General features: G+C 43.6%; 5 protein-coding genes across 5 annotated transcripts; all 5 read left to right on the top strand.

The window, feature by feature from the left end:
* Positions 1-33,601: 33,601 nt before the first annotated feature.
* On the top strand, positions 33,602-47,699 carry LOC139372334 (uncharacterized). The gene is made up of 8 exons (XM_071112054.1): positions 33,602-33,859; positions 36,902-36,968; positions 42,908-45,453; positions 45,537-45,595; positions 45,821-45,958; positions 46,214-46,474; positions 46,967-47,125; positions 47,282-47,699. The coding sequence occupies exons 2-8, from the start codon at positions 36,929-36,931 to the stop codon at positions 47,697-47,699; spliced, it is 3,621 nt and encodes a 1,206-aa protein (XP_070968155.1). The 5' UTR covers positions 33,602-33,859; positions 36,902-36,928.
* Positions 47,700-78,265: 30,566 nt separating this feature from the next.
* Positions 78,266-86,414, top strand: LOC139372333 (probable serine/threonine-protein kinase clkA). The gene is made up of 10 exons (XM_071112053.1): positions 78,266-78,276; positions 78,593-78,778; positions 80,375-80,434; positions 81,188-81,304; positions 81,593-81,778; positions 83,075-83,260; positions 84,557-84,742; positions 85,193-85,309; positions 85,598-85,783; positions 86,234-86,414. Exons 1-10 carry the CDS (start codon positions 78,266-78,268, stop codon positions 86,412-86,414), a joined length of 1,416 nt encoding a protein of 471 aa, XP_070968154.1.
* A 5,110-nt stretch (positions 86,415-91,524) lies between these two features.
* On the top strand, positions 91,525-99,359 carry LOC139372332 (uncharacterized). Its single transcript, XM_071112052.1, has 3 exons — positions 91,525-91,671; positions 91,906-92,062; positions 99,145-99,359. Exons 1-3 carry the CDS (start codon positions 91,525-91,527, stop codon positions 99,357-99,359), a joined length of 519 nt encoding a protein of 172 aa, XP_070968153.1.
* Positions 99,360-99,445: 86 nt separating this feature from the next.
* On the top strand, positions 99,446-102,500 carry LOC139373529 (uncharacterized). The gene is made up of 7 exons (XM_071114149.1): positions 99,446-100,127; positions 100,266-100,432; positions 100,759-100,898; positions 101,095-101,156; positions 101,411-101,511; positions 101,676-101,845; positions 101,986-102,500. Exons 1-7 carry the CDS (start codon positions 99,574-99,576, stop codon positions 102,079-102,081), a joined length of 1,290 nt encoding a protein of 429 aa, XP_070970250.1. The 5' UTR covers positions 99,446-99,573; the 3' UTR covers positions 102,082-102,500.
* Positions 102,501-110,647: 8,147 nt separating this feature from the next.
* LOC139373528 (cytosolic non-specific dipeptidase-like) lies at positions 110,648-135,504 on the top strand. The gene is made up of 12 exons (XM_071114148.1): positions 110,648-110,790; positions 111,439-111,530; positions 112,297-112,440; positions 117,632-117,794; positions 126,951-127,039; positions 130,031-130,231; positions 130,567-130,651; positions 130,993-131,153; positions 131,507-131,671; positions 132,374-132,515; positions 132,653-132,800; positions 133,912-135,504. Exons 2-12 carry the CDS (start codon positions 111,471-111,473, stop codon positions 133,976-133,978), a joined length of 1,425 nt encoding a protein of 474 aa, XP_070970249.1. The 5' UTR covers positions 110,648-110,790; positions 111,439-111,470; the 3' UTR covers positions 133,979-135,504.
* The last annotated feature ends 8,675 nt before the right edge of the window (positions 135,505-144,179 follow it).

Below are 144,179 nucleotides of genomic sequence, written 5' to 3'. Positions count from 1 at the left end.
TTAAGAAGGAATCAGGAGGATATAATTATGGTCAAATTTGCCAAATGGAGGGCGAAAGAGAGCTTTGTACGTATCTCTGTGTGGAGTAAAAAAAAATCCCTCTGGTTGCACATTTAACATGCTGGTAGAAATGAGGTAAAACGGATTTAAGGTACCCTTCATTAAAGTCCCCGGCCACAGGAGCGCCGCCTCTTAATGAGCGTTTTCCTTTTTGCTCATGGCCGTATACAGCTCATTGAGTGCGGTTTTAGTGCCAGCATCGGTTTGTGGTGATAAATAGACAGCTCTACCTCAGGCGTTGGCAAAACCTTGAGACTTCCTTGCTACTAGATTTCGTACACCAGCTTTTGTTTACAAATATACACAGACCGCCACCCCTTGTCTTACCGGAGGTGGCTGTTCTATCTTGCCGATACAGCGTAAACCCTGCCAGCTATATGTTATTCATGTTGTCGTTCAAGCACGACTCAGTGAAACATAAGTTAGTACAGTTTTTATTACAGTCCGTTTGGTAGGATATTCATGATCGTAGTTTGTCTATTTTGTTATCCATTGATTGTACGTTGGTTAATAGAACTGTTGGTAGATGCAGATTACCCACTTGCCGTCGGATTCTTACAAGGCATCCCGAGCTACGTCCCCGATACCGCCGTCTCTTTCTCATGCTAATCACCGGGTTAGGGTTAAGTGTTAGGTTTATAATCAGATTTTCACCCACCATTGCACGTTGTACCAAATGGTAGGTTGGACCTCACTTTATATGCGCAGAAAGATACAGTTGTATGTGTTCATCTACAAAGCCCTTTTGGGTAAACTCCCTCTTTACCACTGTAGTCTGGTCTCCTTCACCACCAGCAGTTACCATACCCGGTCTGCTAAAAGTCCCCAGGAATATTCACAGTATTAGGCAAGACTGCCTTCTCTTCTTCTGCACCAGACGCATGGAATAATCTGTAATCCACGCTTCATATAGATATGTTAGTGCAACTGACAGGATCCACATGGAAGATATGCGAAAACATTAGTTTGATGAAGACAAAGAGCGTATTTTCATCAGAATCGTTAAGCCTAGGCCTACTCACAAAACAGAAGTCGTGGCCATAATTCATCCTTTTGAGTGTTCACTGAAGTATTGTCATGCCCTGGCCTTAGTATTTTGTGTTTTCTTTATTATTTTGGTCAGGCCAGGGTGGGACATGGGTATTTATGTGGTGTGTTTTGTCTAGGGTTTTTTTTGTAGGTTATGGGATTGTGGTTTAGTGAAGTAGTCTAGGTAAGTCTATGGTTGCCTAGAGTGGTTCTCAATCAGTGGCAGGTGTTTATCGTTGTCTCTGATTGGGAACCATATTTGGGCAGCCATATTCTTTGAGTGTTTCGTGGGTAATTGTTCCTGTCTCTGTGTTTGTTGCACCAGATAGGGCTGTTTCGGTTTTTTACGTTTATTGTTTTTGAATGTTGTTCGTATTTTCATCTTTATTAAAGATGTTTATAAAGATAACCACGCTGCATTTTGGTCCTTCTCTCTTTCAACAGAAGAAAACTGTAACAGAATCACCCACCACAACAGGACCAAGCGGCGTGGTGACAGGCAGCGGCAGCAGGAGCAGCGAAGTATGGACTATACGACTTGGGAGGAAATAGACGGGTGGGCGGTCGACCCAGGGAAAGTGCCGGAGCCCGCCTGGGATTCGCTGGAGCAGTGCGAGGAGGGTTATAGGAGAATGGAGTTGGAGAGACGAACACAGCGGCGTGGATGGAAGCCCGAGAGTCCAAAAAATATCCCAAAAAAGCCCCAAAAATATCTTGGGGGGGAGGCACACAGGCAGTATGGCGAAGCCAGGTAGGAGACCTGCGCCAACTTCCTGTGCTTACCGGAGGGCGAGACAGACCGGGCAGGCACTGTGTTATGCTGTGGAGCGCACGGTGTCCCCAGTGGGGGTGCATAGCCCGGTGCGGTACATACCAGCTCCTCGTATCGGCCGGGCTAGAGTGGGCATCGAGCCAAGTGCCATGAAGCCGGCTCTACGCATCTGGTCTCCAGTGCGTCTCCTTGGGCCGGCGAACATGGCACCAGCCTTGCGCATGGTGTCCCCGGTTCGCCTGCACAGCCCAGTGCGGGCTATTCCACCTCGCCGCACTGGCAGGGCGACCGGGAGCATTCAACCAGGTAAGGTTGGGCAGGCTCGATGCTCAAGAGCTCTAGTGCGCCTGCGCGGTCCGGTCTATCCAGTACCACCTCCACGCACCAGCCCTCCGGTGGTAGCTCCCCGCACCAGGCTTCCTGTGCGTGTCCTCGGCCTAGTACCACCAGTGCCAGCACCACGCACCTGGCCTACAGTGCGCTTCGCCTGTCCAGCGCTGCCAGAGCCTTCCTCCTCTCCAGCGCTGCCGGAGTCTCCCGCCTGTCATGTGCCGCCAGAGTCTCCCGCCTGTCATGTGCCGCCAGAGTCTCCCGTCTGTCATGTGCCGCCAGAGTCTCCCGTCTGTAATGAGCCACCAGAGTCGCCAGTCAGCATGGAGAAGCCAGAGCCGCCAGTCAGCCAGGATCTTCCAGAGCCGCCAGTCAACCAGGATCCGCCAGTCAGCCAGGATCCGCCATTCAGCCATGATCCGCCAGTCAGCCAGGATCTGCCAGATCCGCCAGTCAGCCAGGATCTACCAGAGCCGCCAGTCAGCCAGGATCTGCCAGAGCCGCCAGTCAGCCAGGATCTGCCAGAGCCATCAATTTGCCTGAGCTTCCTATCAGTCCTGAGCTTCCAATCAGTCCCGAGCTACCCCTCAGTCCCGAGCTACCCCTCAGTCCCGAGCTACCCCTCAGTCCCGAGCTGCCCCTCAGTCCGGAGCTGCCCCTCAGTCCTGTGGGGCCCTTTGTTAGGGTTACTAGGCCAAGGTCGGCGGCAAGGGTCGCCAATCTAAGGACGCGGAGTAAGCGGACTAAGACTATGTTGGAGTGGGGTCCACGTCCCGCGCCAGAGCCGCCACCGTGGACAGACGCCCACCCAGACCCTCCCCTATGGGTTTAGGTGTGAACTACAAATACCTAGGTGTCTGGTTAGACTGTAAACTCTCCTTCCAGACCCACATTAAGCATCTCCAATCCAAAATTAAATCTAGAATCGGCATCCTATTTTGCAACAAAGCACACTTCGCTCATGCTGCCAAACTCACCCTCGTAAAACTGACTTTCCTACCGATCCTCGACTTCAGCGATGTCATTACAAAATAGCCTCAAACTCTACTCAACAAATTGGATGCAGTCTATCACAGTGCCATCCGTTTTGTCACCAAAGCCCCATGTATTACCCACCGCTGCGACCTATATGCTCTTGTTGGCTGGCCCTTGCTTCATACTCGTCGTCAAACCCACTGGATCCCGGTCATCTACAAGTCTTTGCTAGGTAAAACCCCGCCTTATCTCAGTTCACTGGTCACCATAGCAGCACCTACCCGCAGCACGTGCTCCAGCAGGTATATTTCACTGGTCACCCCCAAAGCCAATTCCTCTTTTGGCCACCTTTCCTTCCAGTTCTCTGCTGCCAATGACTGGAACGAACTGCAAAAATCACTGAAGCTGTCAGAGTGGCTCACAGATCATTGCACCTGTACATAGCCCATCTGTAAATAGCCCATCAAACTACCTCATCCCCATACTGTATTTATTTATTTATTTTGCTCCGTATACACTACACTCAGCAGCGCCTTGCGGGAAAATGTAAACAGTTGACATACGAAGCTAAAATGCTCTCAGTTGTGCAGCTGTATAGCTTTTCAGGATCTGAGTGCCCATGCCAAATCTTTCCAGCCTCCTGAAGGGGAAGAGGCATTGTCGTGCCATCTTCAGGACTGTGTGGACCATGTGGACACAGAGGAACTTGAAGCTCTCGACCTGCTCCAGTAATTCACTATCAGCACCTTTGTCTTGCTGACGTTGAGGGAAATATTGTTGTCCTGGCACCACACTGCCAGGTCACTGACCTCTTTACAGGAGGTTTATCGATGATCAGGCCTACCACTGTCGCATCGTCAGCCAACTTAATAGTTTTGGAATCATCCGTGGCCACGCAGTCGTGGGAGAACAGGGAGTACAGGAGGGGACTAATCATGCGCCTCTGAGGGGCCCCGTGTTGAGGGTCAGTGTGGCAGATGTGTTGTTGCCTAAGCTTATCCACCTGGCAGCGGCCTGTCAGGAAATTCAAGATCCAGTTGCAGAGGGAGGTGTTCAGTCCCAGGGACCTGAGCTTAGTGATGAGCTTTGAGGGCACTAGGGTGTTGAATGCTGAGCTGTAGTCAAGGAACAGCATTTTCACATAGGTGTTCCTCTTGTCCAGGTGGGAGAGGGCAGTATGGAGTGCAATAGAGATTGTGTCGTCAATGGATCTGTTGGGGCGGTATGCGAATTGGAGTGGGTCCAGGCTGTTTGGGATGATGGTGTTGATGTGAGCCATCACCAGCCGTTCAAAGCATTTCATGGCTTCAGATGTGAGTGCTATGGGGCAATAGTAATTTAGACGGGTTAACTTGGCGTTCTTGGGCACATGGACTATGTGAAGTAGCACACAACTTTTGGTTCGTGACCTCTACTTTCAGAACTGCTGGGAAAAATATTATACAAAAGTACAGAAGAATCTCTTTAAAGCCAAAGAACAGTGGCTCCGCCACTTGGTAAATAACTGAGGGATGAGGCTCGGCAAATGTTATACCTCTCATATACATTTCCTCTAGTGCAAGTACTTTCATCTGCTTTAAGATGAAAATACATTTTAACTGGTTTAAGCTATTATCATTATTTACAAACATTGAGTATAACCAGCTTGTATTTTGTGTTCCTTCCATGCAAGACAGTTGTACTGAGCGCATGTGGAATTTACAAGTGATATTCTTCTATAATCAATGGCTATACTGTTCCCAGTGAGTTTTCACAGCAACTTACTTAATATTGTTACAAAACATTAAACATTCCTTGTGAGATTCATCTGATTCCTCTTTTGTACAAATGAAAGCTCTTGATTTTCCAATGCAAATGTCTTTCAAAAATGTTTTTATTTACATAACAGAGGATGTGTCATCAATCTTCACATATTTTAAGTGATAATCATATCAAGGCCTATCCCAAGAATGTAGGCCTGGCCCTAGAGTATGTGAAGATTGTTGATGACATCCTCTGTTGGGTAAGAAAAATGTCATGTAATGAAGACAATTGTGAGTACTGCAGAAGTTTTATAACAATTGATGCAAAACTATATCAACAATTTTTCTATTTCAAAAAATATTTGGGCTAAACGTTGAAAAAAGCAGTGAGTTTGTGAGATTACGTTGGCTTTAAATGTCATGACCTAAATTGTTTCTTTCTCTGAGATAGAGGAAATATTTTACAAAATGTGTTGTAAACAGATATCTAATCTGTATACAGCAATCAATCCAAAACTTTTTGGACTGGACTCTACAATGGATTATTTCACACATGGTGACATTTTCAACACAAGTGATGTGTTTGTCTTCAGAGGGGAATATCTTTCTCTGTGAGAGGAACAATTACAGTGTTTTACATCTTGAATGTCTAAGTGTTGTTATCTCTGTGTATTAAATGCATCATTGATGAGGATTGGATGAGTGAGTTTGGTACAAGTGCTTAACATCTGAAGTAAAGACGTTCAGTTTAATTGCACAACAAGCCTCCTTGTATTTGTAACATATGTCGATGAGGGTGGCCGAGTTTAGCTTACCTCCACCATCTCCATTTCTCTCTGTTCCATTGAATCGATGGTTTCAATCCTTTTAGTTATATATGGTAGCTATCAATTTGCATGGAGCTGCCGACGCATGTAAACGGGTGATTGTACTCCACTGTCTCGGCGCTAAGTGACAACGTGTCTTCTCCACTCTAGAGCCAGTGGATAACAAGTTTACATTGGCTGTCCAAGTTCTTGAGGAACACTACAATGGCTCAAGCTGTCTGATCATGCATCGTTTTCTCTTCAGACAACAAGCTCAACTGCCGGGTGAGTTCGTAGCACAGTCTGTCTCCTCCTTGAGAGAGCTATTGGGACCATGCAGATTCGGACCACTCGAAAAAACATCATGTGCTCTACTGAGGGAGAAATTGATGATCTGACACTGGAGAAAGCACTTAATATTGTAAAACAAATGGAAGTTGCTCTCGATGACCTACATAAACTACAGGGGGCAGGGCTTCACACACTGGCTGAGGCACCAGTGCAAAATGTGCAGGAAACCACTTGTCAGAAAACATGTCCAGCAAAGGGGCAATGATGCAAGAACTGCAACAAATACAATCATTTTTGTTGTTGTTCAGCAGCGGCAGGGCAGCATCGAACAAATTCAGGTCAAAGTTCACCAGTCTCCATTAACTCTGTACATGATGACTCAGTTGTGAGTGCTACATCAAGGGTGTTAAAACCTCACTGGTGATTGACACTGGAGCAAAATTGTCACTTTTGAACAAAGCCACTTACACCAGTGCCTATGGAGTACTCACAACTTTTTGAGGGGCTAGGTCACCTCAGAGATTTCGTCCATCGGCAACAGTCAACAAAGAGATGTCAAGCCAGTAATCCCGCCATTGTGGAGTGTTCCGCTGACCCTTCGGGAGCCCATTGACAAGGGACTTGACAATCTCCTGTAGGATGACATCATCAAGCCCACTGACGCCTCGCCATGGGTCTCAAACCTGGTCGTTGCGCCCAAGAAAATGGCAATCTTCAGATCTGTATGGACCTTAGGGCCATGAACAAAGCGATTATTCCTGACAAGTACCCCCTACCAACCGCTGAGGAGCTCACAACCCATTTTAATGGGTCTACGGTATTCAGCAAACTTGACCTAAGGCAGGGATACCTCCAGGTTTCCCTGGCACATGAGAGTCGAGATCTCACCGCATTCATAACACACTGTTCAGGTACAAACACATACCATTAAGACTCAGCTCCGTGCACAGCTGTTTCCAGAAGATTATGACTCTTCTCCTGGTAGGCATCCCTGGAGTTTCAATCTATATGGGTGACATTGTGGTGACGGTGCATCACAGACAGCGCACGATTCTTGTTGCAGCAGGTGTTTCATCAGCTCTTCGAGAACGGGGCCAGACTCAAAACTGAAAAGTGTGTTTGGGGTGTCAGACTTTCAGTTCCTTGGATACAGGCTCTCCAGCCAGGGCAAACGATTGTCACCTGTGATGCCTCAGCAAAAGTACTCGGGAGGGGGAGGCCCTGGCTCCCCTAACAGCACTTCTGGTCACACAGGCTTCCGGAAAAAAACCTCTACGGCTTTTCAGATGGGCAGACCTTCTGAACCAGTACAATTTCAATCTTAGTTCTCCCCGGGACGCCACAATATTGACAGAGACATTGAGTCCCTTGTGAACGACTACACAGCATGCCCGATGTGTGGGAAATCGGGCAGACCCACTCCTGCACCCCTGACACCAGTGGAATGGCCAAAGGCTCCCTGGGACCACCTGGAGGTGTATATCTGTGGAGAGTTGCACGGGGCCCCAGCACACGCAAGATACCTACTGGTATTTCATGACATACATTCAAAATGGGCAGAAGCCATGCCGTTGTCATTTACCACCTCGTAGATGATCATCCAAACACTAGAAAAGCTGTTCTGTCAGCGGGGGTTGCCCAGCACCATTACAACAGACAATGGTCCCCAGTTTGTCTCGAATGATCTCTATGTGTACCTTGAAAAGCAATCCATCAAGCACATCCGGACGGCTGTGTACCACCCTCAAGCAAACGGGGGTGGAACGCTTGAACAGTACCCTGAAGGAAGGATTATGGGCCTACTTGGCTGAGGGACGACCTTTTGATGTGGCTCTGGGCCTTACACTACTCCACATCAGGGCTACCAAGCACTCCACAACTGGGGTGTCTCCTGCCTCTATGATGATTGGCAGGGAACGGAAACTCCCTTTGGACTGCTTCTGCCCAAAACAAAAGAACAAGCTTGCGGAAGCAAGGCAAGCCTATGTTGGAGTGGCACAGCAACGGACGAAACAATGTTATGACACATCAAACAGTGTGAAACAACCAAGCCTGAAGGCCCAGGATTGGGTGCGGATCAGGACTGACAACCTTCGGCTCACATCAACAGATCCACAGATAATGCAATCTCAATCGCACTCCACACTGAATCTCAATCGCACGACGACACCTTTTCCCCATCAGGAGACTGAAATGATTTGGCATGGGTCCCCAGATCCTCAAAAGGTTCTACAGCTACACTGTCGAGAGCATGTGGTTGCATCACCGCCTGGTATAGCAACTGCTCCAAATCTGACCGTAAGGCGCGATGGAGGGTAGTGTGTACGGCACAATACATCACTGGGACCAAGCTTCCTGCCATCCAAGACCTATATACTAGGCGGTGTCAGAGGATGGCACAAAAAATTGTCAAAGATTCCCGTCACCAAAGTCATAGACTGTTCTCTCTGCTACCGCACAGCAAGCGGTATCAGAGCGCCAAGTCTAGGTCCAAAAGGTTTCTTAACAGCTTCTACCCCCGAGCTATAACACTGCCGAACAATTAATCAAATGGCCACCTGGACTATCCTACATCTACACATTACCTCAACCAACCTGTACCCCTGCACATTGACTCGGTACCGGTGTCCCCTGTATATAGCCTTGTTATTGTTATGTCATTTTATTGTGTTACTTTTTAGTTTATGGTTTACTTTAGTTTGTTTTACTTTAGTTTAGTAAATATTTTCAAAACTCTATTTCTAGAACTGCATTGTTGTTTAAGGGCTTATAAGTAAGTATTTCACGGTAATGTGTGTACCTGTCAAAATGTGTCCAAAGTGAATTACAATACTGTGTATATATACATATATATATAATGTTTGACTCAAGTTAAACATTGTAAAGGCAATGCTACCAAATACTAATTGAGTGTATGTAAACTTCTGACCCACTGGGAATGTGATGAAAGAAATAAAAGCTGAAATTAAATCATTCTCTCTACTATTAGTCTGACATTTTACATTCTTAAAATAAAGTGGTGATCCTAACTGACCTAAGACAGGGAATTTTTACTAGGCTTAAACGTCAGGAATTGTGAAAACCGAATTTAAAGGTATTTGGCTAAGGTGTATGTAAACATCTGACTTAAACTTTGCATTTATATATAAAATATATTTCAACCTGTATAATGTCCATTGTTCGTGTTTCTTGGCCCAAGCAAGTCTCTTCTTATTATTGGTGTCCTTTAGTAATGGTTTCTTTGCAGGAATTCAACCATGAGGGCCTGATTCACGCAGTCTCCTCTGAACAGTTGATGTTGAGATGTGTCTGTTACTTGAACTCTTTGAAGCAGTTATTTGGGCTGCAATCTGACGTACAGTTAACTCTAATGAACTGCAATCTGAGATACAGTTAACTCTAATGAACTTATCCTCTGCAGCAGAGGTAACTCTGGGTCTTCCTTTCCTTTGGCGATCACCATGAGAGCCAGTTTCATCATAGCGCTTGATGGTTTTTGCGACTGCACTTGAAGAAACTTTAAAAATTCTTGACATTTTCCGCATTGACTGACATTCATGTCTTAAAGTAATGGTGGACTGTCGTTTCTCTTTGCTTATTTGAGCTGTTCTTGCCATAATATGGACTTGGTCTTTTACCAAATAGGGCTGCCTTTTACCACCCCTACTTTGTCACAACAGAACGTATTGTCTCAAAGTCATTAGGAATGAAAGAAATTCCAATAATTGAACTTTTAACAAAACTTTTTTTATTGGACTCAACAATTCAACATTCTTTCACACATGGTGACATTTTCAATGCAAGTGATGTGTTTCTCTTCAGAGGGGAATATTTTCTCTGTGAGAGGTACAATTACACTGTTTTACAACATTAATGCCTAAGTGTTGTTATCTCGGGGTATTAAACAAATCAATGGGAACCAGTGTTAAAAAATAGATTCATGAATCAAAGAATAAATATTGAACAAAAATAAACGCAACAATTTCAATGATTTTACTGAGTTACATTTCATACAGTTCATATAAGGAAATCAGTCAATTTAAATAAATTCATTAGGCCCACAATTGCTGGGCAGGGGATTATCAATGGGTAGACTGGGAGGGTATAGGCCCACCAACTGTGGAGCCAAGTCCAGCCAGTCAGAAAAGCCCACAAAATGGCTTTATTACAGACAGAAATACTCCTGTTTCATCAGCTGTCCGAATGGCTGGTCTTGACCAAGCAGGTAAAGAAGGCAGACTTGGAGGTCCTGGGCTGGCGTGGTTACACATGGTCTGCGGTTGTAAGGCCAGTTGGACATACTGCCAAATTCAATAAAACAATGTTGCAGGCCGCTTACGGTAGAGAAATTAACATTAAATTCTCTGGCAACAGCTCTGGGGGATATTCCTGCAGTCAGCATTCAAATTGCACGCTCCCTCAAAACATGAGACATCAGACATCATTAATCAGCTCCTTGTTATGCCACACCTGTCAGGTGGATGGATTATCTTGGCAAAGGACAAATACTAACAGGAATGTAGACAAATTTGTGCGCACAATTTGAGGGATACGCTTTTTGTGCTCGTTTATTTCAGCTCATTTAACATGGAACCAACACTTTAGATGATGTGTTTATAGTTTTGTTCAGTATATTTAAGATGTGTCACGTCTGCTCCTTCTCCTCCACTCTGGCGTACAACCACCAGTCCTGGGATTCACTAACCACCAGTCCTGGGATTCATCATTGCGCTCACGTGTTAATCATTATGATTCACACCTGGACTCCGTTACCTTCATAATTCCCTCCCCTTTATATGTCACTCTGCCATGTTCACTCACCAGTTGGTACTGTTCTTGTGTATCAGCCTTATGTCAGTGTCGTGTTCTTGGTTTTGTTGTTTTATTAAAACAGTTCACATGCTTCTGACTCACCGCCTCATCATTATAAGATGGCTAAAATGCCTGAAGTAATTCTGGATTGATGTGCGTATTTTTATTTTTTTAAACCATTTTGGACAAACGTTGAAAAAAGCAATGAGTTTGTGAGATTGTTGGCTTTAAGTGTCATGACCTAAGTTTGTTTCTTTCTCTCAGACATATTAAACACATCCAATCTGTATACAGCTACCAATTCAAAATGATTTGTGACATTTTCAAACGCAAGTGATGTGTTTCTCTTCATAGTGGAATATCTTCTCTGTGAGCAGTACAATTACACTGTTTTACATCATGAATGCCGAAGGGTTGTTATCTCTGTGTATTAAACTAATCCATGGAAACCAGTGTTCAAAAACAGATTGAGAGTCATAGAATATTTTTAAGATGCCTAAAATTCCTGAAGTAATTGGATTGACGTGCATGGCTGTTCAGGTGATGTTCTCATTCTCTGACAAAAATATGTCAAGTATTAAATTAGACATTAATATCACAAGTGTTAAGATCAAATATTGATAGCTTTCTCAATATATTTGAATGATTAGTGCCAACAAATATTAATTAACAATCATTTTATTTGAAGACAAAGAATTTAGACAAAATGTGTTGATAATCTGTGGCTCCATGTCTTACTTTTGGTTCCACTACAACGTTCAGAAATAAATAGCAATTCATTTTTAAACCTTTATTTAACTAGGCAAGTCAGTTAAGAAGAAATTCTTATTTTCAATGACAGCCTAGGAACAGTGGGTTGACTGCCTGTTCAGGGGCAGAATGCCAGATTTGTACATTGTCAGCTCGGGGATTTGAACTTGCAGCCTTCTGATACTAGTCCAACGCTCTAACCACTAGGCTACCCTGCCGCCCCATCATTATGAAGATGCAGGATGATCAATCACCAAAATCCATTGTCACATGCAGGATGACTTTGGCTTGAGACTGTCATCTCTCACTACACAGACTGGTTGCTTCCGACAATGTACCAATGCCTCAGTTTAACACGTGTAGATGTGTGTTTCGGCATCAGTTGGGACAGAGAGGATGAGTCGGAAATGGGAAGCCCGTCACTGGTAACGTCACTGCCAAATCTGCTTCTAAACATGAGCAGAATTCCTGCCTGTTTTTTAAACCCTGCCTATCCAAACCAATTGAGAGAGTTGTCTGAAGAGGATCTTCCCCTCAACACATTTCCCCTATTGAAAAGTCAGCGAGAGAAGCCGACATCCTCCCCGGACCTTCTGCCATTGCCTAGCTTACGTTGCCTGACGATTCTCTCTGAATTATTTCCCGCTGCTCTATCGATTGCTACATACATTGTCTGAAACAGCTATCCTAGAAGTCGTTTGTGTCTTCAAAATGAGCGGCGTTACACAAAAATTCATCAGCGATTGATTGCCTCTAACAAATCTAACTAACCGGAGTATCAAAGTTGATAACATCCTCATGTAGGCCACGGTTTCGGGGACCAAACAAAAAAATCATTAGGGAGATGACTCAGAAGATCAATTGGCCGGAGTGATGTAGATGGGTAGTCAGGCCATTGCTTAAGATGCTCCAAGGTTTGGGATATCCGAGACTGTCATCTCAGGTTGTTGAATATGAAATTTCATATTACAACAATGAAATTATTTCCCTGCACTCTGAATAGGTTGGGTAATATAAGCCTTTCAAACTTAAACTGTCATACCCTAAACAAACAAACATGATTTTGCATAGCAAGTATAACAACATTCCATATTAGTAAAGGCGGCACTGATTTGAACAATTAGACAAGTTGAGTCAGCCATCCATCTGAGGGAGCTTGTATAAGTTCAGAAGTGATACATGTTGCTAGTTAGAAAAAAAGGTAGCACTAAATCTTAAACTTAAACTGTCACACCCTAAACAAACAAACATGATTTTGCATAGCAAGTATAACAACATTCCATATTAGTAAAGGCGGCTCTGATTTGAACAATTAGACAAGTTGAGTCAGCCATCCATCTGAGGGAGCTTGTATAAGTTCAGAAGTAATACATGTTGCTCGTTAGAAAAAAAAGTAGCACTAAATCATTTGTTTTCAGATCAACTATTGTATTGATCACTTTTGGGCATTGTGCCCTTTAGCAACGATCGCAATACATAAAAACATGACCTACAAATGAAAAATATACATTTTACATCAAGGGTTGAAACAAATGCAGACAAAGGAAGCAGATGGTTGGAGTCTTACAATGTTTATCAATCCAAAGGGGTAGGCAAGAGAATGGTCATGTACAGGCAAAAGGTCCAAACCAGATCAGAGTTCAGGAGGTACAGAGTGGCAGATAGGCTCATGGTCAAGGCAGGCAAAAGGTCCAGAAACAGGCAAGGATCAAAGCCGAGAGGACTAGAAGAAGTAGAATGTAGAAAGCAGGAGAATGGGAAAAACACTGGTTGACTTGGAAACATACAAGACGAACAGGCACAGAGAGACAGGAAACACAGGAATAAATACACTGGGGAAAACAAGCGACACCTGGAGGGGGTGGAGACAATAACGAGGACAGGTGTAACTGATCAGGGTGTGACAGTACCCCTCCCCCTCTAGGGAAGCCACCTGGCGTCCTACCTGGGTGCATACCTGGTTGACCGGGGTGCCGGCGGTGGAAGTCATTGATGAGGGCTGGATCCAGGATGTCTCTAGCGGGAACCCAGCTCCTCTCCTCCTGGCCGTAACCATGTACTGGAAACCCCTGCCCTGTGGTCGAACACCCAGGAGATGTTTTACTGTATAGGACGGGTGGCCATCAATGACACGTGGGGGCCCAGGGACAGAAGACAAAGGACAGTGAGACAAGGGCTTAATCTTAGACTCATGGAAGGTAGGGTGAATAAGGAGGGTACGGAGCAACACAAGATGGACAGCAGTGGAACTCTGGAGATGGGAAAAGGACCAATGAAACGAGGGGACAGTTTGCGGGACTCTACCCGAAGTGGACAGCCATACCCTCTGCCCAATGCGGTAGCGGGAGCTGGGGTCCGGCGACGTTCGCTTGTCGACAATACCTGGAGTTGGTCTTGAGAATAGCCGCCATGGCTCTTCTCCAGGTACGTCGACAGCGGCGGACAAACGTCTGGGCCGAGGGTCTTCCTGCTCTTGTTCAGGGAAGAGTGGCGGCTGAAGCACTCGAAAGGGGAGAGTCCCATGGCAGAACTGGGAAGAGTGCTCCAGGTATACTCCATCCAGACCAGTTTACGGTTCCAGGTAGTGGGGTTGGTTGAGACCAGGCACCTTAAGGTGTTTTCCAGGGCTTGGTTGGCTCGCTCTGACTGACCATTAGTTTGGGGATGGAATCCGGAAGACAGGCTGGCCGACGACCCAATAAGTGTGCAGAATGCCTTCCAGAACTGAGACGAGAACCCCAATCGGAGACCATGTCTACCGGGAGTCCATGGATCCGGAAGACATGATGCAGCATAAGCTGGGCCGTCTCCTTGGCAGAAGGTAGTTTGGGGAGAGGGATGAAATCGGCGGCCTTGGTGAACCGGTCAACTTCCGTCAGAATGACAGCGTTGCCATCAGACGGAGGGAGCCCAGTGACAAAGACCAGCAATATATGAGACCAGGGATGATGAGAAACCGGTAGCGGCTGCAGGAGGCCAGAAAGAGCTTGGAGCCTTCTTTTGAGCACACACAGTGCATACGGTGAGGAATGCAGAGACGTCAGGGACCATTGTGGGCCACCAGAAACGTTGTCAAAGGAATCCTAGTGTACGACGGGACCCTAGATGACAGGTCGGCCTGGAGGAATGAGCCTATTCCAGGACCCGGGACCGGACTGGATTAGAGACAAACAGCCGGTTAGCTGGGCTCCCTTCAGGTCCAGGCTGGGAGCATTGTGCCTCCCAGACCAGGTTCTCAATTCCTCCAATCCACAGTGGCAGCAAGGCACAAGGTAGGGAGAATGGTTACAGAAGTCGAGGGTGTGGCAGAGGAACTGTATAGGTGGGAGAGGGCATCAGGCTTCACATTCTTTGATCCTGAAGTTGAGGCAATTGGCTGTACGGAGATATTCCAGGTTTTATGGTCAGTCTAGACCAGGAATAGCTGTTCTGCTCCTTCCAGCCAGTGCCTCCACACTTCCAACACCATCTTCACCACCAGGAGTTCTCGGTTGCCAACATCATAGTTCCTTTCAGCAGGATTGAGACGATGGGACAGGAAGGCACAGGGATGAAGCTTCTGGTCCTGGGCAGATCGCTGGGACAGGATGGCCCCCAGTCCAACATCCGAAGCATCCGGACGCAAGGGGTCCGGATGGATGAGGATGGGTGCTGTTGTGAACTGATGCTTCAGGTCCACAAATGCTTTGTCGACAGCTGGAGACCATTTGAACAGTACCTTGAGAGAGGTGAGTGCCGAGAGGGGGGCAACCAGGGTGCTGTAGTCCCAAATTAAACAGCGGTAGAAGTTTGCAAAACTAAGAAACCATTGCAACTGCACCCTGGATGTTGGTTGACGCCAATCCACCACTGCTTTCACCTTTCTATCTGAACATTTCCCTCAGCAATGACATATCCCATTAAGGTGATAGTAGAGCAGTGGAACTCACACTTCTCGGCTTTCACAAACAGTTGGTTCTCCAGGAGGCGCTGAAGAACATGAACATGTTCTTGTGCAGATCGGGGGGAAAAAACAGGATGTCGTCAAGGCACACAAACACAAACCGGTTTAGCATGTCCTGAAGCACATAATTGACCAAAGCCTGGAAAGCAGTGTGGGCGTTGGTGAGTCCAAATGGCATGACCTGGTACTCATAATGTTCACTGGCTGTGTTGAAGGCTGTCTTCCACTCATCCCCCTCGCGTAGCCAAACCTGATGGTAGGCATTTTGAAGGTCCAACTTGGAAAATATGGTGGTCCCTTGGAGAGGTTCAAATGCCGAGTAGAGGTAGGGAATAACGACAGTAATGTAATTAAGTCCCCTGTAGTCAATGCACGGATGCAGGGTCTTGTCCTTCTCCACAAAGAAAAACCCAGACGGACGGCCCCAGTGTCCAGAGACTCCTATGTATTCCTCCATAGCTTTGGTCCAGACAGAAAATACAACCGACACCGAGGTGGTGTAGCGCCTGGGAGAATCATAAGGATGGTGAGGGGAAGGGAAGTAGCACGTGCCTTACTGAATACTTCAAGAAGATCATGGTATTCTTTGGGGATAGCAGAGACATCCAGTCTTGCCAACATTCTGAGGAAGATGACTTGAGGAAGACTGTGCTGCTTGAAGGCAGTGGGAATGGCAAAATGGGCTCCAACCCAGGATGGAGCTTGTAGTCCAAGCAGATTGTGCTTTTGAAACCAGGAAAATACCAAAACCACCGCACATACATAGAAGTAATGAGGAGGAACTGTATTGTCTCACTGTGGTTACCAGTACTATGGGTGACTTCCCCTATAGAGCGGCCGTCCAGCATCCATGGGCACAGAGAGAGGCTGAGTGGGAATACCAAGCTCCAAAGCTATCTTGGCATCCTTAAGATTTTCATCAGCCCCAGAGTCAATGAGCACTCGGAGAGTAGATTGGTCTCTCCACAGCACAAGAGCAAAAAGGGGTGTGCGGGTGCTGGAAATTAGGGAACTCCCAGTCTGACTCAACATGGTACTGGTACCCACTAGAGACAGGGGTTTCCTAATAGGGCAGGTAGCTAGCTATAAAGTGTCCTGCCCCTCCACAGTACAGACAATAGTTATTATTCATCCTCCGTGAGCGCTCCCAAACTGATATCCTAGTTCTTCCCAACTGCATAGGCTCAGGAGTATCCAACTCACCTGTCGTAGATTCACGAGAGAGCTCGGGTGGCTTCGACTCCGCTCGGAAGAGCTGCCTTCACGCCATATCGGGTGCACAAGTGTGCCCTAGACCAGACCTCTCACTCTTGCGTTCCCTTAGGCGTCCATCAATTTGAATGGTTAAAGAAATAAGGGAGTCAAAGTCCAACTGCAGTTCCTGAGCAGCTAGCTCATCCTTAACCTCCTCAAATAATCCGTGCAGAAAAGTATCGAAAAGAGACTACGGATTCCAGGCACTCTCAGGGGCAAACGTGTGAAAGTCCACTGCGTAGTCTGCCACAATACCAGAGTTTTGACATTGGTCAAGCAGTTTGCTGGCAGCCTTTCTCCTGGATACCGGAGACTCAAAAACTTCTCACCTCTGCTATGAATTTCTCTAAATGCCTGCAAATGGCAGATTGTTGTTCCCACACTGCCGTAGCCCAGGAGACGGCCCTTCCCGACACTAGCATAATTATATAAAGACACTGAGGCAGCAGACTTTGTGGAAATTAATATTTGTGTCATTCTCAAAATTTTGGTCAGGACTGTACAATGCCATTTTGGGTGAACTCCATCTTTACCTCTGTAGTCTGGTCTCCTTCACCAGCAGCAGTTACCATACCCGGTCAGCTAGGTGGTTGCTGCTTAAAGTCCCCAGGACATTCACAGTATTAGGCAAGACTGCCTTCTCTTCATCTGCACCAGACGCATGGAATAATCTGCAATCCATGCTTCATCTAGATATGTTAGTACCACTGAATTAATCTAAAATATTGATGGGAGACTCAGTTACAGAGTACTGTAAATATTTTTTTTTAGACAGGATCATGTTGTATGTTTTAATTATGTAATGTATTGTTTATTGCTGCCTTCTTGGCCAGGTCTCCCTTGAAAAAGAGACTGGGTCTCAATGGGCTTTTCCTGGCTAAATAAAGCTTAAATTAAAATAAAGATTTTAAGAAGCAAAATTGTAGAAACAGGCAGGGTTTATAACTTTGTGGCTGTTGCAACTACCATTAGTGACGACCATACTTTGCGTACTGCTTGTGGCATTTAAAGTCAGACTAGGTTATTACCCCCCTAAAGATAGATAGGATCCACACGGAAAATATGCAAAAACATTCGTTTGAGGAAGACAAAGAGCGTATTTTCATCAGAATCATTAAGCCTAGGCCTACTAGTCGTGGCCATAATTCATCCTCTTGAGTGTTCACTGTAGTATTGTTAATCCATTTTGAAATGGTGCAATATATGTGAGGCAATTTAGCAGTTAGGATTTGTTATCTGTAGTGGTTAAGGTAAATTAGGCATTGTTGCACATGGTTGGTGTATATACACTGAACAAAAATATAAACACAACATGTAAAGTGTTGGTCCCATGTTTCATGAGCTGAAATTAAAAAAATCCTAGAAATGTTCCATAATCACAAAAAGCTTATTTTTCTACATAATTTTTTGCACAAATGTGAACGGCCGCCTCGATTCGGTCGGAAAGCATTAAAAATGTAGCAACATTTTTAATTTCCTTCCGGAAGGTTCTTCCATCTCCACAGAGGAACTCTGGATCTCTGTCAGAGTGACCATCAGATTCTTGGTCACCTCCCTGACCAAGGCCCTTCTCCCCCGATTGATCAGTTTGGCCAGGCGGCCAGCTCTAGGAAGAGTCTTGGTGGTTCCAAGCTTCTTCCATTTAAGAATGATGGAGGCCACTGTGTTCATGCGGACCTTCAATGCTGCAGAAGTCTTTTGGTACACTTCCCCAGATCTGTGCCTCGACACAATCCTGTCTCTGAGCTCTACAGACAATTCCTTCGACCTCATGGCTTGATTTTTGCTCTGACATGCACTGTCAACTGTGGGACCTTATATAAACAAGTGTGTGCCTTTTAAAAATCATGTCAAATCAATAGAATTTTCCACAGGTGGACTCCAAGTTGTAGAAACATCAAGGATGGAAACAGGATGCACCTGTGCTCAATTTCAAGTCTCTTAGCAAAGGGTCTGAATATTTTTGTAAATAAGATATTTCTGGTTTTTATTTGCAAACATTTCTACAAACCTGTTTTCACTTTGTCATTATGGGTATTGTGTGTAACGTAACAAAATGTGGAAAAAGGGAAGGGGTCAGAATACTTTCCGAATTAACTATGTATATGTTTATAACTTTATTTACATTTTATGTTTTTAAGTTGTTCTTGTCTTTTACTCTTTTGTACTTTTTATGTGGACCCCAGGAAGAATAGCTGCTGTATATGCTAAACCAAAAAGACAGTGAATGTTTCCAAATTACAGTTTTGACTTAAATCTGCTTGAAAATATATGGCAAGCTCTTGAAAATGGCTGCTGTCAATGATCAACAATCAATTTGACGGAGCTTGATGAATTTTGAAAATAACAATTGCCAAATGTTGCACAATCCAGGTGTGGAAAGCTCTTAGATTTTCCCTAAGAAACACAGCTGTAATCAAGATATTAGTGTTTTACTTTTCCTAAATGTTTTACAAATATTAGAATTGTTTTCCACTTTGACCATGGACTATTTTGGCAGATTTTTACAAAAACATGACAATTAAATCAATTTAAAAATAATTATATATTAAGTTGAGACATTTGTTACCTTCAGCATCACTCTGTCAAAGGAAATATTGTATGCTTTCTAACAAAGATATCTACATTTCTGAATGTTGTGTATCCCTGGAAATAATCAGAATGTATGTAAACATTACAGTTTTGAAAACATGGCTTACCCACAGACAGTGGTCTCTTGGCACAACTTACCCTGGCTAAGGGGTAAGTTAAGCCACCTACAGATTTCTGTACTGATTGAAATATTACCACAATCTTTATTTACCAAACACAATTCAATAGGATAGAAAATAAGCAGAAGCATCAGCTTCCGACCTGCTCCACTACAGCCCCTTCCTGTAATCCACTATCAGCACCTTTGTCTTGCTGACGTTCAGGGAAAGATTGTTTTCCTGGCACCATACTGCCAGGTCACTGACCTCTTTATAGGAGGCTTAATCATCATCGATGATCAGGCCTACCACTGTCGCATCGTCAGCAAACTTCATGGTGTTGGAATCATCCGTGGCCACGCAGTCGTGGGAGAACAGGGAGTACAGGAGGAGACAAAGCTAGCACCCCTGAGGGGCCCCCATGTTGAGGGTCAGTGTGGCAGATGTGTTGTTGCCTAACCATACCACCTGGCATCGGACCGCCAGGAAATCCAGGATCCAATTGCAGAGACAGGTGTTCAGTCCCAGGGACCTGAGCTTAGTGATGAGCTTGGAGGGCACTATGGTGTTGAACGCTGAGCTGTAGTCAACGAACAGCATTCTCACATAGGTGTTCCTCTTGTCCAGGTGGGAGAGGGCAGTATGGAGTGCAATAGAGATTGTGTCGTCAATGGATCTGTTGGGACGGTATGCAATTTGGAGTGGGTCCAGGTTGTTTGGGATGATGGTGTTGATGTGAGCCATCACCAGCTTTATAAAGCATTTCATGGCTACATATGTGAGTGGTATGGGGTAATAGTCATTTAGAAGGGTTACCTTGGCATTCTGGTACACAGGGACTATCTATGTGAAGTAGCACACAACTTTTGGTTCATGACCTCTACTTTCAGAACTGCTGTCAAAAAATTATACAAAGTACAGAAGAATCTCTTTAAAACCAAAGAACAGTGGCTCGGCCACTTGGTAAATAACTGAGGGATGAGGCTAGGCAAATGTTATACCTCTCATAGACATTTCCTCTAATGCAAGTACTTTCATCTGCTTTAAGATGAAAATGAATGTTAACTGTTTTAAACTATACATTATTTCCAAACAAAGGAGTAAAACTAGCTTGTATTTTGGGTCCCCCCCATGCATGACAGTTGTACTAAGCGCATGTGGAATTTATAAGTTATATTTTTCAATAATCAACGGCAACACTATTCCCAGTGAGTTTTCACAGCAACTCGCTGGCAGTGACAAAACTGCACATTTTAGAGCAGCTTTTTGTCCCCAGCACAAGGTGTACCTGTGTAATATATCATGCTGTTCAGTCAGCTCCTTGATATGCCACACCTGTCAGGTGGATGGACTATCTAGGCAAATCACAAATTCTAACAGGGATGAGGGAGCATGCAAAGCTAAGGACCCTGGGACTAAACACCTCCCTCTGCAACTGGATCCTGGATTTCCTGACGGGCTGCCCCTAGGTGGTAAGAGTAGGTAACAACACATCCTCCACGCTGATCCTCAACACAGGGGCCCCTCAGAAGTGCGTGCTCAGACCCCTCCTGTACTCATGACTGCATGGCCAGGCACGACTCCAACACCATCATTAAGTTTGCCGACGACACAACAGTGGTAGGCCTGATCACCGACAATGACGAGACAGCCTATAGGGAGGAGGTCAGAGACCTGGCCTTGTGGTGCCAGGACAACAACCTCTCCCTCAACGTGATCAAGACAAAGGAGATGATTGTGGACTACAGGAAAAGGAGGACCGAGCACGTCCCCATTCTCATCGACGGGGCTGTAGTGGAGCAGGTAGAGAGCTTCAAGTTTCTTGGTGTCCACATCACCAACAAACTAACATGGTCCAAGCACACCAAGACAGCCGTGAAGAGGGCACAACAAAACCTATTCCCCCTCAGGAGAGAAAAAAAAAAAAAAAAAGATTTGGCATGGGTCCTCAGATCCTCAAAAGGTTCTAAAGCTGCAACATCGAGAGCATACTGACTGGTTGCATCACTGCCTGGTAAGGCAACTGCTTGGCCTCCGACCGCAAGGCACCTACAGAGGGTAGTGTGTACGGCCCAGTACGTCACTGGTGCCAAGCTTCCTGCCATCCAGGACCTCTACACCTGGTGTCAGAGGAAGGCCCTAAGAATTGGCCCTAAAACTTCTACTTCACGGCAAGCTGTACCGCAGCGCAAAGTCTAGGTCCAAGAGGCTTCTAAACAGTTTCTACCCCCAAGCCATACGACTCCTGAACATCTAATCGAATGGCTACCCAGACTATTTGTACTGCCCCCCCCACCCCTTTTTAAGTGCTAACACTGTTGTTATCATCTATGCATAGTCACTTTAATGACTCTACCTCTATACACATATTACCTCAACTAACCGGTGCCCCCACACATTTACTCTGTACAGGTACCCCCCTGTGTATAGTCTTGCTATTGTTATTTTACTGCCGCTCTTTAATTACTTATTCGTACTCATATTTGTTTTAACTGTATTGTTGGTTTGGAGCTCTTAAGTTAGCATTTCACTGTTTTCGGAGCATGTGACTAATAAAATTAGATTTGAAAAATTTGATTTTGACGTCGACTTTTTGTGCTTTATTTCAGCTCATTAAACAAGGAACCAATGCTTTAGATGTTGCATTGATATTTTTGTTTAGTATATTTAAGATGGATAAAATGCCTGAAGTAATTCTGGATTGATGTGCATGGCTGTTCAGGTGAGGTCCTCATTCACTGACACAAATATGTCAAGGAAAGAAATTAGATATCACACAAGTGTTAGTTTTTATGATAAAATATTATTCATTTATAGTTCAAATATTGTAGAAGCTAAGCATATGACAGATTTCTCCTTATATTTGAAGGGTTTGCTCCAACATATATTACACAATTTATTATGAAACACATGACATGAAAGAGGTTCCATGTCTTAACAATGGTTCCATTATAACGTTCAGAAATAGATATCAATTATGCATACAAATCATAATGAAGATGCAGGATGATTTAATGATCAACACCAAAACCGATTGTCACATACAGGACGGCTTGGGTTTGAGACTGTCATCTCTCACTAGACAGACTGGTTGCTTCCGGCAACGTACCAATAATCCAGTTTAACACGTGTGTAGATTTTCCAGGGTCACATGGGACAGAAAGGATGAGTTGGAAATGGGAAGCACGTCACGTGTAACGTCATTGCCGGATCTGCTTCTAAACATGGGCAGAATTCCTGCCTGTATTTTAAACCCTGCCTTCCCAAAATAGATAAAAGAGTTGTCTATCTGAAGATGATCTTCCCCTAAACACATTTCCCCTTTCGAAACGTCAGAGAGAAGCCGACATTCTCCCCAGACCTTCTGCCGTTACCTAGCTTACGTTGCCTGACGATTCCCCCTGAATGTATTTCTGCTGCTCTATCGATTGCTACATACATTCTACATTCAGTCTGAAACTGCTATACCAAAAGTTGTTTCTGTGGCTTCAAAATGAGCGGCATTGTACAAAAACTCATCAGCAATTGGTTTTCTATCAAATCCAACCAATCAGAGTATCAAAGTTGATATCGTCATCATGCAGACCCATCGGTTTCTGGGACGAATCAGAACGGTCAGAATGTGTTTGGGTTGTAGAAATCATTGAGGAGGGAGGCAAATCCAGATTCATAGAGAAGAAGAAACATCAGTTGGCCGGAGTGATGTAGAAGGGTAGCCAGGCAATAGCTTAAGATGCTCCATGGTTTAGGATATCCGAGACTATGTCATCTCAGGTTTTGTTGAATGTGAAATTTCATATTACAACAATAATATTCTTTCCCTGCACTGTCTCTGTGAATAGGTTGTGCAATACAAGCCGTTCAAACTAAAACTTCCACGCCCTAAACAAACAAACATGCTCTCTTTGCCAAGCAGGTATAACAACATTTCTTAATAGCCAAGAAGGAGCTGATTTAAACAATTAGACAAGTTGAGTCAGCTATCCTCCTCAGAGAGCATGTAGAAGTTCAGAAGTGATACATGTTGCTGGTTAGAAACAAGTTGCACTAAATCATTTGTTTTTAATTCAACTATTGTATTGACCACTTCGGAGCATAGTGCCCAGCTAAAGGGCACAGTCTTTAAAAGCAACTACACCATTATTAAACCTGGGTTATTATACTGATAATAATAACAACATTTCATTTGTAGAGTGCATTTCCCAAGCTCAATTAACATAATGTAGGGGGGAAAAAACAACTAAAAACAGCATCAATACATCAAAAAGTAGAAACAAAGATCACAATGCATTAAAAAAATGACCTACTAATGAAAAAGGTAGACTTTAAGCAATCAAGAATTTGTTATTTTTTGAATGAGGAAATTGAAGCTGCCTCCTTGACATGTACAGCTAGAGCAAGATCACTTTGAGTCAAAATACAGGCCGAGATCAACAATCAGACTTAAAAATAAAAAACAGTACGTCTAAAATGTAAGCCTATTCAACATTAAACAATTAAAAACAGTTCTGTAGCAAAAAAGTTTCTGCAGCAACCTATAGGCCCAATACATTATCAATACATATTTGCTCCGCTTGAATTTAATCTTCTCAGACCATTTTGAAATTCTATACATTATTTTAAAAACGATTTATGTATATGTTCACACTGGTAATGGATCATTTGTTGTATTACTAGCGAGGCACAGCTAAGTAAGCATAATAGTTTCCTTCTATTGTTTTTACTTGATTGATGGCCCGTCTTAGTGAAGGGAGGGAGCAGTGGTGAGGCTGCGTCTCACCTGACTCATTGTCCCTCCGCCCTCCTTCCCTCTGCTGAGAAAAGGGGACAAAACATGTGCGTGATAGCTCAGACACAGTGATCTGAGCGATCTAATTGGCCAGCTGTAGGCCTGCACGCTAAGAAAAGGTTCTATCTAAAACCTAAAAGCGTTATTTGGCTGCCCTCATAGGATAACCCTTTGAAGAAACCTTTTTGGTTCCAGGTAGAAATCTTTCGGGTTCCATGTAGAACCCTTTCCACAGAGGGTTCTACCTGTAACCAAAAAGGGTTCTATCTGGAACCAAAAAGGGTCCTACTTGGAACCAAAAAGGTTTATCCTATGGGGAGAGCCGAAGAACCCTTCTAGATCCCTTTTTTATAAGAGTGTATAGGTGCAATTGATTTGCTCTCTGGGCCTGCTGGGGATGTGGAGTTCAGACACATGAAATGATTCAGAATGGAAACACTTTGCCTTCCAGACGCTAGGATCAAGTGCACCTACCACCTACCAGCACGAAACGAATACAAAAAAAGGAACGCTTTATCGTTGTTCTTTTTATAGAAATGTTTGGTGATCAACTAGAAATGCTAGACCAGTCCATACCGATCGGCCGGTTGGTGACCCCTAAGCTAGAGCTTTCCAGTGCTGAGGGGCTGTTTTCACTTTGTCATTGTGTTTAGATTGATGAGGTAAAAAAATATTTAATCAATGTTAGAATAAGGCTGTAACATAACAAAATTAGTAAAAAGTCGATGGATCTGAATACTTTCTGAATGCACTGTACTTGCTCCCAGATGGTATACTTATCCATAGATTTGGACTGAACTGTCATGTTTATGCTGACACAAATATATACAAGGACAATTAGGGACTGTAACAAATAACTGGCAGACTGTCTAGATGCAATCAAGAGGTGGATGCAGTTGAACTTCCTGAAACTTAATTGCAGCAAAACATATCTTGCCATATTGGCTCTAAGACTGCATAGAGCTGGCTGAGGACATTCTCCCTTTCTCTGGATGACAGCATCGCAGCTTCCCCACCACCAGAATCCTTGGTGAAATCCTTTACTGTAACCTCTCATTTGAAGCACACATCCACTACATCAAGAAAGTGTAATTTTTTCATCTATGTAACATTGATTGGGTCAGGTCACTGTTGTCCGCTGTGGATGCTGAGAAGCTTGTGCATGCCTTGGTAACATCTCATCTTGACTTCTGCAATGAACTGCTGGCAGGAATCCCAGTAAGGCTCCTGTCTCAACTCCAGATGATCAAGAACGCAGCTGCGAGAATAATCTCACATACCACCCCAGAAAAATAACACCTGATTTATTCAACCTCCCATGGCTGCCTGTTCAATATAGGATCAAATTTAAGATCATTCTACTCACCTTTTAAGGTCCTCAAGGATGATGCACCTAAATACATATGCCAACTTCTAGAGAACTATTCCCCAGCACGCACTCTATGATCATCAGGCTCAACCAGCATGGTCATACCGGCCACAACCCTTCACAGCATGAGTGACAGGAGATCCTCACATGTGGTCCCTCAGCACTGGAACGCTCTAGCTTAGGGGTCACCAACTGGTCCATCGGTATGGACTGGTCGATCTCCAAAGCATTTCTAGTTGATCACCAAACATATCTTTAAAAAACCCAACGATAAATGCGTTTATTGTTTTTGTATTCATTTCGCACTGGTAGGTGGTAGGTGCACTTGATTCAGAAGCGTTTAAGAATAAGGCTATAATGTAACAAAATGTGGAAAAAGTCAATGGGTCTGAATACTTTCCAAAAGCACTGTATGTAGAGAACAGGAGTGGCCCCAGAACAGAGCCCTGTGGCTGTGGCAAGGTTGGATTTATAATTGGCAAGTGCCACAAATTATTGTCTATCAGTCAGCTAGGAGCGAAACCGCTGGAGAGCTGTGCTAAAGTATTTGCGCAAGGTCTTTAGTCTGTTGATGAGAAAGTCGTGATTCACGGTGTCAAAGGCTGCTGTCATGTCCAGAACAAAAGGAAGCCAGTGTCTCCATCATCAGCTGCCATCAACAATTCAGCTGCCTCTGTGATCTGCCATGCATGGAAGCCGAACTGGAAGGATTCATGGAGACTGTTGGTTGAAAGGTAGTTCTGTAGCTGTATTGAGACCACACATTCAATGATCTTTGATAGAAAGAGCAGGTTGAAAATTTGTCTGTAATTGCGTTGGGTTTTGTGGTCAAGTCCAGTTTTTTTCAAGGTTGGTGTATTGTATACAGTTTTCAGGGAATTAGGCACAGTACCTGAATCAAGAGAGTAATTTATGAGTTTGGTTATAGTTGGACTGAGAAGAGTGAGGCTGGATTTCATAAGTGCTGTGAGATAGAGATGGGTATGAGTAATCGAGTACTCGAACTGACATCAAATCTCAATATTTTGTCTTGAAGACAACGTAAATTTGCTTTGACTCTAGTGTTACATTTGCACATGTGCATTTGCTGGACACAAAAAAATAAACCAAGCATCACACAGTTCTGCTCCCTAAATACCCTTTCCCCTCAGTGTCTCACTCAATTGCATTTCAATGTCCCAACTTGTAACGGCAGATTTCCTCCTCTTCGTCTGAAGAGGAGTAAGGATCGGACCAAGATGCGGCGTGATAAGTGTTCATGACGATTTTAATAACAAAAGCACTGAACACTATGAAATACAAAAACAATAAAATACGTGAAATAACAAAAAAATAAAAAACACAGACACGGAAACAAACACCCACAAACCAACAGTGAAACCCAGGCTTCCTAAAATATGGTTCCCAATCAGGGACAACGATAAACAGCTGCCCCCCCCCCCCCCCCCAAAGGTGCGGACTCCGGCCGCAAAACCAGAACCTATAGGGGAGGGTCTGGGTGGGCATTTGTCCGCGGTGGCGGTTCTGGCACGGGACGTGGACCCCACTTCACCATAGTTCTAGTGCGCCTCTTCGCCCGCCTCCGTGGCCTCTAAAGTGGCGACCCTCGCCACCGACCTTGGACTGGGGACTCTAGACATGGGTCCCGAATGGACGGGGGACTCCGGCAGCGCTGGAGTGAAGGACGCCTCCGGCAGCGCCGGACAGGCAGGAGACTCCGGCAGCTCCGGAGTGAAGGACGCCTCCGGCAGCGCCGGACAGGCAGGAGACTCCGGCAGCTCCGGAGTGAAGGGCGATTCCGGCATCGCCTGGCTGGCTGGAGGGAGACTCTGGCAGCTCCGGACAGACGGGAGACTCTGGCAGCTCCGGACAGACGGGAGACTCTGGCAGCTCCGGACAGACGGGAGACTCTGGCAGCTCCGGACAGACGGGAGACTCTGGCAGCTCCGGACAGACGGGAGACTCTGGCAGCTCAGGACAGACGGGAGACTCTGGCAGCTCCGGACAGACTGGAGACTCTGGCAGCTCCGGACAGACGGGAGACTCTGGCAGCTCCGGACAGACGGGAGACCCTGTAGGCAGAAAACGGAGAGACAGTCTGGTGCGGGGGGCTGCCACCGGAGGGCTGGTGCGTGGAGGTGGCACTGGGTAGACCGGACCGTGCAGGTGTACTGGAGATCTTGAGCACCGAGCCTGCCCAACCTTTCCTGGTTGAATGCTCCCGGTAGCCAGGCCAGTGCGGCGAGATGGAATAGCCTGCACTGGGTTGTGCTGGCGAACCGGGGACAGGCTGGTGCCATGTACGCCGGCCCAAGGAGACGCACTGGAGACCAGATGCGTAGTGCCGACTTCATGGCACCTGGCTCGATGCCCACTCTAGCCCAGCCGATACGAGGAGCTGGAATGTACCGCACCGGGCTATGCACCCGCACCGGGGACACCATGCGCTCCACAGCATAACACAGTGCCTACCCGGTCCCTCTCGCTCTCCGGTAAGCACAGGAAGTTGGCGCAGGTCTCCTACCTGACTTCGCCACACTCCCTGTGTGCCACCCCCCAATACATTTTTGGGGCTGACTCTCGGGCTTCCAACCGCGCCGCCGTGCTGCCTCCTCATACCAGCGCCTCTCTGCCTGGTTTCATTACATACAGTCGAGAAGAACTACTGAACATAAGAGCAGCGTCAACTCACCATCAGTACGACCAAGAATATGACTTTCGCGAAGCGGATCCTGTGTTCTGCCTTTCACCCAGGACAACGGAATGGATCCCAGCCAGCGACCCCAAAAAACGACTTCGTAAAAGGGGGAAACTAAGCGGTCTTCTGGTCAGACTCCGGAGACGGGCACATCGTGCACCACTCCCTAGCATTCTTCTCGCCAATGTCCAGTCTCTTGACAACAAGGTTGATGAAATCCGAGCAAGGGTAGCATTCCAGAGGGACATCAGAGACTGTAACATTCTTTGCTTCAGGGAAACATGGCTCACTGGAGAGACGCTATCGGAGTTGGTGCAGCCAGATGGTTTCTCCACGCATCGCGCCGACAGAAACAAACATCTTTCTGGTAAGAAGAGTGGCGGGGGCGTATGCTTCATGGTTAACGTGACGTGGTGTGGCCACAACAACATACAGGAACTCAAGTCCTTCTGTTCACCTGATTTAGAATTCCTCACAATCAAATGTCGACCGCATTATCTACCAAGGGAATTCTCTTCGATTATAATCACAGCCGTATATATTCCCCCCTAAGCAGACACATCGATGGCTCTGAACTAACTTTATTTGACTCTTTGCAAACTGGAATCCATATATCCGGAGGCTGCATTCATTGTAGCTGGGGATTTTAACAATGCTAATCTGAAAACAAGACTCCCTAAATTGTATCAGCATATCGATTGCGCAACCAGCGCTGGAAAAACCTTGGATCATTGCTATTCTAACTAACCACTGCTTTTAATCAGGGCAAGGTGACCGGAAACATGACCGAATACAAACAGTGTAACTATTCCCTCCGCAAGGCAATCAAACAAGCTAAGCGTCAGTATAGAGACAAAGTAGAATCTAAATTCAACGGCTCAGACACAAGAGGTATGTGGCAGGGTCTACAGTCAATCACGGATTACAAAAAGAAAACCAGCCCCGTCACGGACCAGGATGTCTTGCTCCCAGGCAGACTAAATAACTTTTTTGCCCGCTTTGAGGACAATACAGTGCCACTGACACGGCCCGCAACTAAAACATGCGGACTCTCCTGCACTGCAGCCGACGTGAGGAAAACATTTAAACGTGTCAACCCTCGCAAGGCTGTAGGCCCAGACGGCATTCCCAGCCGTGCCCCCAGAGCATGCGCAGACCAGCTGGCTGGTGTGTTTACGGACATATTCAATCAATCCCTATCCCAGTCTGTTGTTCCCACATGCTTCAAGAGGGCCACCATTGTTCCTGTTCCCAAGAAAGCTAAGGTAACTGAGCTAAACGACTACCGCCCCGTAGCACTCACTTCCGTCATCATGAAGTGCTTTGAGAGACTAGTCAAGGACCATATCACCTCCACCCTACCTGACACCCTAGACCCACTCCAATTTGCTTACCGCCCAAATAGGTCCACAGACGATGCAATCTCAACCACACTGCACACTGCCCTAACCCATCTGGACAAGAGGAATACCTATGTGAGAATGCTGTTCATCGACTACAGCTCGGCATTTAACACCATAGTGCCCTCCAAGCTCGTCATCAAGCTCGAGACCCTGGGTCTCGACCCCGCCCTGTGCAACTGGGTACTGGACTTCCAGACGGGCCGCCCCCAGGTGGTGAGGGTAGGCAACAACATCTCCACCCAGCTGATCCTCAACACTGGGGCCCCACAAGGGTGCGTTCTGAGCCCTCTCCTGTACTCCCTGTTCACCCACGACTGCGTGGCCACGCACGCCTCCAACTCAATCATCAAGTTTGCGGACGACACAACAGTGGTAGGCTTGATTACCAACAACGACGAGACGGCCTACAGGGAGGAGGTGAGGGCCCTCGGAGTGTGGTGTCAGGAAAATAACCTCACACTCAACGTCAACAAAACTAAGGAGATGATTGTGGACTTCAGGAAACAGCAGAGGGAACACCCCCCTATCCACATCGATGGAACAGTAGTGGAGAGGGTAGTACAGTTTTAAGTTCCTCGGCGTACACATCACAGACAAACTGAATTGTTCCACCCACACAGACAGCATCGTGAAGAAGGCGCAGCAGCGCCTCTTCAACCTCAGGAGGCTGAAGAAATTCGGCTTGTCACCAAAAGCACTCACAAACTTCTACAGATGCACAATCGAGAGCATCCTGTCGGGCTGTATCACCGCCTGGTACGGCAACTGCTCCGCCCACAACCGTAAGGCTCTCCAGAGGGTAGTGAGGTCTGCACAACGCATCACCGGGGGCAAACTACCTGCCCTCCAGGACACCTACACCACCCTTCACAGGAAGGCCATAAAGATCATCAAGGAAAACAACCACCCGAGCCACTGCCTGTTCACCCCGCTATCGTCCAGAAGGCGAGGTCAGTACAGGTGCATCAAAGCTGGGACTGAGAGACTGAAAAACAGCTTCTATCTCAAGGCCATCAGACTGTTAAACAGCCACCACTAACATTGAGTGGCTGCTGCCAACACACTGACTCAACTCCAGCCACTTTAATAATGGGAATTGATGGGAAATGATGTAAAATATATCACTAGCCACTTGAAACAATGCTACCTAATATAATGTTTACATACCCTACATTATTCATCTCATATGTATACGTATATACTGTACTCTATATCATCTACTGCATCTTTATGTAATACATGTATCACTAACCACTTTAATTATGCCACTTTGTTTACATACTCATCTCATATGTATATACTGCACTCAATACCATCTACTGTATCTTGCCTATGCTGCTCTGTACCATCACTCATTCATATATCTGTATGTACATATTCTTTATCCCCTTACACTTGTGTCTATAAGGTAGTTGTTTTGGAATTGTTAGCTAGATTACTTGTTGGTTATTACTGCATTGTCGGAACTAGAAGCACAAGCATTTCGCTACACTCGCATTAACATCTGCTAACCATGTGTATGTGACAAATAAATTTGATTTGATTTGATTTAATAGTGAAGACATCAAAACTATGAAATAACACATATGGAATCATGAATCAAGTATCCACCCTTTGCCTTGATGACAGCTTTGCACACTCTTGGCATTCTCTCAACCAGCTTCACCTGGATTGCTTTTCCAACAGTCTTGAAGGAGTTCCCACATATGCTGAGCACTTGTTGACTGCTTTGCATTCTCTGCCGTCCAGCTCAACCATTTTTTAATTGGGTTGAGGTCAGGTGATTGTGGAGGCCAGGTCATCTGACGCATAACTCCATCACTCTCCTTCTTGATCAAATAGCCCTTACACAGCTGATACGTTCCTATTCATTCCCACTATGCCTGTAGAATAGGAAATTAAATGAATTGTTATGATTACTGGATGAAGTTAAACACCATTCAGACCAGCCTTCCTGATTAAACTTTCGTAAACTAAATTACTCCATCGTCACTTAAATCAGGCATTCGGTTTAGGAGGGCAATAGACCACAATTGGCACCGCATTTTCAGTAGTAGTAATCCATTTATAAACAAAGTATTCAAATGAGGCTGGGTTCTCTATTGGAATTCCCTTTACTTTCAATTTTGATCAACAGATCATTGTTATCCCAACTTCTCGGTGGCCAGTGTTGCGAGGCTGAGCAATGTGCTGAAAGCCAAGGGCTGTGGCCTGGTTTAATCATTTGGTTGTTTCAAAGTCTCTGTCAAGCACAGCAAATAATACATTTGATCAACAATGAAATCAGCCAAATGGGGAGATTGATATGTTAGCAGAGGGTCATCTGCAGTTTTTTGTACTCTGTTTGTGATCAGTATTTGCTGGGGTTGCGTATGCTGACTCTTTGCCAAGGTCCCTGACCAAATAAATGAAAGCAGAGCAGACTGAGCATTTGTTAGATTCGTGAGGGGCCCTGTATAGCTTCTTCTGATTGGATGAGGCTCCTGCTGCAAGAGTGGACGGCTGCAGGTGGTCGGAGTGGCTGACCATGCTCCATTCTCTCAGGGGAGTTTCTGGGTCGGCAAACAGCCTGTGCATCGGTCAACCTGCCTGGTTGTGGCTCCTTTTGCAGGTTTGGGGCTGCCATGGAGGGCAGAAGTGGCCCAGTATCCAGTCTCTGCATAGGGCCTCTGGGTCTGTGAACGGTTTGGGTGTAGCTCAGTCTACCTGGATGCAGTTCTTGGGAGGGAAGAAATGGAGGGTGGTGTTGGGGGCGGTGTTCCTGGCTGTTCTCCAGCCTCTGTTAGGATCCTGTAGATACGGGTCTGGAGGAGCGTCTGGATTGTCTCAGGGAGTTGGAAGCTTCTCAGATCAAAAAGGCAAAAGCTAAAAGTAAAAATGTTAAAAGCAAGGGCAACGGTAACCTATACCAGCACTCTTTATAAATACAGGCCCTGTTTTGTTTTTTTAAGAATGTATCTCTCACACGATGGTGGTCAATTTCCGTCATATAATGTCAAGTGATTTAAGCATCTGAAAAATCTTCCTTGAGTCATTCTTGAGATAGGTGTGTGAGTGGGATTGAGGACTGTGAAACAGACTTGGTACTCACTTCAGGCCACAGAGCAAACATTATTTTACTTAAAACATTGTAATAATTATAATAATATTGAAATAAATCAATACAATATACAGTACATTTACAAGTTCATTCCACATGGCTCAAAAGTTAGGTAAATTAAAGGAAAGATTAATCCATTTTGATTTTTTACATATTGTTTGGTCATCTCTGAGCAATGCATGTTATATCGATTCCCAGGTTCATTTCATGTTTTCATGTGTATCTGAGCTCTTGTCGTTCACTCAGGCAGAAAATACAGGCGGTATGACGCAAAATGCATCATATGATACAAAGCGCATCATACCAGCTATTTTTCTGTATTTTGAAAGTTGTTTATCTTGCAAAGTTGATCACAGACATGCAAAACATTTTGGGACTGTATCAAGTGTGGACTAATGAATCAAATACCAAAATATAGTTTTTGAGTGGATTTGTCCTTTAAGTGCAGTGAAGCAAATGTTTGCTATATCAAATCTTGAAAAACATTTTGAAGTGTCAAACAATTGGCTGGAAACCAACAATGTTATTATATTCACTGTCAATATTTTGTCCCACCCGTTTCTCATATTGTCCCTCCCAAAAGATTTGTACATCACCTGCAAGGCATGACAAAATTAGTGGCGTCAGAACACCTAACTAGTTTTCACCTGACCAGTTTTCTTACCAAATTAGTATCAAAGGAAAAAACAAAGATGGTATTAACCTAAAGACCTCCCACATAGATTTACCTGCCCATTTTGTGATCCTCCCTTAATTCATATTATCTCTTGTGCTTCCCAAAATATTTTAGTTACAGGCAAGACAAGAACTTTGGAATCAGATCAGCTCTGAAGTGATTTAACTAGTAACTACAGATACATTGGCATGACCGTATGCACTGTGAAAAGTTAGATTTCCAAAAAAACATTTAGAGCAGAACTAGACAGATGATGAGCTTTTAGAATAGAGGCATATTGTGATTGTTTTCGTCATAGGCAAATTCCTTCCTCAATTGATATTTGGTGAATTTAAAGGAATAAGGAGGCTGGCAGTGGTGTTTGTTGTAGGTAAGTATTTTTTAATTCAAAGTTTATTTTTTAATTTTTTTACAGTATATAAATGGAACTTGTTTACTTACATGTTTTTTAAAAGCATATCAAATTATAATTTCACCTTGCAAAAAATACAACGCTAATGTGGATTTGACTATATTATTTTATGTATTATGTGCTATATTTTAAAAACCCTTCACTTTTGATGAACTACACCTATTACTGTCACAAAACAAGTATAGAATTCAGAGTGAATTTCAGGGCACTTGCAGACCAATTAAAATTACTTTAGCTCTTTTATAAAGTAACACGATTGAAGTGATGCAAAATTAGGCTGATTTCTCATACAACATTTTTACTGTGAAATTTCACCAGGATGTAAAGTGCCCTGGGAAAATATTTAGACCCGTTGACTTCTTACACATTTTGTTAAGTTACAGCCTTATTCTAAAATGGATTTAATATGTATTTTTTCTACAAACACAATCTACAAACAACACCCCATAACGACACAGCGAAAACAGGTTTTTAGATTTGTTTTATTTATTTAAAACGGAAATACCTTATTTACATAAGTATTCAGCCCCTTTGCAATGAAACTCGAAATTGAGCTCAGGTGCATCCTGTTTCTATAATGTCTGCAGTATTGAAGGTCCCCAAGAACACAGTGGCCTCCATCACTCTTAAATGGAAGATATTTGGAACCTCCAAGACTCTCCAAGCAATTGGGGGAGAAGGGCCTTGGTCAGGAAGGTGCCCAAGAACCCGATGGTCACACTGACAGAGCTCTAGAGTTCCTATGTGGAGATGGGAGAACCTCCCAGAAGGACAACCATCTCTGCAGCACTCCACCAATAAGGCCTTTATGGTAGAGTTACCAGACAGAAGCCACTCCTCGGTAAAAGGCACATGACATCCCGCTTGGAGTTTGCCAAAAGGCACCTATAGATTCTCAGAACATGAGAAACAAGATTCTCTGATCTGATAAAACCAATAGAGGAAACTTGGCACAATCCCTACGGTGAAGCACGGTGGTGGCAGCATCATGCTGTGGGGATGTTTTTCAGCGACAGGGACTGGGAGACAAGTTAGGATCGAGGCAAAGATGAACGGAGCAAAGTACAGAGAGAACCTTGATGAAAACTTGCTCCAGAGTGCTCAGGACTTCAGACAGGGGCAAATGTTCACCTTCCACCAGGACAATGACCCTAAGCACACAACCAAGACAATGCAGCAGTAGCTTCGGGAAAAGTCTCAATGTCCATGAGTGGCCCAGCTAGAGCCCAAAATGTAACCTGATAGAACATCTCTGGAAAGACCTGAAAATAGCTGTGCAGCAACGCTCTCTTCCAAGCTGACAGAGCTTGAGAGGATCTGCAGAGAATAATGAGAGAAACTCCCTAAATACAGGTGTGCCAATCTTGTAGCGTCATACCCAAGAAGACTAAATTATGTAATCACTTCTGGGCTGCTTCTGCAAAGTACTGAGTAAAGGGTCTGAATACTTATGTAAATGTAATATTTCTGTAAATCATAAATCAGCAACAACAACAAAAAACAACAGAGGTTGATGAGGGGGAAAGACACAATTTAATACATTTTAGTATAAGGCTGTAGCAAAATGATGAAAAGTTCAAATGGTCTGAATACTTTCCAAAGGCCCTGTTCATGTTTACAGCAGTTATAGTCGGTGTTGTGAAATAATTCACACCCTAGCAAAGTTTTCATTTTATTCTACAAAAGCTACTCTACAAAGAAGTATCGGAAATGTTTAACTGAGATGTCTTGATTGCATTCACACCCCTTGATATGTCATACCATATTTAAGTCTAGATTCTATTCAAATCAAATCAAAGTTTATTTGTCACGTGCGCCGAATACAACAGGTGTAGTAGATCTTACAGTGAAATGCTTATTTACAGGCTCTAACCAACAGTGCAAAAAAAGGTATTACCGCTAAAGTTCTGAGCTGTAGCACGATTGGAATTTAAAGACAATGTTCCCATGTTTGCAGGATGCATTAACGGTAAACTCTGCATACGCTAAATTGAAAGTCACCTTTCTAGCATTTAGTCACCTTTCTAGCATCTTTCTAGCATTTAGTCACCTTTCTAGCATTTAATCTAGCATTTAGTTCAAGTGCAAATGTTTCCTTACCAAGTTACACATTTACTTGAATGCAGTCTGTCACAGTAGTGGCTAAGTAAAAACATTTACAACCAAAACTCTATTTGGTTGTTTTTTGGTGATTTAACGTTTTTGAGAAACTTACCCCAAACAGAAAATCACTTCCTTATCCTGGTTGCGTAATATGGGGACCTGAAAAAACATGAACAATGGCTCCAAAAACACCTAAATATGTCCTTTTAGAGACAGCTCTCAGAATAGTGATGTAGGTCTTTAGATGTTGTACACTTGAAATTGTGTCATTCCGAACTTGATCTGCAATGTCATATTCCCTTTTGCGCAACGTGTGCCATTTCCCCTATCCAGCTGTTCCATTCTCTGTGCCCGCTGCAACAGATAACTGCCAAAATTAAGAAAACACCATAACAAAGTGTCTTAAAAGGGCGTGGGCCACCTCGAGCCGCCAGAAAAACTTAAATGCGCTTGGCATAGATTCTACCAGTGTCTGGAACTTACTGTGTAGAAGCACACCATGCTTTCAATATACTTTCTATCTCTCATGTGTTTCCTTTATTTTGGCAGTTACCTGTAGAATGGGAAGAGAAGTATTGCTCCAGTCGCAATAAAATGTTATATAACGTTGCAGATAAAGTTCAGAATAACCTGCATCACTATACTGAGAGATTTGCAGTTTAAAAGTATGCATTTGGTTGTTTTTTGAGCCTTTGTTTATGTTTTTTGGGGTCCCCATATTACACAAGGATGAGGAAGTAATTTACTGTTTGGTTTAAGTTTTCTCAAAAATGTGAAATCTCTATCTTGCCCCTTCTATAACATTCCATTTACATAAACAACAAATCTGTTTGTAAAAAAAAAAAAATGGAATATGACCGACCTGTCAATCTAATTTATATGTTTCTTTCTATTCAGAAAACAACTGCATGAACTGAGTTCAGAATGAAGACTCAGAAACTGACAGCTACTTTTTTCACCATGGGTATGTAGTACACTGTATTTTCTCCCTTTTCATTTTTACATAACACATTTTGCAACTCAAACCTGAATAGATATTCATGATGTGTTGTCACAGATTAATTTAAATAATCCCAACATGTACAATTAAATAGGCAGGAAGGTGATAAAATAGTCCATATCCCTTTGGATAAAGCATATGATTGTTCAAGAACATAGATACAAAATCCAAATAAAAACTAAAATAAAATAATTTAATTGCTAAATATTTCATGGAGACAGTTTTGCGTGTTTCCTAGTCTACTGTAACAACCCAATTAAATACATTTCCAAAATCTTTAAATATTAAATGGAAAAAGTGGAGGAGGTAAATATTATCACACTGCTGAATGTCATTTCCTTACATTCCTGTATGGAAAAATGTGCCATCATGTAAACAAACAAACAAAAAATGTGTGCGCTATTCTTAATAAAGTGTAAGTAATGTTCAGTAACACTTTACTGTAGGTGGTGTGGTATATGGCCAATATACCACGCTTAGGGCTTTGTTTTCGCACGACGCAACTCGGAGTGCCTGGATACATCCCTTAGCCGTGGTATATTCGTCATATATCACAAACCCCCAAGGTGCCTAATTTCTATTATAAACTGGTTACCAATGTAATTAGAGTGGTAAAAATGACTGTTTTGTCATACCCATAGTATACAGTCTGATATACCACGGCTGTCAGCCAACCAGCATTGAGGGCTCAAACCACCCAGTTTAAAAAACACACATTATAACATTAGTCATACCCTGACATACGTAGTTTTAAATAGTTATGTGTAATGGAATAAGATGTTGCAAAAGTAGTTACAATGTGTGTTATAGATGACTGTTCATCCTGTTGTCATATGCTCTAATGTCAACTGTTAATAATAACTGCTAAAACACTGTCTCAATGAAACATGTCATATGTTATTACATGCTACAGTATATGAGTCTAAATACCAGCTGTTATAACAAGGTGTTATGTCACTTGCCAACCTCTGTGTCACATTATTACATTGAATGGAATGATGTGTGTCATTCAAAACCATGCCATATGCCATTATAAATTGTGCACAGACAGACACCTTGTTATTAATTTCAGGTGTTATAAAGCAGCTATGAATGTGCTTGTACCACAAGATGAGTTGAGAATCACAAAACATTACCATTTAAAGGATATCAAAGAAACATGGGAAAAAGGGAGCACAGATGTATTTAGAATGTTTTATTTAGACAACGAGACAATTAACTTCTTTGAGTTGCACAAACTGGACCATGTCCAGGTATAAACCCAAAAAGTATCCCGCTTTCAATGATGTTCAGCTTATAAAGGCTTCATAAAGCCTTCATAATACCTTCATAAGCACTACATAAATGTGTTACAAAACATCTATAATCGTATGTCATGCTTTATAAAGGGTTAAATGGGGCATAACTGTGTGACAATCACTCATGTCAAATGTGACATATCCCACTATGTTGAATATGATATAAACATGTGCTTCATAAAGGATGGCATGCGCTCTAAAGTGATATGTTAGTCACATTACACCTAATCTCATTCCCAGACACTTCCGCCCAAATGAACGGAAGGTCTGGTGGACCAACACATCAAACTTGTCCTTCATTAGTTAGGTCTAAATTCTAATTTTAAGAAGATAAATTGTGGAAATGGGCAGGATTTAACAATAATTATGCATTTCTGACTGTGTTAAGTAGTGACAATGTCAAATACTTTACTCGGTAAGGTCACTCCTATAGAATTCTATTGTCAATCCTACAAAGCCCAACTTTGAATGGTTGATATCCCAGGCTTATATGTGCTGTGTGTTTAATAGCCTAGGGACAACGTTTTACCAAGACACACTTACCTTGATGAAAGCCCCAAAACTAAAGAAATTGATAGTGTCTTTCCTCTGGAACCAAGATACATGTTCCTCAGTACACAATCACCCACACAACAACATAAGTTTTGCAGGTCTATCAACCCATTTAAATAGCTCTCACACCCTACAGTAACCTGTGATCATGAGATAACCTTCATTAATCAGCACAGGGTTAATCACCAATTTATTTACACTTTTGTTCAGTATCCTGTAATACTTAGATTGAAGTGAGACACCTTTGGTCATTCATAAAACATCCATAAAGAGTCTGTATTGCATGACACTGTACTTAATTTAAAGTCAGACACCTTCGGTCATTTATAACACATACATAAATGCCATATATCATATGGCGCTGTACTTAAAATTAAGTCAGACACATTTGGTCATTCATAACACATACATAAATGCCTTATATCATGTGACACTGTCCTTAAAATTAAGTCAGACACCTTTGGTCATTCATAACACATACATAAAGGCTTAATGATGCAAACACAAATGTATCAACACTTAGGGAATTATCACCAACAGTTCAAACAAATAATCATTAAAGACATTTATTTAAACCATACATTTCCTTTTATTTGTACATGGCTTTATCTAAGGAGATTCGTATTTAGCTGAGCCTGCTAGGTAGCTACATTTTGGCAGTGGTGGAAAAAGTACTCAATTGTCATACTAAATAGAAAATGATTCAAGTTAAAGTGGAAGACAACCAGTACAATACTACTTGAGTAACATCCATACCTTCCTAGGACCCCGTAAACGTCCTCTTTCAAATAAACTTATTTTTGCCTCCCTCTGGAGGTTGGATGCATCATTACATTGATTTATATCACTTCACTGCAATGTTACTTCAAACAGGTGGTCCTTACAAAAACACTTACCCAGCTTGACTGCCTTAGGGCACAGACATGGCAAAGCGATAGCTGAATTTGTCTAGAGCCGGCACATCTAAATATATAACTGTCATAGCCCTACAATAAAGAATGTGACCTGCACACTTTCTTACACCTAAGTGTATGTGAAGAAGTAATTCTACAAACTTCTAGTAACTCCTACAAAGTAATATAATTACAACAAATAAAGGTTAACTTATTTGTTTTCGCTGTCCAGTGGTGCATTTGATTTGCAAACTCATCACATGATCAGTGTCCCGTCAGCAACACTAAAAATGTATTTCCAGATCACGGAATTTCGGAAATTTTCTAAATAAAAGTCCCCCACGTAGTAGTAGAAAAGTGTCAATAATCATATGAAAAATAATTGTTTACACATTAACAATGTTTCATTTTTAAGTGACATTTAAGTGAAATTTGTTTAAATTTGGGTTTTGTTCCAAAATAAAATAAATGCTCCCAATGCGAATCCCTGTATAAGGAATACTGTACATATTGGCTTAGAGCAAGAACTATTCTGGGTGCCGCAGTAAAAGTATTGTAGAAAATATTCAGTATGGTCCGTAGAATGTATACAGTATATGGTGTCATTTCATGGGGCTCTGAATAATTCAAATCAAATCAAATCAAATACGGAGTGTTGCTGACCTTATACTCCACCCATTCCATTTGCGACGAATCACATCACGTGTGCTTACTGAAAACCCGCTAACCAAACAACAGTGCAGGACATGCTCACTGAATTAAAGGGCAACTACACTCAAAAATCTAAGTTTCTTAGATTTTTCCCAGACCTCAAAAGTCATACCCTGATGTGGTTTAAGCATTGTTCTGAATTTTGATCTAATGTTGTTGTTTTTCTATAATAAAAAAAAGTGTGAAAAAAACAGAAACAAATAGGGGAAATCCGAAACCTGGAAAAACAAAACCAAGAAAATGGAATTTGGGAAAAAAGCAACTCCATGTGCAGTTGCAAACCGTAGTCTGGCTTTTTTATGGTGGTTTTGGAGTAGTGGCTTCTTCCATGTGAGCGGCCTTTCAGGTTATGTCGATATAGAACTCGTTTTACTGTGGATATAGATACTTTTGTACTTCTTTTCCTCCATCATCTTCACAAGGTCCTTTGTTGCTGTTCTGGGATTGATTTGCACTTTTCGCACAAGTACGTTCATCTCTAGGAGACAGAATGCGTCTCCTTCCTGAGCGGGATGACGGCTGTGTTTATACTTGCGTACTATTGTTGGTACAGATGAACGCAGTACCTTCAGGCGTTTGGAAATTGCTCCCAATGATGAACCAGTCTTGTGGGGGTCTACAATTATTTTTCTGAGGTCTTGGCTGATTTATTTGGATTATCCTATGATGTCAAGCAAAGAGGTACTGAGTTTGAAGGTCGGCCTTGAAATACATCCACAGGTACACCACCAATTGACTCAAATGATGTCAATTAGTCTATCAGAAGCTTCTAAAGCCATGACATAATTTTCTGGAATTTTCCAAGCTGTTTCAAGGCACAGTCAACTTAGTGTATGTAAACTTCTGACCCACTGGAATTGTGATACAGTGAATTATAAGATCTGTCTGTAAATAATTGTTGGGAAAATGACTTGTGTCATGCAGAAAGTAGATGTCCTAAAGGACTTGCCAAAACTATAGTTTGTTAACAAGAAATTTGTGGAGTGGTTGAAAAACGAGTTTTAATGACTCCAACCTAAGTGTATGTAAACTTCCAACTTAAACTGTATGTAAAAGGCATTTGTGACCCATTTTAGGAAACTATGCATATGTAGTGGGTTACTACTTCACAGGAGAGCCGTTTGAACGTAAACTTTTTTTAAAAAATCAAAATGCGTATTCTGCCAGAAATGCCTTCTGAAACGTGAACTTTCTTGAGTCTTAATAACAAACTTGTATGCCATCTATAAATATGAATACAATTGTTAAATTACGAGGCTAGTTGGTAAAGCCACAGATTGGCTGAGATAATGAGTGGGCTGGACATGCCGAGAGATGAGTTTGGATTGGTCTGCCATATAATACGCTTCTGACTATTTGAGCTGGTCAGTATGTCTAGGTAATCCTGTCTAATTCGGCGTTTAAAAAAAAAATGTATTGCGTAGTAAAACTATATTCTGATTTATTTAACACTTTTTTGCTTAATACATGATTCCATATTTGTTATTTCATAGTTTTGATGTCTTCACTATTGTTCTACATTGTACATGGTAAAAATAAAGAAAAAGCCTTGAATGAGTAGGTGTGTTCAAACTTTGACTGGTACTATATGTCTTATGAATGACTAAAGGTGTCTGACTTCATAGTAGGTACAGCATCATATGATATAAGGCATTTATGTATGTGTTATGAATGACCAAAGGAGTCTGACTTTAAAGTAAGTACAGCTTCATCACAAAGTCAGACACCTTCAGTCATTCATAACACATTCATAAAGACTATACACATAACACCATCATGCGATATAGTCTTTAAGAGAATACGTTATGAATGACCAAAGGTGATCACTTAAAATTTTGTAAATGTGATATTTCAGTTTATATTTGTAATACATTTGCAAAAATGTCTAAAAACCTGTTTTTGCATTGTCATTACGGAGTATTGTGTGTAGATTGATGAGGGGGGAAAAAACAATTTAATCCAGTTTAGAATAAGGATGTAACCTAACAAAATGTTGAAAGAGTCAAGGGGTCTGAAAACTTTCCAAATGCACTGTAGTGGGTTACGTCACATTTGGCATGGGTAATTATGTCACAGAGTTATGCCACATTTATAAAACCTTATAAAGCATGACATACAGTCATAGATGCTTCTTAACACATTTATGTAGTGCTTTTGAAGTTATTATGAACATAATTTAATGCGGGAATACTTATGACTGATTATGACAAATGACATGTTATATAGATGTTATGAAGTATTTCTGAAAGCATACATAACGACACATATAGTAAAGGTTGACCTAATGTACTTCAAAATCAATAAGGAGAGTGGCTACATATAATAATTATTTTGTTTACTCGAATATAAGTGGAATTTATAACATACTGCACGCATCTGATGAAGAGTAAGAGTAGAAAAATCGATACTGTACTCATAAAATATACTAACCATTCATCTCATAAATCAGTGTTCGTATTCTGGAATATCCATGGAGTTTCGACAATAACCACAGCCTCCAGAAGAGCAGCTCCTTCAACAAGAGCTGCTTTAACAACCACAACTGCAGCTTCTAGGACCACATTAGCTCGAACAACAACCAAAAAAGCACCTCCTGTGACACCAACCCTAGCTGCTTCCAGAACCAGAAAAGCAGCCCATACCACAACCACAACTGCAGCTCCTTGTAAAAAACATGTAGCTCATTTGACCAGCACAACTAAAGCAACTACAACGCCAACGAGATCTGCAACAAATGCAGCTCCTACAACAACATCTTTAACTACAAAAACAAACCCAACAATACCCAATACGGTAACAACTGCAGCATCTACTACGAAAATATTTGTCAATCCTGCAACCACTACAACTGCTGAAGCTACTACAACAACCACAACAGCAGCTCTAACAGCAACCAGAATTGAAGATCCTTCTAAAATAACCACAACAACATCCCCAACGACAACTGCAGCTCCTACGACCACTACAACTGTTGCAGTTCCTACAACACCAACTGTAGCTGCTTCCACAACCACTATCACAGCCCCTACTGCAACAACAACTGCAGCACCTACGATAACAACAACTTTAGCTACTATAGCCAGCACAACAGCAATCACTGCAGCTTCTATAACATCTACAACAAGCACAACAATACCCCCTATGGCAACAACTACAGCTTCTACAAAAACAACAATTTTAGATCCTGCAACCACTACAACTGCTGAAGGTACTACGACAACCCCAACATCAGCTCCTACGACACCAAAGGTAGCTGCTTCCTCAAGCACTACAGCAGCCCCTACTGAAACCAGAACTGAAAATCATTCTACAATAACCACAACAACATCCCCAACAACAACTGCAGCTCCTACTACAACAACTGGAGCTCTTCCTGCAACAACAACTGTAGCTGCATCCACAACCACTACTGCACCCCCTTCTGCAACAACAACTGCAGCTCCGACAACAACAACTTTATCTACTATAACCAGCGTAACGGCAGCTCCTACAACAACCACTGCAGCTTTTACATCATCATCAGCAGCAGCTACTAATACAAAAAATGTAGATCCTTTTACCACTATAACTGCTGCAGCTCCTACGACAATCACAACTGAAGGTCCGACTACCATTTTAACTCCTACGACAACCACAACTGTAGCACCTACAGGAACCACAACAACAACTGTAGCACCTACGACAACCACAACAACATCCTTTTCGACAACTGCAGCTCCAACCACTGTAGCTACTACAACGTCAATCAAAACTGCAGGACCTACTACCATTGTAAGCCCTACGACAAACACAAATGTAGCTCCTACAGCAACCACAACAGCAGCTAGTACAACAACTGGAGCTCCAACGACCACTACAACTGCAGCAGCTCAAACAACACCAACTGTAGCTGCATCCACAACCACTACTGCAACCCCTTCTGCAACAACAACTGCAGCTCCGACAACAACAACTTTATCTACTATAACCAGCATAACGGCAGCTCCTACAACAACCACTGCAGCTTTGACATCATCATCAGCAGCAGCAGCTACTAATACAAAAAATGTAGATCCTTTTACCACTAGAACTGCTGCAGCTCCTACGACAATCACAACTGAAGCTGCTTCCACAACCACTACTGCAACCCCTACTGCAACCACAACTGAAGCTGCTTCCACAACCTCTACTGCAACCCCTACTGCAACCACAACTGAAGCTGCTTCCACAACCTCTACTGCAACCCCTACTGCAACCACAACTGAAGCTTCTTCTACAACAACTGTAGCACCTACGACAACCACAACAAAATCTCCTTTGACAACTACAGCTCCTACGACAACAACAGTAGCTCCTACAACGCCAATAACAACTGCAGGTCCTACTACCAATTTAACTCCTACGACAAGCACAAATGTAGCTCCTACAGCAACCACAACAGCAGCTAGTGCAACAACTGTAGCTCCTATTACCACGACAAATGCAGCAACTACAACAGCAATCATAACAGCAGGTCCTACTACCATTATAACTCCGACAACAACTACAACTTCAGCTCCTACAGAAATCACAACTGCAGCTCCTACAAACCCCGCAATTGCAACTTCTACTACGACAACTGTAGCTCCTACGACCACAACAACTGCAGGAGGTCCTACAACCAAACCAGTAGCTGCTTCCAGAACCACTACAGCAGCCACTAATGCAACAAGTACTGCACCTTCTACAACAACAACTTTAGGTACTATAGCAAGCACAACAGCAGCTGCAACTGCGGCTTTTACAACATCAAAAACAAGCCCAACAGAACCCCCTACAGCAACAAGTGCAGCTTCTACTACAAAAATAATTGTAGATCCTGTGACCACTACAACTGCTGAAGCTGCTACAACAACCACAACAGCAGCTCCTACAACACCAACTGTAGCTGCTTCCACAACCAGTACCACAGCCCCTACTGCAACCAGAACTGAAGATCCTTCTACAAAAACCACAACATCATCCCCTACGACAACTGCAGCTTCTACTACAACAGGAGCTCCTATAACCACTACAACTGCAGCAGCTCCTATAACAACAACTGTAGCTGCTTCCACAAGCACTACTGCACTCAATACTGCAACAACAACTGCAGCACCTACAACAACAACTTTAGCTAGTATAACAAGCATAACAGCAGCTCCAACGACAACCACTGCTGCAGCTACTAATACAAAAAATGTTGCTCCTACGACAATAACTGTAGATCCTGATACAACTACTACTGCTGAAGCTACTATGAAAACCACAACAGCAGCTCCAACAACACCTGTACCTGCTTCCACAACCACTACTTCAACCCCTACTGCAACCACAACTGAAGCTTCTTCTACAACAACTGTAGCACCTACGACAACCACAACCACATCCCCTTCGACAACTGTAGCTCCTACAACGCCAATCACAACTGCAGGTCCTACTACCACTTTAACTCCTACGACAAACACAAATGTAGCTCCTACAGCAACCACAACAGCAGCTAGTACAACAACTGTAACTCCTATGACCACTACAACAACTACAACAGCAATCATAACTGCAGTTCCTACTACCAGTTTAACTGCTACAACAACCACAACTGTAGCTCCTAAAGAAATCACAACTGTAGCTCCTATGACCACCACAACTGAAGCAGCTGCAGGACTTGCTTCCACAACCACTACAGCAGTCCCTACAGCAACCAGAACTGAAGATCCTTCTGCAATAACCACAACAACATCCCCTACGACAACTGCAGCTCCTACAACTCCCACAACAACAGCTTCTACTACAACAACTGGAGCTCCTACGACCACTACAACTGCAGGAGCTCCTACAACAAAAGCTGTATCTGCTTCCAGAACCACTACTGCAGCCCCTACTGCAACAACAACTGCAGCTCCTTCAACAACAACTTTAGGTACTTTCGCAAGCACAACAGCAGCTGCTACGACAATCACTGCAGCTTCAATGACATCTACAACAAGCCCCACAATACCCCCTACAGCAACAACTGCAGGTTCTACTACAACAACATCCAATAAGACAACTGCAGCTTCTACTATAACAACTGAATCTGCTTCCACAACCACTACTGCACCCACTACTGCAACAACAACTGCAGGTTCTACTACAACAACATCCCCTAAGACAACTGCAGCTTCTACTATAACAACTGGAGCTGCTTCCACAACCACTACTGCACCCACTTCTGCAACAACAACTGCAGCTCCGACAACAACAACTTTAGCTAGTATAACAAGCACAACAGCAGCTCCAACGACAACCAATGCAGCTTCTACTACATCTACAGCTACTAATACAAAAAATGTTGCTCCTACGACAACAAAAGCAGCTCCTATGACAATAACTGTAGATCCTGTTACAACTGCTGCAGCTACTATGAAAACCACAACAGCAGCTCCAACAACAACACCTGTAGCTGCTTCCACAACCATTACTGCAACTCCTACTGCAACCACAACTGAAGCTTCTTCTACAACAACTGTAGCACCTACGAAAACTACAACAACATCCCCTTCGACAACTGCAGCTCCTATGACAACAACAGTAGCTCCTACAACGCCAATCCCATCTGCAGGTTCTACTACCAGTTTAACTCCTATGACAAACAGAACTGTAGCTCCTACAGCAACCACAACAGCAGCTAGTACAACAACTGTAGCTCCTATGACCACTACAACTGCAGCAACTACAACAGCAATCCTAGCTGCAGGTCCTACTACCATTTTAACCCCGACAACAACCACAACTTCAGCTCCTACAGAAATCATAACTGTAGCTCATTCAACCCCCGCAATTACAGCTTCTACTATAACAACTGTAGCTCCTACGATAACTACAACTGCAGCAGCTCCTACAACAACAACTGTAGCTGCTTCCACAACCACTACTGCAACCCCTACTGCAATAACAAGTGCGGCTCCTACTACAACAACAAGCACAACAACGGCTCATTCGACAACCACTGCAGATCCTACTACAATCACAACAACTGCAACTCCTACGACAACTACAACTGCAGCTACAACAAATGTTTTACTTACGACACTCACAACTGTAGCTCCTACTACCACAACTGCAGCTCCTGCTGTGGATGTTATGATAACAACTGTACCTACAACCACTACATCTGCAGCACCTACTATGATAACCACAGCTACAACTACAAAAAATTTAGCTCCTTTGACAACCACAACTGCAGCTCCTTCTACAGTAACTGAAGCTCCTACAACAGGCACAACAGAAGCTCCTAGGACAATAATTTTAGTTCCTACAACAACAACCATCAGAACTGAAGCTCTTACGACAATTACAAATGCAGCTCCTACCTCAAATGTAGCTCCTACGGCAAAAACAGTAGCTTTTACGACAGCAATTGTAGCTCCTACAACCAATATATATGCAAATCCTTCTACAACAACTGTATCTCCATTGACAACCACAACTGCAGCTCCCACTATAACCACAAATGCAGCTCTATCTACAACAACTGTAGCTCCTACGACCATTACAACTTCAAAACCTACAACGACAAGTGCAGCTCCATCTACAACAACTGTAGCTCCTACGACCATTACAACTTCAAAACCCACAATGACAATCACAAGTGCAGCTTATAGTACCACTTTAGCTCCTATGACAACCACAACAGCAGCTCCTGCAACAAAAACTGTAGCTGCTTTAACAACCACAACTGAAGCTTCTAGGACCACTTTAGCTCCAACGACAACCACAAGTGCAGCTCCATCTACAACAACTGTAGCTCCTACAACCATTACAACTTCAAAACCTACAATGACAATAACAACTGCAGCCTCTAGGACCACTTTAGCTCCTACAACAACGACAAAAGCAGCTCCTATGACAACCCTAGCTGCTTCTAAAACCACAAAAGCGGCCCATACCACAACCACAATTCATTGTAAAAAACCTGGAGCTCATTTGACCAGCACAACTAAAGCAGTTACTACGACAACGAGATCTGCAGTAACTAAAACAACTAAAGTTCCAACCACCACAACTCCAGCAACTACTACGAAAACCAAAACTGTAGCTCCTACAACAATAACTTCAGCTTCTTCTACAACAACTATAGCACCTAAAACAACCACAAAAATCTCCCCTTCGACAACTGTAGCTCCAACAACGCCAATCACAACTGAAGCTCCTACTACCATTTTAACTCCGAGGACAACCACAACTGTAGCACCTACAGCAACCACAACAACAACTGTAGCACCTACGACAACCACAACAACATCGTTTTCGACAACTAAAGCTACAACTACAACACCTGTAGCTCCTACAGCGCCAATCACAACTGCAGGACCTACTACCATAGTAAGTCCTACGACAACCACAAATGTAGCTCCTACAGCAACCACAACAGCAGCTAGTACCAAAAATGTAGCTCCCACGATCATTTCAACTGCAGCAGCACCAACTGTAGCTGCATCCACAACCACTACAGCAGCCCCTATGGCAACAACAACTCTAGCTCATACAACAACAACAACTTTAGCTACAATAGCAAGCACAACAGCAGCTGCTACGACAACCACTGCAGCTTCTATAACATCTACAAGAAGCGCAACAATACCCGCTACGGCAACAACTACAGCTTCTACAACAACAAAAATTGTAGATCCTGCGACCACCACAAATGATGCAGCTACTACGACAACCACAGCTCCTACAACTACAACTGTAGCTTCTTCCACAAGAACAAGTGCAGCCCCTACTGCTACCACAACAGAAGTTTCTTCTACAACAACTGTGGAAACTACGACTACCACAACAACATCCCCTACGAGAACTGCAGCTCCTACTACAACTACCGTAGCTCCTACGGCCACTACAGCAGCAGCTCCTACGGCCACAACAACAACTGAAGCTGCTTCCACAAGCACCACTGAAGCCCCTACTGCAACCACAACTGAAGCTTCTTCTACAACAACTATATCACCTACGACAACATCCCCTTCAACAACTGCAGCTCCTACTACAACTACTGTAGCTGCTTCCACAACCACTACTGCATTACCTACTGCAACCACGACTGCAGCTTCTTCCACAACCACTACTGCATCCCTTACTGCAACCACAACTGAAGCTTCTTCTACAACAACTACTGCAGCCCTTGCTGGAAACACAACTGAAGCTTCTTCTAAAACAACTATGGCACCTACGACAACCACAACAATCTCCCCTTCGACAACTGTAGCTCCAACAACGCCAATCACAACTGAAGGTCCTACTACCATTTTAACTCCCACGACAACCACAACTGTAGCACCTACAGCAACCACAACAACAACTGTAGCACCTACGACAACCACAACAACATCCTTTTCGACAACTGCAGCTCCAACAACTGTAGCTCATACAACGCCAATCAAAACTGCAGGACCTAATACCATTGTCAGTCCTACGACAAACACAAATGTAGCTCCTACAGCAACCACAACAGCAGCTAGTACAACAACTGGAGCTCCAACGACCACTACAACTGCAGCAGCTCCAACAACAACTGTAGCTGCTTCCTCAACCACTACAACAGCTCCTACTGCGACTAGAAATGAAGATCCTTCTACAATAACCACAACAACATCCTCTACGACAACTGCAGCTCCTACTAAAACCACTGGAGCTCCTACGGCCACTACAACAGCAGCAGCTCTTACAACAACAACTGAAGCTGCTTCCACAAGCACTACTGCAGTCCCTACTGCAACCACAATTGAAGCTTATTCTACAACAACTATATCACCTACGACAACATCCCCTTCGACAACTGCAGCTACTACTACAACAACTGTAGCTGCTTCCACAACCACTACTGCAGCTTCTTCCACAACCACTACTGCAACCACAACTGAAGCTTCTTCTACAACAACTACTGCAGCCCTTACTGGAACCACAACTGAAGCTTCTTCTAAAACAACTATAGCACCTACGACAACCACAACAATCTCCCCTTCGACAACTCCAACAACGCCAATCACAACCGAAGGTCCTACTACCATTTTAACTCCTACGACAACCACAACTGAAGCACCTACAGCAACCACAACAACAATTGTAGCACCTACGACAACCACAACAACATCCTTTTCGACAACTGCAGCTCCAACAACTGTAGCTCCTACAACGCCTATCAAAACTGCAGGACCTACTACCATTGTAAGTCCTACGGGAAACACAAATGTAGCTCCTACAGCAACCACAACAGCAGCTAGTACAACAAATGTTGCTCCAAAGATCACTACAACTGCAGCAGCACCAACTGTAGCTGCATCTACAACCACTACTGCAGCCCCTATGGCAACAACAACTCTAGCTCATACAACAACAACTTTAGCTACAATAGCAAGCACAACAGTAGCGGCTACGACAACCACTGCAGCTTCTATAACATCTACAACAAGCGCAACAATACCCCCTACGGCAGCAACTACAGCTTCTACTACGACAAAAATTGTAGATCCTGCGACCACCACAAAGGATGCAGCTACTACGACAACCACAGCTCCTACAAATCCACCTGTAGCTTCTTCCACAAGAACAAGTGCAGCCCCTACTACAACCACAACAGAAGCTTCTTCTACAACAACTGTAGAAACTACGACTACCACAACAACATCCCCTACGAGAACTGCAGCTCCTACTACAACTACAGTAGCTCCTACGACCACTACAACTGCAGCAGCTCCAACAACAACTGTAGCTGCTTCCTCAACCACTACAACAGCCCCTACTGCAACTAGAAATGAAGATCCTTCTACAATAACCACAACAACATCCCCTACGACAACTGCAGCTCCTACTAAAACCACTGGAGCTCCTACGGCCACTACAACAGCAGCAGCTCTTACAACAACAACTGAAGCTGCTTCCACAAGCACTACTGCAGTCCCTACTGCAACCACAATTGAAGCTTCTTCTACAACAACTATATCACCTACGACAACATCCCCTTCGACAACTGCAGCTCCTACTACAACAACTGTAGCTGCTTCCACAACCACTACTGCAGCTTCTTCCACAACCACTACTGCAACCACAACTGAAGCTTCTTCTACAACAACTACTGCAGCCCTTACTGGAACCACAACTGAAGCTTCTTCTAAAACAACTATAGCACCTACGACAACCACAACAATCTCCCCTTCGACAACTCCAACAACGCCAATCACAACCGAAGGTCCTACTACCATTTTAACTCCTACGACAACCACAACTGAAGCACCTACAGCAACCACAACAACAATTGTAGCACCTACGACAACCACAACAACATCCTTTTCGACAACTGCAGCTCCAACAACTGTAGCTCCTACAACGCCAATCAAAACTGCAGGACCTACTACCATTGTAAGTCCTACGGGAAACACAAATGTAGCTCCTACAGCAACCACAACAGCAGCTAGTACAACAAATGTTGCTCCAACGATCACTACAACTGCAGCAGCACCAACTGTAGCTGCATCTACAACCACTACTGCAGCCCCTATGGCAACAACAACTCTAGCTCATACAACAACAACTTTAGCTGCAATAGCAAGCCCAACAGTAGCGGCTACGACAACCACTGCAGCTTCTATAACATCTACAACAAGCGCAACAATACCCCCTACGGCAGCAACTACAGCTTCTACTACGACAAAAATTGTAGATCCTGCGACCACCACAAATGATGCAGCTTCTTCTACAACAACTGTAGAAACTACGACTACCACAACAACATCCCCTACGAGAACTGCAGCTCATACTAAAACCACCGTAGCTCCTAAGGCCACAACAACTGCAGCAGCTCCAGCAACAACTGTAGCTGCTTCCTCAACCACTACAGCAGCCCCTACTGCAACTAGAAATGAAGATCCTTCTACATTAACCACAACAACATCCCCTACGACAACTGCAGCTCCTACTAAAACCACTGGAGCTCCTACGGCCACTACAACAGCAGCAGCTCTTACAACAACAACTGAAGCTGCTTCCACAAGCACTACTGCAGTCCCTACTGCAACCACAATTGAAGCTTCTTCTACAACAACTATATCACCTACGACAACATCCCCTTCGACAACTGCAGCTCCTACTACAACAACTGTAGCTTCTTCCACAACCACTACTGCATTACCTACTGCAACCACGACTGCAGCTTCTTCCACAACCAGTACTGCATCCCTTACTGCAACCACAACTGAAGCTTCTTCTACAACAACTATAGCACCTACGACAACATCCCCTTTGACAACTGCAGCTCCTACTACAACAACTGTAGCTGCTTCCACAACCACTACTGCAGCTTCTTCCACAACCACTACTGCAACCACAACTGAAGCTTCTTCTACAACAACTACTGCAGCCCTTACTGGAACCACAACTGAAGCTTCTTCTAAAACAACTATAGCACCTACGACAACCACAACAATCTCCCCTTCGACAACTCCAACAACGCCAATCACAACCGAAGGTCCTACTACCATTTTAACTCCTACGACAACCACAACTGAAGCACCTACAGCAACCACAACAACAATTGTAGCACCTACGACAACCACAACAACATCCTTTTCGACAACTGCAGCTCCAACAACTGTAGCTCCTACAACGCCAATCAAAACTGCAGGACCTACTACCATTGTAAGTCCTACGGGAAACACAAATGTAGCTCCTACAGCAACCACAACAGCAGCTAGTACAACAAATGTTGCTCCAACGATCACTACAACTGCAGCAGCACCAACTGTAGCTGCATCTACAACCACTACTGCAGCCCCTATGGCAACAACAACTCTAGCTCATACAACAACAACTTTAGCTGCAATAGCAAGCCCAACAGTAGCGGCTACGACAACCACTGCAGCTTCTATAACATCTACAACAAGCGCAACAATACCCCCTACGGCAGCAACTACAGCTTCTACTACGACAAAAATTGTAGATCCTGCGACCACCACAAATGATGCAGCTTCTTCTACAACAACTGTAGAAACTACGACTACCACAACAACATCCCCTACGAGAACTGCAGCTCATACTAAAACCACCGTAGCTCCTAAGGCCACAACAACTGCAGCAGCTCCAGCAACAACTGTAGCTGCTTCCTCAACCACTACAGCAGCCCCTACTGCAACTAGAAATGAAGATCCTTCTACATTAACCACAACAACATCCCCTACGACAACTGCAGCTCCTACTAAAACCACTGGAGCTCCTACGGCCACTACAACAGCAGCAGCTCTTACAACAACAACTGAAGCTGCTTCCACAAGCACTACTGCAGTCCCTACTGCAACCACAATTGAAGCTTCTTCTACAACAACTATATCACCTACGACAACATCCCCTTCGACAACTGCAGCTCCTACTACAACAACTGTAGCTTCTTCCACAACCACTACTGCATTACCTACTGCAACCACGACTGCAGCTTCTTCCACAACCAGTACTGCATCCCTTACTGCAACCACAACTGAAGCTTCTTCTACAACAACTATAGCACCTACGACAACATCCCCTTTGACAACTGCAGCTCCTACTACAACAACTGTAGCTGCTTCCACAACCACTACTGCAGCTTCTTCCACAACCACTACTGCAACCACAACTGAAGCTTCTTCTACAACAACTACTGCAGCCCTTACTGGAACCACAACTGAAGCTTCTTCTAAAACAACTATAGCACCTACGACAACCACAACAATCTCCCCTTCGACAACTCCAACAACGCCAATCACAACCGAAGGTCCTACTACCATTTTAACTCCTACGACAACCACAACTGAAGCACCTACAGCAACCACAACAACAATTGTAGCACCTACGACAACCACAACAACATCCTTTTCGACAACTGCAGCTCCAACAACTGTAGCTCCTACAACGCCAATCAAAACTGCAGGACCTACTACCATTGTAAGTCCTACGGGAAACACAAATGTAGCTCCTACAGCAACCACAACAGCAGCTAGTACAACAAATGTTGCTCCAACGATCACTACAACTGCAGCAGCACCAACTGTAGCTGCATCTACAACCACTACTGCAGCCCCTATGGCAACAACAACTCTAGCTCATACAACAACAACTTTAGCTGCAATAGCAAGCCCAACAGTAGCGGCTACGACAACCACTGCAGCTTCTATAACATCTACAACAAGCGCAACAATACCCCCTACGGCAGCAACTACAGCTTCTACTACGACAAAAATTGTAGATCCTGCGACCACCACAAATGATGCAGCTTCTTCTACAACAACTGTAGAAACTACGACTACCACAACAACATCCCCTACGAGAACTGCAGCTCATACTAAAACCACCGTAGCTCCTAAGGCCACAACAACTGCAGCAGCTCCAGCAACAACTGTAGCTGCTTCCTCAACCACTACAGCAGCCCCTACTGCAACTAGAAATGAAGATCCTTCTACATTAACCACAACAACATCCCCTACGACAACTGCAGCTCCTACTAAAACCACTGGAGCTCCTACGGCCACTACAACAGCAGCAGCTCTTACAACAACAACTGAAGCTGCTTCCACAAGCACTACTGCAGTCCCTACTGCAACCACAATTGAAGCTTCTTCTACAACAACTATATCACCTACGACAACATCCCCTTCGACAACTGCAGCTCCTACTACAACAACTGTAGCTTCTTCCACAACCACTACTGCATTACCTACTGCAACCACGACTGCAGCTTCTTCCACAACCAGTACTGCATCCCTTACTGCAACCACAACTGAAGCTTCTTCTACAACAACTATAGCACCTACGACAACATCCCCTTTGACAACTGCAGCTCCTACTACAACAACTGTAGCTGCTTCCACAACCACTACTGCAGCTTCTTCCACAACCACTACTGCAACCACAACTGAAGCTTCTTCTACAACAACTACTGCAGCCCTTACTGGAACCACAACTGAAGCTTCTTCTAAAACAACTATAGCACCTACGACAACCACAACAATCTCCCCTTCGACAACTCCAACAACGCCAATCACAACCGAAGGTCCTACTACCATTTTAACTCCTACGACAACCACAACTGAAGCACCTACAGCAACCACAACAACAATTGTAGCACCTACGACAACCACAACAACATCCTTTTCGACAACTGCAGCTCCAACAACTGTAGCTCCTACAACGCCAATCAAAACTGCAGGACCTACTACCATTGTAAGTCCTACGGGAAACACAAATGTAGCTCCTACAGCAACCACAACAGCAGCTAGTACAACAAATGTTGCTCCAAAGATCACTACAACTGCAGCAGCACCAACTGTAGCTGCATCTACAACCACTACTGCAGCCCCTATGGCAACAACAACTCTAGCTCATACAACAACAACTTTAGCTACAATAGCAAGCACAACAGTAGCGGCTACGACAACCACTGCAGCTTCTATAACATCTACAACAAGCGCAACAATACCCCCTACGGCAGCAACTACAGCTTCTACTACGACAAAAATTGTAGATCCTGCGACCACCACAAATGATGCAGCTTCTTCTACAACAACTGTAGAAACTACGACTACCACAACAACATCCCCTACGAGAACTGCAGCTCATACTAAAACCACCGTAGCTCCTAAGGCCACAACAACTGCAGCAGCTCCAGCAACAACTGTAGCTGCTTCCTCAACCACTACAGCAGCCCCTACTGCAACTAGAAATGAAGATCCTTCTACATTAACCACAACAACATCCCCTACGACAACTGCAGCTCCTACTAAAACCACTGGAGCTCCTACGGCCACTACAACAGCAGCAGCTCTTACAACAACAACTGAAGCTGCTTCCACAAGCACTACTGCAGTCCCTACTGCAACCACAATTGAAGCTTCTTCTACAACAACTATATCACCTACGACAACATCCCCTTCGACAACTGCAGCTCCTACTACAACAACTGTAGCTTCTTCCACAACCACTACTGCATTACCTACTGCAACCACGACTGCAGCTTCTTCCACAACCAGTACTGCATCCCTTACTGCAACCACAACTGAAGCTTCTTCTACAACAACTATAGCACCTACGACAACATCCCCTTTGACAACTGCAGCTCCTACTACAACAACTGTAGCTGCTTCCACAACCACTACTGCAGCTTCTTCCACAACCACTACTGCAACCACAACTGAAGCTTCTTCTACAACAACTACTGCAGCCCTTACTGGAACCACAACTGAAGCTTCTTCTAAAACAACTATAGCACCTACGACAACCACAACAATCTCCCCTTCGACAACTCCAACAACGCCAATCACAACCGAAGGTCCTACTACCATTTTAACTCCTACGACAACCACAACTGAAGCACCTACAGCAACCACAACAACAATTGTAGCACCTACGACAACCACAACAACATCCTTTTCGACAACTGCAGCTCCAACAACTGTAGCTCCTACAACGCCAATCAAAACTGCAGGACCTACTACCATTGTAAGTCCTACGGGAAACACAAATGTAGCTCCTACAGCAACCACAACAGCAGCTAGTACAACAAATGTTGCTCCAAAGATCACTACAACTGCAGCAGCACCAACTGTAGCTGCATCTACAACCACTACTGCAGCCCCTATGGCAACAACAACTCTAGCTCATACAACAACAACTTTAGCTACAATAGCAAGCACAACAGTAGCGGCTACGACAACCACTGCAGCTTCTATAACATCTACAACAAGCGCAACAATACCCCCTACGGCAGCAACTACAGCTTCTACTACGACAAAAATTGTAGATCCTGCGACCACCACAAATGATGCAGCTTCTTCTACAACAACTGTAGAAACTACGACTACCACAACAACATCCCCTACGAGAACTGCAGCTCATACTAAAACCACCGTAGCTCCTAAGGCCACAACAACTGCAGCAGCTCCAGCAACAACTGTAGCTGCTTCCTCAACCACTACAGCAGCCCCTACTGCAACTAGAAATGAAGATCCTTCTACATTAACCACAACAACATCCCCTACGACAACTGCAGCTCCTACTAAAACCACTGGAGCTCCTACGGCCACTACAACAGCAGCAGCTCTTACAACAACAACTGAAGCTGCTTCCACAAGCACTACTGCAGTCCCTACTGCAACCACAATTGAAGCTTCTTCTACAACAACTATATCACCTACGACAACATCCCCTTCGACAACTGCAGCTCCTACTACAACAACTGTAGCTTCTTCCACAACCACTACTGCATTACCTACTGCAACCACGACTGCAGCTTCTTCCACAACCAGTACTGCATCCCTTACTGCAACCACAACTGAAGCTTCTTCTACAACAACTATAGCACCTACGACAACATCCCCTTTGACAACTGCAGCTCCTACTACAACAACTGTAGCTGCTTCCACAACCACTACTGCAGCTTCTTCCACAACCACTACTGCAACCACAACTGAAGCTTCTTCTACAACAACTACTGCAGCCCTTACTGGAACCACAACTGAAGCTTCTTCTAAAACAACTATAGCACCTACGACAACCACAACAATCTCCCCTTCGACAACTCCAACAACGCCAATCACAACCGAAGGTCCTACTACCATTTTAACTCCTACGACAACCACAACTGAAGCACCTACAGCAACCACAACAACAATTGTAGCACCTACGACAACCACAACAACATCCTTTTCGACAACTGCAGCTCCAACAACTGTAGCTCCTACAACGCCAATCAAAACTGCAGGACCTACTACCATTGTAAGTCCTACGGGAAACACAAATGTAGCTCCTACAGCAACCACAACAGCAGCTAGTACAACAAATGTTGCTCCAAAGATCACTACAACTGCAGCAGCACCAACTGTAGCTGCATCTACAACCACTACTGCAGCCCCTATGGCAACAACAACTCTAGCTCATACAACAACAACTTTAGCTACAATAGCAAGCACAACAGTAGCGGCTACGACAACCACTGCAGCTTCTATAACATCTACAACAAGCGCAACAATACCCCCTACGGCAGCAACTACAGCTTCTACTACGACAAAAATTGTAGATCCTGCGACCACCACAAATGATGCAGCTTCTTCTACAACAACTGTAGAAACTACGACTACCACAACAACATCCCCTACGAGAACTGCAGCTCATACTAAAACCACCGTAGCTCCTAAGGCCACAACAACTGCAGCAGCTCCAGCAACAACTGTAGCTGCTTCCTCAACCACTACAGCAGCCCCTACTGCAACTAGAAATGAAGATCCTTCTACATTAACCACAACAACATCCCCTACGACAACTGCAGCTCCTACTAAAACCACTGGAGCTCCTACGGCCACTACAACAGCAGCAGCTCTTACAACAACAACTGAAGCTGCTTCCACAAGCACTACCGCAGCCCCTACAGCAACCACAACAGCAGCTAGTACAACAACTGTAGCTCCAACGACCACTACAACTGCAGCAGCACCAACTGTAGGTGCATCCACAACCACTACTGCAGCCCCTATGGCAACAACAACTCTAGCTACAATAGCAAGCACAACAGCAGCTGCTACGACAACCACTGCAGCTTCTATAACATCTACAACAAGAGCAACAGTAACCCCTACGGCAACAACTACAGCTTCTTCTACGACAAAAATGGTAGATCCTGCGACCACCACAAATGATGCAGCTACTACCACAACCACAGCTCCTACAACTCCAACTGTAGCTTCTTCCACAAGGACAAGTGCAACCCCTACTGCAACCACAACAGAAGCTTCTTCTACAACAGCTGTAGAAACTACGAAGACCACAACAACATCCCCTGCGACAACTGCAGCTCTTACTATAACCACCCCTCCTACGGCCACTTCAACAGCAGCAGCTCTTACAACAACAACTGAAGCTGCTTCCACAAGCACTACTGCAGCCCCTACTGCAACCACAACTGAAGCTTCTTCGACAACAACTATAGCACCTACGACAACATCCCCTTCAACAACTGCAGCTCCTACTACAACTGTAGCTGCTTCCACAACCACTACTGCATTACCTACTGCAACCACGACTGCAGCTTCTTCCACAACCACTACTGCAGTCCTTACTGCAACCACAGCTGAAGCTTCTTCTACATCAACTACTGCAGCCCTTACTGGAACCACAACTGAAGCTTCTTCTACAACAACGATATCACCTACGACAACCACAACAATCTCCCCTTCGACAACTGTAGCTCCAACAACAACTGAAGGTCCTACTACCATTTTAACTCCTACGACAACAACAACTGTAGCACCTACAGCAACCACAACAACAACTGTAGCACCTACGACAACCACAACAACATCATTTTTGACAACTGCAGCTCCAACAACTGTAGCTCCTACAACGCCAATCGAAACTGCAGGACCTACTACCATTCTAAGTCCTACGACAAACACAAATGTAGCTCCTACAGCAACCACAACAGCAACTAGTACAACAACTGGAGCTCCAACGACCACTACAACTGCAGCAGCTCAAACAACACCAACTGTAGCTGCATCCACAACCACTATTGCAGCCCCTATGGCAGCAACAACTCTAGCTCATACAACAACAACTGAAGCTGCAATAGCAAGCACAACAGAAGCTGCTACGAAAACCACTGCAGCTATTATAACATCTACAACTACAGCTTCTACTACGACAAAAATGGTAGATCCTGCGACAACCACAAATGATGCACCTACAACAACAACTACAGCTCCTACAACTCATACTGTAGCTTCTTCCACAAGAACAAGTGTAACACCTACTGCAACCACAACAGAAGCTTATTCTACAACAACTGTAGAAACTACAACTACCACAACAACATCCCCTACGACAACTGCAGCTCCTACTACAACCACCGGAGCACCTATGGCCACTTCAACAGCAGCAGCTCTTACAACAACAACTGAAGCTGCTTCCACAAGCACTACTGCAGCCCCTACTGCAACCACAACTGAAGCTTCTTCTACAACAACTATAGCACCTACGACAACATCCCCTTCAACAACTGCAGCTCCTACTACAACAACTGTAGCTGCTTCCACAACCACTACTGCATTACCTATTGCAACCACGACTGCAGCTTCTTCCAAAACCACTACTGAGGCCCTTACTGCAACCACAACTGAACCTTCTTCTACAACAACTACTGCAGCCCTTACTGGAACCACAACTGAAGCTTCTTCTAAAACAACTATAGCACCTACGACAACATCCCCTTTGACAACTGCGGCTCCTACAACAACAACTGAAGCTGCTTCCACAAGCACTACTTCAGCCCCTACTGCAACCACAGCTGAAGCTTCTTCTACAACAACTACTGCAGCCCTTACTGGAACCACAACTGAAGCTTCTTCTAAAACAACTATAGCACCTACGACAACGACAACAATCTCCCCTTCGACAACTGTAGCTCCAACAACGCCAATCACAACCGAAGGTCCTACTACCATTTTAACTCCTACGGCAACCACAACTGCAGCTCCTACTACAACCACCAGAGCTCCTACGGCCACTACAACAGCAGCAGCTCTTACAACAACAACTGAAGCTGCTTCCACAAGCACTACTGCAGCCCCTACTGCAACCACAACTGAAGCTTCTTCGACAACAACTATAGCACCTACGACAACATCCCATTCGACAACTGCAGCTCCTACTACAACTGTAGCTGCTTCCACAACCACTACTGCATTACCTACTGCAACCACGACTGCAGCTTCTTCCACAACCACTACTGCAGCCCTTACTGCAACCACAGCTGAAGCTTCTTCTACAACAACTACTGCAGCCCTTACTGGAAACACAACTGAAGCTTCTTCTACAACAACGATATCACCTACGACAACCACAACAATCTCCCCTTCAACAACTGTAGCTCCAACAACAACTGAAGGTCCTACTACCATTTTAACTCCTACGACAACCACAAGTGTAGCACCTACAGCAACCACAACAACAACTGTAGCACCTACGACAACCACAACAACATCATTTTCGACAACTGCAGCTCCAACAACTGTAGCTCCTACAACGCCAATCGAAACTGCAGGACCTACTACCATTGTAAGTCCTACGACAAACACAAATGTAGCTCCTACAGCAACCACAACAGCAGCTAGTACAACAAATGTTGCTCCAACGATCACTACAACTACAGCAGCACCAACTGTAGGTGCATCCACAACCACTACTGCAGCCCCTATGGCAACAACAACTCTAGCTACAATAGCAAGCACAACAGCAGCTGTTACGACAACCACTGCAGCTTCTATAACATCTACAACAAGCGCAACAGTAACCCCTACGGCAACAACTACAGCTTCTTCTACGACAAAAATTGTAGATCCTGCGACCACCACAAATGATGCAGCTACTACAACAACCACAGCTCCTACAACTCCAACTGTAGCTTCTTCCACAAGGACAAGTGCAGCCCCTACTGCAACCACAACAGAAGCTTCTTCTACAACAGCTGTAGAAACTACGACGACCACAACAACATCCCCTACGACAACTGCAGCTCCTACTACAACCACCGGAGCTCATACGGCCACTTCAACAGCAGCAGCTCTTACAACAACAACTGAAGCTGCTTCCACAAGCACTACTGCAGCCCCTACTGCAACCACAACTGAAGCTTCTTCTACAACAACTATAGCAACTACGACAACATCCCCTACGACAACTGGAGCTCCTACTACAACCACCGGAGCTCCTACGGCCACTTCAACAGCAGCAGCTCTTACAACAACAACTGAAGCTGCTTCCACAAGCACTCGTGCAGCCCCTAATGCAACCACAACTGAAGCTTCTTCGACAACAACTATAGCACCTACGACAACATCCCCTTCGACAACTGCAGCTCCTACTACAAATGTAGCTGCTTCCACAACCACTACTGCATTACCTACTGCAACCACGACTGCAGCTTCTTCCACAACCACTACTGCAGGCCTTACTGCAACCACAGCTGAAGCTTCTTCTACAACAACTACTGCAGCCCTTACTGGAACCACAACTGAAGCTTCTTCTACAACAACGATATCACCTACGACCACAACAATCTCCCCTTCGACAACTGTAGCTCCAACAACAACTGAAGATCCTACTACCATTTTAACTTCTACGACAACAACAACTGTAGCACCTACGACAACCACAACAACATCATTTTCGACAACTGCAGCTCCAACAACTGTAGCTCCTACAACCCCATTCGAAACTGCAGGACCTACTACCATTGTAAGTCCTACGACAAACACAAATGTAGCTCCTACAGCAACCACAACAGCAACTAGTACAACAACTGGAGCTCCAACGACCACTACAACTGCAGCAGCTCAAACAATACCAACTGTAGCTGCATCCACAACAACTATTGCAGCCCCTATGGCAACAACAACTCTAGCTCATACAACAACAACTGAAGCTGCAACAGCAAGCATAACAGAAGCTGCTACGAAAACCACTGCAGCTATTATAACATCTACAACTACAGCTTCTATTACGACAAAATTTTTAGATCCTGCGACCACCACAAATGATGCAGCTACTACGACAACCACAGCTACTCCAACTGTAGCTTCTTCCACAAGCACTACTGCAGCCCCTACTGCAACCACAACTGAAGCTTCTTCTACAACAACTATAGCACCTACGACAACATCCCCTTCAACAACTGCAGCTCCTACTACAACAACTGTAGCTGCTTCCACAACCACTACTGCATTACCTATTGCAACCACGACTGCAGCTTCTTCCACAACCACTACTGAGGCCCTTACTGCAACCACAACTGAAGCTTCTTCTAAAACAACTATAGCACCTACGACAACATCCCCTTTGACAACTGCAGCTCCTACAACAACAACTGAAGCTGCTTCCACAAGCACTACTTCAGCCCCTACTGCAACCACAGCTGAAGCTTCTTCTACAGCAACTACTGCAGCCCTTACTGGAACCACAACGGAAGCTTCTTCTAAAACAACTATAGCACCTACGACAACCACAACAATCTCCCCTTCGACAACTGTAGCTCCAACAACGTCAATCACAACCGAAGGTCCTACTACCATTTTAACTCCTACGACAACCACAACTGCAGCTCCTACTACAACCACCGGAGCTCCTACGGCCACTACAACAGCAGCAGCTCTTACAACAACAACTGAAGCTGCTTCCACAAGCACTACTGCAGCCCCTACTGCAACCACAACTGAAGCTTCTTCTACAACAACTATAGCAACTACGACAACATCCCTTTCGACAACTGCAACTCCTACTACAACAACTGAAGCTGCTTCCACAACCACTACTGCATTACCTACTGCAACCACGACTGAAGCTTCTTCCACAACCACTACTGCAGCCCTTACTGGAACCACAACTGAAGCTTCTTCTAAAACAACTATAGCACCTACGACAAAGACAACAATCTCCCCTTCGACAACTGTAGCTCCAACAACGCCAATCACAACCGAAGGTCCTACTACCATTTTAACTCCTACGACAACCACAAATGTAGCTCCTACAGCAACCACAACAGCAGCTAGTACAACAAATGTTGCTCCAACGATCACTACAACTACAGCAGCACCAACTGTAGGTGCATCCACAACCACTACTGCAGCCCCTATGGCAACAACAACTCTAGCTACAATAGCAAGCACAACAGCAGCTGCTACGACAACCACTGCAGCTTCTATAATATCTACAACAAGCGCAACAGTAACCCCTACGGCAACAACTACAGCTTCTTCTACGACAAAAATTGTAGATCCTGCGACCACCACAAATGATGCAGCTACTACAACAACCACAGCTCCTACAACTCCAACCCCTACTGCAACCACAACAGAAGCTTCTTCTACAACAGCTGTAGAAACTACGACGACCACAACAACATCCCCTACTACAACTGCAGCTCCTACTACAACCACCGGAGCTCCTACGGCCACTTCAACAGCAGCAGCTCTTACAACAACAACTGAAGCTGCTTCCACAAGCACTACTGCAGCCCCTACTGCAACCACAACTGAAGCTTCTTCGACAACAACTATAGCACCTACGACAACATCCCCTTCGACAACTGCAGCTCCTACTACAACTGTAGCTGCTTCCACAACCACTACTGCATTACCTACTGCAACCACGACTGCAGCTTCTTACACAACCACTACTGCAGCCCTTACTGCAACCACAGCTGAAACTTCTTCTACAACAACTACTGCAGCCCTTACTGGAACCACAACTGAAGCTTCTTCTACAACAACGATATCACCTACGACAACCACAACAATCTCCCATTCGACAACTGTAGCTCCAACAACAACTGAAGATCCTACTACCATTTTAACTCCTACGACAACAACAACTGTAGCACCTACGACAACATCCCCTTCAACAACTGCAGCTCCTACTACAACAACTGTAGCTGCTTCCACAACCACTACTGCATTACCTATTTCAACCACGACTGCAGCTTCTTCCACAACCACTACAGCAGCCCTTACTGGAACCACAACTGAAGCTTCTTCTATAACAACTATAGCACCTACGACAACCACAACAATCTCCCTTTCGACAACTGTAGCTCCAACAACGGCAATCACAACTGAAGGTCCTACTACCATTTTAACTCCTACGACAAACACAAATGTAGCTCCTACAGCAACCACAACAGCAGCTAGTACAACAAATGTAGCTTCAACAACAACTGAAGGTCCTACTACCATTTTAACTCCTACAACAATCACAACTGTAGCACCAACAGCAACTGTAGCCACTACAACCACAACAACTGCACCAGTTCCTACAACAACAACTGAAGCAGCTTCCAAAAGCACTACTGCATCCCCTACTGAAATCACAACTGATGCTTATTCTACAACAGATATAGCACCTACAACATCTTCGTCCCCTACGAGAACTGCAGCTCCTACTACATCTACCTTAGCTCCTACAGTCACTACAACTGCACCAGCTCCAACAACAACTGAAGCTGCTTCCTCAACCACTACAGCAGCCCCTACTGCAACCAGAAATGAAGATTATTCTACAATAACCACAACAACCTCCCCTACGAGAACTGCAGCTCCTACTACAACAACTGTAGCTCCAACAACGCCAATCACAACTGCAGGTCATACTACCATTTTAACTCCTACAGCAACCACAACAGCAGCTAGTACAACAACTGTAGCCGCTACAACCACTGAAACTGCAGCAGCTCCGACAACAGCAACTGTAGCTGCTTCCTCAACCACTACAGCAGCCCCTACTGTAACCAGAAATGAAGATCCTTCTACAATAACCATGACAACATCCCCTACGACAACTGTAGCTCCTACGGCCACAACAACTGCAGCAGTTCCTACAACCACAACGGACGCTTCTTCTACAACAACTATAGCACCTACGACAACCACAACAATCTCCCCTTCCACAACTGTAGCTCCAACAACACCAATCACAAATGAAGGTCCTACTACCATTTTAACTCCTACAGCATCCACAACGGCAGCTACTACAGCAACTTTAGCCGCTACAACCACTACATCTGCAGCAGCTCCAACAACAACAACTGTCGCCGCTACAACCACTGCAACTGCAACAGCTCCGACAACAGCAACTGTAGCTGCTTCCTCAACCACTAAAGCAGCCCCTACTGCAACCAGAAATGAAGATCCTTCTACAATAACCACACCATCCCCTTCAACAAATTATGCTCCTACTCCAACCACACTAGCTCATACAGCCACAACAACTGTAGCAGTTCCTACAACAACAACTGAAGCTGCTTCCACAAGCAATACTGCAGCCCCTACCGCAACCACAGCTGAAGCTTCTTCTACAACAACTATAGCACCTACGACAACATCCCCTTCGACAACTGCAGCTCCTACTACAACAACTGTAGCTGCTTCCACAATCACTACTGCATTCCCTACTCCAACCACAACTGAAGCTGCTTCCACAACAACTACTGCAGACCCTACTGCAACCAGAAATGAAGATCCTTCTACAATAAACACAACATCCCCTACGACAACGGCAGCTCCTACTACAACAACTGTAGCTCCTACGGCCACTACAACTATAGCAGCACCTACAACAACAACTGCAGCTGCTTTCACAAGCACTACTGTCGCTCCTACTGCAACCACAACTGCAGCTCCTACTACAACAACTGCAACTCCTACAACGCCAGTCACAACTACCATTTTACCTCCTACGACAAACACAACTGCAGCTCCTACTACAACTATAGATGATTCCACGACCACTACTGCATTCCCTACTCCAACCACAACTGACACTTCTTCTACAACAACTGTAGCACCTACTGTAGCCAGAAATTTAGATCCTTCTACAATAATCAAAACAACATCCCCTATGACAACTGCAGCTCCTACTACAGCCACTGTAGCTCCTACGACCACAACAACTGCAGCAGTTCCTACAACAACAATTGAAGCTTCTTCCACAAGCACTACTGCAGCCCCTACTGGAGCCACAACTGAAGCTTCTTCTAAAACAACTATAGCACCTATGACAACATCCCCTTTGACAACTGCGGCTCCTACAACAACAACTGAAGCTGCTTCCACAAGCACTACTTCAGCCCCTACTGCAACCACAGCTGAAGCTTCTTCTAAAACAACTACTGCAGCCCTTACTGGAACCACAACTGAAGCTTCTTCTAAAACAACTATAGCACCTACGACAACCACAACAATCTCCCCTTCGACAACTGTAGCTCCAACAACAACTGAAGATCCTACTACCATTTTAACTCCTACGACAACAACAACTGTAGCACCTACGACAACATCCCCTTCAACAACTGCAGCTCCTACTACAACAACTGTAGCTGCTTCCACAACCACTACTGCATTACCTATTGCAACCACGACTGCAGCTTCTTCCACAACCACTACAGCAGCCCTTACTGGAACCACAACTGAAGCTTCTTCTATAACAACTATAGCACCTACGACAACCACAACAATCTCCCCTTCGACAACTGTAGCTCCAACAACGACAATCACAACTGAAGATCCTACTACCATTTTAACTCCTACGACAAACACAAATGTAGCTCCTACAGCAACCACAACAGCAGCTAGTACAACAAATGTAGCTTCAACAACAACTGAAGGTCCTACTACCATTTTAACTCCTACGACAATCACAACTGTAGCACCAACAGCAACTGTAGCCACTACAACCACAACAACTGCACCAGTTCCTACAACAACAACTGAAGCAGCTTCCACAAGCACTACTGCATCCCCTACTGAAATCACAACTGATGCTTCTTCTACAACAGCTATAGCACCTACAACATCTTCGTCCCCTACGAGAACTGCAGCTCCTACTACATCTACCTTAGCTCTTACAGTCACTACAACTGCACCAGCTCCAACAACAACTGAAGCTGCTTCCTCAACCACTACTTCAGCCCCTACTGCAACCACAGCTGAAGCTTCTTCTACAACAACTACTGCAGCCCTTACTGGAACCACAACTGAAGCTTCTTCTAAAACAACTATAGCACCTACGACAACCACAACAATCTCCACTTCGACAACTGTAGCTCCAACAACGCCAATCACAACCGAAGGTCCTACTACCATTTTAACTCCTACGACAACCACAACTGCAGCTCCTACTACAACCACCGGAGCTCCTACGGCCACTACAACAGCAGCAGCTCTTACAACAACAACTGAAGCTGCTTCCACAAGCACTACTGCAGCCCCTACTGCAACCACAACTGACGCTTTTTCTACAACAACTATAGAAACTACGACAACATCCCTTTCGAAAACTGCAACTCCTACTACAACAACTGAAGCTGCTTCCACAACCACTACTGTATTACCTACTGCAACCACGACTGAAGCTTCTTCCACAACCACTACTGCAGCCCTTACTGGAACCACAACTGAAGCTTCTTCTAAAACAACTATAGCACCTACGACAACCACAACAATCTCCCCTTCAACAACTGTAGCTCCAACAACGCCAATCACAACCGAAGGTCCTACTACCATTTTAACTCCTACAGCAACCACAACAGCAGCTCGTACAACAACTGTAGCCGCTACAACCACTGAAACTGCAGCAGCTCCGACAACAGCAACTGTAGCTGCTTCCTCAACCACTAAAGCAGCCCCTACTGCAACCAGAAATGAAGATCCTTCTACAATAACCACACCATCCCCTTCAACAAATGATGCTCCTACTCCAACCACACTAACTCATACAGCCACAACAACTGTAGCAGTTCCTACAACAACAACTGAAGCTGCTTCCACAAGCAATACTGCAGCCCCTACCGCAACCACAACTGAAGCTTCTTCTACAACAACTATAGCACCTACGACAACATCCCCTTCGACAACTGCAGCTCCTACTACAACAACTGTAGCTACTTCCACAATCACTACTGCATTCCCTACTCCAACCACAACTGAAGCTGCTTCCACAACAACTACTGCAGACCCTACTGCAACCAGAAATGAAGATCCTTCTACAATAAACACAACATCCCCTACGACAACTGCAGCTCCTACTACAACAACTGTAGCTCCTACGGCCACTACAACTATAGCAGCACCTACAACAACAACTGCAGCTGCTTTCACAAGCACTACTGCCGCTCCTACTGCAACCACAACTGAAGCTTCTTCTACAACAACTACAGCATCTACAACAACATCCCCTTTGACAACTGCAGCTCCTACTACAACAACTGCAACTCCTACAACGCCAGTCACAACTACCATTTTACCTCCTACGACAAACACAACTGCAGCTCCTACTACAACTATAGATGATTCCACGACCACTACTGCATTCCCTACTCCAACCACAACTGACACTTCTTCTACAACAACTGTAGCACCTACTGTAGCCAGAAATTTAGATCCTTCTACAATAATCAAAACAACATCCCCTATGACAACTGCAGCTCCTACTACAGCCACTGTAGCTCCTACGACCACAACAACTGCAGCAGTTCCTACAACAACAATTGAAGCTTCTTCCACAAGCACTACTGTAGCCCCTACTGGAGCCACAACTGAAGCTTCTTCTACAAAAACTATAACACCTATGACAACCACAACAACATCCCCTAAGACAACTGCAGCTCCTACAACAACAACTGTAGCTGCTTCCACAACCACGACTGCATTCCCTACTGCAACCACAACTGAAGCTTCTTCTACAACAACTGTAGCAACTGCGACAACCACGAAAACATCCCCTTCGACAACTGCAGCTTCTACTATAACAATTGTAGCACCTGCAACGTCATTCACAAATGCACTTCCTACTACCATTTTAACTCCTACGACAACCAAAACAGCAACTCCTACGACAACAACTCTAGCTCCTACAACCTCTACAACCTCAGCACCGACTACGTCAATCACAACTGCAGGTCCTAGCTCAACAGCTGTAGCTGAATCCACAAACACTATTGCAGCCCCTACTGCAACCACAACAACAGCTCCTACTACAGCTGTAGCACCTACAACCACAACAGCACTTACTACGTCAATCATAACTGCAGGTAATACTACCATTTTAACTTCTACGACAACCAAAACTGCAGCTCCTCCTACAACAACTGTAGTTCCTACAATCTCTACAACCTCATCACCTACTACGTCAATCACAACTGCAGGTCCTACCACCACTTTAACTGCTAAGACAACCACAGCTGAAGCTCCTATAGAAATCACAACTGTAGCTCCGATGACCACTGAAACTGCAGCACCTACTAAGTCAATCTCAACTGCAGGTCCTATTTCCATTATAACTCATACGACAACTACAAATGAAGCTATTACAGAAATCACAACTGTTGCTCCTATGACCCCCACAATTGCAGCTTCCACTACAACACCTGTAGCTCCCACAGCCACTACAACTGCGCCAGCCCCTACAACCACAACTGGATCTGCTTCCACAACTACATCTGCATCCACTCCTGCAACAACAATTGAAGCTCCTGTTACAACAACTGTAGCATCTACGACATCAGTAACATTCCATACAACAACTGCAGCGAATACTACAACAACTGTAGCTCCTTCAATGCCAATCACAACTGCAGCTCCTACAACAACAACTCTTGCTCCCACAACCTCTACAACTTCAGCACCCACTACTTTATTCACAACTGCAGGTCCTACTACCATTTTACCTCCTTCGACAACCACAACAACATCCACTACAACAACTGTAGCTCCTTCAATGTCAATCTCAACTGCAGGTCCTACTACCAATTTAACTCCAACGACAACCACAACTGAAGCTCTTACAGACATCACAACTGTAGCTCCTATGTCCCCCACAATTGCAACTTCAACTGCAGCTTCACCTACAACAACAACTGCAGATGCTTCCACAACCAAAGGTGCAGCACCTACTACATCAATCACAACTGCAGGTCCTACTACCATTTTGACTCCTAAGACAATCACAACTGAAGCTCCTACAGAAATCACAACTGTAGCTCTTATACCCCCCACAATTGCAACTTCAACTAAAACTGTAGCATCACCTACAACAACAACTGCAGATCCTTCCACAACCAAAGGTGCAGCACCTACTACATCAATCCCAACTGCAGGTCCTACTAACATTTTGACTACTAAGACAATCACAACTGAATATCCTACAGAAATCACAACTGAAGCTCTTATGACCCCCACAATTGCAGCTTCTACTTCAACAACTGTTGCTCCCATGACCACAACTGCAGCAGCTCCTATAACAACAACTGTAGCTGCTTCCATAAACGCAACAGCAGCACCTACTACGTCAATCACAACTGCAGGTCCTACTAACATTTTAACTCCAACAACAAGCACAACTGAGGCTCCTATAGACATCACTACTGTAGCTCCTTTGAACCCCACAATTGCAACTTCTTCTTCAACAACTGTAGCTCCAACGATCACTACAACTGCAGAAGCTCCTACAACAACAACTGTAGCTGCTTCTACATTTACTAGTGCATCCCCTACTGCAACCACAACAGAAGCTCCTTCTACAACAACTGTAGCACCAATGACTTTAGGAACAACAGTCCCAACGACAACTGCAGCTAATTCCTCAACTGTAGCTCCTTCAATGCCAATCCCAACTGCAGCTCCTACAACAACAACTCTTGCTCATTCGACCTCTACAACTTCAGCACCCACTACTTTATTCACAACTGCAGGTCCTACTACCATTTTACCTCCTTCGACAACCACAACAACATCCACTACAACAACTGTAGCTCCTTCCATGTCAATCTCAACTGCAGGTCCTACTACCAATTTAACTCCAACGACAACCACAACTGAAGCTCTTACAGACATCACAACTGTAGCTCCTATGCCCCCCACAATTGCAACTTCAACTGCAGCATCACCTACAACAACAACTGCAGATGCTTCCACAACCACAGGTGCAGCACTTACTACATCAATCTCAACTGCAGGTCCTACTACCATTTTGACTCCTAAGACAATCACAACTGAATCTCCTACAGAAATCACAACTGTAGCTCTTATACCCCCCACAATTGCAACTTCAACTACAACTGTAGCATCACCTACAACAACAACTGCAGATGCTTCCACCAACACAAGTGCAGCACCTACTACATCAATCCCAACTGCAGGTCCTACTACCATTTTGATTACTAAGACAATCACAACTGAATCTCCTACAGAAATCACAACTGAAGCTCTTATGACCCCCACAATTGCAGCTTCTACTTCAACAACTGTTGCTCCCATGACAACAACTGCAGCAGCTCCTATAACAACAACTGTAGCTGCTTCCATAAACGCAACAGCAGCACCTACTACGTCAATCACAACTGCAGGTCCTACTAACATTTTAACTCCAACGACAAGCACAACTGAGGCTCCTATAGACATCACTACTGTAGCTCCTTTGAACCCCACAATTGCAACTTCTTCTTCAACAACTGTAGCTCCAACGATCACTACAACTGCAGAAGCTCCTACAACAACAACTGTAGCTGCTTCTACATTTACTAGTGTCTCCCCTACTGCAACCACAACAGAAGCTCCTTCTACAACAACTGTAGCACCAATGACTTTAGGAACAACAGTCCCAACGACAACTGCAGCTAATTCCTCAACTGTAGCTCCTTCAATGCCAATCCCAACTGCAGCTCCTACAACAACAACTCTTGCTCATTCGACCTCTACAACTTCAGCACCCACTACTTTATTCACAACTGCAGGTCCTACTACCATTTTACCTCCTTCGACAACCACAACAACATCCACTACAACAACTGTAGCTCCTTCAATGTCAATCTCAACTGCAGGTCCTACTACCAATTTAACTCCAACGACAACCACAACTGAAGCTCTTACAGACATCACAACTGTAGCTCCTATGCCCCCCACAATTGCAACTTCAACTGCAGCATCACCTACAACAACAACTGCAGATGCTTCCACAACCACAGGTGCAGCACTTACTACATCAATCTCAACTGCAGGTCCTACTACCATTTTGACTCCTAAGACAATCACAACTGAAGCTCCTACAGAAATCACAACTGTAGCTCTTATACCCCCCACAATTGCAACTTCAACTACAACTGTAGCATCACCTACAACAACAACTGCAGATGCTTCCACCACCACAAGTGCAGCACCTACTACATCAATTCCAACTGCAGGTCCTACTACCATTTTAACTCCAACGACAAGCACAACTGAGGCTCCTATAGACATCACTACTGTAGCTCCTTTGAACCCCACAATTGCAACTTCTTCTTCAACAACTGTAGCTCCAACGATCACTACAACTGCAGAAGCTCCTACAACAACAACTGTAGCTGCTTCTACATTTACTACTGCATCCCCTACTGCAACCACAACAGAAGCTCCTTCTACAACAACTGTAGCACCAATGACTTTAGGAACAACAGTCCCAACGACAACTGCAGCTAATTCCTCAACTGTAGCTCCTTCAATGCCAATCCCAACTGCAGCTCCTACAACAACAACTCTTGCTTATTCGACCTCTACAACTTCAGCACCCACTACTTTATTCACAACTGCAGGTCCTACTGCCATTTTACCTCCTTCGACAACCACAACAACATCCACTACAACAACTGTAGCTCCTTCAATGTCAATCTCAACTGCAGGTCATACTACCAATTTAACTACAACGACAACCACAACTGAAGCTCTTACAGACATCACAACTGTAGCTCCTATGCCCCCCACAATTGCAACTTCAACTGCAGCATCACCTACAACAACAACTGCAGATGCTTCCACAACCACAGATGCAGCACTTACTACATCAATCTCAACTGCAGGTCCTACTACCATTTTGACTCCTAAGACAATCACAACTGAAGCTCCTACAGAAATCACAACTGTAGCTATTATACCCCCCACAATTGCAACTTCAACTACAACTGTAGCATCACCTACAACAACAACTGCAGATGCTTCCACCACCACAAGTGCAGCACCTACTACATCAATCCCAACTGCAGGTCCTACTACCATTTTGACTACTAAGACAATCACAACTGAATCTCCTACAGAAATAACAACTGAAGCTCTTATGACCCCCACAATTGCAGCTTCTACTTCAACAACTGTTGCTCCCACGACAACAACTGCAGCCGCTCCTATAACAACAACTGTAGCTGCTGCCATAAACGCAACAGCAGCACCTACTACGTCAATCACAACTGCAGGTCCTACTAACATTTTAACTCCAACGACAAGCACAACTGAGGCTCCTATAGACACCACTACTGTAGCTCCTTTGAACCCCACAATTGCAACTTCTTCTTCAACAACTGTAGCTCCAACGATCACTACAACTGCAGAAGCTTCTACAACAACAACTGTAGCTGCTTCTACATTTACTATTTCATCCCCTACTGCAACCACAACAGAAGCTCCTTCTACAACAACTGTAGCACCAATGACTTTAGGAACAACAGTCCCAACGACAACTGCAGCTAATTCCTCAACTGTAGCTCCTTCAATGCCAATCCCAACTGCAGCTCCTACAACAACAACTCTTGCTCCTACGACCTCTACAACGTCAGCACCCACTACTTTATTCACAACTGCAGGTCCTACTACCATTTTACCTCCTTCGACAACCACAACAACATCCACTACAACAACTGTAGCTCCTTCAAAGGCATTCTCAACTGCAGGTCCTACTACCAATTTAACTCCAACGACAACCACAACTGAAGCTCTTACAGACATCACAACTGTAGCTCCTATGCCCCCCACAATTGCAACTTCAACTGCAGCTTCACCTACAACAACAACTGCAGATGCTTCCACAACCACAGGTGCAGCACTTACTACATCAATCACAACTGCAGGTCCTACTACCATTTTGACTCCTAAGACAATCACAACTGAAGCTCCTACAGAAATCACAACTGTAGCTCTTATGCCCCCCACAATTGCAACTTCAACAACAACTGTAGCATCACCTACAACAACAACTGCAGATGCTTCCACAACCACAGGTGCAGCACTTACTACATCAATCTCAACTGCAGGTACTACTACCATTTTGACTCCTAAGACAATCACAACTGAAGCTCCTACAGAAATCACAACTGTAGCTCTTATACCCCACACAATTGCAACTTCAACTACAACTGTAGCATCACCTACAACAACAACTGTAGCTGCTTCTACATTTACTACTGCATCCCCTACTGCAACCACAACAGAAGCTCCTTCTACAACAACTGTAGCACCAATGGCTTTAGGAACAACAGTCCCAACGACAACTGCAGCTAATTCCTCAACTGTAGCTCCTTCAATGCCAATCCCAACTGCAGCTCCTACAACAACAACTCTTGCTCATTCGACCTCTACTACTTCAGCACCCACTACTTTATTCACAACTGCAGGTCCTACTACCATTTTACCTCCTTCGACAACCACAACAACATCCACTACAACAACTGTTGCTCCTTCAATGTCAATCTCAACTGCAGGTCCTACTACCAATTTAACTCCAACGACAACCACAACTGAAGCTCTTACAGACATCACAACTGTAGCTCCTATGCCCCCCACAATTGCAACTTCAACTGCAGCATCACCTACAACAACAACTGCAGATGCTTCCACAACCAAAGGTGCAGCACCTACTACATCAATCACAACTGCAGGTCCTACTACCATTTTGACTCCTAAGACAATCACAACTGAATCTCCTACAGAAATCACAACTGAAGCTCTTATGACCCCCACAATTGCAGCTTCAACAACAACTGTAGCATCACCTACAACAACAACTGCAGATGCTTCCACAAACACAGGTGCAGCACCTACTACATCAATCACAACTGCAGGTCCTACTAACATTTTAACTCCAACGACAAGCACAACTGAGGCTCCTATATACATCACTACTGTAGCTCCTTTGAACCCCACAATTGCAACTTCTTCTTCAACAACTGTAGCTCCAACGACAACAACTGCAGCAGCTCCTATAACAACAACTGTAGCTGCTTCCATAAATGCAACAGCAGTAACTACTACGTCATTCACAACTGCAGGTCCTACTAACATTTTAACTCCAACGACAAGCACAACTGAGGCTCCTATATACATCACTACTGTAGCTCCTTTGAACCCCACAATTGCAACTTCTTCTTCAACAACTGTAGCTCCAACGATCACTACAACTGCAGAAGCTCCTACAACAACAACTGTAGCTGCTTCTACATTTACTACTGCATCCCCTACTGCAACCACAACAGAAGCTCCTTCTACAACAACTGTAGCACCAATGACTTTAGGCACAACAGTCCCAACGACAACTGCAGCTAATTCCTCAACTGTAGCTCCTTCAATGCCAATCCCAACTGCAGCTCCTACAACAACAACTCTTGCTCCTACGACCTCTACAACTTCAGCACACACTACTTTATTCACAACTGCAGGTCCTACTACCATTTTACCTCCTTCGACAACCACAACAACATCCACTACAACAACTGTTGCTCCTTCAATGTCAATCACAACTGCAGGTCCTACTACCATTTTGACTCCCAAGACAATCACAACTGAAGCTCCTACAGAAATCACAACTGTAGCTCTTATGCCCCCCACAATTGCAACTTCAACAACAACTGTAGCATCACCTACAACAACAACTGCAGATGCTTCCACAAACACAGGTGCAGCACCTACTACATCAATCACAACTGCAGGTCCTACTACCATTTTAACTCCAACGACAATCACAACTGAGGCTCCTACAAACATCACTACTGTAGCTCCTTTGAACCCCACAATTGCAACTTCTTCTTCAACAACTGTAGCTCCAACGATCACTACAACTGCAGAAGCTCCTACAACAACAACTGTAGCTGCTTCTACATTTACTAGTGCATCCCCTACTGCAACCACAACAGAAGCTCCTTCTACAACAACTGTAGCACCAATGAATTTAGGAACAACAGTCCCAACGACAACTGCAGCTAATTCAACAACTGTAGCTCCTTCAATGTCAATCTCAACTGCAGGTCCTACTACCAATTTAACTCCAACGACAACCACAACTGAAGCTCTTACAGACATCACAACTGTAGCTCCTATGCCCCCCACAATTGCAACTTCAACTGCAGCATCACCTACAACAACAACTGCAGATGCTTCCACAACCACAGGTGCAGCACTTACTACATCAATCTCAACTGCAGGTCCTACTACCATTTTGACTACTAAGACAATCACAACTGAATCTCCTACAGAAATCACAACTGAAGCTCTTATGACCCCCACACTTGCAGCTTCTACTTCAACAACTGTTGCTCCCACGACCACAACTGCAGCAGCTCCTACAACAACAACTGTAGCTGCTTCTACATTTACTATTTCATCCCCTACTGCAACCACAACAGAAGCTCCTTCTACAACAACTGTAGCACCAATGACTTTAGGAACAACAGTCCCAACGACAACTGCAGCTAATTCCTCAACTGTAGCTCCTTCAATGCCAATCCCAACTGCAGCTCCTACAACAACAACTCTTGCTCATTCGACCTCTACTACTTCAGCACCCACTACTTTATTCACAACTGCAGGTCCTACTACCATTTTACCTCCTTCGACAACCACAACAACATCCACTACAACAACTGTTGCTCCTTCAATGTCAATCTCAACTGCAGGTCCTACTACCAATTTAACTCCAACGACAACCACAACTGAAGCTCTTACAGACATCACAACTGTAGCTCCTATGCCCCCCACAATTGCAACTTCAACTGCAGCATCACCTACAACAACAACTGCAGATGCTTCCACAACCAAAGGTGCAGCACCTACTACATCAATCACAACTGCAGGTCCTACTACCATTTTGACTCCTAAGACAATCACAACTGAATCTCCTACAGAAATCACAACTGAAGCTCTTATGACCCCCACAATTGCAGCTTCAACAACAACTGTAGCATCACCTACAACAACAACTGCAGATGCTTCCACAAACACAGGTGCAGCACCTACTACATCAATCACAACTGCAGGTCCTACTAACATTTTAACTCCAACGACAAGCACAACTGAGGCTCCTATATACATCACTACTGTAGCTCCTTTGAACCCCACAATTGCAACTTCTTCTTCAACAACTGTAGCTCCAACGACAACAACTGCAGCAGCTCCTATAACAACAACTGTAGCTGCTTCCATAAATGCAACAGCAGTAACTACTACGTCATTCACAACTGCAGGTCCTACTAACATTTTAACTCCAACGACAAGCACAACTGAGGCTCCTATATACATCACTACTGTAGCTCCTTTGAACCCCACAATTGCAACTTCTTCTTCAACAACTGTAGCTCCAACGATCACTACAACTGCAGAAGCTCCTACAACAACAACTGTAGCTGCTTCTACATTTACTACTGCATCCCCTACTGCAACCACAACAGAAGCTCCTTCTACAACAACTGTAGCACCAATGACTTTAGGCACAACAGTCCCAACGACAACTGCAGCTAATTCCTCAACTGTAGCTCCTTCAATGCCAATCCCAACTGCAGCTCCTACAACAACAACTCTTGCTCCTACGACCTCTACAACTTCAGCACACACTACTTTATTCACAACTGCAGGTCCTACTACCATTTTACCTCCTTCGACAACCACAACAACATCCACTACAACAACTGTTGCTCCTTCAATGTCAATCACAACTGCAGGTCCTACTACCATTTTGACTCCCAAGACAATCACAACTGAAGCTCCTACAGAAATCACAACTGTAGCTCTTATGCCCCCCACAATTGCAACTTCAACAACAACTGTAGCATCACCTACAACAACAACTGCAGATGCTTCCACAAACACAGGTGCAGCACCTACTACATCAATCACAACTGCAGGTCCTACTACCATTTTAACTCCAACGACAATCACAACTGAGGCTCCTACAAACATCACTACTGTAGCTCCTTTGAACCCCACAATTGCAACTTCTTCTTCAACAACTGTAGCTCCAACGATCACTACAACTGCAGAAGCTCCTACAACAACAACTGTAGCTGCTTCTACATTTACTAGTGCATCCCCTACTGCAACCACAACAGAAGCTCCTTCTACAACAACTGTAGCACCAATGAATTTAGGAACAACAGTCCCAACGACAACTGCAGCTAATTCAACAACTGTAGCTCCTTCAATGTCAATCTCAACTGCAGGTCCTACTACCAATTTAACTCCAACGACAACCACAACTGAAGCTCTTACAGACATCACAACTGTAGCTCCTATGCCCCCCACAATTGCAACTTCAACTGCAGCATCACCTACAACAACAACTGCAGATGCTTCCACAACCACAGGTGCAGCACTTACTACATCAATCTCAACTGCAGGTCCTACTACCATTTTGACTACTAAGACAATCACAACTGAATCTCCTACAGAAATCACAACTGAAGCTCTTATGACCCCCACACTTGCAGCTTCTACTTCAACAACTGTTGCTCCCACGACCACAACTGCAGCAGCTCCTACAACAACAACTGTAGCTGCTTCTACATTTACTATTTCATCCCCTACTGCAACCACAACAGAAGCTCCTTCTACAACAACTGTAGCACCAATGACTTTAGGAACAACAGTCCCAACGACAACTGCAGCTAATTCCTCAACTGTAGCTCCTTCAATGCCAATCCCAACTGCAGCTCCTACAACAACAACTCTTGCTCCTACGACCTCTACAACTTCAGCACACACTAGTTTATTCACAACTGCAGGTCCTACTACCATTTTACCTCCTTCGACAACCACAACAACATCCACTACAACAACTGTTGCTCCTTCAATGTCAATCTCAACTGCAGGTCCTACTACCAATTTAACTCCAACGACAACCACAACTGAAGCTCTTACAGACATCACAACTGTAGCTCCTATGCCCCCCACAATTGCAACTTCAACTGCAGCATCACCTACAACAACAACTGCAGATGCTTCCACAACCAAAGGTGCAGCACCTACTACATCAATCACAACTGCAGGTCCTACTACCATTTTGACTCCTAAGACAATCACAACTGAAGCTCCTACAGAAATCACAACTGTAGCTCTTATACTCCCCACAATTGCAACTTCAACTACAACTGTAGCATCACCTACAACAACAACTGCAGATGCTTCCACCACCACAAGTGCAGCACCTACTACATCAATCCCAACTGCAGGTCCTACTACCATTTTGACTACTAAGACAATCACAACTGAATCTCCTACAGAAATCACAACTGAAGCTCTTATGACCCCCACAATTGCAGCTTCAACAACAACTGTAGCATCACCTACAACAACAACTGCAGATGCTTCCACAAACACAGGTGCAGCACCTACTACATCAATCACAACTGCAGGTCCTACTAACATTTTAACTCCAACGACAAGCACAACTGAGGCTCCTATATACATCACTACTGTAGCTCCTTTGAACCCCACAATTGCAACTTCTTCTTCAACAACTGTAGCTCCAACGACAACAACTGCAGCAGCTCCTATAACAACAACTGTAGCTGCTTCTACATTTACTAGTGCATCCCCTACTGCAACCACAACAGAAGCTCCTTCTACAACAACTGTAGCACCAATGACTTTAGGAACAACAGTCCCAACGACAACTGCAGCTAATTCAACAACTGTAGCTCCTTCAATGTCAATCTCAACTGCAGGTCCTACTACCAATTTAACTCCAACGACAACCACAACTGAAGCTCTTACAGACATCACAACTGTAGCTCCTATGCCCCCCACAATTGCAACTTCAACTGCAGCATCACCTACAACAACAACTGCAGATGCTTCCACAACCACAGGTGCAGCACTTACTACATCAATCTCAACTGCAGGTCCTACTACCATTTTGACTCATAAGACAATCACAACTGAAGCTCCCACAGAAATCACAACTGTAGCTCTTATACCCCCCACAATTGCAACTTCAACAACAACTGTAGCATCACCTACAACAACAACTGCAGATAGTTCCACCACCACAAGTGCAGCACTTACTACATCAATCCCAACTGAATCTCCTACAGAAATCACAACTGAAGCTCTTATGACCCCCACAATTGCAGCTTCTACTTCAACAACTGTTGCTCCCACGACAACAACTGCAGCAGCTCCTATAACAACAACTGTAGCTGCTTCCATAAATGCAACAGCAGCACCTACTACGTCATTCACAACTGCAGGTCCTACTAACATTTTAACTCCAACGACAAGCACAACTGAGGCTCCTATATACATCACTACTGTAGCTCCTTTGAACCCCACAATTGCAACTTCTTCTTCAACAACTGTAGCTCCAACGATCACTACAACTGCAGAAGCTCCTACAACAACAACTGTAGCTGCTTCTACATTTACTACTGCATCCCCTACTGCAACCACAACAGAAGCTCCTTCTACAACAACTGTAGCACCAATGACTTTAGGAACAACAGTCCCAACGACAACTGCAGTTAATTCCTCAACTGTAGCTCCTTCAATGCCAATCCCAACTGCAGCTCCTACAACAACAACTCTTGCTCCTACGACCTCTACAACTTCAGCACCCACTACTTTATTCACAACTGCAGGTCCTACTACCATTTTACCTCCTTCGACAACCACAACAACATCCACTACAACAGCTGTAGCTCCTTCAATGTCAATCTCAACTGCTGGTCCTACTACCAATTTAACTCCAACGACAACCACAACTGAAGCTCTTACAGACATCACAACTGTAGCTCCTATGCCCCCCACAATTGCAACTTCAACTGCAGCTTCACCTACAACAACAACTGCAGATGCTTCCACAACCACAGGTGCAGCACTTACTACATCAATCACAACTGCAGGTCCTACTACCATTTTGACTCCTAAGACAATCACAACTGAAGCTCCTACAGAAATCACAACTGTAGCTCTTATGCCCCCCACAATTGCAACTTCAACAACAACTGTAGCATCACCTACAACAACAACTGCAGATGCTTCCACAAACACAGGTGCAGCACCTACTACATCAATCACAACTGCAGGTCCTACTACCATTTTAACTCCAACGACAATCACAACTGAGCCTCCTATAGACATCACTACTGTAGCTCCTTTGAACCCCACAATTGCAACTTCTTCTTCAACAACTGTAGCTCCAACGATCACTACAACTGCAGAAGCTCCTACAACAACAACTGTAGCTGCTTCTACATTTACTACTGCATCCCCTACTGCAACCACAACAGAAGCTCCTTCTACAACAACTGTAGCACCAATGACTTTAGGAACAACAGTCCCAACGACAACTGCAGCTAATTCAACAACTGTAGCTCCTTCAATGTCAATCTCAACTGCAGGTCCTACTACCAATTTAACTCCAACGACAACCACAACTGAAGCTCTTACAGACATCACAACTGTAGCTCCTATGCCCCCCACAATTGCAACTTCAACTGCAGATGCTTCCACAACCACAGGTGCAGCACTTACTATATCAATCTCAACTGCAGGTCCTACTACCATTTTGACTCCTAAGACAATCACAACTGAAGCTCCCACAGAAATCACAACTGTAGCTCTTATACCCCCCACAATTGCAACTTCAACAACAACTGTAGCATCACATACAACAACAACTGCAGATGCTTCCACCACCACAAGTGCAGCACTTACTACATCAATCCCAACTGCAGGTCCTACTACCATTTTGACTACTAAGACAATCACAACTGAATCTCCTACAGAAATCACAACTGAAGCTCTTATGACCCCCACAATTGCAGCTTCTACTTCAACAACTGTTGCTCCCACAACCACAACTGCAGCAGCTCCTACAACAACAACTGTAGCTGCTTCTACATTTACTATTTCATCCCCTACTGCAACCACAACAGAAGCTCCTTCTACAACAATTGTAGCACCAATGACTTTAGGAACAACAGTCCCAACGACAACTGCAGCTAATTCCTCAACTGTAGCTCCTTCAATGCCAATCCCAACTGCAGCTCCTACAACAACAACTCTTGCTCCTACGACCTCTACAACTTCAGCACCCACTACTTTATTCACAACTGCAGGTCCTACTACCATTTTACCTCCTTCGACAACCACAACAACATCCACTACAACAGCTGTAGCTCCTTCAATGCCAATCTCAACTGCAGGTCCTACTACCAATTTAACTCCAACGACAACCACAACTGAAGCTCTTACAGACATCACAACTGTAGCTCCTATGCCCCCCACAATTGCAACTTCAACTGCAGCTTCACCTATAACAACAACTGCAGATGCTTCCACAACCACAGGTGCAGCACTTACTACATCAATCACAACTGCAGGTCCTACTACCATTTTGACTCCTAAGACAATCACAACTGAAGCTCCTACAGAAATCACAACTGTAGCTCTTATGCCCCCCACAATTGCAACTTCAACAACAACTGTAGCATCACCTACAACAACAACTGCAGATGCTTCCACAAACACAGGTGCAGCACCTACTACATCAATCACAACTGCAGGTCCTACTACCATTTTAACTCCAACGACAATCACAACTGAGGCTCCTATAGACATCACTACTGTAGCTCCTTTGAACCCCACAATTGCAACTTCTTCTTCAACAACTGTAGCTCCAACGATCACTACAACTGTAGAAGCTCCTACAACAACAACTGTAGCTGCTTCTACAATTACTACTGCATCCCCTACTGCAACCACAACAGAAGCTCCTTCGACAACAACTGTAGCTCCAATGACTTTAGGAACAACAGTCCCAACGACAACTGCAGCTAATTCCTCAACAGTAGCTCCTTCAATGCCAATCACAACTGCAGGTCCTACAACAACAACTCTTGCTGCTATAACCTCTACAACTTCAGAACCCACTACGTCATTCACAACTGCAGGTCCTACTACCATTTTACCTCCTTCGACAACCACAACAACATCCACTACAACAGCTGTAGCTCCTTCAATGTCAATCTCAACTGCAGGTCCTAATTCCAATTTAACTCCAACGACAACCACAACTGAAGCTCTTACAGACATCACAACTGTAGCTCCTATGCCCCCCACAATTGCAACTTCAACTGCAGCTTCACCTATAACAACAACTGCAGATGCTTCCACAACCACAGGTGCAGCACCTACTACATCAATCACAACTGCAGGTCCTACTACCATTTTGACTCCTAAGACAATCACAACTGAATCTCCTACAGAAATCACAACTGAAGCTCTTATGACCCCCACAATTGCAGCTTCTACTTCAACAACTGTTGCTCCCACGACCACAACTGCAGCAGCTCCTACAACAACAACTGTAGCTGCTTCTACATTTACTATTTCATCCCCTACTGCAACCACAACAGAAGCTCCTTCTACAACAACTGTAGCACCAATGACTTTAGGAACAACAGTCCCAACGACAACTGCAGCTAATTCCTCAACTGTAGCTCCTTCAATGCCAATCCCAACTGCAGCTCCTACAACAACAACTCTTGCTCCTACGACCTCTACAACTTCAGCACACACTACTTTATTCACAACTGCAGGTCCTACTACCATTTTACCTCCTTCGACAACCACAACAACATCCACTACAACAACTGTTGCTCCTTCAATGTCAATCTCAACTGCAGGTCCTACTACCAATTTAACTCCAACGACAACCACAACTGAAGCTCTTACAGACATCACAACTGTAGCTCCTATGCCCCCCACAATTGCAACTTCAACTGCAGCATCACCTACAACAACAACTGCAGATGCTTCCACAACCAAAGGTGCAGCACCTACTACATCAATCACAACTGCAGGTCCTACTACCATTTTGACTCCTAAGACAATCACAACTGAAGCTCCTACAGAAATCACAACTGTAGCTCTTATACCCCCCACAATTGCAACTTCAACTACAACTGTAGCATCACCTACAACAACAACTGCAGATGCTTCCACCACCACAAGTGCAGCACCTACTACATCAATCCCAACTGCAGGTCCTACTACCATTTTGACTACTAAGACAATCACAACTGAATCTCCTACAGAAATCACAACTGAAGCTCTTATGACCCCCACAATTGCAGCTTCTACTTCAACAACTGTTGCTCCCACGACAACAACTGCAGCAGCTCCTATAACAACAACTGTAGCTGCTTCCATAAATGCAACAGCAGCACCTACTACGTCATTCACAACTGCAGGTCCTACTAACATTTTAACTCCAACGACAAGCACAACTGAGGCTCCTATATACATCACTACTGTAGCTCCTTTGAACCCCACAATTGCAACTTCTTCTTCAACAACTGTAGCTCCAACGATCACTACAACTGCAGAAGCTCCTACAACAACAACTGTAGCTGCTTCTACATTTACTACTGCATCCCCTACTGCAACCACAACAGAAGCTCCTTCTACAACAACTGTAGCACCAATGACTTTAGGAACAACAGTCCCAACGACAACTGCAGTTAATTCCTCAACTGTAGCTCCTTCAATGCCAATCCCAACTGCAGCTCCTACAACAACAACTCTTGCTCCTACGACCTCTACAACTTCAGCACCCACTACTTTATTCACAACTGCAGGTCCTACTACCATTTTACCTCCTTCGACAACCACAACAACATCCACTACAACAGCTGTAGCTCCTTCAATGTCAATCTCAACTGCAGGTCCTACTACCAATTTAACTCCAACGACAACCACAACTGAAGCTCTTACAGACATCACAACTGTAGCTCCTATGCCCCCCACAATTGCAACTTCAACTGCAGCATCACCTACAACAACAACTGCAGATGCTTCCACAACCACAGGTGCAGCACTTACTACATCAATCTCAACTGCAGGTCCTACTACCATTTTGACTCCTAAGACAATCACAACTGAAGCTCCCACAGAAATCACAACTGTAGCTCTTATACCCCCCACAATTGCAACTTCAACAACAACTGTAGCATCACCTACAACAACAACTGCAGATGCTTCCACCACCACAAGTGCAGCACTTACTACATCAATCCCAACTGCAGGTCCTACTACCATTTTGACTACTAAGACAATCACAACTGAATCTCCTACAGAAATCACAACTGAAGCTCTTATGACCCCCACAATTGCAGCTTCTACTTCAACAACTGTTGCTCCCACGACCACAACTGCAGCAGCTCCTACAACAACAACTGTAGCTGCTTCTACATTTACTATTTCATCCCCTACTGCAACCACAACAGAAGCTCCTTCTACAACAATTGTAGCACCAATGACTTTAGGAACAACAGTCCCAACGACAACTGCAGCTAATTCCTCAACTGTAGCTCCTTCAATGCCAATCCCAACTGCAGCTCCTACAACAACAACTCTTGCTCCTACGACCTCTACAACTTCAGCACCCACTACATCAATCACAACTGCAGGTCCTACTACCATTTTAACTCCAACGACAATCACAACTGAGGCTCCTATAGACATCACTACTGTAGCTCCTTTGAACCCCACAATTGCAACTTCTTCTTCAACAACTGTAGCTCCAACGATCACTACAACTGCAGAAGCTCCTACAACAACAACTGCAGCTGCTTCTACAATTACTACTGCATCCCCTACTGCAACCACAACAGAAGCTCCTTCGACAACAACTGTAGCTCCAATGACTTTAGGAACAACAGTCACAACGACAACTGCAGCTAATTCCTCAACTGTAGCTCCTTCAATGCCAATCACAACTGCAGGTCCTACAGAAATCACAACTGTAGCTCTTATGACCCCCACAATTGCAGTTTCTACTTCAGCAACTGTAGCTACCACGACCACTACAACAGCAGAAACCCCTACAACAACAACTGTAGCTGCTTCCACAACCACTAATGCATCCCCTACTGCAACCACAACTGAAGCTCTCTCTACAAAAACTGTAGCACCAACGACATCAGCAACAACAGTCCCTACGACAACTGCAGCTAATACCTCAACTGTAGCTCCTTCAATGCCAATCACAACTGCAGCTCCTACAACAACAACTCTTGCTGCTATAACCTCTACAACTTCAGAACCCACTACGTCATTCACAACTGCAGGTCCTACTACCATTTTACCTCCTTCGACAACCACAACAACATCCACTACAACAGCTGTAGCTCCTTCAATGTCAATCTCAACTGCAGGTCCTACTACCAATTTAACTCCAACGACAACCACAACTGAAGCTCTTACAGACATCACAACTGTAGCTCCTATGCCCCCCACAATTGCAACTTCAACTGCAGCTTCACCTATAACAACAACTGCAGATGCTTCCACAACCACAGGTGCAGCACTTACTACATCAATCACAACTGCAGGTCCTACTACCATTTTGACTCCTAAGACAATCACAACTGAAGCTCCTACAGAAATCACAACTGTAGCTCTTATGCCCCCCACAATTGCAACTTCAACAACAACTGTAGCATCACCTACAACAACAACTGCAGATGCTTCCACAAACACAGGTGCAGCACCTACTACATCAATCACAACTGCAGGTCCTACTACCATTTTAACTCCAACGACAATCACAACTGAGGCTCCTATAGACATGACTACTGTAGCTCCTTTGAACCCCACAATTGCAACTTCTTCTTCAACAACTGTAGCTCCAACGATCACTACAACTGCAGAAGCTCCTACAACAACAACTGTAGCTGCTTCTACAATTACTACTGCATCCCCTACTGCAACCACAACAGAAGCTCCTTCTACAACAACTGTAGCTCCAATGACTTTAGGAACAACAGTCCCAATGACAACTGCAGCTAATTCCTCAACTGTAGCTCCTTCAATGCCAATCACAACTGCAGGTCCTACAGAAATCACAACTGTAGCTCTTATGACCCCCACAATTGCAGTTTCTACTTCAGCAACTGTAGCTACCACGACCACTACAACGGCAGAAACCCCTACAACAACAACTGTAGCTGCTTCCACAACCACTAATGCATCCCCTACTGCAACCACAACTGAAGCTCTCTCTACAAAAACTGTAGCACCAACGACATCAGCAACAACAGTCCCTACGACAACTGCAGCTAATACCTCAACTGTAGCTCCTTCAATGCCAATCACAACTGCAGCTCCTACAACAACAACTCTTGCTGCTATAACCTCTACAACTTCAGAACCCACTACGTCATTCACAACTGCAGGTCCTACTACCATTTTACCTCCTTCGACAACCACAACAACATCCACTACAACAGCTGTAGCTCCTTCAATGTCAATCTCAACTGCAGGTCCTACTACCAATTTAACTCCAACGACAACCACAACTGAAGCTCTTACAGACATCACAACTGTAGCTCCTATTCCCCCCACAATTGCAACTTCAACTGCAGCTTCACCTATAACAACAACTGCAGATGCTTCCACAACCACAGGTGCAGCACTTACTACATCAATCACAACTGCAGGTCCTACTACCATTTTGACTCCTAAGACAATCACAACTGAAGCTCCTACAGAAATCACAACTGTAGCTCTTATGCCCCCCACAATTGCAACTTCAACAACAACTGTAGCATCACCTACAACAACAACTGCAGATGCTTCCACAAACACAGGTGCAGCACCTACTACATCAATCACAACTGCAGGTCCTACTACCATTTTAACTCCAACGACAATCACAACTGAGGCTCCTATAGACATCACTACTGTAGCTCCTTTGAACACCACAATTGCAACTTCTTCTTCAACAACTGTAGCTCCAATGATCACTACAACTGCAGAAGCTCCTACAACAACAACTGTAGCTGCTTCTACAATTACTACTGCATCCCCTACTGCAACCACAACAGAAGCTCATTCGACAACAACTGTAGCTCCAATGACTTTAGGAACAACAGTCCCAACGACAACTGCAGCTAATTCCTCAACTGTAGCTCCTTCAATGCCAATCACAACTGCAGGTCCTACAGAAATCACAACTGTAGCTCTTATGATCCCCACAATTGTAGTTTCTACTTCAGCAACTGTAGCTACCACGACCACTACAACGGCAGAAACCCCTACAACAACAACTGTAGCTGCTTCCACAACCACTAATGCATCCCCTACTGCAACCACAACTGAAGCTCTCTCTACAAAAACTGTAGCACCAACGACATCAGCAACAACAGTCCCTACGACAACTGCAGCTAATACCTCAACTGTAGCTCCTTCAATGCCAATCACAACTGCAGCTCCTACAACAACAACTCTTGCTGCTATAACCTCTACAACTTCAGAACCCACTACGTCATTCACAACTGCAGGTCCTACTACCATTTTACCTCCTTCGACAACCACAACAACATCCACTACAACAGCTGTAGCTCCTTCAATGTCAATCTCAACTGCAGGTCCTACTACCAATTTAACTCCAACGACAACCACAACTGAAGCTCTTACAGACATCACAACTGTAGCTCTTATGCCCCCCACAATTGCAACTTCAACTGCAGCTTCACCTATAACAACAACTGCAGATGCTTCCACAACCACAGGTGCAGCACTTACTACATCAATCACAACTGCAGGTCCTACTACCATTTTGACTCCTAAGACAATCACAACTGAAGCTCCTACAGAAATCACAACTGTAGCTCTTATGCCCCCCACAATTGCAACTTCAACAACATCTGTAGCATCACCTACAACAACAACTGCAGATGCTTCCACAAACACAGGTGCAGCACCTACTACATCAATCACAACTGCAGGTCCTACTACCATTTTAACTCCAACGACAATCACAACTGAGGCTCCTATAGACATGACTACTGTAGCTCCTTTGAACCCCACAATTGCAACTTCTTCTTCAACAACTGTAGCTCCAACGATCACTACAACTGCAGAAGCTCCTACAACAACAACTGTAGCTGCTTCTACAATTACTACTGCATCCCCTACTGCAACCACAACAGAAGCTCCTTCTACAACAACTGTAGCTCCAATGACTTTAGGAACAACAGTCCCAATGACAACTGCAGCTAATTCCTCAACTGTAGCTCCTTCAATGCCAATCACAACTGCAGGTCCTACAGAAATCACAACTGTAGCTCTTATGACCCCCACAATTGCAGTTTCTACTTCAGCAACTGTAGCTACCACGACCACTACAACGGCAGAAACCCCTACAACAACAACTGTAGCTGCTTCCACAACCACTAATGCATCCCCTACTGCAACCACAACTGAAGCTCTCTCTACAAAAACTGTAGCACCAACGACATCAGCAACAACAGTCCCTACGACAACTGCAGCTAATACCTCAACTGTAGCTCCTTCAATGCCAATCACAACTGCAGCTCCTACAACAACAACTCTTGCTGCTATAACCTCTACAACTTCAGAACCCACTACGTCATTCACAACTGCAGGTCCTACTACCATTTTACCTCCTTCGACAACCACAACAACATCCACTACAACAGCTGTAGCTCCTTCAATGTCAATCTCAACTGCAGGTCCTACTACCAATTTAACTCCAACGACAACCACAACTGAAGCTCTTACAGACATCACAACTGTAGCTCCTATTCCCCCCACAATTGCAACTTCAACTGCAGCTTCACCTATAACAACAACTGCAGATGCTTCCACAACCACAGGTGCAGCACTTACTACATCAATCACAACTGCAGGTCCTACTACCATTTTGACTCCTAAGACAATCACAACTGAAGCTCCTACAGAAATCACAACTGTAGCTCTTATGCCCCCCACAATTGCAACTTCAACAACAACTGTAGCATCACCTACAACAACAACTGCAGATGCTTCCACAAACACAGGTGCAGCACCTACTACATCAATCACAACTGCAGGTCCTACTACCATTTTAACTCCAACGACAATCACAACTGAGGCTCCTATAGACATCACTACTGTAGCTCCTTTGAACACCACAATTGCAACTTCTTCTTCAACAACTGTAGCTCCAATGATCACTACAACTGCAGAAGCTCCTACAACAACAACTGTAGCTGCTTCTACAATTACTACTGCATCCCCTACTGCAACCACAACAGAAGCTCATTCGACAACAACTGTAGCTCCAATGACTTTAGGAACAACAGTCCCAACGACAACTGCAGCTAATTCCTCAACTGTAGCTCCTTCAATGCCAATCACAACTGCAGGTCCTACAGAAATCACAACTGTAGCTCTTATGATCCCCACAATTGCAGTTTCTACTTCAGCAACTGTAGCTACCACGACCACTACAACGGCAGAAACCCCTACAACAACAACTGTAGCTGCTTCCACAACCACTAATGCATCCCCTACTGCAACCACAACTGAAGCTCTCTCTACAAAAACTGTAGCACCAACGACATCAGCAACAACAGTCCCTACGACAACTGCAGCTAATACCTCAACTGTAGCTCCTTCAATGCCAATCACAACTGCAGCTCCTACAACAACAACTCTTGCTGCTATAACCTCTACAACTTCAGAACCCACTACGTCATTCACAACTGCAGGTCCTACTACCATTTTACCTCCTTCGACAACCACAACAACATCCACTACAACAGCTGTAGCTCCTTCAATGTCAATCTCAACTGCAGGTCCTACTACCAATTTAACTCCAACGACAACCACAACTGAAGCTCTTACAGACATCACAACTGTAGCTCTTATGCCCCCCACAATTGCAACTTCAACTGCAGCTTCACCTATAACAACAACTGCAGATGCTTCCACAACCACAGGTGCAGCACTTACTACATCAATCACAACTGCAGGTCCTACTACCATTTTGACTCCTAAGACAATCACAACTGAAGCTCCTACAGAAATCACAACTGTAGCTCTTATGCCCCCCACAATTGCAACTTCAACAACAACTGTAGCATCACCTACAACAACAACTGCAGATGCTTCCACAAACACAGGTGCAGCACCTACTACATCAATCACAACTGCAGGTCCTACTACCATTTTAACTCCAACGACAATCACAACTGAGGCTCCTATAGACATCACTACTGTAGCTCCTTTGAACCCCACAATTGCAACTTCTTCTTCAACAACTGCAGCTCCAACGATCACTACAACTGCAGAAGCTCCTACAACAACAACTGTAGCTGCTTCTACAATTACTACTGCATCCCCTACTGCAACCACAACAGAAGCTCCTTCGACAACAACTGTAGCTCCAATGACTTTAGGAACAACAGTCCCAACGACAACTGCAGCTAATTCCTCAACTGTAGCTCCTTCAATGCCAATCACAACTGCAGGTCCTACAGAAATCACAACTGTAGCTCTTATGACCCCCACAATTGCAGTTTCTACTTCAGCAACTGTAGCTACCACGACCACTACAACGGCAGAAACCCCTACAACAACAACTGTAGCTGCTTCCACAACCACTAATGCATCCCCTACTGCAACCACAACAGAAGCTCTCTCTACAAAAACTGTAGCACCAACGACATCAGCAACAACAGTCCATACGACAACTGCAGCTAATACCTCAACTGTAGCTCCTTCAATGCCAATCACAACTGCAGGTCCTACAGAAATCACAACTGTAGCTCTTATGACCCCCACAATTGCAGTTTCTACTTCAGCAACTGTAGCTACCACGACCACTACAACGGCAGAAACCCCTACAACAACAACTGTAGCTGCTTCCACAACCACTAATGCATCCCCTACTGCAACCACAACTGAAGCTCTCTCTACAAAAACTGTAGCACCAACGACATCAGCAACAACAGTCCCTACGACAACTGCAGCTAATACCTCAACTGTAGCTCCTTCAATGCCAATCACAACTGCAGCTCCTACAACAACAACTCTTGCTGCTATAACCTCTACAACTTCAGAACCCACTACGTCATTCACAACTGCAGGTCCTACTACCATTTTACCTCCTTCGACAACCACAACAACATCCACTACAAAAGCTGTAGCTCCTTCAATGTCAATCTCAACTGCAGGTCCTACTACCAATTTAACTCCAACGACAACCACAACTGAAGCTCTTACAGACATCACAACTGTAGCTCCTATGCCCCCCACAATTGCAACTTCAACTGCAGCTTCACCTATAACAACAACTGCAGATGCTTCCACAACCACAGGTGCAGCACTTACTACATCAATCACAACTGCAGGTCCTACTACCATTTTGACTCCTAAGACAATCACAACTGAAGCTCCTACAGAAATCACAACTGTAGCTCTTATGCCCCCCACAATTGCAACTTCAACAACATCTGTAGCATCACCTACAACAACAACTGCAGATGCTTCCACAAACACAGGTGCAGCACCTACTACATCAATCACAACTGCAGGTCCTACTACCATTTTAACTCCAACGACAATCACAACTGAGGCTCCTATAGACATCACTACTGTAGCTCCTTTGAACCCCACAATTGCAACTTCTTCTTCAACAACTGTAGCTCCAACGATCACGACAACTGCAGAAGCTCCTACAACAACAACTGTAGCTGCTTCTACAATTACTACTGCATCTCCTACTGCAACCACAACAGAAGCTCCTTCTACAACAACTATAGCTCCAATGACTTTAGGAACAACAGTCCCAATGACAACTGCAGCTAATTCCTCAACTGTAGCTCCTTCAATGCCAATCACAACTGCAGGTCCTACAGAAATCACAACTGTAGCTCTTATGACCCCCACAATTGCAGTTTCTACTTCAGCAACTGTAGCTACCACGACCACTACAACGGCAGAAACCCCTACAACAACAACTGTAGCCGCTTCCACAACCACTAATGCATCCCCTACTGCAACCACAACTGAAGCTCTCTCTACAAAAACTGTAGCACCAACGACATCAGCAACAACAGTCCCTACGACAACTGCAGCTAATACCTCAACTGTAGCTCCTTCAATGCCAATCACAACTGCAGCTCCTACAACAACAACTCTTGCTGCTATAACCTCTACAACTTCAGAACCCACTACGTCATTCACAACTGCAGGTCCTACTACCATTTTACCTCCTTCGACAACCACAACAACATCCACTACAACAGCTGTAGCTCCTTCAATGTCAATCTCAACTGCAGGTCCTACTACCAATTTAACTCCAACGACAACCACAACTGAAGCTCTTACAGACATCACAACTGTAGCTCCTATGCCCTCCACAATTGCAACTTCAACTGCAGCTTCACCTATAACAACAACTGCAGATGCTTCCACAACCACAGGTGCAGCACTTACTACATCAATCACAACTGCAGGTCCTACTACCATTTTGACTCCTAAGACAATCACAACTGAAGCTCCTACAGAAATCACAACTGTAGCTCTTATGCCCCCCACAATTGCAACTTCAACAACAACTGTAGCATCACCTACAACAACAACTGCAGATGCTTCCACAAACACAGGTGCAGCACCTACTACATCAATCACAACTGCAGGTCCTACTACCATTTTAACTCCAACGACAATCACAACTGAGGCTCCTATAGACATCACTACTGTAGCTCCTTTGAACCCCACAATTGCAACTTCTTCTTCAACAACTGTAGCTCCAACGATCACTACAACTGCAGAAGCTCCTACAACAACAACTGTAGCTGCTTCTACAATTACTACTGCATCCCCTACTGCAACCACAACAGAAGCTCCTTCGACAACAACTGTAGCTCCAATGACTTTAGGAACAACAGTCCCAACGACAACTGCAGCTAATTCCTCAACTGTAGCTCCTTCAATGCCAATCACAACTGCAGGTCCTACAGAAATCACAACTGTAGCTCTTATGACCCCCACAATTGCAGTTTCTACTTCAGCAACTGTAGCTACCACGACCACTACAACGGCAGAAACCCCTACAACAACAACTGTAGCTGCTTCCACAACCACTAATGCATCCCCTACTGCAACCACAACAGAAGCTCTCTCTACAAAAACTGTAGCACCAACGACATCAGCAACAACAGTCCATACGACAACTGCAGCTAATACCTCAACTGTAGCTCCTTCAATGCCAATCACAACTGCAGGTCCTACAGAAATCACAACTGTAGCTCTTATGACCCCCACAATTGCAGTTTCTACTTCAGCAACTGTAGCTACCACGACCACTACAACGGCAGAAACCCCTACAACAACAACTGTAGCTGCTTCCACAACCACTAATGCATCCCCTACTGCAACCACAACTGAAGCTCTCTCTACAAAAACTGTAGCACCAACGACATCAGCAACAACAGTCCCTACGACAACTGCAGCTAATACCTCAACTGTAGCTCCTTCAATGCCAATCACAACTGCAGCTCCTACAACAACAACTCTTGCTGCTATAACCTCTACAACTTCAGAACCCACTACGTCATTCACAACTGCAGGTCCTACTACCATTTTACCTCCTTCGACAACCACAACAACATCCACTACAAAAGCTGTAGCTCCTTCAATGTCAATCTCAACTGCAGGTCCTACTACCAATTTAACTCCAACGACAACCACAACTGAAGCTCTTACAGACATCACAACTGTAGCTCCTATGCCCCCCACAATTGCAACTTCAACTGCAGCTTCACCTATAACAACAACTGCAGATGCTTCCACAACCACAGGTGCAGCACTTACTACATCAATCACAACTGCAGGTCCTACTACCATTTTGACTCCTAAGACAATCACAACTGAAGCTCCTACAGAAATCACAACTGTAGCTCTTATGCCCCCCACAATTGCAACTTCAACAACATCTGTAGCATCACCTACAACAACAACTGCAGATGCTTCCACAAACACAGGTGCAGCACCTACTACATCAATCACAACTGCAGGTCCTACTACCATTTTAACTCCAACGACAATCACAACTGAGGCTCCTATAGACATCACTACTGTAGCTCCTTTGAACCCCACAATTGCAACTTCTTCTTCAACAACTGTAGCTCCAACGATCACTACAACTGCAGAAGCTCCTACAACAACAACTGTAGCTGCTTCTACAATTACTACTGCATCTCCTACTGCAACCACAACAGAAGCTCCTTCTACAACAACTATAGCTCCAATGACTTTAGGAACAACAGTCCCAATGACAACTGCAGCTAATTCCTCAACTGTAGCTCCTTCAATGCCAATCACAACTGCAGGTCCTACAGAAATCACAACTGTAGCTCTTATGACCCCCACAATTGCAGTTTCTACTTCAGCAACTGTAGCTACCACGACCACTACAACGGCAGAAACCCCTACAACAACAACTGTAGCCGCTTCCACAACCACTAATGCATCCCCTACTGCAACCACAACTGAAGCTCTCTCTACAAAAACTGTAGCACCAACGACATCAGCAACAACAGTCCCTACGACAACTGCAGCTAATACCTCAACTGTAGCTCCTTCAATGCCAATCACAACTGCAGCTCCTACAACAACAACTCTTGCTGCTATAACCTCTACAACTTCAGAACCCACTACGTCATTCACAACTGCAGGTCCTACTACCATTTTACCTCCTTCGACAACCACAACAACATCCACTACAACAGCTGTAGCTCCTTCAATGTCAATCTCAACTGCAGGTCCTACTACCAATTTAACTCCAACGACAACCACAACTGAAGCTCTTACAGACATCACAACTGTAGCTCCTATGCCCTCCACAATTGCAACTTCAACTGCAGCTTCACCTATAACAACAACTGCAGATGCTTCCACAACCACAGGTGCAGCACTTACTACATCAATCACAACTGCAGGTCCTACTACCATTTTGACTCCTAAGACAATCACAACTGAAGCTCCTACAGAAATCACAACTGTAGCTCTTATGCCCCCCACAATTGCAACTTCAACAACAACTGTAGCATCACCTACAACAACAACTGCAGATGCTTCCACAAACACAGGTGCAGCACCTACTACATCAATCACAACTGCAGGTCCTACTACCATTTTAACTCCAACGACAATCACAACTGAGGCTCCTATAGACATCACTACTGTAGCTCCTTTGAACCCCACAATTGCAACTTCTTCTTCAACAACTGTAGCTCCAACGATCACTACAACTGCAGAAGCTCCTACAACAACAACTGTAGCTGCTTCTACAATTACTACTGCATCCCCTACTGCAACCACAACAGAAGCTCCTTCTACAACAACTGTAGCTCCAATGACTTTAGGAACAACAGTCCCAACGACAACTGCAGCTAATTCCTCAACTGTAGCTCCTTCAATGCCAATCACAACTGCAGGTCCTACAGAAATCACAACTGTAGCTCTTATGACCCCCACAATTGCAGTTTCTACTTCAGCAACTGTAGCTACCATGACCACTACAACGGCAGAAACCCCTACAACAACAACTGTAGCTGCTTCCACAATCACTAATGCATCCCCTACTGCAACCACAACTGAAGCTCTCTCTACAAAAACTGTAGCACCAACGACATCAGCAACAACAGTCCCTACGACAACTGCAGCTAATACCTCAACTGTAGCTCCTTCAATGCCAATCACAACTGCAGCTCCTACAACAACAACTCTTGCTGCTATAACCTCTACAACTTCAGAACCCACTACGTCATTCACAACTGCAGGTCCTACTACCATTTTACCCCCTTCAACAACCACAACTGTATCACCTACGACAACCACAGCAACATCCACTAGAACAACTGTAGCTCCTACAATGTCAATCTCAACTGCAGGTCCTACTACCAATTTAACTCCAATGACAACCACAACTGAAGCTCCTACAGACATTACAACTGTAGCTCCTATGCACCCCACAATTGCAACTTCAACTACAACTGTAGCATCACCTACAACAACAACTGCAGATGCTTCCACAACCACAGGTGCAGCACCTACAACATCAATCTCTTCAACAACTGTAGCTCCCACGATCACTACAACTGCAGAAGCTCCTACAACAACAACTGTAGCTGCTTCTACAATTACTACTGCATCCCCTACTGCAACCACAACAGAAGCTCCTTCTACAACAACTGTAGCACCAATGACTTTAGGAACAACAGTCCCAACGACAACTGCAGCTAATTCCTCAACTGTAGCTCCTTCAATGCCAATCCCAACTGCAGCTCCTACAACAACAACTCTTGCTCCTACAACCTCTACAACTTCAGCACCCACTACTTCATTCACAACTGCAGGTCCTACTACCATTTTACCTCCTTCGACAACCACAGCAACATCCACTAGAACAACTGTAGCTCCTACAATGTCAATCTCAACTGCAGGTCCTACTACCAATTTAACTCCAATGACAACCACAACTGAAGCTCCTGAAGACATCACAACTGTAGCTCCTATGCACCCCACAATTGCAACTTCAACTACAACTGTAGCATCACCTACAACCACAAGTGCAGCATCTACTACCTCAATCTCAACTGCAGGTCCTACTACCAATTTAACTCCAACGACAACCTCAACTGAAGCTCCAACAGACATCACAACTGTAGCTCCTATGCCCCCCACAATTGCAACTTCAACTACAACTGTAGCATCACCTACAACAACAACTGCAGATGCTTTCACAACCACAGGTGCAGCACCTACTACATCAATCACAACTGCAGGTCCTACTACCACTTTGACCCCGGAGACAATCACAACTGAAGCTCCTACAGAAATCCCAACTGTAGCTCTTATGACCCCCACAATTGCAACTTCTACTTCAACAACTGTAGCTCCCACGACCACTACAACTGCATCAGCTCCTATAACAACAACTGTAGCTGCTTCCATAAACACAACAGCAGCACCTACTACGTCAATCACAACTGTAGCTCTTATGACCCCCACAATTGCAGTTTCTACTTCAACAACTGTAGCTACCACGACCACTACAACTGCAGAAGCACCTAAAACAACAACTGTAGCTGCTTCCACAACCACTAATGCATCCCCTACTGCAACCACAACTGAAGCTCTCTCTACAAAAACTGCAGCACCAACGACATCAGCAACAACAGTCCCTACGACAACTGCAGCTAATACCTCAACATTAGCTCCTTCAAAGCCAATCCCAAATGCAGCTCCTACAACAACAACTCTTGCTCCTACGACCTCTACAACTTCAGCACCAACTACTTTATTCACAACTGCAGGTCCTACTACCATTTTACCTCCTTCAACAACCACAACAACATCCACTACAACAACTGTAGCTCCTACAATGTCAATCTCAACTGCAGCTCCTACTACCAATTTAATTCCAACGACAACCTCAACTGAAGCTCCAACAGACATCACAACTGTAGCTCCTATGCCCCCCACAATTGCAACTTCAACTACAACTGTAGCATCACCTACAACAACAACTGCAGACGCTTCCACAATCATAGGTGCAGCACCTACTACATCAATCACAACTGCAGGTCCTACTACCATTTTGACTACTAAGACAATCACAACTGAAGCTCCTACAGAAATCACAACTGCAGCTCTTATGACCCCCACAATGACCCCCACAATTGCAGCTTCTACTTCAACAACTGTTGGTCCCACGACCACAACTGCAGCAGCTCCTATAACAACAATTGTAGCTGCTTCCACAAACAAAACAGCAGCACCTACTACGTCAATCACAACTGCAGGTCCTACTAACATTTTACCTCCTTCGACAACCACAACTGTATCGCCTACGACAACCACAACAACATCCACTTCAACAACTGTAGCTCCAACAATGTCAATTTCAACTGCAGGTCCTACTACCATTTTACCTCCTACGACAACCACAACTGAAGCTAATACAGAAATCACAACTGTAGCTCCTACAACACCAATCACAACTGCGGGTCCTAAAACCATATCAATGACGACCGCCACTGCAACTTCTACTACAACTACAAATGCAGGTCCTTCAACCTCCACAACTGCAGCGCCTATTACAACTAGAACAGCAGCTCCTACAAGTACAACCACAATTGCACTTCCTACCTCGACAACCACAACTGCAACATTTACTTCAACTTCTACGGCTTCAGTGGCATCAACTAGGTAAGCAAAATCATTTAATATATATTTATTGTCAATCAAGGAAGCCTTGCAACAAAGACAAATGTATCTCTGCCATTAACCACAAATGCTTTCATAAAAGCATACAAAATGTCCAAATGTATTATCAATTTCTCTCAGATTTGGCACAGTGGTGGTTTTTGTAAGACTAGAGTTCCAGCTCAACGCAGCAGTCCCCAGTAAGGATGTCGTCCTTGGTGCCGTCGACAAGAAACTGTCTACACAATTCAGGACCTTCAAAATTCAAAGAAACACTCAAGCCACCCTCCAGAATGCAACTTATATCAGTGAGTTGAACAAATTCGGCTTATATCATGAAGTATGATTTTAAAAACTTTGAAAAACAGATTTCCTCCTAAAATTCAAGATAATTAAGTCTGCTTAGAATAATTGTTTATTAATAAGTAAACAATTAACTGCTACCATTTTCTAAATACTTCTTAAATGTGACTTTTCCACACAGAATCAGCTTTGTTGAAACTCATAAATTCTAACAGGTCATTTTGTCTGCTGCTATAGTAAATTGTAAATGAGAATGTGTTCTTAATTGATTTGCCTAGTTAACTAAAGGTTAAATAAAATAAATATAGTGATGTTTTTTTTGTGCTCACAGAACTTTCAGATACTTCATTTGCTGTTGATCTTGGTTTCAAAATAACCAATGTATCCATGGAGGAGAGACTGCTTCAAAGTGCTAGAGTCACTTTCACCGATGATACCTACAGCCAGATACAGGATTCAATTAACAGCCTAGTAAGATACTTTTTCGTACTAGATTACTCAATCTAGGATATTGTACTGTAAAGTTGATCAACAGAATTCAACAGGAATGTTTAAGGGCCATATTGGCCATAATACATCTAAAAACCTGGACATGAAATCCATAACCATCCATGGTCCTGTCAGATCATCTTAATAATTCAGAACTTAATTTTATGTCTCCTTTTAGCTGCATGATATTCTCAGTGAACCAAACGGCAAACAATTTGACTTTCCCAAAGCCAAATTTAGGTGAGTACAACTTCAAGCCCTCCCAAAACAACCCAGTTTTCTTAACTGCACTCTTTAGAATGTCTGCTGATTTCATACAGCTGCTGTCTGTACGGCTAAACAGGATGGAGGTAGCATGTGTTGTATATGTTCCAGTTGTGGATCAGTACTACATATGATTTATATGATCTGATATTAGGATTATTTCCATGAATAGGTCTTGTTCACACATTCCACAGTTCAACTCTCACAGGAAACCATTTTTATCTTTACAGTGTTGTTGGCAATCAAATCAGGGCAAACGTGACGTATGTATACAAAGAGAAAGACGTCAACCTCCCTAGTGCCTTTCTAGGGGATGTTTTAAAAGTCTCAGGTACGCTGATTTTGTTGTCATTGGTCATGATTGCTATGCTTTTTTGATGCCAGTGAGTCATCAAACTGCATGTAACAACTTGTGTGTAACACTCAAATGTGAAAACAATTTCATATATCACAAGTTTATAATACCCTCTAAATATTGTTCACTTTGTATTCTAGGTCTCCTAACAACCACTGTTGCACCAACAACAACTACCTCACCACCTACTACCATTTTGCTGACCACTCCTTTCAGTACAAGTGACAGAGGTTTTCCTGGCTGGGCTCTGGCTATTATCATCCCCTGTGGCATCGCTATCATTCTGGTACCCCTGTGGATCCTGCTATGTGTACGTATAGGCCTGTGTTCACTTGTGTACTGTGTATACTATTTACATATTTTACAGAGTATTTAATAAAAAAATATGCTAAATCTCTGCAATGATTTGATTTTACATGTGAATCATACTTCTCCATCCTTGTTTTGCAGTGCATGCTATGTGGCGGCTGTGCAGCTTTAAGGAGACGCTGGCAACAACACAGAGCTTACAACGTACAGTACACCACAAGAAACGCCATCTTCTGAGGTGACAAGACTATCAAAATAACAGCCAATCATCTATGTCTGCTCATCATCACAACAAATAATATATTTTTCATGTAATCCATACACCATTACTTTTGAGAAGATCAAACACGGACTTGCTTATATTTTTATAACAAAATTGCATTGTTCTTGATAGGGTTAATAGGTCACGTGTTTCCATAATGTACTACTTTTTAATATTATACAGTATTTCTCATTTTAGTCAAAGCTACAGCTGAGCTGGTATATTATGCATTTATGTAATTTAATCATTTATATACACATAAATATTATTTTTGATTTTTGTCATTTCCCCTGCTGATTTAAGCTATTAACTCACTATATTTGAAAGTCTGCAATACAGCACTTGTTTCTTTATCATACAATTTAACACATGTAATAAAAGCCTTTCAAATCAACATTAACTGGAGAAATAATGTCTGCAGAAATCCTCTTAGAATTATTTAAACATGCTATAATGCAACAATTGTTAACACTTTGCTCTACGGGGTAAGGTATTCATAACACCTTTAAGAGTTTTAATTTGAAATCGCCTCATGAATGATGTTGAATAAATGGATTACGGTTGTTATGAATAATCCTTCAAAATTCACAAAGGTCTCATGATTGGCTTCATAAAGGTGTTATGAAGGCCTTATCTGTATACGCTCCTATAGTAAATTGTTGACCAACAATTTAGCGGCAATTAAGATATCTTCAGAGATTTTGAAGAATTACACCATAGAAAAATAGAAAAAAATAAGGTGGAAGCGACACAAGTCAAAGCAGAGTTCAGGTTATCAAAAATGCTGAATTAGCAGTTGATGATGATGGCCAGGTAAACAAACCCAATGCATGTATAACGGTCTCCTTGTCCATAGACAGCTTACAGGGAACCAAATACAATTCAGCAATTGCAAGTGATGTTGAAAGACTGTTTACAAACATACATGACAGTGAAATTGAGACCTTGTCTTGCCATTAAGAAGTACTTTATTTCATTAAAAAGGCCCAGTGCAGACATTCTCAATATCAAATCATTTCTGGGTAACAAATATCTATTTGAATGGCCCTCTAACTGGTAATTACTAGTGGGAAACTCGTCTATCTTCCTTGAACTCCAAGTTGGAGGTGGAAACTAATTGTGAAGTTGTAAATACCTGTTGGATGCGTTCACCTGAACTCGTTGAGAAACACCCGATTGGATAAGGGCCAACAAGCTGTGTCAACCATAAAAGTACAGCTATCAGGCTTGTAGCGGCAGGGTAGCCTAGTGGTTAGAGCGTTGGACTAGTAACCGGAAGGTTGCAAGTTCAAATCCCCGAGCTGACAAGGTACAAAACTGCCGTTCTGCCCCTGAACAGGCAGTTAACCCACTGTTCCTAGGCCGTCATTGAAAATAAAAATGTGTTCTTAACTGACTTGCCTAGTTAAATAAAGGTAAAATAAAAAATACAAAAACCCTATAGCGTTCAAAACCATATTAGCATTTTAATAGTTGCATTTAACTGCCGAAAATGCTGTTGTCAGGGTAATTTCCTTAGTAGGTGACATAGTAGGCCGGTAATCCAGAGGTTGGGCAAAAGTATAGAAGTCAGAAGTATTAGAGGATGTTTCCCACTCGTAATTACCAGTTGGAGGGCCTTTCAAATGTATTTTTCCCAATCGTATGTGGTAAACAGAGAATGATAGAGATTTCTTCATATGTCCCTTTATGCAACCTAAATTTATGAAATGTTTGCTCACAAGTATAATTCATCTAAGTGTGCAAAGCTGTGATCAATGCAAAGGGTGGCTACTTTTAACAAATCAAAATAGATTTTTGATTCTTCATTTTTTGGTTACTATATAATTCGATAGTTTTGATGTCTTCACTACTATTCTACAATGTAGAAAATAGTTTTAAAAAGAAAGAAAAACCCTTGAATGTGTAGGTGTGTCCAAACTTGGCTGGTACTGTGTAATTATTTATATATACATACACAATACCGATTTCCAGTTACGAACGCAGCATTAGACAAAAATGATCCTAATTAGACTTGGCAGTCAATTTTGACACTAGTCTTTTGACTGTAAAAAAAACAGGGATCTCTAAAGTTGCCCTTATCAGATATGAAGTTAAGACCCAGATGCAGACCACGTCAGATAACCAATAGTTGAATAAACCAAAACGGGCAGACAAATAGACAGGTCAAGGCAGGGGTAAATAGTCCAGAGAAGAGAGGGAAAGTTACAGGACGGCAGGCAGGCTTAGGTCAGGCAGAGGCCGGTAATCTAGTGGTTGGGCAAAAGTACAGGACGGCAGGCAGGCTAAGGCAGAGTGGTCAGGCAGGCGGGCTCAGAGACAGGACAGGCAAGGGCCAAAACCAAGAGGGCGAGAAAAAGAGACTGGGGAAAAGCAGGAGCTGAGACAAAGCGCTGGTAGGCTTGAAAGACGAACTGGCACAGACAGAAATCACAGATATAAATACACAGGGGATAATGGGCGACACTTGGAGGGGGGTGGAAACAATCAAAGACAGGTAAAACAGGTAAAACAGATCAGGGTGTGACAGTACCTGGGCACCTGGGCACATAACCGGTTGATCGGCAATGAGGGCTGGGTCCAGGACGTCTCTAGCGGGGACCCAGCACCTCTCTTCCAGGCCGTAACCCTCCCAGTCCACCAGGTACTGGAAACCCCTGCCCCGTGGTCGAACACTCAGGGAGGTGTCTCACTGTGTATGCCGGATGACCATCAATGACACGGGGAAGAGGGCTTGGAAACAGAAGACAAAGGGCTGTGAGACATGGGCTTAATCCTAGATACATGGAAAGTGGGGTGAATACGGAGGGTACGTGGTAACAAAAGATGAACAGCAGTGGGGCTAATAACTCTAGATGGGGAACGGGCCGATCAACCGGGGGGAAAGTTTACAGGACTCCCTGGAGAGGCAGGGAAAAAATACATAGTTATCTGATTGTGATTAGCTCTTTCTTACCACCTCTGGAGATATATCAGGCACACATTGTGCCTGGATATCTCAAAAGTGTAGATGGATCTGGACAGTGAAACCATTTAAATCATCACTATACCATCCTCTAAAATCATTGACAGGTAGCACAATTGACTGATGGCATCAATATGTCTTGATATAAAAAAAATTACATCACCTGGACTGCTTTTCCAACAGTCTTTTTCCACATATGCTGAGACCTTGCTGGCTGCTTTTCCTTCACTCTGCGGTCCAAATCATCCCAAAACATCTCAATTGAGGTCGGGTGATTGTGGAGGACATGTCATCTGATGCAGCACTCCATCACTCTCCTTGGTCAAATAGCCCTTACACAGCCTGGAGGTGTGTTGTCCTGTTGAAAAATAAATGATAGTCCCACTAAGTCCCACTAAGCGCAAACCAGATGGGATTGCATATCGCTGCAGAATGCAGTGGTAGCCATGCTGGTTAAGTGTGCCTTGAATTCAAAATAAATAATAGACCGTGTCACCAGCAAAGCTCCCCCACACCCTCACAACTACTCCTCCATGCTTCACGGTGGGAACCACACATGCAGAGATCATCCGTTCACCTACTCTGCGTCTCACAAAGACACAGTGGTGGGAACAAAAAAAATCTTACATTTGGACTCATCAGACCAAAGGACAGATTTCCACCAGTCTAATGTCCATTGCTCATGTTTCTTGGCCCAAGCAAGTCTCTTATTCTTATTGGTGTCCTTTAGTAGTGGTTTCTTTGCAGCAATTTGACCATGAAGGCCTGATTCACGCAGCCTCCTCTGAACAGTTGATGTTGAGATGTGTCTGTTACTTGAACTCTGTGAATCATTTATTTGGGCTGCAATCTGAGGTGCAATTAACTCTAATGAACATAGCAGAGGTAACTCTGGGTCTTCCTTTCCTGTGGCGGTCCTCATGAGAGCCAGTTCCATCATAGAGTTTCATAGTTTTTGTGACTGCACTTGAAGAAACTTTCAAAGTTTTTTAAATGTTCCGGATTGACTGACCTTCATGTCTTAAAGTAATGATGGAATGTCATTTCTCTTTGCCTTTTTGAGCTGTTCTTGCAATAATATGGACTTGGTCTTTTACCAAATAGGTCTATCTTCTGTATACCACCCCTACCTTGTCACAACATAACTGATTGGCTCAAACACATTAAGAAGGAAAGAAATTCCACAAATTCACTTTTAACAATGCACACCTGTTAATTGAAATGCATTCCAGGTGACTACCTCATGAAACTGGTTGAGAGAATGCCAAGAGTGTGCAAAGCTGTCATCAAGGCAAAGGTTGGCAACTTTGAAGAATCTAAAATCTAAAATATATTTTGACTTATTTAACACTCTCTTACATTCCTTTCACATTTCCACAAACTTCAAAGTGTTTCCTTTCAAATGGTACCAAGAATATGCATATCATTGCTTTAGCGCCTGAGTTACAGGCAGTTAGATTTGGGTATGTCATTCAAGACGAAAATTGAAAAAAAGGAGCGGATCCTTAAGAGGGCACATGCACAGATACAGGAAAACCAATAGAAATGTTAAAGGCACATTCCCGGTAAACACTGCATACGACGGCTCAATCGGAAATTCCCTTTCAAAGCTGCAATGCCTATAACCTGCGATCTGATTGAATCCTGGCCTTAAAAAGAGTATATATAGGTAAGGATAGAGTAGACCCATGGCTATTCAACATGGGTATTTATTAAGAAAATGTTGCTATTGCTTGACAAACAATATAGACTAGAGCTATATCAAAGTTGGACTCATCAGTCCAAACAATGTATACTAGAGTTTTAATATGGTTAAAACTCTCACGTTGATCTCATTGGTCAGTCCCTGCATCAATGGCTCTGTTTATAAATTGAGTGGCTTTATTGTTCCAGCCTCATCCCACAGCTTTGTAGCAAAACAAGTGGCAGGGCTGTCTGTTTGCTGTTCTTTGAATTACGGATGTACAGCTTTAAGATGTTTGGCAATGAGTGAATGCTCTGGATTTTCAAGTGATTCATACTAACAGTCAGGATTGCATGTCCTGACAACACACCACAAAGGATATCGACTGACTCATACAGAGTTTTGCTAACACATTCACCAGAAAGGGCAGTGAACCATGGCATGTCAAACAATGCAAGACAAATATGGGCATTTATCTGCAGACTTCAAAATATAGATTATCAATGTTTTTTGTGTCCTCACATGCATAAAGTTTTTTTTTAAATGACTGTGTATGTACATTTGACCTGTTTCAGGAAACTAGGTGTATGTCACACATCAGTTTCACAGGAGAGGCATTTGAACGTAAACATGTATTTTTTATAAAAAATATATTTATTTTCATCTGGAACACGTGAACTTTCAGGTGCATTGCCTTATGGCAAGGTGCTCTATCATGCTGGAAAAGGCATTGTTTGTCACCAAACTGTTCCTGGACGGTTGGGATAAGTTGCTCTCAGAGAATGTGTTGGTGACATTCTTTATTCATGGCTGTGTTCTTAGGCAAAATTGTGAGTGAGCCCACTTCCTTGGCTGAGAAGCAACCTCACACATGAATGGTCTCAGGATGCTTTACTGTTGGCATGACACAGGACTGATGGTAGCACTCACCTTGTCTTCTCCGGACAAGCTATTTTCCGGATTCGCCAAGCAATCGGGAAGGGGATTCATCAGAGAAAATGACTTTACCCCAGTCCTCAGCAGTCCAATCCCTGTACCTTTTGCAGAATATCAGTCTGTCCCTGTTTTTCCTGGAGAGAAGTGGCTTCTTTGCTGCCCTTCTTGACACCAGGCCATCCTCCAAAAGTCTTTGCCTCACTGTGCGTGCAAATGCACTCACACCTGCCTGCTGCCATTCCTGTGAAAGCTCTGTACTGGTGGTGCACCGATCCTGGAGCTGAAACAACTTTAGGAGACGGTTCTGATGCTTGCTGGACTTTCTTGGGCGACCCTTCTTCACAACAATTAAACCACTCTCCTTGAAGTTCTTGATGATCTGATAAATGGTTGGTTTAGGTGCAATCTTACTGGCAGCAATATCCTTGCCTGTGAAGCACTTTTTGTGCACAGCAATGATGACGGCACATGTTCCCTTGCAGGTAACCATGGTTGACAGAGGAAGAACAATGATTCCAAACACCACCCTCCTTTTGAAGCTTCCAGTCTGTTATTCGAACTCAATCAGCATGACAGAGTCATCTCCAGCCTTGTCCTCCTCAACACTCACACCTGTGTTAATGAGAGAATCACTGACATGATGTCAGCTGGTCCTTTTGTGGAAGGGCTGAAATGCAGTTTACATGTTTTTTGGGGATTCAGTTCCATTGCATGGCAAAGAGGGTCTTTGCAATTAATTGCAATTCATCTGATCAGTCTTCATAACATTCTGGAGTATATGCAAATTGCCATCATACAAACTGAGGCAGCACACTTTGTGAAAATTAATATTTGTGTAATTCTCAACTTTTGGCCACGACTGTATTCAGATCCTTTACTCAGTACTTTGTTGAAGCACCTTCGGGAGAAATGACAGCCTCGAGTCTTCTTGGGTATGACGCTACAAGCTTGGCACATCTGTATTTGTGGAGTTTCTCCCATTATTCTCTGCAAATCCTCTCACGGCTTCACCGGCTTCACCGTATGGATGGTGCCAGGTTTCCTTCAGACATTATGTCTTGGAGTTTAATCTTGGTTTCATCAGACCAGAGAATCTTGTTTCTCATGGTCTGAGAGTCCTTTAGGTGCCTTTTTGCAAACTCCAAGCGGGCTGTCATGTGCCTTTTACTGAGGAGTGGCTTCCATCTGGCCCCTCTACCATAAAGACCTGATTGGTGGAGTGCTGCAGAGATGGTTGTCCTTCTGGAAGGTTCTCCCATCTCCACAGAAGAACTCTGGAGCTCTGTCAGTGATCATCGGGTTCTTGGTCACCTCCCTGACCAAGGCCCTTCTCCACCTGATTGCTCAGTTTGGCCAGGCAGTCAGCTCTAGGAAGAGTCTTGGTGGTTCCAAACTTATTCCATTTAAGGATGATGGAAGCCACGGTGTTCTTGGAGATTTTCAATGCGGCAAAAATGTTTTGGTACCCTTCCCCCAGATCTGTGCCTCGACACAATCCTGTCTCGGAGCACTACGGACAATTCCTTCGACCGCATGGCTTGGTTTTTTCTCTGTCATGCACTGTCAACTGTGGTTCCTTATATAAACAGGTGTGTGCCTTTCCAAATCATGTCGATTCAATCGAATTTACCACAGGTGGACTCTAATCCAATCTTAAGGATGAACAATGGAAACAGGATTCACCTGAGCTCAATTTTGAGTCTCATAGCAAAGGGTCTGAATACTTATGTAAATAAGGTATATTTATTTTATTTCTGGAAAAAAATTCCCAGATGACTGGGTCTTGTTCCGACCGAAAGAGAATGGGCTTGTTCGACATTGCAGCCGCCTTTTTATTAAACATTTGTATTTAACCTTTATTTAACTAGGCAAGTCAGTCAAGAACACATTCTTATTTACAATGACGGCTTATCCCGGCCAAACGCTAACCCGGGCGACATTGGGCCAATTGTGCACTACCCATGGAACTCCCAATCATGGCCAGTTGTAATACAGCCCAGAATTAAACCAGGGTCTGTAGTGACACTCTAGCACTGAGATGCAGTGCCTTAGATCGCTGCACCACACGGGAACCAACCGCCAACAAACTCTTCTACAAAGCACCTTGTATCATAAATAATGATTAATTCTTATTTGTAAATCAGTCAATCAGTCACAATTTACCCAAGATAAATCATGGGTTTGATGCTATCGAACACGGCCAATCTCACGTTGTGGAAATCTAGAAGACATTGGCCAGGGACATATTCATTATGCCGATTCTGTTGCAAAACGATTCTTAAAAGAAAGCAAACGGAACGAAACGGGGAGGGACCTCCCTGAATTTGTCCAACAGAAATATTAGTTTTAGTTTGCAACTGTTTCAACTACTAAGTGTAATATTCATATGTGTAAACATACTGAATTGTAATTGGATGCATTCTACCACCATATCATACTGTGCGATGATTGGTTAAGACCACCCAAATGGTTAGGTTATGGGCAGTTTGATCCTGGTTGGCGATACGTGAACATTCCAGTTATAGCTAGCTAAAAAAAGACCTACGTTAAGAAATATCCTGTAGTTACTGCATTTTATTATTTTATACAAAGTGTGCCAAACAAGACACTAAGCAAATTGGATTTTGCGGAGCCGCTGGGTACCGGTTTATGGCCCGTGACGTGAACGGGCAAAAGCGGTGAGGGAGGAGTGCTCTTCTCAAATTGAACAGTAATTTGCGCAGGTCATGTCTACAAGCTAGTTTGGTGCTTCGCCCAGGTCATGTTGTCTACAAGGCAGTTTGGTGCTTCGCCCAGAAATATATATTTTCCCAAAAAAATCTGTCTTAATTTTCATTGTGAATGCAGATAAAGCGTTTTTATAACATAATCATACTCATTACTCATCGTGGTTAATTACGTCATTTTTATTTGGAGCCGTGGGCTTTGAACAGAGCACCCCGAGCTCACGCCCGCGAGGCAGCCCGGTTCCAAAGCGAATCCCAATCAACTTTCACCCGGTGCAAAGCACGCCTACATGGGCGCCCGGGACAGATTAATCGAATCCCCTCATTTAATACACCCCTGAGAGGAAGAAGCGCAGCACAATCTTTTTCTACAGTGAGTAAGCAAAAGTGCCCGATGGTGATGACTGTCATTTTCTGAAATGTCTTTGCAACACAGTTGTAGTCATATTTCACAATATATTTCGGAGCTCATTTAGCGTGCTCTACTGACTTGTTAAATAGTAAGCTAAACTTGCCAGTGTTTGCTAGCTAGCTGGCTAACCAATGTAGCTAGCTAAATTGGCTTGTTATTGTGTTTTGTAGCTAGCTTTATTGGTGCATTACTTTGTCTTACCCTGAAAGCATCGTGCTAACGTTAGATACACTAACGTTATTAATTTAGCTACTGTAGATAACTAACGTTAGCTAAGTACAGTAGCTAGCTGAGGGTGACTTGCCTCTGTTTGCTGACCATCACATTCCCAGCAACAAGTTTAGAATCTGTTCCAAAAAGGTTTAAACTATGTTGCCATAAAAAATAAAAAAACTATTGGCTAGAAGTTGACTGTTACTTTGTTGTTTGTAATGTTCAGGGTTTCAGAGATAATATCATGCGGTCACAACTAACGTACTTCTGGTGTCACAGTCAGCAGTTTGGGAGGAGCTAATGGTCGATAACATGTTACAGTAGATTGTTGAGGCATGTGCATTTCTCCCTGTCAGTTCGTAGTCCAAAGTAACGTTAGTCTGTCTGTCTCAACAGCTCTTAGACTCCAGTAAACTCTTTAGCTCATCATGGCTCATCTTCCAGCACTTTTTAAATATGTGGACGAACACCAGGAGCTGTACATTGAGGTAGCCTTTTCTCATTACTTGAATTATGATAATGCATTTAGTCATGTTTTACTATCTGCGACTTGACTGAGTTGATTCATGCATTTGGGACTAGCCATACTAATGTTTTGACGAACATTACTTTGCATGTGAATCTCAAATGATATTAAATTATTTAATTTCTTAAACTTCAGATTTAGAAGGACTTGATAAGAACAGAGTCAAATCTTAGCCTGGTAATGGCATGCTATTGCTTTCACTTCTTCAACCCCTTTAGATCACGAGTAGCAAGAACTGACATGGTAGCAAAAACAACACCAGAACATAAGATAGGACACCACACCACTGTAGGGTATTAGGTTTAGTGCCTCAGACTTCACTTCCTTGCCACAAGAACCAAGTAATGTGTTTGTGGGTTTTCCTATTCATAAACTTGAAGAACAAGTATAGGGCTGGGAATTGCTAGGAACCTCACAATACAATATTATCACTATACTTAGGAATCGATATGATGTGTATTGCAACAAGATTATTTGCTAAGTCATAGAAATAAAAGTGCTGAAAACAAATTGACTCCTTATTTAAAAAGACGACCGAGAACTATGAAACTTGATTATTGAACATGAACTGAGTGAGTATGAAATTGGCTTCAAAGCCTCTCAATTGAAAAGGCATTTTTTTTTTTTGGCATGACAAATACTTGTTGCCAAAGAAACAATGTTGAACAATTCAAAATAAATATCCTACATTTAAAAAACACTATTTTCTCGCTCTACTCTGCCTCTAGCGTCTTGCCCAATGGGTGGCAGTGCAGAGTGTGTCTGCCTGGCCAGAGAAGCGCGGGGAGATCAAGAAGATGATGGAGATGGCAGCCAAGGACATTGAGAAGCTGGGGGGCACAGTGGAGATGGTGGACATTGGAAAACAGAAGGTAGGACTTTGCACTGTGTGCCACAATAAACTATTCATACCCATGACTTATTCCACATGTTGTGTTAAAGTCTGAATTCAAAATTACTTAAATATATATAATTTCACCCATCGACATTCACTTACACCATAATGACAAAGTGAAAGTGTATTTAGAAATGTTAAAGAATGTATTGAAAATGAAATACAGAAATATCTCACACCCATGAGTCAATACATACTTTGGCACCGATTACAGCTTTGAGTCTTTCTGGGTAAGTCTCTTAAGCGCTTTGCACACCTGGATTGTACAGTATTTGCACATTTGTTATTTTTTTAATTCTTCAAGCTCTGTCAAGTTGGTTGTTGATCATTGCTTGACAGTCTTGCCATATATTTTCAAGCCGATTTACTTCATAACTGTAACTAGGCCACTCAGAAACATTCAATGTCGTCTTGATAAGCAACTCCAGTGTAAATATATATATTTTTAAATGTAACCTTTATTTAACTAGGCAAGTCAGTTAAGAACAAATTCTTATCTATAATGATGGCCTACACCGGCCAAACACGGACAACGCTGGGCCAATTGTGCGCCTCCCTATGGGACTCCCAATCACGGACAGTTGTAGATTCAAACCAGGGTGTTTGTAGTGATGCCTCAAGCACTGAGATGCAGTGCCTTAGACCACTGCACCACTCGGGAGCCCATATATTCGGCCTTGTGTTTTAGGTAATTGTCCGGCTGAAAGGTTAATTTTGTCTTCCAGTGTCTGTCAGAAAACAGACAAACAGGTTTTCTTAGCTCTCTTCTGTTAGTTTTTATCACACAAATTCCCTAGTCCATGCCGATGACAAGCATACCCATAACATGATGTAGCCACCACCATGCTTGAAAATATGAAGAGGGGTGTTGTGTTGGATTTGCCCCAAACCTAAGGCTTTGTTTTCAGGACAAAAAGTAACTGTCTTTGTAACATTTGTAGCATTTTCTCTTAAGTGCCTTATTGCAAACAGGATGCATGTTTCAGAATATTTTTATTCTGTACTTTCTTCCTTTTTTTCACTCTGTCATTTAGGTTAGTTTTCTGGAGTAACTACAATGTTGTTGATCCATCCTCAGTTCTCTCATATCACAGCCATTAAAATCTGTTTTAAAATCACCATTGCCTCAAACATTGGCAGTATAATGGTCTTACTGAAGAGCTCAGTGACTTTTAACTGGCACTGTTGTAGGATGCCACCTTTCTAACAAGTCAGTTTGTCAAATTTCTGCCCTGCTAGAGCTGCCCCGGTCAACTGTAAGTGCCGTTATTGTGAAGTAAAAACATCTAGGAGCAACAGCGGTTCAGCCGTGAAGTCATTGGCCACACAAGCTCACAGAATGGGACCGCCGAATGCTAAAGCAAGTAGCGTGTAAAAAAACGTCTGTTCTTGATTGCAACACTCACTACCGAGTTCCAAACTGCCTCTGGAAGCAACATCAGCACAATAACTATTTGTTGGGAGCTTCATGAAATGGATTTCCATGGCAGAGCAGCCGCACACAAGCCTGAGATCACCATGCGCAATGCCAAGCGTCGGCTGGAAAGGTGTAAACCTTGCCTCCATTGGACTCCGTAGCAGTGGAAACGTGTTCTCTGCAGCGATGAATCATGGTTCACCATCTGGCAGTCCGACAGACAAATCTGGGTTTGGCGGATGCCAGGAGAACGCTATCTGCCCAACTGCATAGTGCCAACCAATATTCCCTACATTTTTGCCACTGATCAAATTTCAGATCTGCTGTCTGCAAACATTCTGTACAACTTCCAGTGCATTTACTGTGAACACTGAGGCTGTACCTGCTTAAAGTTACAGCTATAACAGTGGCCAAGTAGCTATTTGATCATAATGTATGCCTACAATAGTGGCCTACAATGAAAAACAATGGCGAAAAATGCATTCCATAACATTTTAACATAGAATAACTATTTCCATCATTCAGCCTACAGTAGCAGCCAATGTGTGGTGTTCAATGTAGGACATTAACCTGTTTATGACTGAAAATGTTGTTTGATGCGAGAAACCACTACAAATAAAATGCTTTATTATTCCCATACCATTATTACAGGGAATCAGACACATTATGCTACTCTCTCCCTATTGGCTACTTAGCTTATTCAAGCCATGCTCAAAATACAACACTGCCACTTTGACAGTTATTTACCTGACTCACTTTTCAAAGATAAATGTACATGTTTTGTGCTCTTGTGGGAAGTAATCACTCCCCTATTGCTGACTACAAATGATCTATAACTGGGCTAATAACTCACTAAATAGCATCCAGAGATGTCAGATCGGGCTCTGGCTGGGCCACTCAGACATTCAGAGACTTGTCCCGATGCGACTCCTGCGTTGTCTTGGCTATGTGCTTTGTTGTCCTGTTGAAAGGTGAACCTTCGCCCCAGTCGGAGGTCCTGAGTGCTCTGGAGCAGGTTTTCATCAAGGATCTCTGTACTTTACTCCATTCACCTTTGCCTCGATCCTGACTAGTCTTCCAGTCTCTGCCGCTGAAAAACACCTCCACAGGATGATGCTGCCACCACCATGCTTCACCGTAGGGATGGTAGCAGGTTTCCTCCAGACGTGACGCTTAGCATTCAGGCCAAAGAGTTGAATCTTGGTTTTATCAGACCAGAGAATCTTGTTTCTCATGGTCTGAGAGTCCTTTAGGTGCCTTTTGGTAAACTCCAGCTGGTCTGTCATGTACCTTTTTTTACTGAGTAATGGCTTCCGTCTGGCCACTCTACCATAAAGGCCTAATTGGTGGAGTGCTGCATAGATGGTTGTCCTTCTTGAAGGTTCTCCCATCTCCATATAGGAACTCTAGAGCTCTGTCAGAGTGACCATCAGGTTCTTGGTCACCTCCCTGACCAAGGCCCTTCTCCCCCTGATTGCTCAGTTTGACCGGGCAGCCAGCTCTAGTTCCAATCTTCTTCCATTTAAGATGGAGGCCACTGTGTTCTTGGGAACCTTCAATGCTGCAGAAATGTTTTGCTACCCTTCCCCAGATCTGTGCCTCGACACAATCCTATCTCAGAGCTCTACGAACAATTCCTTCGACCTCATGGCTTGGTTTTTGCTCTGACATGCACTGTCAACTGTGGGACCTTATATAGACAGGTGTGTGCCTTTTCAAATCATGTCCAATCAATTGAGTTTGCCACAGGTGCACTTCAAATAAATTGTAGAAACATGTCAAGAATGATGAATGGAAACTGGTTTCTCCAGAGCTCAATTCTTATAGTCTTATGGCAAAGGGTCTGAATACTTATGTAAATGTACTTGTTTTTTTATTTTATAAATTTACAAAATTGTCTAAACCTTTTCGCTTTGTCATTATGGGGTATTGTGTGTAGATTGCTGAGGCTTTCTTTTTTTATTTAATCCATTTTAGAATAAGGCTGTAACCTATCAAAATGTGGAAAACTCAAGGGGTCTGAATACTTTCCGAAGGCACTGTATATGGCAATAGTCTATTTGCATAGGCCAACTGCATCTCTGATTGGCTATGTCACACCGGTCTGTGTAGACTACGGGCTCAGTCACGTGCAATAGAATCCTACTCCTATGTGCTCTGCCTACAACATAATCTCTTGAATAGTTTGCTTTGTTTCATTATGTTGCATTGAAAGTGGCTAATATTGGATTGACTCGGAAACATTGATAATGTTAACTAACAGGGAAAACTCTAGAAAGTTGAGTGAAGTTCAAGCTTGTGCTTCTCTCTGTGGGCAGATATTTCTTATGCGCTCTGCTTGGCATTCCTCGGGAGCGCAGCTTAGAGGGAACATTGGTGCCAACTCTAAAGTTTGGTGGAGGAGAAATACTTTTCCTGGGGCAATTTTTTATGGTTCGGGCTAGGCCCCTTGGTTCCAATCACTCAATTAATCAAATGTATTTATAAAGTGCTTTTTACATCAGCCGATGTCACAGTGCTATACAGAAACTAAGCCTAAAACACCAAACAGCAAGAAATGCAGATGTAGAAGCACGGTGGCTAGGAAAACTCCCTATGAAGAAACCTGAGAGGAACCAGGCTCTGAGGGGTGGCCAGTCCTCTTCTGGCTGTGCCGGGTGGAGATTATAACAGTACATGGCCAATATGTTCAAATGTTCATAGATGACCAGCAGGGTCAAATAATAATAATCACAGTGGTTGTAGAGGGTGCAACAGCTCAGCACCTCAGCAGTAAATGTCAGTTGGCTTTTCATAGGCGAGCTTTCAGAATTGGAGAGAGCAGGTGCGGTTGAGAGTGAAGGAAAATCTTAACGCTACAGCATATGACATTCTAGATGATTCTGTGCTTCCAACTTTGTGGCAACAGTTTTGGGAAGATCCTTTCCTGTTTCAGCATGACAATGCCCCCTTGCACAAAGTGAGGTCCATACCGAAATGGTTTGTTGAGATTGGTGTGGAAGAACTTGACTGGCCTGCACAGACTACTGACCTCAACCCCATCAAACACCTTTGGGATGAATTGGAATGCCGACAGCGACCCAGGCCTAGTCGCCCAACATCAATGCCCGACCTCACTAATGCCCTTGTGGCAATGTTCCAACATCTAGGGAAAAGCCTTCCCAGAAAAGTGAAGGCTGTTATAGCAGCAAAGGGGGGACTAACTCCATATTAATGGCCATAATTTTGGAATTAGATGTTTGACGAGCAGGTATCCACATACTTTTGGCCATGTAGCATATTTATCATGCATTAGTCCTGCACTTCAGGGCTACCTGGTCTTCCTTGTATTTTAAATGTGTGGTGATAACGTTTTATCAATCGGTACTTGTTGCCCAGCTACATTGTCTGCATAGATTGTGTCAACACCAGCCTATTCAGCAGTCAAACTGTACATAACATTTTGAGTTGAAATGCATCTGCTCCCTTTACTTTCATTGTATATAATATACCCTAGTCTTTCCTCACTTAGTCCTCTTCTTCCTTGTGGAGCATGAAAGGCTTCCAGGAAAGAACACTGCTGTCGATCCTCTGGCCGGCTCAGACCCCCTTGATCTCCTTCAACTGGTTTGCTGTATCTGTTGCTTGAAAGTCTGTCTCCTCCTCTTCATTTTTCACCTGGTAATTTCTTTCATGTCAGTGCAATGGCGAGAAGAGGAAAAGATGGATTTTTAGACCATTGAGTGAGACCTTTTAATTTTTGCCCCTTCAGCTTCCCTCCGGAGAGGAGATCCCCTTGCCACCCATCATCCTGGGTTCCTTGGGCTCCGACCCGGGTAAGAAGACTGTGTGCATCTACGGCCACCTGGATGTCCAGCCAGCTGCCATCGATGACGGCTGGGACACGGAGCCCTTCACTCTGGTGGAGAAAGATGGTGAGAGTAGCTATTCCAAAGCACAAAAAAACAGAACAATGCTGAAACATCAAAATCTATGCCAGTGTTGAGATTTGGACTTTGATGTTTCAGCGTTGTTCTCCTTTTGGGGAAGTATGATTTGCATTGGCTTGTGCAATTTAGGTTACTTCTTACTCTTTGTATCAACAGTATAACTTACTACCTTCTAGGCAATGTTCACGCGTGCAGCTCCCCTGGGACTGCTGTGCAGTAGAAATGTCAGCCCTTGCAGGGAAGCATGAGATTGAACATCTAAAGTTTTCGCCTTTAGTTAACACTATCAACAATTCCCTCTACTGTGCGAATTGTGATCTAATCAACGCAACATTAGCCACTTTCAATGAAACATACCCAAACACTGAATTAGGTAAGATATTTTCTTGTAGGCAGAGAGCATTGGAGTAGGATTCTATTGCTTTGACAGGCACGACTCAGGCCCATACTCTACACCATGGGTGCCAAACTCTGGCCCGTGGGCCAAATTTGGCCCGCGGGGTAATTATATTTGGCCCGCGAGACAATACCAAATTACTACTAGAGCTGGCCCGCCGGTATTATACAGCGCATTCACCACTAATACTACGAATCCTATAATGCTCTGCTGTTTTTGCGCGCCAATCAGGACAGGACCCAAAAACGCTCTCTCCTCTGTGACAGTAGTCATAGCAACATAGACGCTACAACTGTCAGCGAGCTAACCCTTCCCAAAAATGGCGAAAAGAAAGGCAGAAAACAGGAGCTTTCTGGACAAGTGGGAGGCAGAATATCTGTTTACATATGTAAAAGACAAACCTGTTTGTCTTGTTTGTGGAGTCAACGTGGCTGTAAGTAAGGAGTACAACATTAGACGACACTATGAAACGAAACACCATGACAAATACAAGGACCTGGACATGACTCAAAGGAGCCAGAAAGTAGAGGAGATGAAAAGAAGTTTGGTTTCACAACAGAATATGTTTAAAAAAGCAACATCACAAAGCGAGGCTGCTGTAAAGGCTAGTTATATAGTGGCAGCAGAGATCGCAAAATCAGCCCGGCCCTTTAATGAGGGAGAGTTCATGAAAAAGTGCATGATGAAGGTTTGTGACCTCGTATGCCCAGAGAAAAAACAAGCATTTTCAAACGTGAGCCTGAGCAGGAACACAGTAGCTGATCGCACATGTGATCTTGCCACCAATCTGTATGACCAGCTGATGGAAAAGGGAAAAGATTTTGTTGCGTTCTCCCTCGCTGTGGATGAGAGCTGCGACGCATCTGATACTGCTCAGCTGTCAGTCTTCATCCGTGGAGTGGACTCAAATCTGTGTGTTACGGAGGAGCTATTAGGATTCAAATCAATGCATGGCACAACCACAGGAAAGGAAATCTTTGAGGAGGTTTCCAAATGTGTAACTGAAATAAAGCTGCCGTGGGATAAACTCGTTGGATTAACGACAGATGGTGCGCCAGCGATGTGCGGTAAAAAGAGTGGACTGGTGGGCATGGTTCGGGAGAAGATGCGGGAAGAGAACTGTGCAGGTGAGCTAACTGTTTACCACTGCATCATACATCAGGAAGCACTGTGTGCCAAAGCCCTAAAGATGGAACATGTTATGACCACAGTAACACAGGTAGTTAACTTTATAAGAGCCAAAGGTCTAAATCACCGCCAGTTTAAATATTTTCTGGAGGAGTGTGGTTCGGAATACGCAGACGTGCCGTATCACACAGAGGTGAGATGGCTAAGCAGAGGAAAAGTACTGAACAGATGTTTCGAGCTGCGTGAGGAAATATGTCAATTCCTGGAAACCAAAGGGAAGGATACAGCAGAGCTCCGGGAGCAAAAGTTCCTGTGTGAGCTGGCCTTTCTCTGTGACATCTCGAGCCATCTCGATGCGCTGAACCTGCAGCTTCAGGGGCGGGGGCGCATCATCACAGACATGTACGCTGCAGTGAGGGCCTTCAAAACTAAACTGTGCCTGTGGGAGAATCAGATGCTGCAAGGAAACCCTTGCCATTTTCCCTGCTGCCAATCCATAAAAGCGCAGATCTCTACCGCCGTGTTCCCATGCGCACAGTTTGCTGAAAAACTCAGTGTTCTCGCCGCTGAGTTTAGCCGGCGATTTGCCGACTTCGATGCCCAGAAATGCAAGTTTGAACTGCTTAGTAATCCCTTCGCAGTTGATGTGGAAAATGCACCAACCAACATCCAAATGGAGCTGATTGAACTCCAGTGCAACGACACGCTGAAGTCAAAGTATGATGCTGTGGGCGCCGCACAGTTTCCACGGTTCATCCCTGACACAATGCCTCAGCTCTGCACCCAAGCTGCTCAGATGCTCTCCATGTTCGGCAGCACTTATCTATGCGAGCAACTTTTCTCCTCGATGAAGATGACCAAAACAACTCACAGGAGACGTCTGACTGATGAACATCTTCGCTCGATACTGAGGATTTCTTCAGCTCAGAGCTTGAGCCCAGACATTGATGAACTAGCATCCAAGAAGAGATGCCAGGTATCTGGCTTGGGCACATCAGATTAGACCAGTGTGCAATAATTAATGTTTTCTTTATGCACTTTTTCTTGCTACAAGGCATGGGCTTGAATGGTTGATTGATTTATTATCATTTTATTTGTAAAATTATTAGCCAGTGGAAAAAGTTTATTTTGGTATTTAAATCAGAAGGCAAATAGAAAAGAGGCATACAATTTTTATTTACATTTTATTTATTTAATAAATGAATGCCATTGATGTGTTTTTTCATTTGAAATTCGATTTTGCATGTCTCCACTATTAAATTATATATTGTATGGTAATAAGCGATGCTTGTTCCATATTCAATGTTAAAGCAAAACTTGTTTGGGTCCATATTAAAAGGTTAATTTGTTCAATGTTGGCCCGTGACTTTGTTCAGGTTTTACATTTTGGCCCACTGGGTATTTGAGTTTGACACCCCTGCTCTACACAGACCAGTGTGCCATAACCAATCAGAGCTGCAGTATCCCTATATGCAAATAGACCTTTGCCATATATGGATTTGTGCCATTCACTTTGAACTGGACTGTTTTTATAGCATGAGTGGTCATGAGTAGATGCGCTTGTTTTGAGGTCAAAGCAAGAACTGCATGTAGCGTTATTAGCCCAGTTATAGCTAATTTCTAGTCAGCAATAGTGGAGTGGTTACTTCCTACAGGCTTGATTAAGCTAAGTAGCCAATAGGCAGAGGGTAGCATAATTTTTCTGATTCTATGTAATAATGGTATAGGAATAATTCAGGAATTTTATTTTGTAAAGTGGTTTCTTGCTTCAAACAACACAACATTTTCAGTTACCTTGCCTGAGTGGATAAACAGGTTGTCAATCCCTACATGTTTTTTAAGTCTCATGGAATGTAGGCCTACCCCGGGGCGGCAGGGTAGCCTAGTGGTTAGTGTTGGGCTAGTAACCGAAAGGTTGCAAGTTTGAAATCCCGAGCTGACAAGGAACCAATTCGTCGTTCTGCCCCTGAACAAGGCAGTTAACCCATTGTTCCTAGGCTGTCATTGAAAATAAGAATTTGTTCTTAACTGACTTGCTAAGTTAAATAAAAGTAAAATAAAAATAATAAACATTGAACACCACACATTTCCATGTTAAAATGTTATGGGCTGCATGTTCTCCAAATTATTTTTTTATGGTAGGCCAACATGATCAAATAACCACAGTAGCCTACTTGGCCACTGTTATAACTGTAACTTTAAGCAGTTACAGCCTCAGTGTTCACAGTAAATGTGCTGGAAGTTGCACAGAATTTTCACGCCATTCAAGTTGCAAACTCTGCAGACTTGAAACTTACTCAGTCCCGAAAAAAATATAGGGAACATTGCTTATAGGTTTCACGATTTCTGTTGGTTCTTGTTTTAATTTCTGTTGGTTCTTATCCATTGTTTTTGTCTTTTATTCCTTTTTATCTAAAACCATTTCTACATGGCATCATGCTCCATGACTACTGAATAAAAAATCTAATCTGCTAGCAGACTGCAGTTGTATGTGGCACTCCTTTAACCATTTCGCTGCTAGTCTACGAAAGCTACAGAACACTGTATTCAAGGTGTAAAGAGCTATAAAGGTGTGGCATGCCCATAAATGATTGTGGTATCTTGGTCATAAGCCCTTTAGACATAGCCAATAGTCCAGGCCATACAGTGCATTTGGAAAGTATTCAGACCCATTGACTTTTTACACATTTTGTTACGTTACCAAGAACGTTACGTTATTCTAAAATGGAATTTAAAAAAATCCTCATCATTCAACACACAATACCCAATAATGACAAAGCAAAAATTGTTAAAAAAATATATGAACCTTCGCCCCAGTCGGGGGTCCTGAGCACTCTGAAGCAGGTTTTCACCAAGGATCTCTCTGTACTCCATTCCTCTTTCCCTCGATCCTGACTAGTCTCCCAGTCCCTGCCGCTGAAAAACATCCCACCGTAGGGATGGTGCTAGGTTTCCTCCAGACGTGAAGCTTGGCATTCAAGACAACGAGTTCAATCTTGGTTTTATCAGACCAGAGAATCTTGCTTCTCATGGTCAGAGTCCTTTAGGTGCCTTTTTACTGAGGAGTGGCTTCTGTCTGGCCACTCTACATAAAGGCCTGATTGGTGGAGTGCTGCATAGATGGTTGTCCTTCAGGAAGGTTCTCCTATCTCCACAGAGGAACTCTAGAGCTCTCTGAGTGACCATTGGGTTCTTGGTCACATACCTGACCAAGCCCCCCCCCCCCGATTTCTCAGTTTGGCCGGGCGGACAGCTATAGGACGAGTCTTGGTGGTTCCAAACTTCTTCCATTTTTAAGAATGATGGAGACCACTGTGTTCTCGTGGCTCTTCAATTCTGAAGAAATGATTTGGTACCCTTACCTAGCTCTGTGCCTCAACACAATCCTATCTCGGAGCTCTACGGACAATTCCTTCGACCTCATGGCTTGGTTTTTGCTCTGATATGCAGTTTCAGCTGTCGGACCTATAGACAGGTGTGTCCCTTTCTAATCAATAGAATTTACCACAGGTGGACATGAGATGTTTGTACAACTTCATTCAAGGGTGATCAATAGAAACAGGCAGCACCTGAGCTCAATTCCAAGTCTCATAGCAAAGGTTCTGAGTACTTTTTATTCTTAATAAATTAGCAAAAATGTCTAAACTTCTTTTTGCTTTGTCATTGTGGGGTATTCTGTGTAGATTGAAGGAAAAATATTAATTTGATAAATTTTAGAATAAGGCTGTAATGTAACAAAATGTGGACAAAGTCAATGGGTCTGAATACTTTCCGAATGCTTGGTTAGTTGCAAGTTTTTCAATGTCTGCACTAATGAACCTAAACTCCAAACTACAGATTACATGTGTGGTAGTCTAGGCTGTTTTCAGGGTCACTTGCATTAAAATGGGTTTATAATGATTGGATCAAATGAGTGTTTGATAAGGAACTTTTCTCAATGGTCCAGCAATCACCTGTCTCTAAAATATATCCCTTACTAGAAACAGTCTCGTTACCATCAAGTCTTGCTCATCAATGTCCCCACCTGTTTTTTGGGGTTTGTTTTTTCTTGATGTCGCTACGATTGATTGGAGTCCACCTGTGGCCAATAAAATTGTTTGGAGATGATTTAGAAAGAAACACACCTGTTTGTAAAAGGTCCCACAGTTGACACTACATGTCAGAGCAGAAACTATACCATGAAGTCCAACGAACTCTGTCAATCTCAGAGAGAGCGTTTTGATGAGGCATTTATGAGGTGTAAAACCATTTCTAGAGTGGTGGAAGTTTCCAAGAGCACAGTGGTCCCCTTCATTGGAAATGAAAACAAAAACAAAAAAATGGAACTACCCAGACGCTGCCTGGAACTGGCCGTCCGACCAAACTGAGCAACTGGTCAAGAAGGACCTTGGCCAGGGAGGTGACAAAGAACCCGATGACCACTCTGACAGAACTACAGAGTGTCTTGGCTGAGATGGGAGAACTTGCCAGAAGGACAACAGTCTATCCAGCACTTCACTAATCTGAGCTTTATGGGAGAGTGGCCAGACAGAAGCCACTCCTGAGAAAAGGGCACATGACAGCATGCCTGTAGTTTTCAAAAAGGCACGTGAAGGACTGAGATCATAAAGCAGAAGTTTGTGGTCTGCCAAGACAAAAATGAAACTTTGGCCTGAATGTAAACCGTTATGTCTGGGAAAAAAACAGACACGGCTCATCACCCGTCTAACAACATCCCTACCGTGAAGCATGGTGGTGGCAGGATCATTCTGAGGATGCTTGTCACCGGCAAGGACTAGGGAGGGACTGGGAGAATGGTATAAATGGAGGGAACAATGAATGGAGCAAAATACATGCAAAGCCTTGATGAGAACCTGCTTCAGAGTGCAAACGACCTTACATTGGGGGAGAAAGTTCCAACAGGAAGGTGACCACAACCATACAGCTAAAGCAATTCTGGAATGGCTATAGAACAAGAATGTGAAAGTCCTTGAGTGGCCCAGCCAAAGTCCAGACTTAAATCCCATTGAAAAGCTGAAGAAAGACTTGTAGAAAGAAGATTGCTGTTCACTGCCGCTCATTTAATTTAAGAGCTTGAAAAAATATGTAACGAAGAATGGGAGATAATCACCAAATCCAGATGTGCAAAGCTGATAGACATACCCAAGACAACTCAAAGCTGTAATCACTGCCAAAGGTGCTTCTATAAATCATTGACTTGGGTTGTAAATACCTATGTAAATGAGATTACATTTTCAATAAATGTGCAAACATTTCTATAAATGTGTTTTCATTGATGGGGTATTATGGGTGTGAAAAAAACAACAATTTAATCAATTTGGAATAAGTCAAGGGGTATGAATTCTTTCTGAAGGCACTGTATATTTAGTCTAGTCTGGTTTTAGTCTCGTCTCTAGTCTGGTTTCAGTGTGTCATGCAGAGATGTGTCAGCAGCATTTTCCTTTCATGCTGACAGGTCATTACTTGTTAACTTGTGACAGTCACCTGACTGTTGCTATATTCTCTTCACCACTCATAAATCAAACCGTCTCCCCCTTTGATTACCTAATTTCCTTCTTTTGACTCTTGATATGTTTCACAGGGAAGCTAGTACTGATTTTATTTTTTTCCTTTTTAAGTAGCATTTTTTTCAATGTCTTTTATTGGTCTATAATAGGCTTGGGTGTTATTCCGTGTATACCGGGGCATTTGGAAAAAGCCATACATTTTAATATTTGTAGCTACTTAATACCTGCAGTCAACTTGCAATATATTAGGAGATAAAACCGATAGTGTTCACTTCACCTCTTACATTATGACGCTTACCTTAGTTCCACAGAACAGTTGAGCCAGTCATGTGTTTGTTTGCTATTTTCAGAAGGAGAAGGCAAGAGCTGGTGAGTCCATCGTGTTGTATATCGATCAGTGAGTCTCTGTTGTGCAGCGCACATGAAGTGATGACGTTACACTTGTATGCATTTCACTACTAAATGTTTGCCATCATATCTTATGGCTTTCTTCAGAAGTCAAAGAGCTCTGGATGAGTTATCTGTACAGTTGCAATTAGTAGGAAGTGCTTCCTACTATTTCCCCCCCCCCCACCTTTCTTCTCCCCTCTGTTCCATGTACACATGCTGCTGTTCCTTCAGAAAAGGATGCATCACAACTTTGTTAATTTTTACAATGTCTCTCGTTCACTTTTGCTTGTAAATGTCCACTCTCACCAATTCGGTATCTACTAGCCATGCATGTGTAACTTATAGCTGGTTTTGCTGGTCTTTGCAATTAGTTATGTTTGTTTTTTGCTCGTTAACATTTAGACAACAGTGTCTGTGATTTCGCTATTAGTTTGAAAAGCGGTCTTTATATGTACCACAGAAGAACCAAGAAATGAAGAGCGACACCAAGGCTGTCTTTTTGGCCTTCTATGTAGATCTGCAATGGTATTACGAAAGGGCAGGAATACATCAGTCTTCAATGCACCATCTGACAAGTTGTTCTCTAGAGGAGCATGAAGAAAAGTAAAACACATATCCTGTCTCACATCTCCAATACATTGCTTGGTGCTTTCAGTGTTGACAGTATTAAAATACAACTCATGTACAAAAACACTGTAATGCAAACAAGCTACAACTGAAAATTGCATTCATCCCAATCAGACCTTAGAGCTAAAACTACATCTCCCATAATGCAACACTAGCATACGTTGGCAGCTCAGCTAACCATCGGCATCACAGAAAGACATGCTAGCTAGCAACAGCAATAGTTTTTATCACTCTGTAAAACTATATAAATAACAACGATAAAACTGTTACATGTTTCGATAGTTTCACACTCCCTTATAACAATACCTATAGCGTTAACCTTGGGATGCTTTATTTATTTAACATTATGGACTTCTACACAGGAGTAAGGAGAACGGGAGCTATCAGTAGTACCAGGGTGTTAGTAGGTGACGTAAGCACCCAGATTAATTAAAATACATTTAATGAAATAAAAACTGAAGATGTTAATATCATCCAACTACTGTAGCTGCCTCCTTAACATCATCAGGCAGTACTAGTAGCGCAACAAATGAAAATATAAACCAAAACTAAAGTTCCTGGCGATCATAGCGATCTGATTCCCCCTTCTGTCTGAACTTGGAACATTCCTGTTCGCGGGCTTGGGACACTGACCCTAAACCTGGATGTTCTGCGTTTGTGTACTATTCTAATAATTGGAAGTTTGATGGAATAACCATTTGAACTCTCCTACATTTGTGCTAATTTGGTAGCATTCTGGGAATAGAGGCCAATGGGCTTTTCTTGCGTTTTTAGCGCCCCTTGTATGTTAAACCGGTAATACGATAAATCCCAGGATGAGAGTAGGATGGTATGACAATGAGAAAAATCTTTATACCGCCCTAGTCTATAATGATATCTCGTTTCAATGACTAAAGCCTGCAAGAGTTTTCCAAGATGATATAGTAGATCATTATAATTTCAAAATTTTCTTATGGTTTTAGTAATTCACGCTTTAGATTTATTTTTATTTTTACTAAGACACCTATGGCTTGCAGATTATGTAGTCCATCATCATCATCATCATCATGATCCTCATCATAAAAACATAATCAGCAACTTAATCCCCTGCAGGGAAGCTCTATGGCCGAGGCTCAACAGACGACAAAGGTCCAGTGTTGGCCTGGTTCAACTGTATCGAGGGCTACCAGAAGATCCAACAGGTAAGACACAGCACCACAACTTGATAAGTAGCACTCACTGAAGCTAGCCCATGACAGAGAGAACCCCATGGTATTGTGTTTTCAAAACAGTTTTAGTACAGGTGCCCTTTTCTTGGTTAGGCAACTAATAACAGGCAAGGTTTAAAGGACTTGGTGTTGAGATGTCAGCTACAGGGTAAAAAGCCTCTTCGCTTTAAGACTTTTCATCTTGATTACAGTCGATCACATCAGTGTTGTCAGCAGCATGGCCGTCCAAAGGTCCTCAAGTAATCTTTATCTCCTATCATCAGCGTTTAATGATTGAGCTGACCTATGTCTTATACTAGCTCACTGACATCGTAATCATGGAGGTACAGCCAGAGGAGGATGGGCATCCCCTCTTTATTCCTCCTCTAGATAGTTTTTTTGGGGGGTGTGGGCTGGGTTACTGGAAGCACTTTGACACTGATGCTTGAAAGCTGGAGCTATATAAATGTAATTTAATTGAATGATTGATCTCCATTTGTCAAAGTTAAACACAGGACTGACGGTGCTTTAGAAGTTGAAGTAGTCTTTTGTCAGCCTGCCAGGTACATTAATTTAGTGTCTTGAATATGTGGTGAATAGATCTACCTGTATGTATCAAATCAAACTTTGTCACATGCACCGAATACAACAAGTGTAGACCTTACCGTGAAATGCTTACTTACAAGCCCTTAACCAACATTGCAGTTCAAGAAGAGTTGAGAAAATATTTACCAAATAAACAAAGGTAAAAAATACATGTAGGTAGGAGTGACATGACAATGCGTAGATAATAAACCGCGAGTAGCAGCACTGTACAAACAAATGGGGGGGGTCGTCAATGTAATAGTCCAGTGGCCATTTAATTAATTGTTCAGCTGTATTATGGCTTGGGGGTAGAAGTTGAACCTCTTACTTCTACCCCCTCCTTTTTTGAACATTCTGTTAAAAATCGCGCAACTTTTCAGCGTCCTGCTACTCATGCCAGGAATATAGTATATGCATATGATTAGTATGTGTGGATAGAAAACACTCTGAAGTTTCTAAAACTGGTTAAATCACGGCTGTGACTATAACAGATCGTGTGTTTCATTGAAAAACGCAAGAAAAACTGCTCTCTGAAAGCTAAAAATAATTTCCATAAGTCACTTCCATGGGTTGTTAAAAGAGGACAACATTTAATATCGACCTGCATGCAATTCATACAAATTCCACACGATGTCGCCATTGTCGTCATTTTCAATTGAATTTATTGTTGGAAAATCCATCTATCTGGCTTCTGTTTCTTCCAGTCTCCACCCGGATGTTGTTAATGTGGACATTGGCAGCCATTGATTTGCAAACGAGGAGCTATTGAATATACATCGCCCTGTAATCATTTTGATAGATTATAAACGTTTACTAATACCTAAAGTTGGATTACAAAAGGATTTCGAAGTGTTTTGTGAAAGTTTATCGTCAACTTTTTTAATTTAAAAAAATTACGCAGCGTTTAAAAACGATGTTTTTTTCTGAATGACACAGCTTCCATAGAAAGCTATTTTGGGTATATATGGACCGATTTAAACGAAAAAAAGACCCAATAGTGATGTTTATGGGGCATATAGGAGTGCCAAGAAAGAAGCTCGTCAAAGGTAATGAATGTTTTATATTTTATTTCTGCGTTTTGTGCTGCGTCGGATAAGCAGAGTCTTTGTTTACGTCGCATTCGGGCATTTTCAGGTGGTGCATGCTATCAGATAATACCTTCTCATGCTTTCGCCGAAAAGCATTTTAAAAATCTGACTTGTTGGCTAGGTTCACAACGAGTGTAGCTTTAATTCAATACCCTGCTTGTGAATTTTGATCAAGGTTTGAGTTTTAACGAGTACATTTAGCATTTAGCGTAGCGCATTTGCATTTCCAGGTGCCTACTTGAGACATATGCGTCTCAAGTAGAGTCAAGAAGTTAAGGAGCTTTTTGATCCTAGACTTGATGCTCCAATACTGCTTGCTGTGCGGTAGCAGAGAGAATAGTCTATGACTTGGGTGAGTCTCTGACAATTTTATGGGGTTTCCTCTGACACTGCCTATTATATAGGTCCTGATGGCAGGAAGCTTGGCCCCAGTGATGTACTGGGCCATACGTACTACCCTCTGTTGCGCCTTACGGTTAGATGCCAAGCAGTTTCCATACCAGGCGATGATGCAACTGACCAGGATGCTCTCAATGGTGCAGCTGTAGAACTTTTTGAGGATCTGGGGACCCATGCCAAATCTTTTCAGCCTCCTGAGGGGTAATAGGCTTTGTCATGCCCTCTTCACGACTGGTGTGTTTGGAACATGATAGGTTGTGGTCCTTTAAACTCAACCCGCTCCACTACAGCCCATTGAGAGAGAGGTTGTTGTCCTGGCACCACACTGCCAGTTCTCTGACCTCCCTATAGGCTGTCTCATCGTTGTTAGTGATCAGGCTGTTGTGTCGTCAGCAAACTTAATGATGGCGTTGGTGTCGTGTTTGGCCACGCAGTCGTGGATGAACATGGAGTACAGGAGGGGACTAAGTACACACCCCTGAGCGGCCCCAGTGTTGAGGATCAGCGTGGCAGACGTGTTGTTCCCTACCCCTACCACCTGGGGGGTGGCCCATTTAGTCCCACGGTCCTTAGCTTTGTGAGCACTACGCTGATCTGTAGTCATTGAAATTCTCGCATACATGTTCCTTTTGTCCAGGTGGGAAAGGGCCGTGTGGAGTGTGATTGAGATTGCGTCATCTGTGGCTCTGTTTGGGCGGTATGCAAATTGGAGTGGGTCTAGGGTATCCGGGAGGATGCTTTTGATGTGAGCCATGACTAGCCTTTCAAAGCACTTCAGCAGAGACCAGTTGGTTGTAATCTGGTTATGTGACGTCTTCTCAACAACATTTACAGCCAGAAAATAGCGTCATTAAGATTATGTGCCATATTTTGCCTGCTGAGATTCTCATTCATACCTCTCTCATGGAAACAGGAGCTTCCCATCAACATCAAGTTCTGCTTCGAGGGCATGGAGGAATCCGGCTCAGAGGGCCTGGACGATCTGGTGTTCGCCCGCAAAGACACCTTCTTGAAGGACGTGGATTACGTGTGCATCTCAGACAACTATTGGCTGGGCAAAACCAAGCCCTGCATCACCTATGGACTGAGGGGGATCTGCTACTTCTTCATTGAGGTGAGGCCATAGAGTTAGCTAGAGGGCTCTCTTCCCACTAAAAAAAACTGTGATTGTCATTGTGGTGAAGCCATAGAGTTAGACCATCGTTTCACAAACTCTATGCACGTTTTGTTTTTTGCCCTAACTACACAGCTGATTCAAATTATCGAAGCTTGATGATTAGTTGATTATTTGAATCTACAGAGTAGTGCTAGGGCAAAAACCAAACATGCTCCACTTGGGGTCCTGAGGACGGAGTTTTGGAAACCCAGAGTCAGACAAATCTAGAGGGTGCATTTACCACAAACTGTGCATGGATCATAGCCCTGCTTTAAACCTTCTTGTTTTGTCAGATGGCGTGCTGTGACAAGGACCTCCATTCTGGGGTGTTTGGGGGCTCTGTCCATGAAGCCATGACCGACCTCATCGCACTGATGGGTAAGTTGAATCAGGTGTGCTGATGTGCTGGAATAGTATTATCATAGAGCTATATAAGGATATAGGTATGAAATAATTGGATGGGTATATGCAACAGCATTGTAGCCCTTCAATAGAATCAAACAAAATCCTAGAATGAAATCTATACAAGTGCCTAGGGGGTTTTGTAGGGGCTTGGGGGGGTTGTTTCTGGACAGGGCATATGATATCTCTGCGTCATCGTGTTCATAATGCACCAAACAAAAGGACTGAAACTCGGCGCGACTCATTTTAGTTTTTCATTGTGAAATGTATTATTTTGCGTGCAATCGTGAACCTGACCCTGGTGTCTCCTCCTTCAGGCTCCCTGGTGGACAAGAAGGGGAAGATCCTGGTCCCGGGGATGTACGAAGATGTGGCTAAGGTCACAGACGAGGAAAAGAAACTGTACCAGAAGATCGACTTTGACATGGTGGAGTATGCCAAGGACGTTGGAGCTGGGAAGCTCCTACACGACACCAAGGTATGGATGGTTATGTCCAAATACTTCAAAAATGAAGACCTTCGTTCTTTCCTACCTCCCTTTAATCAATCACTGATCTTAATTGGTTGCATTGGTTAAAGTAATAGGGTGGTAACCTTGATCTCACTGCTTACGTATGCATTTCTGAACTGTTCAAACAGGGCCAATGTCTGAAATTACCAACTAGTTTTAAAAGTAATACTGGTTGATTCTCAGTCAATTTAAGTGATTAATTCCCAATGTTCTCTGGTTCATATTGTCCTTTGCTCTCTCCTCTGACCCTCGTCTGCAGGAGGCTAAATGTTCTCTGGTTCATATTGTCCTTTGCTCTCTCCTCTGACCCTCGTCTGCAGGAGGCTATCCTGATGCACCGCTGGAGGTACCCCTCCCTCTCCCTGCACGGCATAGAGGGGGCCTTCTCCGACGGAGGTGCTAAGACCGTCATTCCCCGCAAGGTCATCGGCAAGTTCTCCATCCGCCTGGTCCCGGACATGGACCCCAAAGTGGTGGAGAAACAGGTAGAAACCTCTATAATTTAGATAGAACTCAACTCAGGTTTTTAGATCATTTCCGGCCTTACTCTTTTAAGTGCAGGTCTGGGATCCATTCCCCTACCTCAAATCCTAACACCTCAACATGTTAGGCTGACATATGAAGAGTGTTAAAGGTCGGCTCAGTAATAAGTTGAATTCAGTTCTTTAAATACAGGACTAGGATCAGGTATTTAGATAACTTAATTAAAGGTGTTATCGAATAAGCACATTGCATGTTCTAGACTTTTGGATGAAATAGTAGTGGACAAGCATCCCCCACCACTGGTCCATTCCTTACATTTAAATTCACTCTCAAACATTAGGTCCATCTATTAGTGGTTCCCAACCTTTTTTTAGGTTACTGTACCACCACCTGAATTTTGTTCCGTCCGGAGTACCCCTGAAGTACCCCATAATGTGCATTTTACCAGAAGGCCAATGGTCTCAGGAATCTTCTGAAGTACCCTCTGTGCATAGGCTAAGTACCCCCAAGGTTCCTAGTACCCCTGGTTGGGAACCACTGCTCTATTAGCCTGTAATACAGTAAATGCCATACACAGACAGCCCTGATAGCATTCTGACTGTCTGTCCTTTTCATTACTGTTCATATCATATTTTTGATCTCAATGAGACTTTAATATGAATGTGGAAACATATATTTAGAAATGTATGTATAATCCTATCAAGGTTATTGGCCACCTGGAGAAGAAGTTTGCTGAGCTGGAGAGTCCCAACAAGCTCAAGGTGTACATGGGCCATGGGGCCAAGGCCTGGGTGTCTGACTTCAACCATCCCCATTACATGGCTGGTAGAAAGGCCATGAAGACAGGTGTGTGGATACACAGGCAAACCCTCTCACTCAGACACACGCACACAGACATGCATGCACACACAACACTGGTCTACCTTAAATATTTATAACATTTTTGAGCAATAATGTCTTGTTCTCTCCTTTTTTCCACATAGTGTTTGGTGTGGAGCCTGACCTGACACGGGAAGGCGGCAGCATCCCCGTCACGCTGACCTTCCAGGAAGCCACCGGCCGTAACGTCATGCTGCTGCCCATGGGCTCGTCTGACGACGGAGCACATTCACAGAATGAGAAACTCAACAGGTAGGCTGCCACGGTTGTCTTTTTATCTATACGCTGTCTGGATGCATGGGACTGCGATAATGGCGTGTCTCGGGGACTTGAGATATGCAAAAAAACACATTTCCATTTCACACATGCATTGAATACACACTTGCACATGTGAAATATGACAAATATAAGCACCCACATTATTATTAGCTTCTCGATGGAGTCTTAATGTACATCTTGTTGTTTAATTCAATGATGTTACACGTCTACAGTGCATTCGGAAAGTATTCACACCCCTTGACTTTTTCCACGTTTTATGTTAGTCTTATTCCAAAATGGATTTTTTTAAATCCGCAATCTACACACAATACCCCATAATGAGGAAGCAAAAACAAGTTGACATTTAAAGTATTAAAAATAAAAAACTGAAATCACAAGTATTCAGACCCTTTACTCAGTACTTTGTTGAATCACCTTTGGCAACGACCACAAACTCAAGTCTTCTTCTACGCTACAAACTTGGCACACCTGTATTTGGGGAGTTTCACCCATTCTTCTCTGCAGATCCTCTCGAGCTCTGACAGGTTGGATGGGGAGCGTCGCTGCACAGCTACTTTCAGGTCTCTCCAGATATGTTTGATCGGGTTCAAGTCCTGGCTTTTGCTGGGCCACAAGGACATTCAGAAACTTGTCCCGAAGCTAGTCATGCGTGGTCTTGGCTTGGTTTTTGCTCTGACATGCCCTGTCAACTGTAGGACCTTATATAGACAGATGTGTGCCTTTCCAAATCATGTCCAATCAATTGAATTTACCACAGGTGGACTCCAATTAAATTGTAGAAACATCTCAAATATGTTCAATGGAAACAGGATGCACCTGAGCACAATTTCAAGTCTCATAGCAAAGGGTCTGAATACTTATGTAAATAAGGCATTTCTGTGTTTTATTTTTAATACATTTGCATGAATTTCAAAACCTGTTTTTGCTTTGTCATTATTTTGTGTAGATTAATGGAAAAAATGTATTTAATCAATTTTAAAATAAGGCTGTAATTGAACAATGTCGAAAAAGGGAAGGGTCTGAATACTTTCCGAATGCACTGTATGTAAATGTATATGAATATATGTCTATGGTTTACTTTCAGGACAAACTACATCCAGGGCATCAAGATGCTTGGCGCATACTTCCACGAGGTCTCCCAGTTGGAGTAAATGAACTAGCCAGACCTGAGTGAGATGTATCCCTCTGCCTCCTGAGCTTGTGGACCCAACTGTTTTAATTTTCTATCCAATGCAAGTTTCATAATGTTTTCCATGAACTGCTGCTGCTGTACAGCAAAGCAGATCCTTGAAGATGTTCCTTTAGTAATTTGTAATATCTCCCAACAAGGTGATAAGTAGAGGAAAATAATATAGAAGTATTGATTATTGTATTGTAGAAGTGCCATCTTGTATATCTTCATCTACTTCATCAGAGTGTTATAGATGAACTAAACCAAACTCGACAAGGAAACGTGGACAGTATATACCCTATTACACGTCCATGATGTCACAGCTTTGTTGTGGTGTATTTATGTTACTGCTAATAGACAACAGCACACTGACATGCACTCATTTCCTCCATTTGGAGGGCTTGGAGATGATTTTATACCTGATCATTTTTTATCTTACGATGTTAGCTTGGTTGGGAAACCTACAACTGTAATGTAAAAAAAGAAAAGAAACCAGCACACCCATTTCAACTAATTTATTCCTGTTAAATACTATGTGTAATCATTTATGAAGAAGTTCACTCAGGAAGCAGAACATTGCAGTATGTATTGAAATGTATATTGCAGTCTTACAACATGAGTAGACCAGAGAAATGAACACACAGGACATAGCCATAGACATCCGCAGATATTGGAGGCATATATTCAGAAGTATTCTAAGTGATGAAAATATCTCCATACTTTTGCATTACATTAAATAGTACAGTATACAAAATGGCATCTTGATTGAGCCATTCAAGGTTCTCTTTCAAACTGGAGCATGACTTGACCTGTGTAATGCATCTACTTTCTCCCTTGTCACTGTGAAACAACAACAGTCACATGCCAATATATTCAATAAATCATAACATCAGTCTTGTCTTTTTTTATCATGCTTCCAATATCCTGAAAACTTCCCATGTCATGCCATCAATCCAAAGAAAACAGAATCCACACATTTCAAATGTGATTTTGGCTTCTTTAATTTCCACAGTCATACAAATGTAATGTGACTGACCCTTCCCACTGGGCGCACTGGTTGAATCAACGTTGTTTCAATTAAATTACGTGGAATTAGCGTTGACTTGATATGTGCCCAGTGAGTTGAGGCTCAATCCCAAACTGATCCCTCCTTCTCCCTGGGCTTTTCATTTGACAGTTCATGAAGGGGAGTCAACGGGCCTAAGGACAGTGTGGAGGGATGGTTAATGATAGAACCCAGGAGTGACTGAATGGGGTTGATGTTCCTATCCAAGCTACAGGATGTGCCCTTGGTTGATTTCAAATGTTGATTTGTGTGTGTGTTTTGACAGGTGGAATGATGTAACCAGTGGGGTTGTCCTGTTGCAGACAGGTGGTCAGACTCATCCTGCTAGGCAGTCTTGTTTTGATTGACATTTGGTTGAGTTTTCAACTAATGTGCAATCAACAAAAAAAATCACTGTCATTGGATTTATGTTAAAAATAAATGAAATTCCCGTATCTTAATTAACTTTTTGCAAATCCAATAATTTCCACACGTTGATTCAATGTCATCACATAGTTGTGGAAACAACATTGATTCAACCAGTTTTTGCACAGTGGGATCCACTAGTGGTTCTGGGGGGGGGGGCAGTGCTCCTGTGACAACAATTTTGTGCTCCCACCCTAAGTGTGGAGTTTGAAATTTTTACAGAGCAAAAATTAGTTATTCTTTTTTTACATCCATTATAAGACAGTGGCAACGATGATGATTAATGAACATGGTATTTTGCCTGCAATGCAGTGAAGAAAACGATATGACAACGTCTAATGTAGCTGGCCCCTCTAACAGTACAACTGGCCCAGCTTGCCCCCCCCCCCCCCCCCCCCCCAGTTGAAATGTTCTAGAACCGCCACTAGTGGGATCTTCCACAGCCCAGAGGTGCAGAAATCGTACTGCCAGAGGAGTTGGGGAGATCAGAATGGGCATTCTGTTTCATGTTGGTATTGTCAAGTGCTAGCCCGTCTCCAGATCCAACCTGACACCAGGGTTGTGTTCATTAGGCACCAAATGGAAGAACATCAACTGAAATGCGAAGGTACAGCCTGCACTTTTTCAATAACAACCGTTTGTTTTAATTCTCCAAACATTTTGCAAGTGTATGCCCTAGTGAGCACGATCCATTGTACCACTGTAGACGCAGAAGCCGATTTCGCTTCCTTAAAACCCCCAGAATGAAGATAACTCAAATCTGTAATTTTTACGTTTTGGCCGAGGATGTTTTAGTTGGGAAATTTTACATCTAACTAAGGTGTTTGGTGCAGTTAAAAAAAACGTGTTGTCTTACGTAAATAGTCGGAGCTGCTGGGCAGGTCAACCTCACTGTCTATGCTTTTTTGATAGAGAGCAATCACTGCAGCTGTTCACCCCATGTTAGTGGGCAAATGTACATCGTCAAAAAACAACCCAACCTTAATTTACCCGGTTTGACGCACAGATGTTCCAAACTCCGTTTAAACGAGACAGACTTTATGACAAAAAGTATCCTATTTAACGTTGTAGTGAATTTTGCCACTAGAATAATTGTTTGACTCATATGCTGCTTTCAAAGGGATGCGTTGCTAAAACAACCCCTTGGTCTGCTAAAAAATATTTAATTTACACCGATGATAACCACCAGAGGGCGAAAATATATTGATCAATAATGGTTGCAATTTATGTTTTAACGAGAGATTACCTCGTGATAGTATACTGGCCAATGCTGGTTGCAATTGACCCATGTAGGCTAATTATGATACTACCTTGGATATGCCTTTGGAAGATGTCAGGCAGCAAAAACAACCTATCTCCTCACCCTGTGGAATGATAACATTGTGGCATTGTGGGCACTAGAGGGCGACACAAAACCATGTATTTTTCTTGAGTTCACCAGTCAGAAGCTGAACTAAAACCTCCAGGAATATTTCGAGTAGGCCACTGGTACCAGAGTATTGAAGGCTTACGAGCACATGACACTTTAATCAATACACTTGCTATACCAATTGGTGTTCAAAACAATTGGCCTAGTTGGCCAGAATCTAGGCAATCTAGTCTAGATTATCTAGATCAATGCTATTTAATTTGTCCTTTAAAGGGATTTGTAACATAAATCAATTCAGTCATGCAGGATGGCTAAAGGTGTCAAATTACTTCCCATAAATCAGCCAGCTGTTTGTGAAGGTTTCTCTTCTAGTCATAGTCCTGTGATGTGAGTTGCTTACATTTGTTTTAACATTTAACTACTCTGTAGACAATATTTACAGTTAGCCTCCCCATCCCCATGAAAATGTACGAACTCCTCAAAACTGTTTATAAACCCCACATAGTAACATCCTCAACCCCTTTTCATAGCAATGGTTACTGGTTACCTTTTAACAAAGGCAGTGGATGTAATCAGTTTGATCAACAGCAGGTTCATTACAAATGAAATTCTTACTTGATATGCTTCAAATATCCTTTGTTGGTGAGAATTGAGTTATTCAGACCATCTTTCAATATTTTTACAAGTAGAAGTGTTTTCTTATGAAGGTTAAAGAAAGGAAATGAACTACATTTAAGGCTTCCAATCTAATGGTCAGGGATTTAGGATTCCCTAAGGAATGTCTAGTCAAGATGTTCAAAGTGTAATTGATGTGTCCATTACGTGAAGAATTCCATGTAATTATAGTCAATAAGTGATGTAAATGGGTTAAAGCTCACTAAAAGCAAACCAAATCCCCAAAAGAGAGGCTAATAATTCAAAAATAATCAATGCAGATAGCTGAGTAGTTAATTTGTCTGTGTGTTCGCTTTCCATAATAATATATTCAGTTAGATCTAAAACAAAATCGGTCTGTGCCAATTAGAGATGATATTCAAGACACTTGGACAGGTTAAGTGTTCAACATACACCATTATTCTTCCTCGGTGATATAGGAAAGCTTACCTCTTAAGCCTACTTTGAGAGGGATCATTGGCTAGCTGACAGTCTCTCGGCAAAATAAAAAAAAAATTGTTAAGGAAAGCTATGACATTTTAGTGGAGAATTATTCACCTGCATTTTTGGCTCACTGGAGGATTAACTGTATAGTACATGTATCAAAATGTTCAATTACTTACCACATGAAACCACATAATGCTTAGTTTTAGGCTAACAAACATTTTTCAGTGTTACGGGTCCTAATAATTATCACAAACAACCACAAATAACTACGAAAAGGTACCCCAAACAACCCTAAATGGGTACCCCAAACAACCAAACACAAACAGGGTACCACAAACAACTCCAAACGACCCCAATCAACCACCAACGACCCCATACAACCACAAATGGATACCCAAAACGGGTGCCCCACAACCCCAAACAACCCCATACAATCCCAACCAAGTACAAATGGGTACCTCAAAGGACTACAAATAAGTACTACAAACAACCACAAACATGCACAAATATCCACAAACAATCGCAAAAATATTCCCAAACAACACCAAACCTCCCCATACAACCCCAACCAACTACAAACTGGTACCCTAATCAACCACAAACAGGTTCCCAAACAACCCCAAACAATGATTAGCATCCAGCTGCAGATTATGCACGCTGAGGCCACCTCAAAACATTGCGTCTCAGACTGTATTTTTTTGTCTCAGTTGGTACAGTATGTGCACATGCAGTGCTCTAACGCCCTAGACTAATCTGTCACTAGCTCTGGTCCAGGGCTTAGGTAGTAGCTAGGCAGCTCTGGTCCATTCTAGCTCTGGTCCAGGGCATAGCTAGTAGCCCTGGTCCAGGGTGTAGCTAAATGAGTGCAGACCAGAACTGGCTAGCTAGTAGCTACGCCCTGGACCAGAGCTAGTGACAGATTATAGCCCTGGTCCAGGGAGTTAGAGCACTACACACCACTGAGACACAAAAATACAATCTGAGATGCAAGCGCATGCACTTTAAGGTTTGCAGACTAGGTGGCCTCAGCGCACATAATCTGCAGCTGGATGCTTCTTGTTGTTTGGGGTACTTTTGCATACCTGTTTTATTTTGGGGGGGTTACTTTTGAGTTATATTGTGTACCTGTTTGTGGTTGTTTGGGTTTTCCCTGTTTGTGGTTGTTTTGGGTTGTTGTGGGTACCTGTTAAAATAACCTGTTTGGGGTTGTTGTGGGTACCTGTTAGGAGAACCTGTTTGGGGTTGTTTGGGGTTGTTGTGGGTACCTTTAGGAGAACCTGTTTGTGGTTGTTTGGGGTTGTTGTGGGTACCTGTTAGGAGAACCTGTTTGGGGTTGTTGTGGGTACCTTTAGGAGATCCTGTTTGTGGTTGTTTGGGGTTGTTGTGGGTACCTGTTAGGAGAACCTGTTTGTGGTTGTTTGGGGTGATTAGTAGGACCCCACCCAATGTACCTGTACTGTAAACTGTTGCTTAAGGGCATGGGGAGGTGTACCCCTCTCTGTAGGCTTAATTTGCAGACAATAACTACAAGTTGTTAACCAGAGAGTAGGTATATCTGCGTAACACTACATTTAATGGGTAATATCATTGAAGGCTAGAGTTTTCAAATTCCTAGTGGTCAGAACTTTCAACTTGTGTCTCAGTTTGAGTTGGAGGCCCCATTTATTTGTATTTTCTTTTAGGGGGTTGTTTCAGATAATCTACTATTTTGGCTTTCAGCGTGTAACCACCAGACATCCACACCCTATCTTCAATTGTTTGCTTCGTAACACTTAGTATCAATCTATGTAGGCGAGATGCCATGCAGAGACTTATAGTTAATGGAGATGACATCAGAGGAGATTCGAGGCGATGAATAAGTCATTCTTGGTCTCATTTCAAACATGAAAGATTCATACCACCAATTTAGATGACAGTATTAATTTAACATGACACTGCATTAATGGTCGATTTCAGTTTCACAGAACTCATTTAAATGGATTGGAGTCCCTTAATTTGATGAGATGTGATGGCTGAGAGCTGTACTGTCTCTCTTTCTACTCTCTCTTTTCCTCTCTCCCTTTGGCATGTTTAATGCGAGCAGGCGTCCCAAAATGGGATGTCCGCTGGGGGCTAGACCCGCTGTGTGTGTGTGTGTGTGTGTGTGAGAGTGTCTGAAAATGAAGATACTGTGAAACACACACCCATTTTTCTAGACCTTCCTGGCAACAGTTGCCATTCAAACACGGGTTAGACCACCAGGATCTGATTTGTCACATTCCATACTTGTAGTGAGTGAAGCGTACATGAATGTATTAGCAGTCCTCTGTGTGCCGGCAGCTCTCCTCAGCATGTCTCCCAGCATTGACTAAGTAGTTGTTAAAACCTTTTTACTTGTCATGTAGCACCTCAAATCAATTGTTATTATGCAGGCCCAATCATGCTTTGCTATATAGCCCACTAATGCGTGCCTGGTCTGGCTTAGCTACCATTGTCAGTTCTGCCTATTCCTATTAGGTTTTGCTAGTCTAATTTTTTTACTTTTTTTTATTTATTTCACCTTTATTTAACCAGGTAGGCAAGTTGAGAACAAGTTCTCATTTACAATTGCGACCTGGCCAAGATAAAGCAAACCAGTTCGACACATACAACGACACAGAGTTAGACATGGAGTAAAACAAACATACAGTCAATAATACAGTATAAACAAGTCTATATACGATGTGAGCAAATGAGGTGAGATAAGGGAGGCAAAAAAGGCCATGGTGGCAAAGTAAATACAATACAGCAAGTAAAACACTGGAATGGTATATTTGCAATGGAAGAAAGTGCAAAGTAGAAATAAAAATAATGGGGTGCAAAGGAGCAAAATAAATTAATTAATTACAGTAGGGAAAGAGGTAGTTGTTTGGGCTAAATTATAGGTGGGCTATGTACATGTGCAGTAATCTGTGAGCTGCTCTGACAGTTGGTGCTTAAAGCTAGTGAGGGAGATAAGTGTTTCCAGTTTCAGAGATTTTTGTAGTTCGTTCCAATCATTGGCAGCAGAGAACTGGAAGGAGAGGCGGCCAAAGAAATAATTGGTTTTGGGGGTGACTAGAGAGATATACCTGCTGGAGCGTGTGCTACAGGTGGGAGATGCTATGGTGACCAGCGAGCTGAGATAAGGGGGGACTTTACCTAGCAGGGTCTTGTAGATGACATGGAGCCAGTGGGTTTGGCGACGAGTATGAAGCGAGGGCCAGCCAACAAGAGCGTACAGGTCGCAATGGTGGGTAGTATATGGGGCTTTGGTGACAAAACGGATTGCACTGTGATAGACTGCATCCAATTTGTTGAGTAGGGTATTGGAGGCTATTTTGTAAATGACATCGCCAAAGTCGAGGATTGGTAGGATGGTCAGTTTTACAAGGGTATGTTTGGCAGCATGAGTGAAGGATGCTTTGTTTCGAAATAGGAAGCCAATTCTAGATTTAACTTTGGATTGGAGATTTTTGATATGGGTCTGGAAGGAGAGTTTACAGTCTAACCAGACACCTAAGTATTTGTAGTTGTCCACATATTCTAAGTCAGAGCCGTCCAGAGTAGTGATGTTGGACAGGCGGGCAGGTGCAGGTAGCGATCGGTTGAAGAGCATGCATTTAGTTTTACTTGTATTTAAGAGCAATTGGAGGCCACGGAAGGAGAGTTGTATGGCATTGAAGCTTGCCTGGAGGGTTGTTAACACAGTGTCCAAAGAAGGGCCAGAAGTATACAGAATGGTGTCGTCTGCATAGAGGTGGATCAGAGACTCACCAGCAGCAAGAGCGACCTCATTGATGTATACAGAGAAGAGAGTCGGTCCAAGAATTTAACCCTGTGGCACACCCATAGACTGCCAGAGGTCCGGACAGCAGACCCTCTGATTTGACACACTGAACTCTATCAGAGAAGTAGTTGGTGAACCAGGCGAGGCAATCATTTGAGAAACCAATCTGTTTGTTGACTTGGCTTTCGAAGACCTTAGAAAGGCATGGTAGTGACGAGCTGAAGCCAGTCTGGCCAAGCTAGTACAGTCCCAGGAATTAAGTCCCCCATGTTACACTGTGCTGGTCAGTGGGGGTTATCCCAGTCTGGGGGTTATCCCAGTCAGGCTAAGTTAGTTGGCAGCAATGACACCCTCAGTCCTGTGGTTCATCTTCAAACATACTACCCCAACAGCAAGTAGCTAGGCTACTTAGCAACCATGACACTCTTAGTCCTGTGGTTCATCCTTAGCCATGCTAACCCAGTAGCAGGTTGCTGACAGTGGCCTGATAATGACTCTCTGCGCCCCTGGTGATGGATGGCATGCTCGGACGCGCTCCCTCTCATCCTGACAGGCCCCGGCTGGCTGATTTATTAATGACAATAATTAGGCGTAAACCTCTCTACAACCAAACCAGAGTGATTAGTGCCTTTAATGATGGTGGGGAGTGGTGTGGGGAACCTGATTAATGCTCACCGCCTTGACCTTTTGCATTCTGCCTTTGTAGAGATAGAGAGGAGGAGGAGGAGGAGAGGAAGAGGAGGAGAGCACTGAAGACGTCTGCTTACAAGTAAGGTGTATTCCTTGTCAATGCCTTCAGTTGTAAACTGAGAGGTTATTGTACGTCCCTTCCAACCACATCACTCAATTCTGTGGGATTTTTGTGATACTTTATTTTTCTTCATTAGTACTGTACAATGTAGTTTGACACATTTAGGTTTCCATTTTTAACTGAACCTTCTTTTTTAATTAAAGGGGCAAACTGTGATTGCTACATACATTTTTGGACTTTTAAATTCATGATATAAATCCAGTGATTCTTGAAGAATATAACTTATACATGCCTCATGAGCTTAGTTCAACCATGTTACCCCATCAGAACCAAAAATAGAAGATTGTTTTATTTCTTTGATTTGCAAACAATATCATTGTAAACACACACGGTATAGCCTCAAAACATGGTTAAAACTTTCATTTGGATCTCATAGATGGTCAGTCCTTGCATCCATAGCTCTGTTTCCGAATTTGAGAGTGGCTACATTTCTCTAGTCCCATCCTTCAGCTATTTACCAAATCAGTGGCGGGGTGAGGCTTTGTTATCATTTGAGGTGCAGATTGCCCCTTTAAGTAGCTGACAGATCTCCCAACTCAAAGAATTATGAATCGAATTGAGGAGGAGTTGAACAAGTACTGAAGTTGAGATACAGTGCTTGGAGTGTCAATGGGTGAAGAGCCAAACATTAAACCGAGACACGGTTAAATTACGCAAGTCAATCACAATGTTCACAAGTTAGAAAAGACAAGCAATGCCACGAGCTCCAATAAAACAGAAGCTTGGTCGAACCAAATCACTTGTGCATTAACTGGGCACATGCACTCCTTTCTGATAATAAAAAAAAGAATCATCCAGTAGGCTGACTGACTGCAATGAATGAAAAAAAATGGCAGAATCTTTATTTGGGTCAGGCTTGAGTTGGAGAAGCTGACAGCTAATGACCTACAGGAAATGGAGATCAAAGTGAAGAGGACTATGGGCGGCCATCTTATGGTGCTGATGTGCTTCAGATCAGACTAGCATTGACTTTATCAGTGTACTCCATCTGTGGGATGAAGCTGTTCACTAATCACAACACTATCTATGGTTGTTGGATTTGACATTAGCCAGAAATGGAACTGGTGTGGTTTATGAAGAGTGACAGATTTGTCATAGTTTAGAAGCTGAAATACGGATACAGTAATGTTGTGCTAGTGTAAAATTAGGTCAATGTAGACAAGTACTTGTCTTGTCATGATAAGCTTTTGCTCGAATGAAACTGATGTATTTCACACAAACATGAGGTTTTACCCTTGGTTATGACTTATTTAATATCCACTCAAATATGACTAAATCATGTTCTTTGACTGTCTCTCCACATCTGGGGTTATTGTTTTCTGTGTCTGAAAATCAGGAGTAGACTAACATGCAACCTTTCCCCATGTGGTGGTGTGGCAACTCAAAAGGTCTTTGATATGGGTGTCGCATGATGGCAGAGAGCATCATTTAAATGGGTAGATTTTTTTTTTTTTATCAAATCAAATTTTATTTGCCACATGCGCCGAATACAACATTTCACCTTACAGTGAAATGCTTACTTACAAGCCCTTAACCAACAATGCCGTTTTAAGAAAAGTACGTGTTAAGAAAGTATTTACTAAAATAAACTGAAGCAAAAAAAAAACTTATACAAAAAATGAAAGAAGAAAATAGAAAAATA

This window comes from Oncorhynchus clarkii, chromosome 18 (assembly GCF_045791955.1).
Source record: "Oncorhynchus clarkii lewisi isolate Uvic-CL-2024 chromosome 18, UVic_Ocla_1.0, whole genome shotgun sequence".
NCBI classification, from domain to species: Eukaryota; Metazoa; Chordata; class Actinopteri; order Salmoniformes; family Salmonidae; genus Oncorhynchus; species Oncorhynchus clarkii.
Note: the sequence above shows the minus strand (reverse complement) of the source record. Positions and strands in the feature narration are given on the sequence as shown.

Coding starts and splice junctions, on each gene's coding strand:
- LOC139373529 (XM_071114149.1), top strand. CDS start 99,574: ATGACCCCCACAATGACCCCCACAATTGCAGCTTCTACTTCAACAACT. Junction 100,433..100,758: donor CCAGAATGCAACTTATATCA/GTGAGTTGAACA, acceptor TTGTGCTCACAG/AACTTTCAGATACTTCATTT. Junction 100,899..101,094: donor AGGATTCAATTAACAGCCTA/GTAAGATACTTT, acceptor GTCTCCTTTTAG/CTGCATGATATTCTCAGTGA.
- LOC139372334 (XM_071112054.1), top strand. CDS start 36,929: ATGAAGACTCAGAAACTGACAGCTACTTTTTTCACCATGG. Junction 45,959..46,213: donor AGCAACCACAACAGCAGCTA/GTACAACAACTG, acceptor CGACAACTGCAG/CTCCTACAACTCCCACAACA. Junction 46,475..46,966: donor CCCTACAGCAACAACTGCAG/GTTCTACTACAA, acceptor CAACAACTGTAG/CACCTACGAAAACTACAACA.
- LOC139372332 (XM_071112052.1), top strand. CDS start 91,525: ATGCCAATCACAACTGCAGCTCCTACAACAACAACTCTTGCTGCTATA. Junction 91,672..91,905: donor CAACATCCACTACAACAGCT/GTAGCTCCTTCA, acceptor TTGACTCCTAAG/ACAATCACAACTGAAGCTCC. Junction 92,063..99,144: donor TACATCAATCACAACTGCAG/GTCCTACTACCA, acceptor GCTCCTTCAAAG/CCAATCCCAAATGCAGCTCC.
- LOC139373528 (XM_071114148.1), top strand. CDS start 111,471: ATGGCTCATCTTCCAGCACTTTTTAAATATGTGGACGAACACCAGGAG. Junction 112,441..117,631: donor TGGACATTGGAAAACAGAAG/GTAGGACTTTGC, acceptor TTGCCCCTTCAG/CTTCCCTCCGGAGAGGAGAT. Junction 131,672..132,373: donor CCAAAGTGGTGGAGAAACAG/GTAGAAACCTCT, acceptor AATCCTATCAAG/GTTATTGGCCACCTGGAGAA.
- LOC139372333 (XM_071112053.1), top strand. Junction 80,435..81,187: donor AGATGCTTCCACAAACACAG/GTGCAGCACCTA, acceptor CCACAATTGCAG/CTTCTACTTCAACAACTGTT. Junction 84,743..85,192: donor AATGTCAATCTCAACTGCAG/GTCCTACTACCA, acceptor CCACAATTGCAG/CTTCTACTTCAACAACTGTT.